Source organism: Rosa rugosa, chromosome 1 (genome assembly GCF_958449725.1).
Source record: "Rosa rugosa chromosome 1, drRosRugo1.1, whole genome shotgun sequence".
In the NCBI taxonomy this organism is placed as follows: Eukaryota; Viridiplantae; Streptophyta; class Magnoliopsida; order Rosales; family Rosaceae; genus Rosa; species Rosa rugosa.
Window position 1 is genome coordinate 67,856,914 of NC_084820.1, and position 110,357 is coordinate 67,967,270.

Sequence of the window (110,357 nt, forward strand, 5' to 3'; positions counted from 1 at the left end):
AAACCCTCCTCCTAATCACCAGGCCCAATTACAGTTGATCCTCTTGTTCCTTTCAGCAAACCGAATCTCCAAGCAGTATAGCTGATCAGACTTCTTTGGAGTCAAACTTGCTATATTTTGTGATTCAGACTGTCACCTTTGTCTCATATATATGCTGTTGGGACCTTTTTGTCCTTCTATTCTATTGTCCTTGTCATTATGTCAAGACCCCAAATGTAGAAGACTCCTTATATTGTATCAAACGGCTCTTTTGAAAGTCATCAATGAATGAAATGCATTTCAATTAATCTGTCTTTTCCTTTGAATTAGTTCAAGTACCTAATATATGGATTTATAACGGTTTGGGTCACTCCATCCATTGCCAATTGGTTTTGGATGTGAACCCCAGATTACTTTATCACATAGTTTGTAGATTAATCTAATAGAACATAAATTTCAAAATTTAAACTGATTTCTTCAATCAGAGATAAATAACAACAAAGTTGGTGTTACTTTGGGAATACTACTTTTTATTTGACTTTTGATTAGGTTTCTTTAGTGCAATCTCATTCATATCTGCTGTCATTATCTAGTGGTAACCAAGACGCAAGTATAAGTTGCAAGGTCTCCTACGCATCTTTAACAATAGGGAAAATGGTCCGTCCAGTACCCGAACTTTTCCTCCTTATAACTTTTGGTACCTAAACTTCAAAAAATATCAATACGGTACCTGAGGTTCTTTGCCCGACCGAGGATTGATACATATGGCTGTTACCTCCGTTACGGAACTTGCCAGCTGGCAATTTTAGAAGGGCATTTTCGTCCTTTCATGTTTTTTTTTTCGGTGCCCTAAGCATCGGCTCTTCTTTGAAATCGAATCTAGTCAAGCAAGAAAGAGAATGTGCAGGCAGGTTCCTCTTTGCTTTCTCTAACAGATTTTCAGCTTCGAATCCTCTCTCTTTCTAGCTACTTCTTCTTCTTCTTCCCCCCTCTCTCTCGCTTTGGTCGCCCATGTCCTCCAAGCCCATGTCCTCTTGGAGGACATGGGTGACAGCGGCGGTGCTGGGCTGGACCGAAAAAGAGAGGAAGAAAGGTCAAGAAATAGGGTTTTCAGCAAAGAAGCATTATAGGGTTTTCAGAAAGAAGGAATGGGTTTGATTTTTCTTTAGTTCCAAGTTAAGTAGGTGGGACGAGATTGGAATCGAATTGGGGAAGAAAACCCAGAAAAGCAAAGGGGGAAAGAAACCCAGAAAGATAAGAAGAGGTTTGGAATTTGATGATTTGGGTTGGCTTCTATAATTCGGATGAAATGGTGTGTATTGCCTTTCAAATGAACTGTTACCACTTTGTTAATGTCTAAGATTTAGCGGTGGCTAAACCTTTGGTTAACGCTGGTCCGATGGGCGGACCGCTACTTATGGTGTGATCGATACTTCCGCTACCTGTCAAGTAAAATACAAAGGGCGTCAAAGGGAGATCGCGTTGGGCGGTCTTCTCTTCTCCGATGCCTAAGCTAGTCAATGTATTTATGTTGACAGAATAACAGTAGGTAAGTAGTAAATGCGTAATTAATGAGGAGAGAGGAGAAAACCTTTTATAGGTGGGGAAGAGTCTGATCTCTTCCATGTTTTTCGATGTGGGACTGATATGCTTCAGTTCCCAGCTTCTGGAGCTTCTGAAGCCATCTTGACGCGGCGCGTGGCAGAGCGTCGGCGGTGACTTGGGGGTGAGCCGGGGCTCAGGCGGTAGCCTGCTTGGCTGTGTTTCCGTAGATCACTCCGCTGGTGGGAGTTGGTACCGCTGGCGGTGGCATGAGCGTGGCTCATTAGAGCTAATTATGCTTTGGCAAATGCTCATGTAAGTACAAGTCCCCCAAGTCCCCAGTCAAGGAAGGCAATCTTGGTTGGGGAGTTGCCAGCGGTTTGAAGCGTTACTTCCGCTAGACTTGCAAAAGCATAATTAGCGTCAACCATGGACTTACTGAGCAAATGCTTTATACCCTTTCGGGTGGGCCCCTACTAGGCCCCCCAGGGAGTCCCCCACTTCCCGGCTAAGATAGACCTCCATTTGGTCGGTGTATTGTTTGTTGAGGGGAGCTGCACTGAGCAGAGGGTGTTGGGTAGCGAGCCCAATCTTTGGTACCCGAGTGGCGGGGGTCAACGTGCCTGATCAGGGCCGTCGTAGACTGTTGACGTATCCCCATGTCCCGGAGGGACGTAGCGTGACTGTAACGCCTCGTGGCGGTCGTCTTTAGAATGAGGCGCTGCCTCGGGAGTCGCTGTTGACGGAAGTCTCTCCGCTGATAGTTAGCGGCAAGCAGTGTCGCGGGGACCTGCCTGGTTGTAGCCCGGTGAGCGGTGTTGCGCTCAGCGGAGACCGTTGCTTTCAAGATAGAAGGGGAGAAGTCCTGCTAGCGGAGTTGCGCTTAGCGGAGACTGCCTCGCTTGCAAGATGAAAAGGGAGAAATTCCGCTAGCGGAGTTTCACTTAGCGGAGACTGCCGCCCTTGCAAGATGAAAAGGGAGAAGTCCCGCTAGCGGAGTTTCGCTTAGCGGAGACTGCCTCACTTGCAAGATGAAAAGGTAGAAGTCTCGCTGGCGGAGTGACGCTTAGCGGAGACTGCCTCACTTGCAAGATGAAAAGGGAGAAGTCCCGCTAGCGGAGTTACGCTTAGCGGAGACTGCCTCACTTGCAAGATGAAAAAGGGAGAAGTCCCGCTAGCGGAGTTGTGCTTAGCGGAGACTGCCTCACTTGCAAGATGAAAAGGGAGAAGTCCCGCTGGCAGAGTTGCGCCTAGCAGAGACTGCCTCACTTGCAAGATGAAAAGGGAGAAGTCCCGCTGGCGGAGTTGCACCTAACGGAAACTGCCTCACTTACAAGATGAAAAGGGAGAAGTTCCGCTAGCGAAGTTGTACTTAGCGGAGACTCTCGATGATTGGTGATCTTCCTCTTCGACGGTTACTTCAGATAGACGCTTCGTCTAACGGTGTCCGACACGTGGCCAACATGTATTGGGTTAGCGTGTGGAATAACGTCCTCGCATCCTCGCCATTAATGCGAGTAATTATTGATTTTGTAACCGAGGCGACGCCTCGATTAATCCGGAGAGTAAGTGCGGTCGTGGGGCACGTGTACGGCTGTCGTGTGATGTCGTTTTTCAGCGGACGGCCTAGATTGGTTTGATGTTGACATAAAAGAGAGGGAAACCACAGTGGTTTTGACATCTTCTTCACTTCCAACTGAACTCGTCGTCTTCACGTCTTGCCTTCTGAGAGCCGAGGATTGTGCCCTGCAAATCGAGTGAGTGTCATTCGGTGACGGAAAAGATCCTTGGAAGTGAAGATATGCATCCCAAGCGCACCGGATTTCTCATATTTACAGGTTGGTGATCCGAGTTTCTCTATTTCGTTGTTTGTCAGTTTCTGGTTTTGTTGCTTCGAAGTGGTTTCTGCCATTCCCCAGTGTATTTGAGGGTCTAGAATTGTGTTTGGGGGTGGGTTTAGGTGTTTGACAGAGGGTTGAGGTTTCTTGCTTTGTTAGATGGTCGAATCTGGGGTTTGAATGTGTATGCGCTTTGTTCTTGTTTTGGTTATTTCTGGGTTTTCTGGGTGACTGTTCTTGGATGAAAACTAACGTAGGGATTTTATAGATTGTTATTGAACTAACTTACCTGGGTTTTAGGGTTTGTGATGCCTAGCGTCGTAGAGATCTCGAGCAGTGAGGATTCCGGGTCTGACGTGTCGCTCAGCGTGGCGGATAGGATATTTATTGACTCGTTGCGTCCGTCTGCCCCTGCAGGAACCTCACTGTCCGATCTGCTAGATATCGAGCCGCTACTGACCATACCTTGGGAGGTAGCAATGGGTCGTGTCGGGCGTCCAGAGAGCTCTAGGGCAAGGGATGATGTTGCTGCTCGTAATAGGCGCGAGGAGAGGCTAGTGAGCAATAGCGCCGCTAGCCGTTCTGCTGGCAGGGGAGAGGCTGGCGGTGAAGAGATAGAGTCCGCCTGGGTTCTACGTGACGGTACCTCAGTTGATGAGGCGGGAGGGCCGATGACTGTGGCCGCCGTCAACCGTCTGAAGCGGGTGTTCCGCCTTACTGGAGTGGTGAAGTTGCGCCCGCCAACCGCTGATGAGAAAGTTTCCGTTCTGCCGGCGGGGTATGCTGCCGTTCATGAGGCCATCTTCCGCCAAGGTGTCACCTTTCCGCTACTCCCCAACCTCCAGATCCTGGTGTGCGAGCTTGACCTCACCTTTGGGAAAATTTGCCCCAACATGTGGCGGTTGTTGGTGGCGCTGAACTCGCTTTGGCGTCTATCTGGGTGCGAAGGGCCAACCGTAGCGGAGGTACTTCACTTCTATGAGTTGGTCTATGTACGGCACCAAGGATGCAGCGGTCAGGTGAACCTCACTCGCCGATAGGGAGCACCCAAGTTGATAGAGAATTTGAAAGATTCGATGTCTCCCTAGCAGACGACTTTCTGCATTGCGACATCGGGGTGGGAGTACGATGCGGGAGAAAATGATGGGGCGCCGACGTTTAGGATTAAGTCGGAGTTCCAACCAGTCCAAGGTTGTTGCTAGCCTCCGCTGACCAAAGTTGGCGGAAAATGTATGTGTGATATGCCTGTATTTTATATCTTTTTTTCTAATAACTGTTTCGGTTTCTGTGCAGCGGGTCTGCGTTTTAACTTGACGAGCAAGGAAGAGTGTCGCGTGGCAAGGATCAAAGGTTGCTGGCGGAATCGTAACCTGCTAGATCTCCGCCTACTTACCGGGTGGGAGTTGCTGGTCGACTTGCGGTTGACGCGCGCCGTTGGTAAATATATCCCGCCGACTTGTGCCTTACCTCAACTTGTCCCCTGCTAACTTTGCATTGTGCTTATAGATACACCGCCAGGTAACAAGGCTAGTCGCGAGCCATTCGACAAAGCAATGGACCGCGCCGAAATTAACAACTTTTTGGAGGGCATGTACGCCGCTGGACTGGCGGCGCAGCAGACTACCGTCGACCCGCAGACCCTAGCGGTTAGCCCTTCAGAGGCTCCTGTGGTGATGCCAATGCCGCACCACTCTCATCTCGCTCCCGCTAGCCAAGCCGCGACGTCGGTCGAGGGTGGCGATGAGCAAAGGGTTGCTGGAGGGAGCAAGGCTCCTTCCGCTCCTGTGCAATCGAAGGAGAAGGTACCTGCCAATCGGCGTGGGCCCCAAAAGGAGAGGGTGGTGTCGCGGAAGGAGTCTGCTACTCTTGCGGGGCTGGAACGGCAGGCAACTTTAAGGCCTGTCGCCGCTGGTGCTACACAGGCGGTTCTTCAAAGGAAGCGGCGGCAGAATGACGCCGATGAAGAAGATGAGGCAGCCACTGCATAGACCATTGGGGCCCGCCAACAGAAGAAGGCCAAGCAAGCCTCACAGCCGGTGAGTGTGGCTGTCGTTGGGGAAGTGCCGCAGGGCGGTCTAGACTCATTCGCTGCCTATGCGGAGTTTCTGACTGACTCTTAGCGGGAATTTATGTTCCACCTCTGCGAAAGGCTCGGGTTCGGCGGGCTGGATGGGACAGTTCGTCTGACGGCCATTCAGCAATCGCCAATCAGCTCGGCTCATCGACTATTCCTGGCGGTGTCGACCCAGCCTCGGGTTGAGCTGCAGCTGAAGGAGGAGATCAAAGGTCTCCAGAGGGAGTTAGTGGAAGCGAAGGACAAGCTGGCTGATGTCGAACAGCGCCTGACCAAGGCAGAATGCGACGCTATGGATGCCCGCGGCAAGTTAACTGTCGCCATTGAGCGGGACCTCGAGCCGAACGACCACGTATCCCAGCTGGAGCAGGATATAGCTCTGCTGAAGGATCAATTGGCGGCAAAGGCTAAGAAAGTTGAGATCCTTCAACGGGATTCTGCAGCTAAATCTGCGGAGGTGAAGAGGCTAGAAGGGGAGGTTGCCCGGCGGGAAGCTGAGAGGAGCCGCACGGGGGCTGCCGCCATGGAGGCGTTCAAGCAGTCTGCGGAGTACAAGCAAGCAATGATGGAGACGGCGAATGCTGGTGCCATCGCTAACCTGGAGTTTTTGAACCAGAGGCGCCATTGACTGGGTCAAAGGGTCCCAGTCTGCCGGGCTATCAGGTCAGCAGGAACCTCCTGCAAGCGATGTGGTCCCCACTCAACCTGAAGGTGTCCGCTCGGGCAGTGGCGAGAGTGGTGACCGTACGGCGGATGACTGTCAGCGGACTTCACCTCCAACTTAATCAGAAGTCTCCCGTGCTGACTTTATGGCGGCTCACACCCGCTCGGATGGCACCATGGTGACGCCGAGTCCTATCGCTCGTGGGTCTGATCAAACGAGCTGCTTGGCCGATCGACAACCGCCGGTGGACGGTGCAGAAGTTACTGCTGAGCCCAACAATCCCTGAAGATTATCCGAGCCGTGGACTTGCACTTGTTTTTTTTTTTTTAGTAGTAGTGCCGCTGAGTTTCGACCCTAAATATATGAAGTATTTGCCATTTGCTTCTGAAATTTTCTCCAAGTTTGGAATTGTGTAATGGTTGCATTGTTTTAATGTTGCTATACTGCCAGATCCTTAGCTTGTAGTCAATGTCGAACTCGCTGAGCTCGATGGCCCACTTGTTGAGGCTCCCAAAGTGCTCAGGATTTTGCATTACCTACTTCAGCGGTTGGTTTGTTAAGACATGAATGGTGTGGGCCTAAAAGTATTGGCGGAGGCGCCTAGCGGAGACAATGAGTGCTAGAGCGAGCTGCCCCAGAGGGGTATATCTTGTCTCTGCCGGCGTAGAAAACTGGGAGCTCCTCCTAGCCCTCTCGTCGTACAATGGCGCAGCTTACCGCTGATGGTGATACCGCCAGGTAGATGTATAATACCTCCCCCGGTACAGGAATGGAAAGAAGTGGGACTGATGCCAAGTATTCCTTCAAGCTTTGGAATGCCGCTTCACATTCTGGTGTCCAGTCAATTACTTTCTTGTGGGTCCTCTTCAGAACATTGAAAAATGGGAGGCACCTGTCAGTGAGTCTGGAGATGAACCGAGATAGGGCGGTTAGTTTGCCTTGGAGGCTCTGAACGTGCGCCTTCCATTCCGGAGCCTTCATGTTGAGGATGGCTTGCACCTTGTCAGGATTGGCCTCTATGCCCCGTTCACTGACGATATAGCCCAGAAATTTGCTAGCGGTGACGCCAAAGAAACATTTTTCCGGGTTGAGGCGCATACCATAAGCCAAGAGGATGGCGAATATGATTCTGAGGTTTCCCAGGTGTCCGCTGGCCTTGATGCTTTTGACTAACATGTAGTCCAAGTATATCTCTATTATCTTGCCGAGGTGCTTAGCGAACATGGCATTCATCAACCGCTGATAAGTTGCACCGGCGTTCTTCAAACCGAAAGGCATGACATTGTAACAGTACAGGCCCTTGTCGGTTGTGAAGGTGGTGCATTCCTGGTCGCCGGGGTGCATCTTGATCTGATTATAGCCGGAGAAGGCGTCCATCATGCTGAGCAGCTCGTGTCTAGCGGTTGCATCGACCAGTTGATCAATGCGGGGTAGCGGGAAGCTATCCTTGGGACATGCCTTGTTAAGACCTTTAAAGTCGACACACATCCGCCACTTTCCGCTAGGCTTCTTGACCATGACCAGGTTGGAAATCCACTGGGGATAATTGACCTGGCGGATGAACCCAATGCCCTGAAGCTTGGCAACTTCTTCCCCTATTGCACGATATCTCTCTTCATCGAAGGCCCTTCACTGCTGCTTGACAAGATAGAAGGATGGTTTGATACTCAACTTGTGTGTGATGATTTCAGGGGAGATGCCTGGCATATCAACATAGGACCATGCAAAGACGGCGGCGTTGTCACGTAGAAACTGAGTGAGCTCTGGGCTATCTCTGGGGCTAGCTGGGCGCCTATGCGGACTGTCCGCTCAGGGTGCTCGTCGGAGATGCTGATAACCCTCAAGGATGTTTCTGGGTTGACATGCTCACATATTTTTCCTCGTCATCCCTAGGGTCTTCAAAAATGTTTGGCGTTGATGCATGGCTTCCCACCGTCAAGATCTCATGGCGGCGCGTTGACCGTGCCACAGTCGTTGAATAACATTCTCGTGCCAACTGTTGACTGCCCTTCACACAACCTGTCCCGTTGGGTGTAGGGAATTTCATGAGAAGCATGTATCCGGCTATGATGCACTTGAGGTTGTTGAGTGTCGGTCGACCAATGATGGCATTATATGAACTGAAGCAATCGACAACGATGAACTCCGTATGTATTCCCGCTATGCATGGACTAGCGTCGATGACTAGACGCATGTAGTTAGAACTGAGTGGTTGCGTGACGTCACCGGAGAAGCTGAGCAATGGCTCATGATCCTGGAGTAATTTTCTATTCCGCTGGAGTTGGTTATAGCAACCATTGAATATAACATTGATAGCGGATCCGCTGTCAACAAGGACCCTTCCCACTAACCATTTATCGAGCATGGCGTCGGTCAAGAATGGATCGTCATGGGGTAGATGCACTCCGCGCTCCTCTTCCTCCGAGAAGGTAATGGGTTCCCAACCAGACTTTGGGAGTTTAGCGGATCTCTCATAGCGGATGTTGCAAACTTCTTTGGGGTGGTTAGCGCGTGTATAGCGCTTTCTTGCTCTATGAGACATGTTGGTGATCGGGGCGTCGCCGTCGATGGTGTTGATGCGGCGCATGGGTTCGATGTTGGAGACCACAGGTGGCGGTTGGCGCACCTTGAATTGTTCCATCTTACCATCACGATACAAAGTCTCAACAGCTGTTTTGAGAGCGTTGCAATTGTTGGTGTTGTGACCGCTGTCCTCGTGGTATTTACACCACTTGCCGGTGTTTCTTGGTTTTCCCACTCTTGGGGGTACTTTCTTGGGGGTGGCGGTGGGATCTGGTCTTTACACTGGTCGTATATCTCTTCATACGAGGCCGTGAGGACTGTAAACACTGCATACCGCTGGGAGGACTCCGTCTGTTTGTTACGGTTATCCCCGTGGGATGAGCGGTTGCCCTTGTGGTAATGCTGGTCTTTTTGCCGCTTGTTTTGGTAGTTGCTCTGTTGCCACTCTCTCTTCTTATCAGTTGGCGGCGTAGCAGAGGTTTTGTTAGCGATCTCCTGATGGCTGGAAGAGGGTTGGGTGGACTTTGCCTGTGTTGGCGGTGATGGTGGGGTTTCTCCATATGTGATGAATTATGCATGTTGCCACACTCTCTTCTTATCAGTTGGCGGCGTAGCAGAGGTTTTGTTAGCGGTCCCCTGATGGCTGGAAGAGGGTTGGGTGGACTTTGCCGGTGTTGGCGGTGATGGTGGGGTTTCTCCATATGTGATGAATTATGCCTGTGCATGGATGACCGCCTCGCCCATGACGTGGTCATATGCGGCATTTGGATTATTGTAATTGAGGTGATAGAGAAATGGTCCCTTGAGGAGTCCCTGCTTGAAGGCTGCTAATGCCATTGTTTTGTCAACATCGCGGCACTGAGATGATGCCGCCCGCCACCTAGTGACAAATGGCTTCAATGTTTCTTCGGCGCCCTGTTTGACGTTGAACAACTGACTTGTGTTGTGGTGCCCGGCGGCTAACAGGATGAACCGAGAGAGGAAAGCGTTTGATAGTGCATGGAATGAGTCGATGGATCCAGGTGGGCATTCAAAGAACCATCTCATTGCCTCACTGTCTAGCGTTTCGCTGAACAAGTGGCAGAGGGTGGCGTCATCAAATCCCTTGTTGTTGGTGACTTTTTTGAAGGTGTCCATGTGGACGAAGGGGTCAGTCATGCCGCTGTAATGTGACATCTTTGGTGTCTTTGCATGTGCTGGTCTGATGGATTGCAAGATCCTGGCGGTGCATGGTCTTGGTCTGGACGCAAAGAGCGGATTTAAAATTGGCGTTGGGGCGCCTGCCTCCTCCCGGATTAGCCTTTATTCTAATTGCTGCATCCTTTCCAGGATTAGGGCGGTTGCATCACCAGCAGGCCCCGCCTGGAGATTCCGCTGGATCAGTTCCCGCCTAGGGACAGGTGGATTACCTTCAGTTCTAGCCTTAGTTGTAGAGCGGTTGGTGTGCGGCTGTGACTCTGCTTCCTGTTCCATCATTAGGCTGGGCAGGGGAGGTGGGCCCATTCCTAATAGTTCTGGTGGGTTCAGCGGTACCTGCATTTGTATGATTTGTACGGGTACCAATCCGCCGGTATTGGGTCGACTACATCTGGTGCTCCGCGATTGCTCGCTCTGCGTTGGGTTAGCGTTTGCCTCCAGCACATTTTTTAGTTCGTCTAATTTTGACATCAGTGTGGCCACCTGCTTTTGGGCCTCGGCCTTCTCTCTGCGCTCTCTGTTTGCCTTGTGGAGGTCCGCCAATGCCAGTTCATACATAGCGGCGAGATCTGGGCCTGGTGGGGCGACTGCTGCCTGGTCGGGTCTCCGCTGCAGTTTGAGTCAGCGAGACCTGGGATGAGCCCTGGGGTTCCGCGCTGCGGTTGACCGGAGTGTTGAATAGTGCTCTGTTAACGTTAACCGCTGGGTTAATGTTAGCCGCGGGGTTGGTGGAGTGGGGGTTGGCAGATTGACCCACTTGCTCCTCAGTATTTCCCCCGCTACCGTTAGTCATGGTGATTGTTGTGGTGGGATGGCCTTTTGTTCAAGGATTCCCACAGACGGCGCCAATGTTAATGTCTAAGATTCAGCGGTGGCTAAACCTTTGGTTAACGCTGGTCCGATGGGCGGACCGCTACTTATGGTGTGATCGATACTTCCGCTACCTGTCAAGTAAAATACAAAAGGCGTGAAAGGCAGACCGCGTTGGGCGGTCTTCTCTTCTCCGATGCCTAAGTTAGTCAACGTATTTATGTTGACAGAATAACAGTAGGTAAGTAGTAAATGCGTAATTAATGAGGAGAGGCTGATCTCTTCCATGTTTTTCGATGTGGGACTGATATGCTTCAGTTCCCAGCTTCTGATGCCATCTTGACGCGGTGCGTGGCAGCGCGTCGGCGGTGACCTAGGGGTGAGTCGGGGCTCAGGCGGTAGCCTACTTGGCTGTGTTTCCGTATATCACTCCGCTGGTGGGAGTTGGTACCGCTGACGGTGGCATGAGTGTGGCTCATTAGAGCTAATTATGCTTTGGCAAATGCTCATGTAAGTACACACTTCATGCTTCAGTTGTTTTCTTGTTTTGCTGAAATCATTGAGGCTATTGTTGCAATTCATATTGATGGTGAGAGATTGGAATTGTCATGAATCAAATTGATAATTGATAGCAAGATTTCTGTTAGGTGAAAAAGGAGAATGGGTTTGACTGTGATGGAAATTGTTCAAGAACAAGGGGTTGATAAAGTTGTTGGGGTGGAAACTGGAATCATGGTGCGGGGAATGATGGTCGAAGATGGGGGTGGCGATGAAGGAGGTGGTGCTGATGAGGATCTGCAGCTCGTGTCCTCTCCCACCCACAACCTGGATCCGATAAGGATTTTGATGTTGTGGCCACTTTCCGGTCCAGCCCAGAACCACCGTCGCCGCCCATGTTCTCCCATGGCCACTTTTCGGTCCAACCCAGCACCGCGGCCGCTGCCCATGTCCTCCCATGGCCACTTTTTGGTCCAGCCTAGTACCGCCGTCACATTCACTGTCAAAAAAAAAATTATAATAACAAAAACAACTAAGAAAAAAGAAAGGGTAAATTGGTCATTTTAAGTTCAAAATTGTCAGCTGGCAAGTTCCGTAACGGAGGTAACGGCCATATGTACCAATCCTCGGTCGGGCAAAGAATCACAGGTACCGTATTGATATTATTTGAAGTTTAGGTACCAAAAGTTATAAGGATGAAAAGTTCGGGTACTGTACGGACCATTTTACCTTAACCATATGAAACCTGTGTACTCAAAATGAGCATTCCAAACGCAAGTACTACTAACCATATCCATGAGCGTGTTGAACTCTAAAACATGTTTCCTTTCCAAAAGCTACTATTTCCTAGCTGAAAGGATGGTGGTGATTGCCGATTGGTAAAGACTGGAACAAAGTCATGTGCCTTTTTTTTTTTTTTGGTTACGTTTACAACGTTCCTGTGACCTAGCCTAAAATTACTTGGTTTCCCACCCTCTCTCACCACTTGGACAGTAGGACCAACTCAAAGGGCTCGAAGTTCCCGTCTTTGTTACTGAACAAAATATGCGCCAAAAATGAATGAAATCTGCATATAATATCTGAATCAATTCGATTGTACCAAGAACTAACTGACTAGCACGAGTTTCATCAGTTGGATTAGTCCATAAGAACAGAAATCACATTGCGGCGGGCCGTTTTCTATACTAACTCATAAAACCGAAAACCAATCTTGCTGCATCATTAATCTGGTTTAGCCAAACCAAAACTGAAATTCTGTAACACACATGCACTTACATCTGCTAGGAAGCTTACATTAAAAGACACCGTGAAATACCTGCCATATCTTCGCAAAGAAAATTTGAAACAGTAATTGTGTGCTCTTTTATTCACTCACCCTAGAATGATATCTAAATATTCCCTATCATTTGTTGGAGGTCTTCCCCATGTAGTCCCGATTTGAACGTCTATGCAGAATATGGTATTCTTAGGGCCATTCTCTGAGCAAGCCAAGGTCTTTGGGGGTCTGGGTCGATGTAACCATGCTTGAGGAACTGGTCTGCTTCCTCATCTACCAGTTCTCTAGCCCATGTCACTCGTTTTGATGGGCAACTACCCGGTCCAAAACACCTGCAATTTTGATTCAATAATGCAAGCTTTATCAAATTCAACTTCTAGTCACTCGCGTAGAAAGAAATGTTTCTACAAAAACAATAAGCGGTGCTTCCAGATGTTTTTCTGCATCCAAGATCAGATAAAGAAAGTACAAACCTGAGGGCATCTTATTATCTTCCACCAAAAAGAAAACAACAAATATTTCATTTAATGTACCGAAAAAGAATGAACTCAAATATTTAGACCAAACATATATATTCTAAGTTTTGTTTTGTGTTATGTATTGCTACTACTCCCAAGTCTACTACGGTGATAATTTATATGGTCTCTCCCGCACTACTCTAGTCCATTACTAAGCAAGCTAGTGTACAAAGTTCTTCAGTTAGATAAATATTTTGACCACATGTTTGATGACGTCACTTCAGAATTTGGCTCAGACCCAGATGGGATGGAGGGAAATAATAAGACATTTACTTAAGGGAAGGCTCTCTGGAGTTGAAGTACTACGCAGATGGAAAAACATGCTATACCTGTATTCGTAAAAGCAAGCGCTTCTTTCATTCTCTGTTTTACCCCAATTATTCCAGCCTACATGTTTGATGCATGCATCCATATATGTAAATGCAAAGACCACTCTTCCAAAAGGTCCCCATGGTCGTCCCAGAAATGCATATGGAGCACCTCCATTTCCAGTTATTATACACCTGCACCAATTCAACAAATAGTTCATCAATAAAGAACAAAAAAATAACTAACGATTTAAAGAAAAATCAAGGATGAAAGAGCAAAGACTAGACAAGCTACCGAGATCTGGAATTTTGCTATTTTTCTTAGTAATTACTATGCATTCGCCTCTCACGTTATAGTACAAGGATTCAATAGAAAAATTGTAAGATGACAACTCCAAATGAAACAGTAGAAAAATCGAAACTAAAAGTGGTCTTTGCATTTACATATATCTTGGGAACAAATGACTAGTGATCATTGTTGCATTTACATATATCTTAGGAACAAATGACTAGGAACATATATCTTAAGATGACAACTCCAAATGACTCTCATTGTTGTATCAAAATAGTCAAGGATTCAATCACTTGGGGAAGGAACAAGAAACTAAAAGACTAGTGATCGCATACCTTAGGAACACATATCCTGTAGTCTCCTGGGATGATTTCCTGCTTTGCGCAGTTATGAAACCTGCTGACTTGCAGTGGATATGACAATGCTCCAAAAGAGCTGTGCTATTACCGAAAATGAAGTCTACACTTCCTTCAATATAACAATCTTTCAAATACTGCTTTCCATAATGCAAGTACAGGGTATCCTGTGTCAAAGTTGAAAAAGGAATCATCAATTAGAGTGATTACTCCTCTCACTCATCATAAAATGAAAGAGACCATTGCAAGCAAGTAGACTAAAGATGCAAACATCTAGGTTGCCATCATAACCAGATATCTCATATGCAAAGATCCAGCAGGCAAATTTCTTATAGAATACCTCTCAAATAATAAATCTCCTCCCACTCCCATAAAGAAACACTCCACTAGCGAAGCAAATAATAAGATAAACCAGCAAATTAAATAAAACAAACTACTCTATCCAAAATAAATAAATAAATAAAACAAACTACCAACGATGAACCACAGGGTCGCCTACAGTTTGTTATAAAGGTGTTCCATGAACTCTATGATCTATAAGTCACTATGAAACAATGAATATACCTGCCATCCAAGGAATCTGCAGTTATAGAAGGCGCACCGATCAGCTGTTACTCTAATTGCCACAGCTTGGCCCGAACCCTACCAAATGGAAACAGAGAAAAAGTCATATGCAATGCAGAAAAAATTAAAAAGTTCAAAGCTTGAATATAAAAGGGGGCAAATGGAATGTTCTAATATTACTCCAGTTTAGGTGGTTAAATATGGACATAACATAAGAGACTTTTACAGCCTCATTTCTCACGCTTCCAACTTCTCTCCATTCAGACAGAAACAATTCGCATGTTGTTAGATTGTGAAGATTTCAAACACGTTATAAAGCCTTTTCTGCCTACACATCCAACCAGTATAAAACAAATGAAAAAGCTATTTTCCTCTCAATCATGTTCATAATTTCATATCATTTCTCTATCTTTCTCTCCTAACTAAAATTCCCAAAACACACTTATACCAAATGAACAACTACCAATAGAATCAAACCCAGAGAATCATAACCATAAACTTACAAAATCCCAAAATGCTGAAACACACCACTAAAATTAACAAAAGCAATCAAAAGATGCATTCTTGAATCAAAATGAAACTAAAAACTGAGCTTTACCTCAGGAGAAGAGTTCTCAAAAGTGATATTCTCAGCAATGAAGTCCTCTCCTTCCACAATTGTACTCCCACATCCAAAAGTCCCAGTCCCAATCACCCTAGAAGCCTGCAACAAAAACCCAAAACCCCTCAGCGCCACACGTGTCACAAACCCAACTGGGGTAGCACCGAAAACTCCCTTCCTCACCTGGTGGTGCTCGATTTTGGTGGCGGTGTTGTTCCACGTCAGCACAGTATCCTCCGGTCGCAGACCCGCGAGTGTGATGAGGTTCTTGGTCTTGGGGACATACACCGGCTGCCGGTAGATGCCCGGAGCTATACGAATCACAGTGCGACACGTGTTGCAGAGAGGCACGGCGTCGATGGCCTCCTGTACGGTGCGGTGGTCACCGGAGCCGTCCTGTGACACGGTTATCAACATTTCGAGGAGGTTAACGTGAATACGATGATGGGTTTGTTGTTTATAAGCTAGCTAGTTTCTAAAAATAGGAGTTGGACTTTAGAGACTGTCTTGACTTGCATGTGGAGTTTGGGGCGATGGGATCGATAGCGGAGATAAAACGCAGAGATAGACCTGACAGAGACACAACACATCCAGATAAATAAATAATGCTTATCATGGTCCTTGGAATCTTATATCACTCCATTTTCACCTAGCATGCCATGTCGGCCATGATATTTATGTTTTTTTTTTTTTTAAATAACCAAAAAGTGCAATTAATATTATCTGTCCGCCTGAAATTTTTTGTAATTTCACCGTATAAATCGGAACCTCTTTTATGCGACGGTAGGATCAAATTTGTCCGGTCATCTAATAGGCAATTACAATATTGGTAAATGCATAGAAAGTATCATTATATTTATGTAACAAAAAAAAAAGTACCATAATATTTACGTGTAAAAGATGAGAATTTAGAGTAATATGTTATGTGGTAACGTAGCTCTATTGAAAGCTTTTTCTATAAATAGTAACGTTTACATACATTACTCCACCTGTGAGTTTCAAAATTGTACAATTTAGGCAAGAAAAGAAACAATGACCGGACGCAATTTCCGCAGGTGTTGTTTTTGTCAACACTACCACCGTCCATGGGAAATTAAGAACTTAAGAACAGATCTCACATTTTATTCTTCTCGTCAAAATCTGTGAATTTTTTTGTATCATCATTATATCTTTGTAACTGTAAATTGATGACACGTTACTACACATACTATACAAACAACCAGAATGGGGCGGACGACTTCAATGAGTGCGATCCAACACCGTATGAAGGTGGATACGACATAGGATTGATTTACGGACGTCCTCTGCCGCCATCGGAGGAGATATGTTATCATCACTCGTCGTCTCCGGCAAAGGATAACAACTACGACTCGCCGGAGTTCAAATCATCTGAGCCAAATGCGTATGACGAGAAGAAGTCGGAATCCGAATACAGCAGTTACATACGACAGTCGTCACATAAGGAAAACAATGAAAATCCAGATTTGAAACAAAATCAACAGCAACCAAAACCACAAGAAGAGCAACGACAGAGGTCTAGTGAATCTTCCAGGGAGGAAGAGCCTACTCTGGCCGGTGAAGGAGGCTATGGTGGTCGCAAGAAAGTAAGAACTGAGAACCAAAACATTACCTTAATTACTTACTTGCAATTAAGAAACATATGTACATGAATTGAATGGATTTAACTGATTAATCTGAAACAATTACTAGACAAACAAAAGATGGTGGCGGTCAGGGTCGTGTTGTAGCAGCAACGGCGCAATTCAATGACGGACGTCTGCCGGAATGTCTTTGCACCGGTCTTCATTGATGACACTTCTTCAATTCGATTTGTTCATTACAAGTTCATATATATTCCATATACACTAGTTATATTTTTTGTTAAACTCATTGTTACAAGGCATCATATCTCTCTTAGTTTAGCTTAGGAATTGTAGCTGGTGAGGTTATTGTCAAGAAAGATTCCGGTGAATTGTTTGCATAGCCCCTCATCCCTTCTTGGTTGTTTAATTAGTTCTTATGTGTTCAAAATCTTGATCGGCTTAATTAAGAATTGACTAATTTGTCTTCTGAATGTATCCAAGCTAGGAAACCAGCTCCTCTAAAATTGTTGAATACTAGCGAGCCTGGCGTTTCTATCCTTTACAACTTTTGTTTTCTATTACCTCCAAGAACTTTAACATGTCACAAACATATAATTAAAGTTACACTATACTGTTATCCTATGTCTTATTATCGATGTTTGATTTACATATTTCTGTACCAGGAATAATAACGACCAAAATTTAATCATTATTATGTAAAAAATCATGACTAAAAATAATGTAATCTATCGCGTTATATAGCGCAAATGCTAATCCAACAGTGTAAGTCAACTTTGGAGGCGAGTGTCAATCCAACGGCATAAGCCAACTCGAGCCGTTTGCTTCCAAAGACGCTTATCGTGGATCTCAACCAGCGGTGCTACGCATCTTTATCAAACGACGTTTTCCTCGATTAGTCGATCTCATGATCAAATGGTGTTCTTTCTATGTCAATCCTTCGCATTATCCCAATAGCTCCGTGTTCCAGTAGTGTTGTGACATCTTTTAGCTAGCTAAGATCTAGTGTTTTGGCGACAAAGCTCAATGAACATTGTTTTGTCAAGATTGGTTGTATGCTTGGCCTCTAGATATTTGGGTTGAGTCTGAAAAGTTGATATATGTGCCGTTCTTGCCTTATAAATTTAATGATAGTTCTGATTCTAAAAATAAAAATGTAATCTATCACGAGAAAGAAGTTCATATTTTTCTAAGTCTCAAAAGTATTTATTATTTTATGTTTGAAAATTGAAGTTCACATCCTATATATGTGCTATAGTCCACGGTTTTAGGTAAGTTTCTGACAAATTATTTTTTATTTTTCTGTGAGAGAACTCATGGGTGACATCTTTAGCTTTTAACTTTACTTCTATCTCAAGATGTGCTTTTAATTCTAAGCCAAAAAACCTCTTACCTATCTCAATTTTTTATCGAAAAAAAAAAAATTCTCTCTGACTTAGCGCTCTGCTAAGGTTTAGGAGCGTCTCTCCTTCGCGGTTTGCCGTATATGATACCTTCTCTGTTGCTTGTCAATGGAGACCATAGCAGGCCTCGATCTGCTCTCTCTCTCTCTCTCTAGTTGTTGTCCTCAGTGATGGTTCTGGGGTGTTTGTTTCGGGTTTGGATCTGCCTAATGGGGATTCTTACCCTCTGGTGATGATGGATGCAGTTGATGGGGGTGGCGGCGGCTGTGTTCTATGGCGGGACTGTGGGTTGTCCTGATCGATCTTTGAAGGGGGTGCTGGTAGATTTGGCATGCTTGGCGCCGACGCTCGTGAAAGCATTGGCAGTCTGGTCGGCGCTGCTTTCGAAGCTGAGGGCTGGGACAAGGACCGGTGGGGTTTGCGAGGGGTTTTGTTGGAGCCGAGTGATGGTGGTGTCGGTGCTGCGGTGGAAGACGACCAATCTCAGGTCGGGTTTTGTAGTGGCGATACTATTGCTGGTTGTTATGCTGGATTTGCGGCTAGAAGGAACGATGGAGGTGAGGTCGGTGGTGGCTACCTTGTAAGGTCTGCAGTCGTCAGGTGTGTCAAGGTTTCCCTAGGTTCTGGTTTTTGGGCCCTTGGTTAGGGCTTGGGCCTTTTTGGGGGCTACAACATCCTCAACTAGCAATTTTTAAATTTCATTTGGGTCGCAAAATCTAGTTTGCTCTGTTGTTACATTTATTTAACTTGTTTATGAGTTTCTAGGTTTTGTTAAAATAAAGGTGTGTAAAATTCCTTAAAAGATGGGTGTACCTGGGAGTGCGATGTTCAATTTTTTTAGAATAGGTCATTTGTATATCCTAAAGGATGACTCTTTCTGTCGGCCCCTCAGGGATGTGTCGTTTGGTACCGCTTGCTGAATTATAAAATTGGCTGACCTCCTTTGATTCAAAAAAAAGAAAAAAAATCTTGAGATGTGCTTTAGCCTAGCATGTATAGAAGTATAGACATAAACATTGACTTGCCACGACATTATTAGCCTCACTTATGATAAACATTGTTAATCTGATTTACTTTAAATATTGTTGACCTTTTTCTTTTTTTTTTTTGATATTTTTGTATTTTAAGAATTACTGCTCATCTGATAAATAAAATAAAATAAAATTATTGCTCCTCTTAGAGCAAGTTCACCCGTTGGGTCACCAGGTCACTAGGTTAGTAAACTGTTCACTGCCACTGGACATATATTTCCACCCGTTGGGTCAGTGTCACCGGTCAGTTACTGTTAATTGAATATTTTATTAATTTTTTTTAGTGTAAATGAGAAATGTATGATGTAAATAAATAGTATTGATGAATATTTTGGAAATGCAACCAAAGATTTTTTTTGGGTAGACAAATTATATGTCAACCAACACTTTTATCACATGTACACCACCGACAATTTTTTTGCAGAGAGAGAAAAACCCACAGACAAGTTTGGACGAACCAGATCACTCGCACACAATTCAATCTAACGGTTCTTGTGAATGTAATCTTATCTAAATTTTTGGATAAGATTACGAAGAAGGAAATGTTAACACGTGTCCTTATCAAGTTATCATAATCTGTATGAAAAATATCAATAAATAGACCTCATCTTTGCACTCCATACACACACCATCGACTGTATGGAATAATTGCCCTTCTGGTTGGGCTGGAGAATATAGTGGTCGAAAACATATCTCCATTATCATCCTAGAAGCAATCGTATTGTACGACACCTGGATTTGGCATGCATTCTTTGGAATGCCCGGGGCATGCAACGACCTTAACATCCTAACAAAGCCCCTGTTGTTTGACAAGCTTACCACCGGTAGAGCACCTCAGATCCAATTCCAAGTGAATAACATAATTCACAATTTAAGCTACTATCTCGCTGACGGTATTTATCCTCGATGGGCAACTTTCTTGAAAACTGTTCGAAGTCCTACACGCCCCAAGGAAATCGAGTCTGCAAAGGCTCAAGAGGCGTATAAGAAGGATGTGGAAAGATGTTTTGGTATGTTACAGTCACGCTTTGGTATTGTTAGAGGAGCTGCTCGTGAGTGGGATAAAGAGGACATTCGATACATCATATTGACTTGTATTATATTACACAACATAATTGTCGAGGATGAACGACCTGAAGACAGCGATGATGAGTTGGAGTCCGATGATGAAGAGGATAACAATGTGAGGCCCAGGATTGCTGAGGTATGGGAATGACCCATTGGTAGAGACTTTGATCCTGTTGGTAGAGATGGTCATAATATGAACGGATTCATGGATCGATACCAACAAATTAGATCTAAGTACACTCACTCGAACTTTTAGGAAGATCTCATTCAGCACTTTTAGGAAGTTAAAGGCAACAGACGTATCTAGATCTGCTATTTGAATAATTGGCTACTGTATGTTTGTGTGTTTTTCATTTAGTTTGTGTGTTTTTAATTATGTTTGTGTGCTTTTCATTTGAAAGTGTATTATTGCTTGAGGACTTCCTTTCAATGTACTCACATATTCAAATAAATTTTCATTTCATGACTTTAATATTACATAAGTGAAAAACCAAGCATTGGAATCATAACAATACAATTATTTAAAATATATAACTCCCTAATTTTCCTCATCCTCATCTTCAATAGGAATCCAATTTGTGTTTGACCCCAGTCATCCATATGGTTGGGGTTGGTGGATTCACCCGAAGAGAAAGGTGGTGAAGGGACTCCACCGGTGAATTGTGGTTGTGAGAAGCCACCGAAAAAAGGAGGTTGCGAATAGTATCCACCGGTGAAAGGAGGTTGTGGAAAGCCACTGGGGAAAAGAGGTTGTGAATAATATCCACCGGCGAATGGTGGTTGTGGGAAGTTTGATCCACCAGTTGCATCTTCATCTTCTTTCTCCGCTATTTATTTTTTTTTATTTTTTTTGCTTTCTTTGCCAATATTTCTTTTTGGTTGGCGTCATCTTACTTGTGTCCATCTCCATAATTCGCTCTTCCCTCTCTTGAATTTTAAATGCTTTGTTTCGCATATCCATTTGCAAGCGTATATAATCTCATTGTTGTTGGTCATGGAGATATCGAGCATATTCCTCATTGCATTTCTCCTTGGCCAACAACATTGATGTTTGGTTAATTGCTATAGTCTTCACAGCAGATGTCAGCGGATTGGAATCATTAGATGCCTTCTTTCCTTTCCGGATAGCTTCTTTGGCAGCCTTCTTTCCTTGAGGCATCACCGAAGGATTGAGAGTTACATCGACATTTACCTCATCTGCATCTACGTCCAAGTTGACATGAGAATCAGGAACAGATTGTTGTGTGTGCATCTGTTCACTTTCTTCCCTTGAGGTTCCTCCAGTCGAAGATGTACGGCTTGAAATGTCACTAAATTGTTGAAAGCCCAACACAATCTCGTAACATTTTAAACTATTGAAATCACCTCTTTTTGGCCTTCCTTTCGTCTTGGTTATTGCAGCTCTCCACAAATCTTGTGTTTGACGTTGCTATGTTAATTTAAATAAATAAATATATGAAAAATGAATTAAATACTGTTTACTCCCTATACTTATAGGGTTTCATCGTTTCAGTCCATGACCTTCGAATTTCACCTAAAAAGTCCCTGAACTCTCAATTTCCTCCCAATTGGTCCCTGCCGTCAAAATTTTCTGTTAAAGTTGCTGAAATGTCTATTATGCCCTCACTTATTTATTTTTTAAAATTTATTTTTTCTCTCTCTTTTATTTCTTTTTTTTATTTCACCTCTTGAAGGTCAGTGGATTGGACCCATCTTGATGAGGAGATGAACAGAAGGAGGCGAGAGAGCCAGAAGAAGAAGAGGTAAAAAATAAAAATAAAAAAAAAGAGGAAGAGATTTTTTGTTTTTGTTTTTTTTTTTTAAGTAATTGAAGGTATAATAAACTTTTTAGGGGACGATAACGAAGTTTTTGACGGATACTTGACGGCAGGGACCAATTGGGAGGAAATTGGGAGTTCATGGACTTTTTAGGTGAAATTCGAAGGTCAGAGACTGAAATGATGAAACCCTATAAGTATAGGGAGTAAGTAGTATTTTACCCATAAAAAATCTATTAGTACAAATATAAACGAGGTACAATGTATCAACTAATCAAATTTTAATACATCACCTAGTAACTTTAAGTATAATGTATCAACTAATAATTTTAAGTATTTTTTGAATATGCCCACGGGGCGGGATAATATATTCATCACAAGCCAGAATAAGCCGTTACATACCCTTCCGCTGCCATAAGTAGACAGTCAAGAAGATAGTGGTAGTACCCACAATGGTACATAGAAAATAGACCTACTCATTATACAATCAAATACGTAGAGGTAGCGGAGATCCTCCTTCGATACTACTCTAGAGGCGCTAGAGGTTCATAGAGTGCACCACGGTGCCTAGCTTCCTAAATACAAGGAATTTATTGTAATTTAGATTTAACTAAAAAACATAGAAAATGGCTTAGGGCTAAAAAAGCCCAGCCTAACGTATAAGGCCCAATAGGCCAGCCCCAAAGAGATGATGTAATAACCACCTTTTTGTTAAAGTGTAACAAAGAGTAGTGGGTTCCGGATTTTGAGCAACAAAGGGAAAAAGCTGGGTGCTGCTATAGTGAGGAGTGTCGGTGGAAGGAACTGCAGTTCTCACACTCTCTCTCTCTCGTCCGAAACCACCCAAAACAGAGCAAAACTTCTCCAAACTCTCTCTCACTCCACCGGCCACCAATCAAGACCAGAACACTTCCTATAGCTTCGCCTCGACCTTGCGCAGCTGCAGGTGGCAGCCTTGAACCTCGACACGGCCACCAGCGGCGGCGGGAAGCTCCGCCCGGTTTGAGCTCGTTTTGGTTCCAAGCTTGATATCTCAAGCTACCGGTCACCAATCCTCACCAAACTTCATCCTCGAGCTCGCCTCAACCTCCTGAAACTCCCAGAAGTGTCCTTGCACGGCGGCGCTGCGCGTGGTGGCAGCTGGAAGCCAGCCCCGATCAAAATCGAAAAAAAACGAGCGAATCGATCCAGATATCTCGAGCTACAGACCATCATTTCTTGTGATTCTTGAGCTGGTGAACTCAGATTGAAGTTCTGAGAAACTTTCATGAAGGGATCGAAGCGAGAAGTTGAAGTTTTTACGTCGGAACTCAAGCTCACCGGATTCTGGAATTTTTCCGGCCACCGAAACTTTCGATCAAGATATCTCGAGCTGTAGAGCTTCGTTTTGAGTGATTCTTGAACCAGTGAGTTCGTCTTTAAGTTCTGAACAAGTCTCCTGAAAGAATCGAAGCGAAAGGAGGACATTTTTACGTTGATCGGAGCTTCGCCGGTTTCTGCAGTTTCTCACCGGTTTCTGGAAAAAAAATCCGGCCACCCTGACTGTGTTAGGTAATTTCGACCACTTCCGGTCATTTTCAGCTTACATGGTAGTTATGAAAGTTGTTAAGCATGATGAGAGGAAGAAGAGCAGCCTGGCCCCGACACCATTGGAGGTGGTCGGCGGCGGCTCTGCCACTAACTCCGGCGGCCCTTTTCCGGCCACCTCCGGGGGTCAAAAATATAGTTTCTATGCATTTTTAGATTCTATATTTCAATACGATCATTTCGATATATTATACGCAATTTTTGGATATCGTATGATTAAGTTATGAATTTTTAAGTTTCGATCGTTAGATTTGTGATCTGTGAAGTTAGGACCGTCAGATGGACTTGTAGTTTTGATATGATGATCTTATGACTGTCCCAGTGGCTTTGTGTAGTCATGGGCGAAGATCCGACCGTTGGATCTTCGTAGAAATGCAAAACAGTGATTAGGGAGGCGATTCGTGAGAATCCGTCCGTCGGATTTTCGTATAAATTTGTGAAGATGTTAGTAAGGACGATTCAGGAAGATCTGACCGTTGGATCTTCGTGATGATTTTTGTAGGGTGATCCTAAAGGCGATCCGTGAGGATCCGACCGTTGGATCATCATTTAATTTTGATCCGACCATTGGATTGTCGTTTGAGTATGTTTTTGAGTTGTTGGCTAAGTTAAGGTCATGTTTGATTAGGTGATTGACGGTCTTCCTTGGGTGAGCGGTTTCGGTGTGTATTGTGTTGAATTGAAGACGCAGCGGGAATATCGAGGTGAGTAAAATCGCACATGGTTCATTTACGAACCGAAATTCAGTGATTCAAATTCTATAGTGATTTTGTGAAAACTGTTTTAAGAGAATCAATATTTGTTTTAAATTATATAGACTTGATCGACTACGGTCCATAGGTAAGTAAAATGTATTTAAAGTATAAAAATGAATTTATCGATTTTTAAATGCATTTGAACTATAGTTGGTATTAGTGGTCATTCTTGTGTGGGTGACTACGTATATATATATTTACGTGGAATATATATTGGATGTGTGGTATTTGGTGAAGTGTGGAATTGATGCGATTGATTTACAATTCGAGCATTACTCTCTAGAAGATATAATTTATCTTATAGGTTGAGTTGAGTGTGATAAAGAGTAATTGAGTAAAGTGCTATAGTTGAGTCGTTGAGATGAGTTAAATGAGGAGTCGAGTGATTTGAGGCAAATATTTTCGTAAGGGTGAACCTTGGCCAAGGTGACACTCTACGATTCAGTTAGAGCTCTAGTCTGTCTGCCTTTGTATTGCTTGGGGGATAACCTTGAGTTATCGTATGCCCTTGAGTACACTATACTGCTAGGGGGATAACCTTGAGTTATCGTATGCCCTTGAGTACACTATACTGCTAGGGGGATAACGTGAGTTATCGTATGCCTTGGAGTATAATATACTGCATGGGGGATTAAAATAAGAATCGTATGCCCATGAGTATACATTGTGTATTAGAGAGAGAAAGTGTAGTTGTGTTGTGGTGGTCATTGTGAGATGTGAGTTGATTGATGCTTGAAGTGACGTTGTACACTTCAATTATTATGCAAAGAAAATACTTGAGTTGAATTTATGCTTGAGTTGATTTGGTTACTTTAAATCGTGCAATCCTTTCATTTACTCATACGAGCTTTGCAAAAAGCTTACCGGGTTTGTATTGTTGCAATCCCGGTACACTATTCAAACGGTGTAGCGGGTAATCCTACAGGTCAGGAAAATCAGGAAGGTGATCGAGCTGCGTAGAGTAGCTGCATTTGTGTGAATCTGACTTTCTTTTGTGAGGTGTGTTATGCTCATTGAGCTACATTTATAATTTGGTGAGAGTGTGCTGTAATAAACAAATTTGAGATTTGGTTTATATAATATCGAGCGATGTGAGGTGTGGTTGTTTTGAGAAAAAAATTCAGGTTGTATTTATGTGAGTTGTATTAATTCATGTTTCGGATTTGAATTTGTTATTCAAAATCCGGGGCGTGACAGATGAGGCCCAACACAAGGCCCAGCAAGCCAGGGTTGACCCAAGCCCATACCCACCACTCCACCACGTCTGCAGCCGTCTGTGCAACGCCGCCAGGGAGTCCTGCCACGAACCCAGCCTCATCACGAGCCGCGCCGCCCACGAATCCCGCCACGAAACCAGCCTCGCCGATCCTCGCCACAAACCAGCACCGCCCCGAACCCCGAGCCCCTGTCGATGCACAAGCCGCACCGCTTCCAGATCCACGCTGCCGCCGGATTGCACCGTCCCTGCACCGTCCCTGCACCGAAAACCCACAGACTCCCAGAACAGTCGCCCAGACCTGCCATCAAAACTAGCCGGCCAAACCCCAAGCCAAACTTCCTCTCTCCCGACCTCAGCCCAGGGTATTGAAGTGCCCGTCCGGCAGCCAGCATAGCGACAACGCGGCAAAGTCGGCGCTATCCATGGCTGCTGCCGGACAGGGAACGGTTTGGCTGTGCTTGTGCTCTCTTACGACTGAGGGAGGCTATTTTCTTTGGGTTGTGTATTTAGTAAAATATTAGCTAATAATTTGAAGTATAAAGTATGATTATCAACTACAAATTTGATGTATAGTTATCAACTAAATTTTAATATATCAACTAATAATTTAAAGTATAATTATCAACAAAATATATCAACTAATAATTTAAAGTAAACTGTATAAAGTAATTAAATTTTAATATAAACTAAAAGAATCATAAAAATTAATATTCGAGTTACACTACAAATTCATACCTCATCAATCATATTTGCACAACTCTTGTACCAATTTTTCGCTTGCCTTAACGAACAATGCCAAGCATAAAGTTTGATTTTCAAATTTTTCCACCTCCCTTGAAAAGCTTGCAATGATCGGATATATCCATTCCAATGTTCAGCATAGTGTTTACGAACGTCTATCCATAGATCATATTTTCTTCACTCAGTACCCTTTGCCGGATTTTGGCTAACATATCTTCAAGACTTGCACAATTGAATGTCTTCCATAGGCTGCCAATGTGTCCCGTCAATACTTGGATCTGCTACGAGTTGTACGCTCGTACGCTCATATTGGAATCAAAAAATTTCGGAAGATGAAAGCTATGAGGAGGAGGAGCAAAAAATTTTAAGTAAGAAAGATAATTTTTTTGGTGTGAGAGGTAAAATAGGAGGTAAGATATTTATAGGAAATTTTGTATATATATTTTTTCTTACCGTTGTAATCTAACCGTTAATAATTTTAATTTTTTTTCACCTTATATAGCTCCTTAATTATTCACCATCAGATCCCTTTCACAATCAAAACCAACGGTCTAGATCTGTGGACAACGCCTTCAAATTTCGAAACAGCCCAACGGCTACTTGCCACGTCAGCAACCCACTTGCCACTGCTGGACAAAATGGAGAAATTCTTCCATCCTACCGTCACACCAGATGGATATGTGACGTTCCAATGAAAAACTTCCATGTGGATTTTGTGGCCAACTCAAATCCACGTTGAACACCAATTTCTCGGAATACCCCTCTCTTTTCCCTACTTCCCTCTTCTTCTCCCTTCCCTTCAATCTTTCTGTAAACACCAGAAATTTTTCTTCCATCCCCGCTGGTACCTCTCTGCGAAACCACCAAACTGAAACTCATGAAGCATTAAATTTAAAAAAGACAAAATCAAGAAGAAACCCAATCGTAAACCCATAAATCAATTAGAAGTGATTATGCTCTGTGAATCAATCCTTCATAAGAAAAATGAACCAGTGAGAAATTTTGATATCCAATTCACGAAAAGAAAAAAAAAAACCCAAACATATTCAAGGAAGTCAAGATTATGCATGGAAGATGACATTAATTAGGTGGGTGGATCAATTGAAATGCAGTTTCTGCAAACTTTTGAAGTTCTGATCGAGCTTTAGTTGGATAAAATACCCAGGTCTACAAACCCATATGAATGCATAATTCCAACAAATCATTGAGTGTTTCTAAATATAATAATTCAATTATTTCTAATTAATCTTCTGGAGCACAGTTTCCCATTTTAATTGAAATGATTTTCTAGAAACAAAAGAATAGTTATCTGAATAAGATTCATGAGGTTTTTGACATAATCTCAAGGATATAGACCAAATCAGGAAGATTAGTTCTTCAAAAAACAAATTTGATGAGGCCTTTTATCCCATAAGACGTTTAAATTCGATCCATGATTATGTTCAAGGTTTTGGTTTCTTCCTAAGGAATTGTAGAGGGGTTGAAGAAGAAAAAGAATGGAAAGAGAACCCTGGGCAGAGAAGAAAAATGGTATTCTAGAGAAATTGGTTTTCAACACCAATCTGAGTTGGCAACAATATCCACATGTAAGAATTTTATTGGCCCGTCACACAATCTATTTGGTGTGACGGTAGAATAGAAAATTTTCTCAACAAGATGCCGCCTCCCACGCACCTGCAGCGTTGTCTCTGCTAAAGGACAAGCGACTGCAGCTCACTCCACCTGTACGGCGCATCTCTCCTCATCTTTTCTTTTTGGGCCACGGTGGAGGCCTGGGTCACCAACTTGACCCAGCAAGAGGCCTGGGTCAATGACTGTTGGCTTCCCCAAGCCCGGTGGAAGGAGCAATAGTGATATTTTGGTGACTTGGGTCACCATCTGACGTGGAGCCCGGACATAATCAAGCCCGGTGGACTTGCTCTTAGATCTGGATCTGCAAATCACAAACCTCCACCTGTCGCCTAACCACAGGTCCAGAGTGGCGCGGCAATCCAAAATCCTCACTATAAATACAGACTCCAAGTCTCAGTCCACACCACACTGATCTCTTTTCATTTCGCCAATCACATTTTCTCCGACCTCCAAAACGATGCCGTACTACTCGCACGACGACGAAGTCCACGACTTCGACGAGTATGATCCGACCCCCTACGGCGGCGGATACGACCTGTTTCTCACCTACGGCCGCCCCCTCGAGCCTTCGGAGGAGACCTGCTACCCCAGCTCCTCCGATCAGGACGACTACGAACGCCCCGATCTCTCCTCCTACAGCGAGCCCTCCGCCTACGCCGACGAGGCCCTCAATAACGAGTACAGCAGCTACCAGCGTAGCAAGCCCCGACCCGGATTTGGTGGACGACCCGATCATGAGGAGGCTGCGGAAGGTGGAGGAGAGTATGGATCCAGGCCCAGTAGGCCTCAGTATGGATCCGAGGAGCCCGGATCGGGGTATGGATCCGGTTACGGGCGGAAACCCGAGTCCGATGAGCCCAGTTCCGAGTACGGGTCGGGTTACGGGCGGAAGCCGGAGTACAAAGCGCCTGAATCGGAGTATGGATCGGGTTACGGACGCAAACCCGAGTACGAGGTGCAGGAATCGGAGTATGGCAGGAAACCCGATTACGAAGCGCCGGTCGGGTCGGGTTATGGCCGGAAGCCAAGTTATGGTGAGGATGAGAGTGGTGGATACGGCGATGAGCCGCCGAGGCGGAAGCCGAGCTATGGAGAGGAGAAACCCGAGTTTGAGGGTTCGGGTTATGGGGATGAACCGCCGAGGAGACCTGGGTTTGGAAGGCCTGGTGGTTATGGTGGGGAGGAGAGTGAAGAGAGGCCCAGTTATGGGAGGACTGAGTTTCAGGAGCCTGGTTATGGTGATGAGCCGCCGAGGAAGCCCAGCTATGGTGGTAGGACTAGTTATGAGACCCCGGAAACTGACGAGTATGGGAAGCCCAGCTATGGCAGGCCAAGCTATGAGACCCCGGAGACTGAGGAGTATGGGAAGCCCAGCTATGGCAGGCCAAGCTATGAGACCCCGGAAACTGAGGAGTATGGGAAGCCCAGCTATGGCAGGCCAAGCTATGAGACCCCGGAGACTGAGGAGTATGGGAAGCCCAGTTATGGGCGGTCTGAGGAGCAGGAGTACCGCAAGCCGAAGCCTAGCTATGGGAGGGGTAGTGATGATGAGGATTCTGAGCGTCGTCAGAGGCGTGGTAGTGATGATGAGGATTCTCAGCCTCGTCGGGGATATGGTGAAGAGGGCTATGGCCGCAAGAAATATGTGAGAGCCTCATACTTGAAATGCCCTTTACAGTTTTTGTGCATTCATAATGGTTGTGTTGTTACTTGTGCATTCATGTCAGCATTTGTTGTTCTTAGTTGTAATGAGTTTCTTTAGCCAATTTCTTCAGTCTAGTTAAGGCATACAAAGTTAGCCAATCAGGGAAATCACTGTTATTGCTCTTGGGAGCATGTAAACAGTGGATTATATACAGTACTCCTGCAACATCACTCATTCAGTTTAGGATAGAGGAATTTATTTGATTAGCTTGTTTGAAGAGTAGACTAATGCACGGTACTATCATTATTCATCAGTCTACATACATAACATGTCAGCTTGTGTGATACAACAGAATATTGTATGCAACTTTGCAAATGAATTATACCTTGGAGAGCTTACACATATTATCAATGCACCTGAAAAAAATTATGAATTACATGGCTTGGTCATCTACTGATGAGAGTTTCTGTCGGATGTATTTTCTTTTGCTTGAGGTTTCTTTTTTATCTGGTTTTTTGACTAGTTGAACTTGATTCTCAATTTTGTCTCAACAAGCTTGAAGCTCTGTAATAACTATTTGGGTAAATTATTCTTGATAACGGTCTATTCTGTTGTAAGTTCTCTTGTTGATGGAATCTAATAGATGTACACAGATACAGGCAGTGTGTTTGGTTGATTTCTGGTAACAAGTAGGAAAATGTCTATTTTTCCCTTCATTATCAGTTTTTCTCTTATTTTGATCTCATATTTGTTTATGGCAGGGAAATGATGACTCAGATGATGATGAGGAGAAAAAGCAGCGTCGCCACCACCACCATCGCAAGAGCTACGATGATGAATGATCAGAATACCAATCAGCTTGTTGATGGGATTCATGCCATATTGAGCTCCTAAATAAAGGGTTGATGCATGTTTGGATTATATTACAAGTTTGCATTCCTTTAGTGGCTTTATATTACATGTTTGGATTCCTTTGAGGCTTTTTGTTACATGTGTGAGTTTCTAAATTCTAAAGGCATTTGCCTGTTAAAACTCTTAAGTATGTGTGTGTTGTTTTGAAATAAAAATCCAGACTTCTGGATTAGAGTGCTTTCTTATATGCATTTATTTTAGATGATGATCAAGAATATCCCTATGGTTCCAATCGTAAGGGTCCCTAGTTTTTCTTTTTTTTTTATATGGACTTTTAAGACATTTCAATTTATGAAGTACACAGAAGGTATAGAAGGGGCTATCCATTCAATTTTCTGCTACGTTGCCCAACTTTTGAGGGTATCTGGAGATTTTGATTCAAAAAATCAAGATTTTGAGGTGCCAATGTGCCGTAATTGAAAATGCATAGACCGTAGTACAAAGTTTGCCCGCTATCCTTATGCCCACTTTATTCCCATTTCCCAAGTATGGTTCAATTGTCATACTTTATTCAGAGAACTAGCTCTTAATCTCCATTTGGAATGGCAGACCTCTGAAGATTAACAAACACCATATGACACTTCAATGTGCTTTTCCATCCTGATGAACGTCTCTACCTGGCAATTGTTCCTTTGGCTAGATTCCGACTCGGCTGCATTTCATCCAGCTCTGCATTGAATCTGAATCTGCTTCTCCTGTTTGATAGTGAAGTCCTGAATCTTGGTTTAATATCGGGATTATCCTTGGTCTTCCGTTTTCCACATATTCTAGCTGCCGAGTACATCCAATTTCCATCTTAGTCTTTAAGCCACATAACCATCAATACAGGAGCAATGTGTATATGGGCAGTTCTGTGGAATCATTGGATGTAAGCCTCATGCTCCAACCCAACTGCGTCCAGGAGTCTTACTAGCACCATTATCCATCATCATTTGCCTCATATCGTTTGCTTCTGCCATCCTTCCTGCTGCAACATAAATATCACGAAGGAGAATATAGTACCCACCTTCATCCGGTTTCAGCTCTATTAGCCGCTTGACAACCCTCTTGCCCATATCAACATCGCCATAAGTTCTGCAAGCTGCAAGCAGTGTTCCCCAAACAACATCATTGCCTGGAATCGGCATACTACTAATTAATCTGTATGCTTCCTCCACTCGCCCTGCCTTGCCTAACATATCTGCCACACACCCATAATGCTCAATGCGAGCCTCGATTCTGTACTCCCTTTGCATTCTCTCAAATAGTCTGAGCCCTTCATCTACCAATCCCTTGTGTGTATAAGCAACTAAAAGGGCCAAGAATGTGACCCCATCAGGTGGAACACCAGCACTAACCATACACTCAAACATCCCAAATGCATCATCAGCATTGCCATGGTTTGCACATGCTGAAATCATAGAATTCCAAGTAATCAAGCTCTTTCGGTCCATGCTATCAAACAGTTGCCATGCTCGGTCCATGCATCCACACTTTGCATACATATCAATCAGCGCATTGCAAAGCGAAACCATCCACGCAAACCCATTCTCCTCAATAAACCGGTGGATGCTTATCCCGGTTTGAACATCTCCTAAATCCGTGCATGCTGAGATTACACTCACCATGGTGACCTCGTCAGGTCTCACTCCCTCACGATTCATCTCCCAAAACAACCCAAGCGCTTCCCTCGAATACTTAGCCTGTGAATACCCAGATATCATAGCGGTCCACGAAACAACATCCCTCCCAGGCATTTCATCAAACACCCGCCGTGCAAAATCCAATTCATTGGCTCTCACGTGAGCAATAACCAAACCCGACCACGACACAACATCAGCAGTCACAGCCTCGTCGAACACTCTCCTAGCCGCACTGGGAATCCCTCTCCCGGCATACAAATGAATCAACGAATTCTGCACAAACAAATGCAAGGAAAACCCAGACTTCAACACAGCCCCATGTATCTCATCATTTTCGATATTCATCTTCATCCTCGAACGAGATTTCAGCAAAAATGTGAAGGTAAACTCATCTGGGTCGATTGAGTTTAGTCTCATCTGGTTGAATAGAAGCACTGAATGCCAAGGCGACGAGCTTTTGGAGTGACCCCGGATGAGGAGGTTGTAGAAGAAAGTAGTTGGTTGGGGCATTTGATCGAACAGTTGGTGGGCATAGTTTAAGTCACCGGAGGGTGAGACCGCGGCGAAGCGGAACATCTTGCCGAGAACGATGGCGTGGTTGTGGAGATTTGAAAGGATTGCGCGGGCGTGGATTTGCTTGAGTTGTTTCATGGAGAGGCAGGTCTGGGCCATGGAAGCGAGCCTGGAGCTCAGGCTTGCTTGCCATTGCTGTTGCATCGGATTTGTGATCACTGGCTCACGCTCTTGTAACGTTACTTAAAATTGTGAACTATATGTAGAGTAGAGAACTAGGGAGTAATGTCTCAATGGTAAAGTATAGACATGGTACTAGTCACCTTTTTTTTCGTGACTAAAATGCGACGTTTACTAATGAAATTTAAATACGATAAAATTACATTCTCAATTGTTGGTTTGAATTTCCTGAATTATAATATTATTTTTGTTACAATATGATTGCTTGGTTTAAAGAGAAAATGAAATCATCCACATTAGGTGTTAACAATATTGAAAGTGCATGGAAATATAGAAAAGTCAGCAGCTTGAATAACAATAAGACACTACAGATTTTCTGATCAAGTTAGTTTCCTTGCTCTGTAACTGTGAGAGTGGAAAAGTACAAAGCTAGTTTCAACAAAACGAAGTACAAGTGTATTACGATCCAAAATACTTTCTAGCAGCTAACCTCTCTCAGTAGAACCAACCACTGCCGAACTTTCAAAGTTTGGCCTCATAATACCAAAAAGAAAAAAAGAAAAAAAAAGGATGTATTTAACTGCAGAACGAAGAGTTAAACAAGTGGCAAAATGGTGGAACTAGAGGAGCTTCTTCCTCTCAAAGAACATCTTGAGATGCCATAATTGCAAACCGGCCACAGACAAGCAAACTACAAGAGAAAGGAAGCTAAACGTCGCCATCTTGGAGTTAGTTGCTCTATTAAGTTGTTGCATTTCTTCCTCCCTGAAACACCAAGACCAAAAGAGGACAGAGAAAAGAAAAAACAGACGGCAATCAGATATAGCAAAGGCATACTGATTCTTCTCAATCCAAAGAATATCAAAAGAAATGGGGACAAATATTTCAACTCAGTCATTTAATAAGCAAAAGCTTCTAAAGTTGTTGGTGCTTTTCTACTATATTACTGACAAACCCCAAAACAGACTACAAGTTCTAATCAATTTTCGCTCCATCTCAAGATAACCCCAAAGGAAAACAACTAAAGTCTTGCCTTTCTCTGAAGTCAAAGGGTACCATTCTGAAAGGAGATGTTTAAATCAAAGAACTAAGATCTTTTACCCAAAACACAACTACAATAGGCATCAAATCTGGTAGTCATAATGAAACCAAACTATAAGCATCAGTCTAATGGCAAAAGCAAAAACAAAAGGGAGAAATATAGAAAGAAAAGTTTAATCTAGTAGGTTTCATTGATTCTATACCTTTCACGAAGATAAAACATCTCATCATGAATGGACGTCACAGTATCAAACAGCTTTTTCAGCTCCAGTTCCATCATCTAGCACAAGGAATGAAAATAATATCAGCTAAACACATAGAACCATGAATTTTCATCACTGAAGTTAGCACATGATTTTGGTACATTGTGGAATTTGTGTGATTCTCATACTTCAATATGGAATCCTAATGCTTAAAAATTCTAACTCTATGAATAAGACTCTATGTTGCGCACTTGCTCACAAAGACAATTACTTGGTATGTTTTGTAAACTTATCAGATTTGGATACATGAAACACTTGTTCTTTGCACTCTCAGTGGATGATCAACAAGTACTAAAGTCGATTGTGTCCTCATATTCCTATTTTATGTGGAAGAACCTAGTTTTCATTCATGTTACAATTCAGAATTAAAGGGAAGAACACTAAGAACAAGAATGCAAGTGCATGCCAAAAATTTCTTACTTCAATCTGCCCTTTCTTGGCAACCTTGGACCAGTCCTTGGCCTCAACTCCAGTTTTCCAGTCAAAATCAATCGTCACCGTGGTCGGAGGCTTATGATCAGTTACCCAAAAGCATACTGAATAATCACCAGTCTCCGCCGCAGTGAAGGCAAAATTACCCGTATCCACAAGATCCCCATGGTGATAACTATTGCCATGAGGTGAGGTCACCTGTAACAAACACCACATCAAATCTCCAAAACAATCCCAAAGAGGCCAACTTTACAAAATCAACAACAAACCCAATTCCACACACATCCACAACGCATAAAACTACTTCCATTTGAATGACTTTTGACATTCATTGCCGGCATTGCCTCAATAAAAATCAAACCTTTATCACAGCAATCTCCCAAAACAAGATTAAAGAGAAAACCCAATAACAAAAATGGTCTAAAAAGACAACCCAACTCACATTCTGATATGAATGCAGGTATGGAAACAGACCCAGAAACGAAAGAGGAGGGTTTACTTACCCTGACAGTGACTTTGTGCGTATCAGGAAGAGGAAAGCCCTCATTGGGATTGACGGTGGAGTACTTGCCCACAGTCATGGAATTGCTCTTTATTTCGTCTGAGATGCATTTAGTGGCGCCAGATTGAAGGTCGAACCGCATCGAAACCGCCATCGTTGACATTAAGCACAATATCAGAAATGTACAGATCAATATTGGCGACATTGTGTCAGAAAGTGATGGTTCCAATGAAAAACAATGAGGGTTTTGAGTTGGTGGGGAGACCAATTTGGAGAACCGAGGCGTTGGGGAGACAGTGTTGATCGGAGTATGAGCTTCTCGGAAGAGAGAGACTCCAAACGGAGGAGATCTGTCTGTGTTTGTTAAACAGACTAGGTTTCCAAGCATAACGACACTTGGTATTAATTTCCGGGAACAAATCATGTTTTGACATGTCAGCTCATGTATTTAGACCCAAAATGAAATTACCATAAGTTAACTTATGCCAGCTCATACTATTAATTTTTTTTGTTCATCAAACAAAGAATTCATATACAAAGTCGTACTCGTATTATTATTCGAGACGTTTTCTACAAGGATATTTGTAATATGTATTATGTGACTCAGAGTTCAAATTTTATATCTCGTCCAAGTCATATTATTACTACAAATCTACAATAAATAATAGAGAGTTTCTATTGGGACCTCCAAATTTGCTCACTTGACCTCAATCTATTATGAATTATTAAATGATATATATAACCTACTATAAAATGACTATTAAGGACAATAATTATACCAAAAAAATATTATATTTATTTTATGTAGACTTTCTAATTCAATAATATTAGATTGTATTCCTTATTATTTTCCTTATCTATTTTCATTTTCCAATTTCACTACATACTCATTAAAGCATTCATATATTCTATAACAAAAACTCTCTGAAGAGCTCCAAGAAACCCGGAGTGCCCTAGTTCCGGGGTTTTGAGAAATTCTGCTTGTTCGGTGGCGCTCGAGGTCGGTGCAGGTTCGCCTCGCCACTATTGGGTCGCTGCCGGACGGGTGTTGAACCCTATTTGCTCGAGAAGTTCAGAAGAGATGAGTTGGGCTCAATGTGTTGGACGGGGAAGGATGGTTTCCAGACGAAGTCTCTCGGGGTGTTCGCTTCTCGTTGTGCAGTGCTGGGATCGACTCCGGCGTGGGCTCTGCAGAATCAGGCGGCGGCACGGTTTCTGATTGGTTTGAGCGGCGGCGTGGTTCTGAGGAACTGGAGGATCCGGGTGGCTTGTGATTATGGTGGAGTGCGCGGTTAGGCCGAGTGGTGGTCGTGGTATGTTGGGTGGGGCCGACGCGGCTTGGTTGACCGTGGTCGGAGCGGCAAGGTATGGCGGACAGGTGGTGGAAGCAGCCGGCGTTGCACGGACACGTGAGAAGGTGAAGTTTGGGTCGGTTTCCAAATCCTGCTGGGCCTTGTGCTGTTGGGCTTCTCCTTTTGGGCTACCCTACTGAGCCTTTAATTGGGTTAGGGCTTTAGCTCTTGGCCCAACTCTATGTTTATGGCTTTTTAGTCTATTTACAATAATTTCCTTATATTAGGAACCTAGATCTCTAACGCCTCCGGCGTAGTACCAAAGGAGGATCTCTGCTATCTCTACGGTCTGAAATGTATAATGAGTGGGTCTATTTTTACGTACCATTGTGGGTACTACCACTACCTCCTTGTCTGTCTATGTCCTTAAATGACAGCGGCAAGGTATGTAATGACTTATTCTGACTTGTGATGAATATACTATTTCGCCCCGTGGGCTTGATTCAAAAAAAATTAAAGCATTCATATATATTTAATAAGAATTAAAAATAAGATTAAGATCATGTGACATGCATAAAAATGTATGATATATATGTTGAACGCATATTGGTGAGGGAAAACAAAATAAATCATCTTATGATTTATGACCTAAATCTAAGTCAATCCATTATATTTGCCAAAAAAAAAACCTGAAAATATTTAAATAATTAATCATGTGGTACAAAAAATACAGAAAAAAAATTAACATTAAAAAGCGAATGTTTTTTTTTTTTTAGAATAAAAACAAATGATTTTTTTTTTGCACAGCTAAAATAGAAAAAAAAAAAAAAAACATAATAGTTCATGGCATTTTCTTATTGATTAGACTTTAATTTTTGAAACTCAAGTTTGATTAAGAAATGTATATTAGTTAAGATTTATAGAGTAATTAAATCATTGAAATGACTACATTTTTTATTTTAAAGATAATAATTTGTTTGCGAATTATATGAGTGAGGTTATTTAAGGAAGTTTAGTGAGTAAATTTAGTATTTGAAAATTTTTTTTTTTTGAGTAAAATGATGTCCAACTTTATTGATAATGAAAGGAATTACAAAACATTACATTCAGCTGCAACTGCAGCCATAAGAAAAGTAGGAGTAGAAAAGAAAAAACTCTCATGCTGTAAGGACTTGGCATGATCAGCGATGATATGAGCCACCAGGTTGGCCTCCCTCCTAGCATGTAATATGCTCACATTTGGGTAGAAACGTAATGCCTCCACAATGTCATCATAAATTCTTCCCAGGAAGGAAGTATTCCTTGTAGCTCGACTTGCAACTTGACGTTGCACCAAGCTAGAATCTGTTTCCAAAATTATAGGCATCATGTTATGACTTCTCACAAATTCCAATGCAGCTTGACAAGCCAACACTTCAGCATGCTCAGCCGAGAGCAGATTATTAAGAGGTCTAGCCCCTCCAGCCATCAATGTTCCAGATGAATCACGGATGACAAAACCCAGGCCGCCCCTTTTTGTTTCAGGATTGAATGAACCATCACAGTTGGCCTTCAAAACCCCAAGAGGAGGATGTTTCCAAGAAGTCACAGTAGTTCGCTGTCCCACACTCGCCACCCTCACATTGTGCACCCTAAACTCAGCAAGCCTAGTACAAGCTCGTAAAGCAACATCAACAGCATGAGATTTCTTCTGTTCCCACACCCTATTGTTTCTTTCTTTCCACACACTCCATAGAAGGTATAGTAGCTCCTCAAAAGCTTGCTTAGGAAGATGCTTAGCACAGAAGCTAAGCCAATCTATTAGCTCAAACCCATCAGTTTGCACATCAAAGCAGACTTGGCTTACCCTTCTATTGGTTTGGAACACTAGCTTCGTATATGAGCAATTCCGACATAAATGGAGTGTACTTTCCTGCTCAGCTTCACACAAAACACATAATTGGGATTCTAGCACTACATGTTTATCAGCTAGTCTTTCCAAAGAGGGAAGAATATTATTACAAACACGCCAAGCATGTACCCTTGCAGAACTTGGAATAGCTCCCCGCCAAATCTTTTTCCAAAATTCACCATTAACAGGAAGAGAATTTGGCCGTCTAGAAGGTGACAGTGAAACAGAATTTCGATAGGCAGTTTTAACAGAAAATACCCCATCTCTTTCCAGTTTCCAAACACACCTATCCTCCACTATTCTAGTGCTCAAAGGAATACTCAAAATTGCTTCTGCATCCTCCACAGAAAAAGTATTTCGAACCAAAACATCATTCCAAGTAAGAGAATCAGTCATAAGATCACTGACCTTAATGGAAGTATTCACAGTTGAAGGCAACACTGCCGGTATATGATTTGGAATGCCAGGGACCCAAGGGTCCACCCAAGCTCTCACATGCTCTCCATCTCCAATCTGCCATAAGGATCCTTGAACAATTAACTCCCTTGTAGAGAAAATGCTTCTCCAAGAATAAGATGGAGATGCATGAGCCTCTGCAGTCCAGAAAGTACCTCCAGGAAAATATTTGGCCTCATAGATCCGAGCAATAAGGGATGAAGGATTGTTAATAATTCTCCAGGCCTGTTTTGCCAACATCGCCGAATTAAACTCTGATAAACTTCGAAATCCAAGTCCTCCTTCTTCCTTAGGGTTGCACAAAGCATCCCAGGATTGCCAATTTTTTTTTAGTATTTGAAAATTTGATAAGAGGTGTAAAAGGCATAGAGGTCAAGTGAATAAATTTAGAGGTTTTAATAACGGATGTGAGATTAGGCCTTCCAGCTAGGTCAATCCCAACTTAAAAAAAAAAAAAAAAAAAAGATTAACGTCAACCTATGCTAACACTCTTTCTTAAGTCCACTTACGTGCACGCTCCATTATAGTTTATAGCCACTGAAAATTACAAATGTCATCAAAGATCTCAGTCAGGGTGACGGGTCAATCAGTACTCCATTAGCCTCTCCCTCAACCCACGGCATCTTCCTCCCTTGTTCCTACCTCAGTGTTTTGTTTCTTTCTCCATTCTCATCTACTGCAACACCATCAAAAAACACAACCCAGAAGGCCAGAAGAGAGTAGCTATAGCTCTAGTATGTCTGCTCAAGCTCCCACCATTCCTCTCCTCACTCCTTACAAAATGGGAAAGTTCAATCTATCTCATCGGTACTTGCCTAATCTTTGCTTCAGTATTATATAATTTCATGATCAAGATGGCTAAAAGCCCAACAATTTTTTTTTTTCTATATAGCAGGGGCCTTATGTTCTGCTTTAAAGTGGTTCTTCTTCACATAGTAATTAATAGGCGTTTGTTATGTCCCAGTTGGCTAACAAGAAAAATGAAGGTGTTTCTGCTTCTGTTTTCTCAAATTAAGTGTGAAGCATAGTCATACAGTTTATATTGCTCTGTATGCATTGCCAGATAATTTGGTATTTGATGCTCTTACTTCTGCATGTTATGTGCTCTGTGTACTTCTCTTGGAAAAAGCCTCTTATGGTATCAAAATGCTGCATTCTTTACAAGTTTAGGTGTACTGAGTCCCTTTAATAGTCGGGTTTCTAGCCTTCTTGCTCATAAGAATTCCTATGTATTTGGGATTTTTCAAAACTGGGGCTGCTGGTGTAACTACATCTTTTAATCTTTATAAATAAGATTTAATACACAAATATTATGAAGGTACGTACCAAATAATATAATTTGGAAGGAACAAACATTAGCATCATCAAGAAGCACCAAAACATGAATGCAAGATCTGCATAATGTTGCCTAGCTAGGACTAATACATGGTTTGATTTTCCCTTGACCTGGATGATACATTCATGGGGTTTGAATCACATGAAGGATTTTTACACCTGAATCAGTACTTCCCTTGTACGAACCTAGCTTGAGTTCATGAAGGTATATGATGCCGGGAAATAGACCAATTTTATATGACCCTTCAATTCGAATTAGCAAAAGCAATGTCTCCTTGCATAATATGGATTCCAAACATTGATGATCTGGATGTGAATGAGTCGATTACTTGTCCCTTGGTTTATTAGTGAATTATCTCTTCAGGGATTGTGAAAGATGTTAAATTTTGATATTAATTGTGATTTATCAACTAGTAAAGGATGTGTCTTTTCAGTCTCGATTGTTTAATATATGACTGTTCAAGGAAAACCTAATTTGTGTTTAGCCCAAACTCTAGGTTACTTGACCTAGTGGTAATAGGATTTAATTAGAAGGATCTAGAATCCTAATCAATGTAGAATTACTTTCCTTGTATGATTGAGATTCTATGCATTGTAATCCTCTATATAAAGAGGCCCCTATTATCAATGAGTATACACAGCGAATTTCTCTCTACCAATTTCAGTTTCTCTACAACACGTTATCAGCACGAAGCCCTAACCCTGAAACCCTAAATTCGTAGCCTTCAAATCCCAGAAACCACCGCCGCCCACCTTGAAGCTCAATTGCCAGCGAAAATAACAGAGGAAGAAGAAAATAAAGAAAAAGAAAGAAGAAGAAGATGGTAGGCGTGGCCCACTGCCACAAGAAGAAGAAAATAAAGTAAAAGAAAGAAGTGGAGGGGGAAGACGCGGCCACAAAGGAAAAGAAAGAAAGAAAAACAAAGGGGCCCGCAGCAAAAGAAAAGAAGATGCGGCCCACTGCAAAAGAAAAGAAAAGGAGGCAGCAGCCCATCTGACCCACTAACCCGACCAAGCCCACTGCTGCACCTGGCCCACTGACGACACCAGGCCCAAGCCTTCGGCCTAGAAGTTCACTGACGTCATCAGCCACGTCAACGCCCAGTCAGCACCAGCTCCCCGGTCAACGACCGGTCAACGCCGGTCAACGACCGGTCAACCCTCCGGTCAACGACCGGTCAACCTATTTCCGGCCGACTTCCGGCGACTATTCCGGCCAACTTTCCGGTGACTTTTCTGGCCAACTTTCCGGCGACTTTTCCGGCCAACTTTCGAGTCAAGATTTCCGGCAATTTTTCAAGGTAAACTTTTCTAAAAGTTCCCGTTTTTGAAGTTTTTATTACTTTTCTCTTCTTTTCTCGGGGACTTCCAACATCCCTTCTTCTACCCCCCTTTCTTTATTATAGGGAAGACCAAATTAAGCCGAACTGTGGGGGTTCGTGCTCACTCCAAGCTTGGAGCTTGTAGAGTCCTCCAAACTTAGAGTTTGTTGAGAAGAAAACGATCGACCACATACATTGTTGTTTCGATCTAATCCAACCCCTCTTGGAATCGAATTTCTTGGAAGCGACTACGCTCGGAAATTCCTAATTTCTTGGAAGCGACTACGCTCAGAAATTTTATATGTTTTCGTGGTAGCCTTTTCACGCTCCGAAACTAACCCTAATTTCTTGTTCTCTTTCAGGATGAGTAACCTGAACAAATTGGACTTTGCTCCATTGGGAACAACTGGCTCTGAATATCACAGGTGGGTTCGTGATATCCGCCAGCATCTCAAGGCCGATGGAATCTTGAATACGATTCTCGAGCCTAGCCAGGACGTGCTAACTGTTGAGCAAGCTCAAGCTTTGGAAGCAAATAGAGCAGCCTTCGAGGCAAATAAGGCGAAAGCCATCATCCTAATGACTCGTCATATGGATGATTCGCTCCAGTACGAGTGTATGAATGAAGAAGACCCCAGAAAGCTGTGGGCCTCACTCGAAGAAAGATTTGGCAACGTCCGTGACTCCCTGCTTCCTGACCTAGAAGTGAGATGGCATAGCCTCCGCTTCTGTGATTTCAAGTCAGTTCTTGACTACAACTCGGAAGTACTTCGCATTAAATCCTTAATGGAATTCTGTGGTAAAGAGATCGCAAATGCGATGTTGATTGAGAAGACTCTCTCTACTTTCCCTGTCTCTGCATTGATGGTTGCTAAGAACTATCGAATCAATGTTAATGCAAGACGAATCACAAGGTTTCATGAGCTCATTGGAGCTATGAATGTCGCTGAAAAGCATGACAACATCCTTGTGAAGAACTGTAATTCGAGATCCGTGGGAACAGAGCATATTCCGGAATCCAATTATAGTCGCGCCCTAAAGAGAGGGCGCCAAGAGCGAAACCCTAATATTAGGGATACTTCTGGACGTTCTGGTCCATGTAATCGCTCTACTTGGGAAGGTAATCGCCAAAATAGGCGAATACGAAACCGAAGAGGTAAACGTGGAAAGAGAGAGGGAGGCAACGCCTCTGGCCATGTTGGTGGCGCCACCAACACTATGAGCCATCTAAATGACGCTTTCAAAGCGCCTCAATCAATAGAGTTTGAGCAAAGAGATGTATGTTCTCGATGTGGAGTGTCTGATCATTGGGCACACATTTGTAGAGCTCGTGAAGAACTTGTCACCGCCTACAAAGCATATTGTGAAGCAAGAGAAGCTCACTATGTGGAACAAGAAGATCAAGAAGATGATCTAGAGTGAAGGGTTAAAGACTACAAATCCGGCTCGGATCAATAGATCGTCAATTCTGTTTAAGTCTTTATTTTCCAAGAGATGTAGGCAATTGCCATATCATTTTTGTAGTAGATGCCAATGCTTTTGTCTCTCTTCAAAGTAGGCGTACTCAACGTAAATGTGATGTCTAGGAAGGTTTTGAGATTAGTGGTACTTAAGCGAGCTTTGCTCCACCGACATCTCTCTACTTACCTGGTCACATTTGCGTTGGAATTACCGAAAGAAGTTAGACGACTACCATTGTTTTGCATTAGCTAGCATTTGGATTAGATTCTCCTAATGGTTAAGAGACAATGATGTACTCCGTTGGCTTATGAATAAAATTTTGAGTTCTTTTCATTATGACTCCATTTTGATTCATGAGCATGTTACTTTGTGACTACGATGGCTGGGCCATCAGTATTAATTCAAGGACATGGAATAGCCCAAGTTCTCTTTGCCAAATGGCACCTTGATTAATGTCACAGAAACTCTCTACGCTCCTAGGGCAACTCGCACCTATGGATAGCCAACGGATTCCATGCGACAACGCATGTAGAGAACAGAAATGAGTTCCTTTGCAATGCCTCTAATGATTGCGAACGATGGCGCATCTTAGAGAAGTTTATGTGTCTCTCTAGTGGACTCTATGTCACTATTCGAGCTATTAAATCCAATAAAGTTATGAGAGAAGATCTCTTGGATTTAGACACATATTGGCTTTGTCACGACAGGATAGATCATCCTAGTCATGACATGATGATCCGTCTACTGAAGACTTCACACAGACATCCATCATTTTGAGCAAAATGAAGCAAGAATCAAAAATTGGTTCCTGGACTTAGCAAGACCGCAACAATTGTAGCATCTGGCGCTGCAGCTGTCTTGGGGCGCCATATGGCCGCCCAAGTCCCTTGTGACAACGCCATATATGGCGCTACCCATGGCCATGACGCCATGGAGGTCAATCCCCATGGTTATAACGCCATGGATGCCACTTCCCATGGTCATGACACCATGATGGGTGATGTAGTCACAAACTTTGCTTCAATATGCGTTTCAAACGCTTAGGCCCAACCAAAACTCTCATTGGTTGCTTCTAAGGCCTCTCGCTCATTTTACTAAGCCATTTCCTTAGGAAAATTAGGACTGAGACCGTCCTATGCAAAGGATATGAACATACTCATTATGTTCTTACATAGAATCCGTAGGGATTTTGTGGACTGATTCCACCAACTTGCGGACATTTAAATATCTCATGATGTTGGTTGATATGCAAACACGCTGGTCACGTGTTGTGCCATTGTCCACTTGTAATGCTGCTTATGAAACACTCCTAGCACACATCATATGACAACGGGCTCACTCCCCGAATCATCCTATTCAGTCAATTGGACTTGACGATGCTAGAGAGTTTACATCGAAGACTTTCGATGGTTATTGCAATGGGACTGATGTTGGACATCATATTCCCATGTACACACCCAAATGGTCTCACGGAAACGACTACGATGGTAGTCAAGACATTGGTAATGCGCACCAATCTCCTTATATCCGCTTGGGGTGATGCAATATCGCATGCAGCTATGCTAATTCGTCTACGACCTACCACCACTCAATCTACCTCGGCGTTACAGCTAGTGACTGGGTACAAGTATCGTACTTACGCATATTTGAGTGTGCCATTTATGTGCCAATTGCGCCGCCACAGCGCTCTATGCTGGGTCCATACAGACGAATGGGCAACTACGTTGGATTTGAGACTCCAACAATCGTCCGCCACTTCATACCCTTGCTAGGCGATCTCCTTACCGCTAGATTTGCGGATGTCACTTTGATGAGACAGTCTTCCCGTCGTTAGGGGGAGATAAGAACACGAATGTTCAACAGGAACGACAGGAATTGTCGTAGTCTGTCTCCACTATGTCTCATCTTGATCCCTGTTAAAGTGACGAGATCACACATCTGCTGCAAATATGCCTGCAAGGAAGTACGTCCCTACCAGAGGACGTAGCGCCACCCTACACGGAGGTAGGCATGGCGCCAACGCCAATGAGAGTGGCACTCTGGCGTTATAGGCCATGGTCCCAGCTAGGATGCGTGGGAGGCCCGTGGGTTCGAAGGATACTTTGGCACATTCCAATCCTTTGATCATCAAGACGTGGGATAGAAACTCCATCATAATGATGATGTAGTTGCGCATGCGCATGAGTTTGTTGAGTCTGATGATATCGAACCACGCTCCGTTGATGAATGAATGCCAACGTAGAGAGATTTGGCCTAAATGGAAAGATGCGATCCAGGTTAAGATGGATTCTCTAACGAAGAGGAAGGTTTTCTGAGCTAGTGATTCCAACACCTCCTGACATAAAACATGTTGACTAATGGGTCTTCGTTAGAAAGCGTGATGAGAAAAAGAGATGACAATCTCGCCTTATGGCGCAAGGCTTCTCACAAAACGCCCTGGAATCGACTACGATGAGACATATTCTCTCGTAATGGATGTCATTGCACTCCACTACCTTGTCAGTTTGGTAGTTTCCAAATAACTGAACATGCAGCTTACAAATGTGGTCACTACGTATCTCTATGGGGATCTAGATACGGAATATACATGAAGGTTCATGGTGAACTTCATTTACCCAAGTCAAGTGGCTCTAGACCACGGAGCGCGTTTACAAAGAGGTTGAAACACTCACTAAAGTGACTACTTGATTGGGAAGGGATATGCCCACGCGTTTCCATAACAAGTTTCGGATTCTATCGCGGTTCATGTTGGACATGATCTTCATTAGAAGCCCTTAAAGAGTTAAGGGAAACCGCTGAACACTAGAAATCCGAGTTTGAGATGAAGGATTCTGGGAGAACACGATTATGTCTCGGTTTGGAACTTGAGCATCGTGTTGATAGATGCTTAGGCATTTTGACAAGGTCAAACCTTCAAGCACCCCCATGATCGTCCGTAGTCTTGATCCTGAAAAGGATCCTCTTCGTTCAAAGGATGATGACGAAGATGCGCTAGGGGCAGAGGGGCAGAAATGCCCTAGTTAAGTACAATATGCGCATTATTGTACTTAGCTCCATGCACAAGACCGAACATCTCATATATTGTGAACTTGTTAGCTAGATATAGCTCTGCGCCAACGCGACGCCATTGGATTGGTGTAAAAGATATCTTTCGATACTTGAGATGTACGATTGATATGGGCTTGTTCTATCCCTACAGAGAGATGATGGATTCGGACCCATCACACACCAGGAACGCCGCCAACACTGGCCTGCGTCCCCTCTCCCCATCCCAAAACGAAGTTAGCGTTTTGGAAGGTTTTGCTGATGCTGGGTATCTCTCTGACCCACACAAAGGTCATTCCCAAACTGGTTAAGTGTTCACCATGGGTAAAGACTGCGATATCTTGGAGGTCTACAGAATAGACCCTAGTCGCTATATCTTCGGACCATGCAGAGACTATTGCTCTTCACGAAGAGATTCGTGAATGTATATGGATTGGATCCATAATTACGCATGTTCGAACAATTGTGGTTTGAAGTCTACCATAGATGAGCCTACGAGCATTTAGGATAATGTAGCTTGTTTTGAACAAATGAAGTAAGGCTACATCAAAGCGACAACACCAAGCTTAATCAGCAACAACAGACTCTCCTCAAGATCAAAGTGAATTAGGTTCGATCTGAGGACAGTGTGGCAGACTTGCTCACTAAGTCATTGCCTAAATTCCACTTTCGAGAAACATATTGGTAACATCGTTTACGGAAGTTATCTTAACTCCCATGACCGTAGTCATCAGGGGGAGATGCAGACATCAGGGGGAGATGTCTACATGTATGGTCTCGAAACGTGAAGGGTGTGTTGTGCTCTTTTTCCCCTTCGACCGAGGTTATTTTTGTCCCACTGGGTTTTTGTTACTCGGCAAGGTTTTTAACGAGGCAACGAGAGAAGCACCGCGTTTGGGCAACACAAGGGGGAGTGTTCAAGGAAAACCTAATTTGTGTTTAGCCCAAACTCTAGGTTACTTGACCTAGTGGTAATAGGATTTAATTAGAAGGATCTAGAATCCTAATCAATGTAGAATTACTTTCCTTGTATGATTGAGATTCTATGCATTGTAATCCTCTATATAAATAGGCCCCTATTATCAATGAGTATACACAGCGAATTTCTCTCTACCAATTTCAGTTTCTCTACAACAATGACTTCTTTATTGGGGAAATTCTAGTGTAGTGGTGGGTATCTCATACCCGCATTTACAAAAGTGAGAACAAATTTTGTTGTCAAAGTTGTAATTTGAGTCCTACTTTGTGTAATTTTAGTTCTAATAATGGTAATTACACCTCTTACGACATTTTACAAGTTTTTGAACAAATTGTTGTCAATGTTGTAATCTTAGTTCTAATAATGGTAATTACACCTCTTACGACATTTTTACAAGCTTTTGAACAAATTCGTTGTCAATGTTGTAATTTTTGTTTAATTATATGTAAATAGTGTAAATGAATATGGTAACTTTTGTTCTCAATGTTGTAATTTTGGTTCAAATACTAGTAAATTTTTGTTCAAATAGTTGTAAATGAGGGTATCTCATACCCACCAGTACACTAGCTTGTCTCTCTTTATTGTGTGGTTACACTTCTTAAAATTTTATTGCTAAGCAAGATTCCATAAGGATTAGGGGCTTGAAGGCTAATAATCCATTTTCCTTTGAAACCTATCATGGGCCACGTAGGTGTATAGTGCTTCAGTACCCTAACTAGAATGTTCATAAGATGCTCGTAGTTATAAATCATAGAGTTGCTTTCTCTTCTCCAGAGTTGTTTTAGCACCCTTGACTAGACAGAGATCATACAACAATCTTCCTCAACCGCATGCCATCTTATATTACTCTCAGCGAACAACCAATGCGGGTCTTTTAATAGCTGAAGCCAGTGGAGTTTCTAATACAGCTCAAGGGTAAATTTAGTTAGAGTGACTTTCTAGTTTCATTGATGATTTCATATCTAATGACAAACATTCCCTTGAGTGTTTAGTGTTTTTCATGTGCGAAGGTACGCGGATATGCCTGGTTTATGGACAAAGGAACAAGTTGAAGCATGGAAACCCATCGTTGATGCAGTTCATGCTAAAGGTGGTGTATTCTTCTGTCAGATCTGGCATGCGGGAAGAGTTTCAAATAGTGGTGCGTTCTTCATATAGACATTTATGACTTCACTTTCATAGTTTCATCATAGAAACAATTTTGAACATAAGTAAAAATTAGGGCATTGACGCATCATGTTCTTTAATTTATCATGAAAAGCATTTTCAGGAAAAACTCAGTTGCAATGAAAGAAGTTTGATATATAAAATAACTCAGAATTCAGCGGAAGTGTAGAAGTAAATGGATTTGACTGTTGATATTGTTGCTCAATCTGTCATACATGCATTTATGACTTGCCAAGATCCCAGGTTGGTGTGATAAACAGAACCATGATATGGTGATTGCTGAACCATGTAGTAAGCTTGATGGCAAGTAATAGTACTTTTTGTCATCAATATTATCAATATTGGTGATGCTTCTGTTGTTGTGGCTGGCTATTAATCACTCATCAGTGGATTTGATAATCCTCAGACAAGGTCTCTTGTGTTCAAATTGTGATTCTTATCTGTTATACTTTCAGCTTTTCAACCAAATGGACAGGCTCCGATCTCTTGTACTGACAAGCCACTAACCGCTCAAGTACTATCTAATGGTGTTGATGTTGCTGAATTCACACCTCCAAGGCAATTAAGGACAGATGAAATCCCACAAATTGTCAATGACTTTAGACTTGCTGCAAGGAATGCAATCGAAGCTGGTAATTTTCCTTCAACTTGATTATGAAATAAAACTTGGAAGACTAATTTTGAGCTCAAGCAAAATATACTGTGATTAACTGATCAAACAGAGTAAAAGGGAATAGACTTACTCAAATAGATACATGCAGATTAGTTCCATACGTATTCTATGAGGTTTAGTTGATATAGGCAGAAACTACATAAACACATAATGGCATGAATTGAGTTCAACTCCCCCTGTTAGGAAAAGGAAAAAAAAAACAGAGTTATTCTTGACCCTGCAGATCAAGAATAATTTTAGTAGTTTTGGCCGCTGAAAATGGAAAAAGGGAGTCTACCTCTTTGCTTGTGTAATAAAAAATGGTTTATATCTTCCAAATTGCAGATTTGCTTTTAGTTATCTAAATCACTCCTTGGTGTCCAAATGTGACCCTCTTAAGAGTAGGGATTTCAGAAAAGAACTCAATGTTAGAGCTATAATAGATTAAGTTTTACTGACAAGTTTTGCCTTTTGCCTATAGAAGGTCTCTGACTTTTGCTAATCATAAAATCTTGAGTAGCTAATATCATTAGTACTTTGTCTGATATAGGCTTTGATGGGGTTGAAATTCATGGAGCTAATGGTTACCTTATTGATCAGTTTATGAAAGACCAAGTGAATGATCGAACAGACCAATATGGTGGATCTCTAGAGAATCGCTGCCGATTTGCTCTGGAAATCATTGAAGCAGTTGTTAATGAAATAGGAGCAGACAAAGTTGGAATTAGATTATCTCCATTTGCCGACTATATGGAATCAGGGGATTCAAACCCTGAAGCATTAGGCCTTTATATGGTTCAATCCTTAAACAAATATGGGATTCTGTACTGCCATGTGATTGAGCCAAGAATGAAGGAAGCTGGAGTAAAGAGTGAAAGTGCTAGCAGTCTTCTACCCATGAGAGAAGCTTTTAGTGGTACCTTCATGGCTAGTGGTGGTTTTGACAGGGAAGATGGGAACAATGCAGTGGCTGAGGGTCGTGTAGATCTTATTGCTTACGGCCGTTGGTTCTTGTCTAATCCAGATTTGCCAAAGAGATTTGAGCTTAATGCTCCTCTAAACAAGTATGACAGAAGTACTTTCTATACTTCTGATCCAGTTGCTGGTTACACTGATTATCCATTTCTTGAAACCACTGCTTAACTTTCCAGCAGCATTTGGAGGCTTCAACAGACTTTATTTTGAAAGTGTGCTGTAAAAAAAAAAAATAAATAAATAAAAAAAAGGATTACCCCTCTGTTTCTTGTTTTCAATATTTTGAAAGTGTGCTAAATTTATTCGGTTAGAGTTGAATAAAAGCCTAGTATGAAGTTCGAAATATAATAGTGAGTCGGGCACAAAATAAGGGTGAGGCTGAGTTGTGCTGAAACCCACCCAAGTTTTTTGAAAAGGGAAAAAAGAAAAATCTAATATAAATTCCTCAGATCAAGCCTATTAGCTCAGCCATTAAGTTCAGCAAAGAGAACCGACAACTAGCAGCAATTAATATCTCCGAATTAAGAACCTGATTAACCATCAAAAAGTTAAAGTAATTGTTGTAGTCTCACTCCTTTTGAAGTTTTGATTAGCCTCCATCATAGTATTAGAACAGCAAAAGAACAAAAAAACAAAAAAGAATTTGAGAGTCCCTTGTCAAAACTTCAAAACGTTTGACCGTTTGACTATAATCCATATGCATAAATATATGCATTAGACAACATAAGGTTAATTTAGGTCTGGTCTCTATTGTGAGTCTTGCTTTAGTAGATCCCTTAAATTTGTTGAGTTCAATGGCTTGCATTTGTTCACATCAAATTTCAGGTTGGTTTGACATCGTTGATCACCTTGTTCACATATTAGGATCCATTCATATTATTAAATATTAATTTCCATATATATTATTTTCTTTATGGAGAAAATTAGCACATTAATTTTGGAAATTTATGACCCCTATTGAAACCGTGTACATTCAATTTTTTTCTTCCAAAAGTACATTCATATTTCAACATCAAGCTAAATACCAGTTGGTTGTCGTCGTGGCCTCAATAAAAAGACAGTTGAACAACCCTAATCATTGGTGTCAAAACTGTCCCATAATGCAGACCTAACCAAATTAATGGAAATGAGCTCCCATCCAGCACAGGGATCAACTCCAGCTAATTAATCTGAAAATAATTCTCTATCACAAAAAGTTAACGCTGTTACCCTTGACCATCTTTTGTCTTATGTAAATCTTTGTATAATATTAATGTGGTATTGACGAACATAAGCCGTGATTTGAGGTACCCAATTCATTGATTTTCTTACCAACCTTACATTGTTTATACAACCTCTAAATACATGAATATAACAGAGAAGAAGGAAACAAATGGTGAGAATCTTTATACAGAAGCTTCCAATAACACAGTAATAGAAAGAGAGAGTACTATACGTGTGTGACCAACATTCCATACTAGCACGTCTTTGCTTTCACCAGATCGTGTTTCTGTCATTGTCATTGTCATTGTGAGCTAGCTTCACTACTGGTGATCGATCTTCAGAGACGTTTTGTTTCTGGGAGATCGAAGAAGATGAAGTTTGGGAAGGAATTTGTGTCCCAAATGGTGCCGGAATGGCAAGAAGCGTACTTGGACTACAACTCACTCAAGGCTCTCTTGAAAGACCTCTTGCGTTTTCAACAGACCAGAACACCAACAGCAATGGCTTCAACTCCAAATGGTTCAGTTTTGAACAGGAGGGCATCCCTCTACAGAGCCTTTAGTGGGCTAACAAGCCGGCACAGGGACTCTCCGAGGGCGAAAGAGGATGAAGAGATTCTTGTCACTGAAGATGGGGAGGATGGGAGGTACCAGACGTTTGTGACGGTCTCGGATGAGGAAAGAGGGTATGAGGTTAAGTTTTTCAATGAGCTTGATCATGAGTTCAACAAAGTGGTTGGGTTCTACAAGAAGAAAGTTAAAGAAGTGGTGGAGGAGGCAGATGAGTTGAGTAGACAGATGGATACTTTGATTGCTCTGAGGCTCAAGGTAGATAATCCTATGGTGGATTTTGGGGATGGTCCAAATTCAGCTGTTCATCCCATAAATGGCAGAAGAGCAGGTAATGATTTGATGATATGATTTTTTGTTTGAATTGGTATGTAACTATGTATAGTGTATTGGATTTTGATTTTTTTGTTTAATTTTTTTTTTCATGGATTCATATGGATTATGATTCTTGAGAGAAATTTCAAATGTGGGTTTGGTTCTGAAGGAGGGCAGCACATGGATGTGATTGAGGAAGTGGAGATGATGGAAGATGAAGACAGAGGAGACAATGAACCAAAAACTAGAACCCAGAAGGCAAATGGAGGTATAGAGGGCTTTAAACCTCCTCAATTAGAGATTTTGGAACATGTAAAGATCAATGTCGCACCAGAAACTCCGGTCTCAACTCTGAAAGGGATCATCCTCAACAGTGAAAATCAAGAGCTGTCATTCAGCAAGAAAGAATTGAGGAAAGCAGAAGAGCAAATGAAACAGGCTTTCAATGAGTTCTACCAAAAGCTTCGGCTTTTGAAAAGTTACTGGTATTGCTAGAACAAAAACTAGATTTCTGTCCTTTTCATTTATGCAGTAGAGTGTACTAACTAACATTTGCCAAATACTGTATGGATGAAACAGTTTCTTGAACCAATTGGCTTTCTCAAAGATCATGAAGAAACATGACAAGGTTGGATCACGTTCTTTCCAATTTCATCAATCTGAACCAGATGCTATTTGTTCCAAGGCCTGTTAATAATGACTTGCAACTGTGTTATTGCAGATCACTTCAAGGAATGCATCAAAGGTTCACTTGAACATGATGGAAACCTCTTATCTCGGGACCTGTGATGATGTTTGTTATTCTTCAACTTTTTGTCTACTATCAATTCAAGGGACATATATATGATCTCCATCTGAAACTTTGCATTGTGAACCATCTGTTTTTGCCTTCGCAGGTTACTAGGCTTATAGAAAGGGTGGAGGCTACCTTCATAAAACACTTTGCAAATGGAAATCACAGAAAAGGAATGAAGACATTAAGACCAACAGCCAGAAGGGAAAAGCATAGAAGTACATTTTTCTTGGGTAAGAACATATTTGTCCTCATAGAATCAAATGTACTTTTTTCCTTTTGGGACTAGTCAGTGTGGAATATTGTACAAATTTTTTGAGGTTTCAATGTTGATCGAGGAGGAACTTAAACTAGATGTTAATGATCACTATACTGTTCTTGGTCTACAGGACTGTTCTCTGGGTGTTCAATTGCACTTGTAGTGGCCATTATAGTGCTTATACATGCAAGAGGTCTCCTTGAAAGTGAGGGGCGTAGCCTGTACATGGAAAACATATTTCCTCTTTACAGGTTAGAGTTTACATGTGTACCTATGAAGAAAGTTGGACCTCAGTAATCAGTAGCATATATAGTTGAGTTTTAAGTTCAAAGTAAAACTTTTCTGTACCTGTTGCAGCTTGTTTGGATTCATAGTCCTTCATATGGTCGTCTTCTCAGCAAATATATATTACTGGAGGCGATACCGAGTAAATTTTTCATTTATCTTTGGCTTTAAGAAAGGCACAGAACTGGGGTACAGACAGTCTTTCCTCATGAGTTCCGGCCTTGCAGTTCTGGCATTGGCTGGTGTCCTCTCAAATTTGGATATGGAGATGGACCCAAGTACACAAAGCTTCAGAGCCTTGACAGAATTAGTCCCTTTGGGTCTAGTCATTGTAAGAATTCAGACAAAAATCATTAACATCTTGATAACTTGCTTTATGATCATTCTTCATTAATATCACTTTTGCAGGTTCTGGTTGGTATAATGTTATGTCCTTTCAACATAGTATATCGTTCCTCCCGATTTTTCCTCATCCAAGCTGTAGTACATTGCGTTTGTGCTCCTCTGTACAAGGTAATTGAAGTTAAATTTCTTCAACTTAGACAGAGTAGCCAAATATACTCAAGTGTAGCTACTGAATTTTTTTGGTGTTCTTCTTGGTAGGTTACCCTCCAGGATTTTTTCTTGGCAGATCAGCTTACTAGCCAGGTAGAGAATATTCGAATTTCCTGATCATATAATATATACTTCTATTGATGAACATGATGTAGTTTGCTCACAACAATCCACTCAATGCCACTTAACAATCAGGTTCAGGCCTTCAGGAGTTTGGAATTCTATATTTGCTATTATGGTTGGGGGGACTTCAAAAAGAGATCACACAACTGCCTAGACAGCCATGTATACAAAACTTTCTACTTCATTGTAGCAATTATCCCATATTGGATTCGTTCCCTTCAGGTATTCACGGGTCAAAACTCATCTCTTATGCAGCAATGACGTGATCACACTATTGTTTAGGCTTCTTTGTCTATTCTATGGTTTTAACTGCGCACATTCTCTTGTTGCAGTGTCTGCGACGCTTGGTGGAGGAGAAAGATGGAATGCAAGGGTTAAATGGTCTGAAATACTTCTCAACAATTGTCGCAGTTGCCATGAGAACAAGTTTTGATATGAAAAAAGGGATGACATGGAAGATCCTAGCTATGACTAGCTCATTTGTTGCAACAGTTGTCAGTACTTACTGGGATATTGTCATAGATTGGGGTCTTTTGAGACGGAATTCTGAAAACCGTTGGCTCAGAGACAAACTCCTTATACCAAACAAAAGTGTTTATTTCGTAGCCATGGTAGGGATTATATGCTCTAAAATTGTTCTAGTGCCGTCATTTCTTTCACTCTTCTCATTTGACACTAATTTTCGTGAACTGCAGGTGTTAAATGTTCTACTGAGACTTGCTTGGATGCAGTCAGTATTAGGATTTCGAGAAGCACCATTCATCCATAGAACAGCCTTAGTTGCAATAGTTGCCTGTTTAGAAATAATTCGCCGTGGCATTTGGAACTTCTTCCGGTATATTTTACTTCCCTTTCAACCTTAAGTCTTCAATTGTCTCACCAGTTTTGGAGGGTGGAAGCTAAAACTAACTTGAACTAATGCAAAGCATTTATGTTGTATTACTAATCAGGTTGGAGAATGAGCACTTGAATAATGTTGGGAAGTATCGAGCATTCAAGTCTGTACCCCTACCTTTCAACTATTACCATGATGAAGGCAAGAGCATATAAACATTCATACCGTAGAACAGAGATGACAGGAGAAAAGTAGCAAAGTAGAGAAAGTTATAACATGTAGTGGAATCAGCGAAATTTTGTTTTCATGCCCCACATTATTTCAACAAACTATGATTTGGCATTTTTTTTCTTTTGGCATGGAGGGTGTACTCTGTAGATCCATTGCTGTTTCTGGCATCTAAGTTCTAACAAGGCTCATTTTGGCACCAGTGCAGCAATATTCGATCTCTGTTTTTTTAGCTTACATGGTTTGAGAAATTAGTCCATCCAAACTCCAATGTGTATAACCAAATTAGTCGTCACGTGATATTCTTTGGTTCATTACCTTAGCCGAAATAACATGATCCTACAATGTCCACTTCATGGATATATAATAACTCATCAAGTAAGGTATTGTTGTTCAACCTTACCTTTTCACATTTGAAAAGCATAACTAGAAGAACCAGTAATCAGCAAGTGTTCAACTATGGTCTTTTGAACTTAGCTAGAACGAGTTGGCTGTTGGCTTTTGTGTATTGTTTTCTAGTAGCAACTCTGAAGTGCTTTGTGTTGGAAAATTTAATATTAAATTATTTATTTTTCATAATTTGTGGATGAATAATATATTGAAAGTGTGTGAAGTTGAATAAATGTAAATGACTATGCAATGAGAAGTCATGGCTGATCACAAAAGATAACTTTTGGTGAAAAGTCATCTCTCCGGCCTCCAAAAGTCACTTTACATCTATAAAACACTTGCTACACCATATTCTAAAAGATAACTTCTTGAATTGTTTTTCCTCCTCTTCTTTTACATATGAGTTTTCCTAGTGTCATGGTATCCGATTGAGTCTTTTTCAAGAGAGAGTTCATACACAATCTAAGTTCGCTGTTCTTGAGGTTTTGAGTGCTACTACTACAAGAAGAAGGTCGTTGTATCCTGGGAGACGTTTGCCATTAAAATCCTTTAAGCACCGATGAGGAGGCAATTTCGTCTTAAGGACATAGAACCAAGTTCTAGACTCGACCATATTACTTAAGGTTTTTCTAACTTTTATCGGTTTTATTTTGGTAAGATTTATCTGCATAAATGTTTCTTGATTTTATTATAAATATAGCAATTAGACCAACATATTTACCAACACTTTGTGCAAGACAATCTTCAAATTATTCAAGAATAATCGTATCTTGTACATTATATCTGTTTCCTTGCGACACTTTGCATGAACCATAGCGGCTGTTGCAATTTCTTAAAGACAAATGCAGCTGCATGAATGCATATCTTCTTGAGTTATGACACGCTTGCTTTTAAGTTATAACCAGGTTTGGGAACTAATTTAAAATTTGCAGTCAGGATTCATCTAAGAGCAACTCCAACAATAGGGTTCAAAATCAGATTTTGTTGAATTATAGGACCTTTCATCTCCAACAATGAATTTTAGGGGGAGTTGGTCTTAAAATTATAGGACTTGGGTTCATCCTAAGTCTCATATTTGAGACTTTTCCAAGACCAATACTCGGATACTGTTCATGGGGCCCAGCAAATGGGTTATTATTTGCTTTTACTCAAATTGGCCCTATTTAATCTAACGGCTCAGATTTGAGGAAAAAAATGTGATCAATGGCTCTTATTAAATCAAGGGTTATTATTTCTATTTTGTTCCAAAAAAATTTAAAAAATTACCAAAAAATTGTGGGAAAAAAAAATAAAGAAAATTACACACAAGTGATCTTTTGAAACTTTAATTAGTGATAAGGCCACTTAATTTTTCTTATACACATAAGGCCACCTGCTTCTACAAATTAATTCATTCCTGACAATTTTACCCTCCTACTTAAGAAACTCAATTAATTCCATCAGCCTTACACAGTTACACCCGTACCTCTCTCTTTCTCTTCTCTCTCTCTCCTTCTCCGATCACAGTCTCTCTCACTCTCCTCGACCACAGGTTTTTCACGTCTTTGGTCTCCGCCTCCGATTCCGGCAACCACCGGCACTACGCTATCTCTTCCCCCATCTGATTCTGGCGACCACCGCCTCCGATCTGGTGAGATTCCAATCTATCCAAGCTTGCAAAACCTCGAAACGGCGCCGCCACGCCTAAAGACGACGAAGCTCCTATCGGAGTTACCTCACTGGAGTCCAACTCAGATCTCTCCGATTCTCTACTCGTCTCAGAAACCGAATGCTCGTAGTGAGGCCTCTGGTTTCTCTGTGAACTCTACCTTGTGCTCATACTTCGGCGGCGAGATTTCGTGCGAGTCAGGCAGATTCTCAGTTGGATCAGAGCTACCTCACTGGAGTCCAACTCAGATCTCTTCGAGAGAGTGGGTTCTTTCACCTCTTGCCCAGAATTGGGTTTATAAAGGCGTCGGCGGAGGAGGCTCTGTTTATGGACGTGGAGGAGGTCAGGAAGGTGTGTTGTGTTGTGGTGATGAATGGGAAGCGTGGGTGTAGTGTGTTGGAGAGATGGGGAAGTAGAAGTTGGGCCGTTTCCGACCAACCAGGTTGATCCAATCGATGCCGGAGATAGTTTTCTCGGTGAGTTTGTAGTTGGGCTTGTAAATGGGTTGGTTGTGCCTGATGCTGCATTGCTTGGGAACTTGTTTGGGTCATTGACTGTGGGGCAAATTGGACTGCCCAACTTGTTTTGTTCCTAATTGTTTTAGTTTTCGTTTGAGCAGAGATGTTGGTATAGCTGTAGCTTTGTTTATTAACAGCACAAAATGAGGGCATGTGAATTAGTACTAATTGCATTTTGACATGTTAGAATTGATTAACCTTTGCACTTAATAGATAGATGTGGTTAATGAAATTGGATCTTAATTTTACTCCTCATTGTGCAATTTTGATGTTATGGTATATATCTATGTTTATGATGGTGTTTTATTCTGGTTTGTGTTTGTTTTTGTGGTTGAATTCTGGCAATATTTGTCCTGCACTTGCATCATTTCAAAAACATAGCAAGTGAAGCGGTTTTCAATGTTGGTGAGAGTAGCTTTCGGAGTTGGTGAGAGTAGCTATCGGTTTTGGTGAAAGTAGCGTTTTGTTGTTGGTGAGAAGAGTTTTTGATGTTGATGAGAGTATCTTTTGTTGTTGGTGATAGTAACTTTTGGTGGTGATGATTGTAGCTTTTTGCGGTGGTGATAGTAGTTTTTGAAGTTAGTGAGAGTAGCTTTTGTTGGTGTTGAAAATAGTTTTTTGCGATGGTGATAGTAGTTTTTTACGTCGGTGAGAGTAACTTTTATTGATGGTGCGAGTAGCTTTTGATACTGGAGTAGCTCTCTAGTGTTAGTGAGAGTAGCTCGCTGGTGTTGGTGAGAGTAACTTTTGTTGTTGGTGAGAACAGCTTTTGCTGTTGGTGAGAGTAATTTTCTATTGCTTGTGAAAGTAGCGTTTGTTGCTTGTGAGAGTAGTTTTTTGTGTTGGTGAGAGTAGCTTTTAGTGTTGGTGACAGTAGCTTTTGTTGATGGGGATAGTAACATTTGGTTTTGGAGATCATAGGTTTTTTTGGTTAGGAGTAACTTTTGTTGCTAGTAATAGTAGCTTTTGTCACCTCGCCGAAGGTTTCCGGAAATCTCACCAGAGTAGCTTTTGTTGCTAGTGACAGTAGTTTTTGTTGCTAGTAATAGTAGCTTTTGTGACCTTGCCGGAGGTTACCGGAAATCTCATCAGAGTAACTTTTGTTGCTTGCGACAGTAGGTTTTAGTGTTAGTATGTGACAGTAGCTTTTGTGGTCACCGGAAATTGGCCGGAAGTCTGCCGAGACCCGCACGAAAGTTGGCTGGAGACCCGCAGGAGTTGGCCGGAGGTCGACCGGAGACCCGCCGGAGTTGGCCGGAGACCTCACCGGAGAGGAGAGAGGATGATTGTTAACTTTTTACTCTAGTGGCATTTATGTAAATATATTAATTTTTATATCCAAAATTTAACACATTTTTTATTCTAGTGGCCTTATGAGGGAAAAAAATAGTTTGTGGCCTTATGGCTAAAAGAATATTCAAATATGCACTTATATGTAATTAACCCAATTTGTAGGAAATTCTATAAATACCAACCCATTCTTTTCTATTTGGGATTTTGTCCATTTACCCCATTTTTAGAGATTTTTTTTCCCACTTACCCCATTAAGTTTTTTTAATTCTCTCTTACCCAAAACACTCTAAAGAGGTCTTCCCTAATACCCCATTAATTAATTTATTTTTTTAATACTATTTTACCCTCACTCCTTTGAAACTTAGAGAGAGAGAGAGAGAGAGAAAATGGAAGAGAGAGAAACCATAGGAGACTTCGCGCGGAACCCGGTCACCGGCGGCCGGAATCCGGTCAACTTTCGTCGGATTCCGGTCACCGGCCGTCTATTGCCCCCAATAGACGTCTATTGCCCCGATAGTCTATTGCCCCCCAATGGTCAATATCCCTTTCTATTTCCTCACACCAAATATCCTCCATCTCCTTCACAATTTTTCATTCATTCACCCATCTCCTTCACACCAAATATCCTCCATTCATTTAATAAAAAATTAATTAAATGAAAAGAATAATTTTTAAATATTATGATAAAATTAAAATTAATTTTTTTTACCATATTTAACTATATTAACATGCTTTTAATATAATATTCATCAACATTATACTCATATTATATTTTAATCAAGAATAGTGAAATAGCACCTCTATATAGCACCTCATTGTTGGAGATGAGAATTAAGTCATATATGAATAGTGCAATAAGGGGGTGCTAAAATAAGAATAGCACCCCCAAATAGAACCTATTGTTGGAGTTGCCCTAAGATCTTCATATGTCAACGAACAACCATGTTATGAGTCTGAGATGTTGATCAGTTACAGGCATTAAGCAAACAGAGTAGGGAATCTTACCGAGTATAATCATGCATTCTTCACCATGTTATCTTCCAAACAAAGAATGTATACTTATGTAACAGATCTTCTGATTGAAGTGATCAAATGTCTGAACGTGCCTAAAATTGAAAAATGGTCGACTGGCTAAAACTCAGCTCCCTCTGCCTAGTGCCTAGACTCTGCCCCAACCCACATTCTCTGTCCCAATGGCTGGCAACTACAATGGGGTACAGTATGCTTTAGCTCAGTCGACAGATAGCAGCAAAGGAAGTAGAGAGCGCGATTAGCATGACTTGCATAATAATTAATGGCAGATCGATACCAAAGTCGATTTGATAGAGCTGATAACAGTTAAAAGGTATAAGAACAACCGAATGAAGATAAATCAAACTTTAATGCTCCTCATGAAAATAGCATAAAGGAAGGAATTGGTTACCAGTTGGAACAGCTTCTAGAAAAAGAGCAATGAACTGTTTTATTCTTACACTGCATGCAGAAAATCCTCAACCATAAGGCTTATGCATGAGCACGCTCAAGCTTCGCCAATTAAAACATGTCAAATCTATATGTAAACCTGGATCTAGTCTTTGACGTCCTAGCTAATATATTAAATTTAATGTACTCCGAAAAGACCGGTACAGTTGGTAAACAATTTTATCTGTGGCAACAAGTTCATAGTCATCTGTAGAATCATCGGGAATTCCTTGAAAGTGTTGATGTCATAATTTGGTTCGACAAATACTTTTGACTTTTCAACTCATTCCACGTGGTACGCGTTGAAATGTCAAAGAGTCAACGTAGGACTCTGACCTTTCAACGCACTTAAACCTTTCATCGAGAAAGAAAAGATAACTCTAAGATGGAAATAATCATGACTAGTGAGATGCCTCACTTTGGTACTCCAAGTCTTCAACCTTGGATCTCCATCTCTTAAGTCTTGGACGGTCACCATGTAATTGACTCACCATCTTGGATGGCAAGGCAAAAACATATCATGACCTCACTACCAGATAGGCATAATCCAAAGGAATCAAGAGCCTCAACCCCCAAGACCAAGAGTTCGACCCCCAAGCTTAGAAGCCACGACCTCCAAGGCTAAGGCCTCGACTACCAGGATCACTCTTAGACAAAGTAGTTGCAAAGGAGACATGGTTAGCGGAAATCAAGGGCCAACTCTTGCCTATTAGGCCAGGTGTCGCGCTCTGATGATAGGTATGGTCGGAGGGCATGGTCCAAAAGTGACGTGAGAGGAAGAGACCACATAGTTGTGACATATGTCACCAACTCTGTCAGATGGAGTGTCAGGAAGCAGAAATCATGGGGCGGACACCCTGATTTTCGGGAAGAACCCATGCCTTCCCTCACCATCTCAGCCATCCCTCTCCTATAAATACTGCTCTTTCACAAGCAGAAGGGACTTCAACTCTCTCTTCTCTCCGAAAGCTATGCCAAAATGCATAGTCCTTTCCATAGAGCTCCGCCAACTCGAGGTGGTGGAAGCCCAACATCAGGTGGAGAAAGCCCGACGTGAGGCCATCAGTTCCACCCAAGAAAGGAGCTTGGAAGCCCAACATCAGGCGGAGGAAGCCCGACGTGAGGCCATCAGTTCCACCCAAGAAAGGAGCTTGGAAGCCCAACATCAGGTGGAGGAAGCCCGACGTGAGGCCATCAGTTCCACCCAAGAAAGGAGCTTGGAAGCCCAACATCAAGCGGAGGAAGCCCGACGTGAGGCCATCAGTTCCACCCAAGAAAAGAGCTTGGAAGCCCAACATCAGGTGAAGGAAGTCCGAGGCGAGACTATCAGTTTCACCCAACAAGGAGCTTGGAGGCCCAACATCAGGTGGAGGAAGTCCGAGACGAGACTACCAGTTCCACCAAACAAGGTAGCTTGGAGACCCAACATCACGTGAAGGAAGCCCGAGGCCATACCTTCAGTCACAAGAGGTGAACGACCAAGGCTAGGCACAAGACCACCAGGGCATACCTTCAGTCACAAGTGGACGACCAGGGCTACTCACGTAGTCAAACTAATCGAAGGGAAAGATAGGCCCACTTGAAGAAAACAACCCCACCACTTTACACTTGGATTTCAACGGAACTTCCGTTGACTCGTTGATGCCGAAATTGGCACCAACAAAGCACCTTCTTTTGAAATCTCCTTCCACCTTAAGATTGAAACAACGACGCAGATCAAGTGACTCAAGAGTTGGACAACCATCAAGAATGGCTTAAGCCCTTGTTAGTCACCCTATTTCCAGATATCTGGAGCTGTTGTAAACCATGCATTGTTCCCGCTATAGCAAGTGCAACGCCATCATCGTGTATTACCCCGCCACTACTCTTACGTCCGAAAACCTGATAATGGTGGTGAAGTCCAGCAAGTAAAAGGCCGTCCCAGTCATATCGGATATCGTGGCGCTTGTTCAGTTTCAGTGACTTCAAAAGAGGGCAGCAACTGCCGATGGCTTCAAGACCTGCAGTTGTGTATGCACTGTAAGAAATTTCAAGGTCCTCCAACAACGGAAGTTTGGAAGCCACTTGTTTGTACCCACATTTGCATGTCCACTCAGACATAGCTAATGTGCATAGTTAGATTGATTTCTAATTACAATGAGCCGCTCAAAAGGTAATTGGGGGCCGATAGATAGAAATATTGGCCAATGAATAATTGGACAATTCATTTTGGTCCAAGACAAGTCACATAAAAACTAAGGCCAATGGGAAGTTTCGAAAGTTAGGCCATTGGTTATCGGCCGGCCCGTAGTCGTCAATTTAAAAAGAGACTTATTGTCTAAAATATCATCGGCCGATTGTTCAAATCCCTCTAGTCAGTTTCCAACTCGAACTCAACTTAGAAAGATAATAGCCGATGTAGTTAGTAGTTCAATCAAATTGAAGTTCGTTAGCCGATGAAGAGAGTTCAATCCAAGGTAGTCTACTTCAAGATTAATTGCAGCCGTTGATGAACACATCAGAGTCGATCCAGATAGAGTCCAGCGTCAAGTCAGCCGACGATAAGTATTGGAGCCAAATCAAGATAGAGACACTGAGCTAAGAGGAAGCCGAATTCCACTCAACTTCAAAGAGCCAAGAGATCAGTTCAAGTCACAAAGCAGCCAATATATAAAGAAGCATCGACAGAAGACAATACACACACAACTCCAGAAACTCAAGCCATCAAGCTTTTCTTATTTTCGTGTTACCTTTTGCTTAGGTAGAAGTTCCGTCTGTTTCCCTAGTTTATTTGCTCTGCTAGTTACAATTTCAATTGCTTTAATTTCCTTGTAGCCTAGTATCGATTTTGAATTGTTCTCTTTGTTTTCTTTCAAACAGTAGTTAATAATTTTCAGCCATTCCATATTTCAGTTTCGTTGTTATTATCTTTTATTTGCTCCTTATTGTCTTTATGCTTTATTTGTTTGACCATGTTATTTACTGTTCGTAGTCGCATAGTAGCTATCAATCTTGAAGATTTCATTCGTTACGAGTTCGCCTTTACAGTTACTTGTTATTATTTGGATCCAATTGATTTAAGCCCTGTGACCAGACAATTCATATTCACTCACACTCTCACAACCACACCCAATTCACCCGACCTTCAGCCATCAAGTCCTTGATCCAAAGGCAGCGAACTATCGGCCGAGAATCAGTTCCTTCCTCGGCCAACAATTGCTTGATAAGTCAGAACTACATCTACTACAACTACAATTGCACACTTGGCCTTCTGGCCGTGTGCTGGCACGCCCCGCAATCTACTCACCAAGAAGGACATTTGTTCCTTGATCTCTCGGCTTTCTAGCCGAGGTGATTTTTAGAGGCAACATCTTTTGGCACGCCCAGTGGGACCCAAGATTACTATTTTCTTAGTAAGGTTGAATGCAAGGGAAGGAGGTTAGTCAACAAAAACAAGACAACCCGTACAGTGTAAACAGGGGAAAGAAGTGTCTTCGGTGTGGAGAGTCTGGACATAATTCAACTTTCTGTCCATCACGGCCGAAGCTCGATCTTACTCCAATCAGAATGTCACTCGAGTCAAGTGGGAATGGGACTTCAGATTCTTCATCGGCAGAGCAATCAGCCGATGAACGTAGAGCTCAAGAAGCAGCAAAGACTGCAGCAGCCGAATTAGCCGCAAGGCAGGATGCTACACAAGCAGCGGCAGCCGACGCCGCTGCAAGGCAAGAAGACATGAGACGAGCGGCCGCTGAAGCAGCTTTGGCCAGACAATCTACTGAAAGTTCATCTAGAGGCTCACCACTAAATGCTTTTCAGGGTGCCTCAAATAGCACGACCACTCCCGGCGCTATCATATATGCAGCTCGAGATGGAAGAGTCAGAGATACTGTGGAAGATGACTATTTAGAACCGGCTGGAGTGTCAGCCGAGTATATGTATAAAGTATTGAATGAAGTTTTTAAATTGCAGACGAATGAACTCGCTGCCCGAGGAGAAATCAACAATAGAACGTTGGTAGATCAGTTAGCCAATGTTTTGGGAGAGAATACTAACCGATCAATTGGAGGATTGCAAACGTCTCTTGAGCAGCTGAACCAAACAATGGCGGCTATGGTGAATGGTCAGAACACTTTGCAAACCTTGTTGATACAAAATCAACAAGGCCAACTTAACCAAGCACTTCAACCTCCATGGCAGCAAGCTCATGCTTATGTTCCACAGCCACAGGCTCAGTTTCCTATTGGTGGACAGCCATTCCAAGCTCAACCCCAATTTGGAATGGCCAATAACTATGTGCAACAGCCGATAAATAACAACAACGGTCTAGGAGGACAAAATCCACCTAGGAATGGGTTGACAGTCGAAGAAATTAGGAGAATCTGTGAAGAAACTGTAGGGCCGGCTCCTAGGAGAACGGCCAGGCCGAGATACACCAAACCATATCCGGAAAGGGTTGAGAACAGAGATTATCCGAGGGGATTCAAATTTCCTGACTTTCCTCTCTTCAGTGGAGATGATTACCAATCAACTATAGCACATATTTCTCGGTTCACAGCACGGTGTGCCGAACACTCTAGAGATGACGACTTGAAGCTAAAGTGGTTTGAAAATTCATTGACCGGCCCTGCACATGCATGGTTCGTTAACTTGGCACCTAATTCTATTCAAAACTGGGCCGACATGGAAAGAGCTTTCCATGAGCAATTCTATCGAGCTGAACCAGAAGTCACAATTGCCGATTTGGCAAAGATGTATCAGGAAGCACATGAATCAGCCCAAGATTTCTTAGACAGATTTAAGGCCGCAAGAAACAAGTGCAGAGTTAATTTGGGAGAGCTAGAGTTTGTCCGGATAGCTCAACAAGGTCTAAATTACGAGTTGCGCAAGAAATATGAAGGAGTTGATATTAGGGACATCTTTGAATTAACCACTAGCGTGGCTAGATACGAGGCAATCATCAGAGAAGAAACTCAAGCTAGATCAGCTTCAAAGGGAACTTATTATAAGAATCCTATTGTTCATGCTATGGAGGCCAATTTCGAAGGTTTGAAGGTCGAGGAAGAAGATTCGGCTGATATCAATGCTGCCGAATTATTTATAAACAAGCCAGTGGTTTGTAAAGCCCTTGCAAAGCCAACAAACCCAATCAAGGATAAACCTCAGCCGATAACCTATCATACCAAAGATGGCACACCTTTAAGATTGACACCTACTCGCACTTACACTTTTGATATCACAAAGGCTGACATAATTTTTGATCAACTTCTTGCTGAGAAAGTAATTAAATTGCCAAAGGGCCATGTTATACCTAAGGCCGATGAAATTAGAAATAAGTCTTATTGTAAATTTCATAATTCATGGAAGCATTCTACTAACAATTGTGTGGTTTACCGTGATGCTTTGCAGGATCTCATCGAGAAAGGAAAGCTGAAATTCCCCGAGACAAGCAAACCGGCTCAGCTTGTTGATACTGACCCATTTCCAGTCAACATGGTGTACGTCAACTTCCCAAGAGGTCACAGGAGGAATTGGCCAAATATGAACTTGTCTGATCCTAGGGCTCGTCGAAGGTATATGTTTCGTGACCAGAGGAGGGAGCCAGTTTATGACAGTCAGGATGAGGATGCATATGATATGACAATGCCACCGGCTTTGAAGGCCTCATCGTCCTCTACTTCAAAAGCACCGCTGGCCAGTGCTGTGATTCTGTGCAGCCGTTGCAACTGTGAGGTAACCCTCAGTAACCTTCTGCAAATCAAGAACCAAGAGTTAGCTACTGATCAACAGGTAAAGCCTGAGTCAAAAGCTCCAACTAATTGTGGAGAAAGTAAGAAGAGAGACACCGGAGCGAAACATGCTGGCAATGAATTGGGGACTCCCACGGCCAATTTGGCCGAGGATGAAGCACTTAAGCTCTTTGGCCCCCACAGTCCCAAGGGATGTTATCAGGGACAGCAAACTTCCCAAAGTATGTTTAAGAGGATAAAGGAATCTGAAAACGCCGAGAGTGGACGACTTTCGGTGAGGAGGAGGTTGACTTTTGAGGATGATGATCTTGAGGGAAATTTCACTGACGGTTTCAATGGCCGACGACGATCAGGTTTCGACCAAGATGATCGATTTTATGACCAAGATTACTTTGCTAGAAATAGAGGCCGTAGACCTTATAGGACATATCGGCCACCAGTTACTCATGACAACAGGTGGTATGGCCGAGCGGCCAGAGATCAACCATTTTCCCCTTTGACAAAAACTCAAAAGAGACGCATGCAAAGGGAAGTGGCGGCCGCAAGGCAGCAAGGGTCTGAAGGGTAGGAAATCAAACGCTCAACTGAAGCAGATAACAGAGAAGCCCCCATAATAAGAGAAAACTTTCATAAGGATTCAGGAGAACCTATGGAACTTGAGACCATCGGTGACCAGTTTGAGAATGTTCTTAGCTTCCCAAAGCTACCTCACCTGCGGTTTACCGAAGGAGGGGTAAAGATCTTCAAACATCTAAACCCTCCATTTAAGTTGGCTGAATTGGAGACAATGAGAAAGTTCCATCAGAAACATTCAGCCCTTGCAGTCTATGGGCTTCCGAGGAGCCAAGATTATATTCTCAATACAATAATAGCAAATTCTGATGCAGATCATGCTCTGATTCGGCAGGGTTTCCATAGCCGATTCATTACTCCTGGTTTGAAAGCCTTGTATCAAGCATATCGCAAAGGAATTCAAAAGAAGGATATAGTCGCTCAAATCCCAGTTTCAGAAGCCGACTTTCATTTCCTTAGATGTTTTCATAGAAGTCACTCGGCTGAGGAAACCTATGGCATAACGCCAGAAGAGGTCCAGCTCGCAAGGGAACTTGATGATTATTTAGAGAAGAAAGACTTTGCAACTGAAGAGCAAGCGAAGGCCGATGCCAGAGCTAAGGATATTGAATAGTAGAAGGAAATTCAGAAGGCGGCTAAGGATAAAACGCCAAATGGGAAAATCCCCACAATAAGAGTACTAAGAGGACAAGATCCGCCATTCTCAAATCAAGATTTGGGAATGATGAAGAAATATCATAGGATCTATTCAGCATTGGCCACTTATGGCCTAACTGAGGAGGAAAATGCGATGATGACAATGTTGGAAAAGGATCTGTCTTCAGAATCATACCTCATCACTGAGGATTCTAGCATCGGCTTAAAGATCAGTTATCAGGCTATGATGGAGAACTGTAAGATGGAAGCCAACACTGATAATTTGCCCATCTCTGATTCTGACCTTGCTTACCTTCGCACTTACCATAAACAACATCCGGCTGCTGAAATATATGGATTCACGTCCGCAGAGAGCAAACTATTGGACAATTTGTCCAAATATCTGCGGGCTCGTGCAATTGAATGGCAAGCTGAGACAGAAAAGGCATCCACCAAGCTGACAACTGGGGCCATTGAAGAATTAAAAAAAGAGCAAGCCAGTCTCAATCAGAAGTTGAAAGATGAGGAAATGGTAGATGGTGCTGCCACGAACAATGGCAAGCAGGATGATTTTGGAGACGAAGGTGATGAGGAAGTCGATTATGGGGAAGAGGAGGAACAAGGTGACTACGAAAATGAAACTGGAATCGACTACGACATAGGAGATGACACAGCTTTTGACATAGAAAACTTATCCCCATTTTACAAGGACGAGGCCTTTGGAAAAGGAGAAGGTAATACAATGGACATCAACATGGTTTATGTCCTACCTTCAGAACTCAAAGCTCAACCAGGTCAGCCAAATGAACTGATCGGCGACTTTGTTGCCGATCAACAACCTCGATTTGAGATTGATGAAGTCGATGCCCAGTTGAAGGATGACGACGGCCGTGTGGTACTCACAAAACCAACGGCCACAATGGCTCAACATTTGAAGCCGTTATACATCACGGCTTACATAGAGGGATATCCAATAACGAAAGTTTTGGTGGACAATGGTGCGGCAGTTAATGTGTTACCTACAGCCGTCATGAAGAAATTACGCCGAACTGAATCTGATTTGCTCCCTTCAGACATTACAGTGAGCAACTTCTCTGGAGGTAAAAGCAGGCCAAGAGGTATTCTCCCACTCGATGTCACTGTGGGGGAAAAGACAAACATGACGGCTTTCTTCGTGGTCGATTCATCTGCTCATTACAATGCATTGCTTGGCCGCGATTGGATTCACCAGAACTTGTGTATACCTTCTTCCCTGCATCAAGTTTTGATCTTCTGGCATGGAGACAAAATTGAGGTCATTCCAGCAGACAATAACCCATTTCAGGCATCCACCAATGTAGTGGAAGCAAGGTTTTACGAGGATGATATTGGTTATTTCACTTTCAGTGGAAGAGATAGAAAGGGCCGACCTACTCAAGTTACGGCCCAGAAAATTGTCAACCTAGGGAGTGAGGATGTTTTGCAAGATGCAGAGTGTCCAACCCTGGTTTACCTCTTCAAGGACAATATCAATGTCTAGAGACCCAAGGTCTCTAGAAAGAAAGGCCGCAGTCCGATCTATTTTAGGACGTTTGCTGGCCTATTGGGCCGACAGGACTACCAGGTCTAACTCGGCCATCAGCTTGATGGAATATATTACAGAACAACAGGAAGAAGAACTGCAGTTGGAAGATATCGGCCCAGCCCCGGCCAAATTAGAAGGTACTGAAGCCGAAACTCAAGATCCCGTAGACCAAAACGGATCAAAGGTATTATCCCATAATGTGGGAAGCTCGAGCTACTGAGTACTGGTGTGACCAAAGGTCGGCCACCAGCTTATAGTGTATATATGTTTTGGCCATCTTGATTTTGGCTGATGCAATTAAGCCAAAAAGAATTTTATTTTTATCAGTTTGTTTGCTTGACCATTATGCTTCATTTGTACTTACTGATACAAGATATTATCTATACATGACACAACAATGTTTATGATACTTTACCGGCAAGCAAATACTTAATTAGTTTTTCATCGGCCCATAAGTTTCAGTTGTTTACAAAAAAATCGGCCAATGGCCGACAAAGAGCCACATACATCAATCATCATTACTCGGCTAATAAAGCTTTCAGAGCTCCCAAGGTTCAACCAGTGTCCTGAGGGTCATTCTCAAGTTGCAAATGCGCGTTTGGTAATACTTTTTTGTTTGCCTTCATAATTGTCTTCTCTAGTCCATTTCGCAGCCATCGCTTGGCCGACCCAATCTTACAAGTTATAGAGCATCATTGGTTAGCACATCATGTTTCTCAGTGTACATCAAGTTTCTCGTTATTCGGCGCTATTCGCCGAAAACCAAGAAACTTGGGGGGGGCAAAGGCATATTACATGCATATGAGCCAAGATATTGTCGTTCAAAAAAAAAAAAAAAAAAAAGGATCAAAGAGGGAAACGGGTTGTTGGCTGCCAACTTTTCATTTTGTGTTGGCTGCCAACTTTCATTTTTGAGTTGGCTGTCACTTTCTTTTTGTGTTGGCTGCCAACTTTTCATTTTGTGTTGGCTGCCAACTTTCATTTTGTGTTGGCTGCCAACTTTCATTTTTGAGTTGGCTGTCACTTTCTTTTTGTGTTGGCTGCCAACTTTCATTTTGTGTTGGCTGCCAACTTTTCATTTTGTGTTGGCTGCCAACTTTCATTTTTGAGTTGGCTGTCACTTTTTTTTTGTGTTGGCTGCCAACTTTCATTTTGTGTTGGCTGCCAACTTTTCATTTTGTGTTGGCTGCCAACTTTTCATTTTGTGTTGGCTGCCAACTTTCTTTTTGTGTTGGCTCCCTTTCTTTTAAGTTGGCTGACTTGAATTTCCTCATGCATGTTGGCCAACTTAAAAATGTGAACTCCCTTGTTGGCTTACTCTTCCTCACTTGGGCTCATTGGCCAACCTAAGGTTTTTCATGTGTTGGCTTACTCCTCCTTACTTTGGCGAACTTGAAAATTATTGGCCAACTTGAACTTTTTCATGTGTTGGCTTACTCAAAATAGATTGCTTGTTGGCTTACACTTCCTCACTTTGGCCAACTTGAAAATTGATTCCCTTGATGGCTTACTCTCTTTTGTTGGCTAACTTGGATTTTCTTACTCATTGGCCAACCTGAGATTTTTCATGTGTTGGCTTACTCCTCCTTACTTTGGCCAACTTGAAAATTGTTGGCCAAGTTGAACTTTTTCATTTGTTGGCTTACCTAAAATAGTTTTGTTGGCTTCCTTGAAATTTTTCATGTGTTGGCTCCCACTAGCCACTCAATTCCTGGCCAACTTAAGGTTTTTCATGTGTTGGCCAACATGAGCTACAAATTGGCTTTCCAGTGATATGTTTTGTTTGTTGGCTGATATTTAGCATTTTTCACTTGTTGGCTTCCATGAGCCACTCTCTCTTGTTGGCCAACTCCAATTCTATCAATCGACTAAACTCGAGTAAGTTATTTGTTGGCCTTCATTAGCCGATTTGCCTCTTCATTCTTCTGTTGGCCGATTTGATTAATGTTTATTGGCTTACATGCATCCATTGAGTTGTTGGCCACCATGAGGCATATTCACTTGTTGTCCTACTCAAACTTGTTTATTGGCTTACTCACAAACCGCTCACTTCGAATATCATTTTGTTCAGTTACTTGCTTAGGCCAATTTAGTCGATTTTCCGAAATATCATTCGACCAAGAAAATACATTCTAGCCATCAGGGAGGTCATGTGGGACATATTTACATGAGTTTTCGGAAGTCGATTAGGGGGCCAAGTTGACTCAAATTTCTCAACCACTCGGCGACATTCACCGATGCTTAAGAAACTTGGGGGGGCAATGTTTGTACCCACATTTGCATGTCCACTCAGACATAGCTAATGTGCATAGTTAGATTGATTTCTAATTACAATGAGCCGCTCAAAAGGTAATTGGGGGCCGATAGATAGAAATATTGGCCAATGAATAATTGGACAATTCATTTTGGTCCAAGACAAGTCACATAAAAACTAAGGCCAATGGGAAGTTTCGAAAGTTAGGCCATTGGTTATCGGCCGGCCCGTAGTCGTCAATTTAAAAAGAGACTTATTGTCTAAAATATCATCGGCCGATTGTTCAAATCCCTCTAGTCAGTTTCCAACTCGAACTCAACTTAGAAAGATAATAGCCGATGTAGTTAGTAGTTCAATCAAATTGAAGTTCGTTAGCCGATGAAGAGAGTTCAATCCAAGGTAGTCTACTTCAAGATTAATTGCAGCCGTTGATGAACACATCAGAGTCGATCCAGATAGAGTCCAGCGTCAAGTCAGCCGACGATAAGTATTGGAGCCAAATCAAGATAGAGACACTGAGCTAAGAGGAAGCCGAATTCCACTCAACTTCAAAGAGCCAAGAGATCAGTTCAAGTCACAAAGCAGCCAATATATAAAGAAGCATCGACAGAAGACAATACACACACAACTCCAGAAACTCAAGCCATCAAGCTTTTCTTATTTTCGTGTTACCTTTTGCTTAGGTAGAAGTTCCGTCTGTTTCCCTAGTTTATTTGCTCTGCTAGTTACAATTTCAATTGCTTTAATTTCCTTGTAGCCTAGTATCGATTTTGAATTGTTCTCTTTGTTTTCTTTCAAACAGTAGTTAATAATTTTCAGCCATTCCATATTTCAGTTTCGTTGTTATTATCTTTTATTTGCTCCTTATTGTCTTTATGCTTTATTTGTTTGACCATGTTATTTACTGTTCGTAGTCGCATAGTAGCTATCAATCTTGAAGATTTCATTCGTTACGAGTTCGCCTTTACAGTTACTTGTTATTATTTGGATCCAATTGATTTAAGCCCTGTGACCAGACAATTCATATTCACTCACACTCTCACAACCACACCCAATTCACCCGACCTTCAGCCATCAAGTCCTTGATCCAAAGGCAGCGAACTATCGGCCGAGAATCAGTTCCTTCCTCGGCCAACAATTGCTTGATAAGTCAGAACTACATCTACTACAACTACAATTGCACACTTGGCCTTCTGGCCGTGTGCTGGCACGCCCCGCAATCTACTCACCAAGAAGGACATTTGTTCCTTGATCTCTCGGCTTTCTAGCCGAGGTGATTTTTAGAGGCAACACCACTCTAATGAGTCCATCATGTGTTATATTAGGTAACACCAGACTGAGGCGTCTGATTCCCTTGCAACTGTTAGTGATATCCACAAGGAGGAGATCGGTGCCGAAGTTTTGGAGACTTATATCGACGACATTGCCACGACCAAGATCAACGGCGTGGCGGCACATCGCTGCCATCTTCCGTGCATTCTTCTTCCATGATTTGGCCGCACATGTCGATGGTGCGCCACATCATCGGGTCCTTGCAGATTCGGCGCCACGTCATGCACACCTTCTGAGCTGTCTCCAGAATCTCGATCACTCCCAGCCGTGATAATATCGAAGCGGTCAGGTCGTGTGGAAGGTCAATCCAGTTCCGGCAGTTTTGTTCTTGGTTTCGGTCCATTGAATTCGACTTTGTGTGGAGTTTCTTAGGCAAATTTTGTAGAAAGTCAAAAGATTATGAAAATATATTTGAGAGAAAGATTTTCTGATATCACAAAGAGGACAATTATATACAGAATTACAGATACAATCTTGTACCCTTAATCTTAATAAAACTCTACTTTAACCTAGATTACAGAATATACAAGAATATTCTAAATATACAAGCAAGGCAAGTAGCATGACTCACGCTAACAAGAAAGAATGGTCCATGGGCCACATCATCGGGTCCTTGCAGATTCAATGCCACATCATGCACACCTTCTGAGCTGTCTCCAGGATGGGAACCGAGATAATATCAAAGCGGTGAGGTCGTCTGGAAGTTCAGTCCAGTTCGGCAGGATTTCTTTTGGTTTCGGTCCATTGAATAATTTGAATTCAACTTTGTGCTGTGTTTTTGGGCTAAGTTTGTAAGGAAGAATGGTGCATGCTGCATGTTTTTGTAGGGAAAAAGGTTTTCGTTAATTGTTTTAGGCCTATTGTGACCACTCTTATCAGCTAGCCGGGATTTCTATTAGAAAATGGTTGGCAATTTTCTGCTGACCGGCGGGGAAAATATGAGGTTTAGACACCTTTGCCGCCAAGTTCGTTTAGACTTAAGCTCAAGTTATAGAAGCTAGTTTCACTGAAGTGCTAAACTACCTCTCTGCATATGCTCTTCTTGAGATCTTTTTTTGTTTTCCAAAGCTTGTTCATCTTTGCAATTAAAGGGAAAGGTGTGAAGGAAATTTTAGAGGGTTTGACAACTATCATTAAAAAGAATAGAGTGACGTTCTTTTCTATAAACTATCAAAAGCAAGATTTAGATTATTACAACATCAAATGCAATAATGAAATCTTCTAACAGGAGACTTTCTAATAAATGCCTATGATAAGTTTCTTCTATGGCTCGCACCTTATTAGATCTGTTGATTATACAATTCAGAGCCCGCCAAAACAATTCCAGTGTGTTAAGACTCGAGAGAAGTGAATAGAATGTACAACATCAACAAATAAGATGAACACTATTACAGAGACTGGTTATCCTCTTGATCATCCTCCTCTTCGCTGTGCAAGGTTGCTGCAGAGTTTGAATCAGAGTTCTCGGCTGTGACAGCACCAGTACTCTCATCATCCTGATTTCTAAAGTGATTTGAAAATGACCACGGATTCCAAGTCGAGCTTGCTTTTTGAAGGCCTTGTATGGCCCTCATTGCAGCAATTGTTCCACGGTATATATCCATATTTGCCTCCTGGTTTGAAGGTGTGTCAGATGCCACATTAGCCGAACTGTTCAATTGGGGGTTGGACTTGTCTTGCATGGTTGGGGTAGATTCAATGACTTCTGCTTCCAATGGGAAGAGAAGCTCAAGATTTGCCTCGCATTCACGGACTAGCATCGTGAGAGGTTGTGTTGTAAAGAAAGGTGCACGAAGGGCAAGTTGTGTGAAAGGTAGACGCAACAATCCTCCAGTTCGTTTATCATACTTCTTTAGAATTTTGACTAGCCCTATTGAAAGAGACAGAACTCATTTTAGCAAATAGCTAACAACTTAAACTTCACCAAATAATATGGAATTAGAATAAAGGTAACACAGTGAAACACCATCTCCCTTATTCAAGTTAAATATAGGAGCACAAAGAAAAATAGTACCTGCAAAGTTTAGCGAGCTGTAATTTTTGAGAAGCACCATCTCCCCATGAATGGTGACAAAGTCCTTACGAATGTCCATCACTTCTTCACTAAACTCACTCTCTGAGGTAAAAACTCCACCTCTGCTGCTCTTTTCTTTAACTACCTCAATTCTTCCTTTTAACTCCTGTCATAATTGCAGTTTGCAGATGAAAAAGAAGTGGAATACGACATTGCCAAATGGCTCCCATGAAGAAAATTTTCCAACCAGAGCCTTAAAAGTGCACCACATTTAATACGTAGGATTCAACCAAACGTACGCAGATAATCCAGAAAAAGGACCACACAACACAATTACAGACCTATTGAACTCGAAACTCTACCCACTAATTCATGAGAAAATGTCTCACTAAATATCCAATCATTTCTAGAACTCTTTTCTGCTTTATTGCCATAACCCACAACAACAATATTCCGGACACAACACTTACCGGGCCATATTGTTTCGGTGAGAGATGGTATTAGTCCCAACTGTAATCTCACTCCTAATAATAATCTTAACAGTAACAAGAACAAGCCAGAACTAACAGTTAAATCAGTACCCTGTAATTTTGCTACAGCCTCAGATATAAAAGATACTCACTTTCAGGTATCTTCCCCCACATGAATATTCTCATTCCTTCATTTTTTGGTAGATTACCTAAATTTGCATATTCACAGAAATCCGATCCGAATCCTAAAACAACATGTTCATCCACTATATACCACTTCAATTCCCTTCAAATTTTAACCAAAAAAAAAAAAAAAGATTGATACTTTCTCAAATTCCTTAACATGCAAAACCAAATCTGTTAACCATTCATTTAAATTCAATCTTATTAGTGTTGGAATCAAACCAAAAAAGTCAAAGTTTCAAAAAACCTGGAAGCGAATAATGAAGTCCTCCTCTTTATCAACGTAGAAATCGTTGAGCTTCTCAAGCTCGTCATTGAGAATCCCGACGAACCAATCCTGGAGGTCCGCCAAGGGCCGGCTGCTGGCACCGCTGTCGGCATCTGAGAGCCGTCGATGAAAATTGAAGGGGTGAGGCAGGGCATCGACGGCTGCGGCGGGCAAGCGCTTGAGGAGCTTCTTGAGAAGCTTGTAGCAGAGGAACTTGTCCCTCCACTCCGGGATCGTCTCCTCCAAGTGGCTCGTGAACTCCTTCCCGAATTTCATTGCCCTTCTCTACAACTTCAAACCAAAGTGCTTTTTGTCTTGTGCTTATAAGGAAAGCACTCAGAGCAGGGCCTTGTGTTTATGTGCGGTAATCGGTGGTGGTAATCATGGGGATAATGATAGAGAGAGAATCCAATATAGGGTGAATGAGTGGAATTTGGAATTTTTCAATGAGGCAATTTGTCTCCGACTGTATTTCCGGGGTACTTATATGATCGGAGTAACAAAGTATGCTGTAATTTCCAAAGATGACGCTCTTTATTACTTAAAAATGCAGGTGTAATTTCGGAAGTCTCCAGAGGACTAACCGCGCAGTAGTAATACTATTCGATTAAACTCTTTAGAATGGAAACACCAAAAATTACAAGGCGTAATAATACAGGTACCATTTAAAAAATAACAAATTACATATAAGTTATTGACAAAAGATGACTTAACAAATACATCATTTAAAGATGAAATTAAACATATAAGGACTAAATCTTACAAATAAGGACAATGTGCTCTCCACTTGCCACATGTCATGAGTTAATTTACATTTTTACCCTTAACTACTTCTTTTGACTTCTAATCCCTTTATAAATATTAAATCTTACAAATAAGGACAATCTGCTCTCTACTTGCCACATGTCATGAGTTAATTTACTTTTTTACTTTTAACTACTTCTTTTGACTTCTAATCCCTTTATGTCATTTTTTTTTTCTGAGAATAATCTATTTCATGTTACTTTTTTTTTTTCCGAGAATAATCCGTTTATGTTAATTTTTTTCCCTGAGAATAATCCATTTAATATAGTTTTTTTTTTTTAAGAATAATTTGTTTATGTTACCTTTTTTTTTTTTTTTGAGAATAACCCCTTTATGACACTTCACAAAACCTCACTCTCCTACTACTCTCATCTCATCGCCTAATCTTACTACTGCACTTGTCCAATCCTGCTACTGCCCACGCTGCACTCATACTCGTCCAGTTCTGCTACTGCACTCTTACTCGTGTTATATGCTACTGCACTCGTCATCGCTAATCCTGCATTCCTACTACTGCATTCTTATAATCCTGCTACTGCACTCATACTCGTCCAGTTCTGCTACTGCACTCGTCATCGCCTAATCCTGCTACTGCACTCGCTGCACTCATATTCGTCCATTTCTGCTACTGCACTCGTCATCGCCTATTCTTGCTACTGTACTCGTCATCCCCTAATCCTGCTACTGCACTCTCTGCAGTCATGCTCGTCCAGTTCTGCTACTGCCCCCGTACTCGTGTTCTGCTACTGCACTCGTCATCGCCTAATCCTGCTACTGCACTCGTCATCGCCTAATCCTGCTACTGCACTCGCTGCACTCATATTCGTCCAGTTCTATTCGTCCAGTTCTGCTACTGCACTCGTCATCGCCTATTCCTGCTACTGTACTCGTCATCCCATAATCCTGCTACTGCACTCGTCATCGCCTAATCCTGCTACTGCACTCGCTGCACTCATATTCGTCCATTTCTGCTACTGCACTCGTCATCGCCTAATCCTGCTACTGCACTCGCTGCACTCATATTCGTCCAATACTGCTACTGCACTCGTCATCGCCTATTCCTACTACTGTACTCGTCACCCCCTAATCCTGCTACTGCACTCTCTGCAGTCGTGCTCGTCCAGTTCTGCTACTGCACTCGTCATCGCCTATTCCTGCTACTGTACTCGTCCAATCCTGCTACTGCACTCATCCTCGTCAAGTAATCCTTTTATGTTACTTCACAAAACCTCACTCTCCCACTACTCTCATCTCATCATCTAATCCTGCTACTGCACTCGTCCAATCCTGCTACTGTACTCATACTCGTCCAGCTTTGCTACTCGTTTTCTGCTACTACACTCGTCATCACCTAATCCTACTACTGCACTCATACTCGTCCAGTTCTGCTACTGCACTCGTCATCGTCTAATCCTGCTACTGCACTCGTCCAATAGTTATTTGCAGGAGCAGTAGCAGGATTTTTTCTTCTTCTTTATTGCTAAAAGTGTCCATGGTTCAGTAGCAGCTTCATTTTAAATAGCAGGAGCAGTAGCAGAAGCAGGACAGTAGCAGGATTTTTTTTCTTCTTTATTGCTGAACGTGTCCTTGATTTAATAGCAGCTTCAGGAGCAGTAGCAGGATTTGTTTTCTTCTTTATTGCTGAACGTGTCCTTGGTTCAGTAGCAGCTTCATTTGCAATAGCAGGAGTAGTAGCAGGATTTTTTTCCTTCTTCTTTATTGTTGAATGTGTCCTTGGTTCAGTAGCAGCTTCATTTACAATAGCAGTAGCAGTAGTAGGATTTTTTTTCTTCTTTATTGCTGAACGTGTCCTTGGTTCAGTAGCAGTAGCAATTAGATTTGTCAATCTATGAATGAAATTAAAAACATAGAAAATCGCATTATTCCCACAGCAAAATTACCAAACCAGTAGCAAGATCACCCTTTTGCACCTAGACAAGTTGCCAAATTGTACACAGATAAAACAAAAACTATCTTCAATTATTGGTTTTCAAGCAAACATTTACATGAGACTGGATCTACAATCAAAACAGAGAACCTCCTAACAATAGTTATCAAACAGTTAAGCGTGAACAAGTATAAAACAATTGAAATTGAAATTGAATTAAACATTAGCATATCATATCATTGATATGATAGTAGCAGATCTGTTCTTATAGCAGCATAGGATGTGAAGCTAGAATACTTGAATTGTAACGGGAAGAAGCAATCACCATGTACGCAGCAGATAAAGAAAAAATATAGCAGTAGCAACAGTAAGGAATAATTTAACAGAGCCAACAACAAGAACTTGATAAAAACAAAGCTTTACATGCACAATCAACCCCACTTCCCTCCAAAATTCACAAACCGTAACTGAAGAAGCGTAAATGTCATGTAATTTATGAGCCAGGATTTTAGATCTGCATTTTAAGTAAAATGCAGTGCATTATGCATGAGCATGAATGTTTCTTACGATTTCCCTGAGGTCTAGTAAATGCACAAATGCATTGCGATACAAAATTGATGCATATAGTAAAGGAATGAAACGAATTGTATAAATTATCAACACATATGTAGTAGTAATCATTACAAGAGAGCTAGTGCTGCCATCTATAAGAGAACTATTATCAGTCCTATTAGTGTCCCACCCACTAAACATATAGGTAGATGGCCTTTCCCATGGAACAATCCCAAATTCATCATTATACTTGTCCATTCCTGCTACCAAAAACTGCCACGCTAAAGCACCTGCCCCAGCCTGGTGTTTCTTTGCAGGTTTGTAAATGACATCAAAAATAGTTTTGTAAAATCTATCAAGCTGGTCTGCCAAGCCAAATTCGGCGAACATGACTGATTTATTAAGTTCTTTCTCAACATCTTCAATGTGAGAAAGCATCCACTTGGTGACAAACTTCAGGTGGTCCTCCACTTCTAGATCATGAAACCTACCCAAAAGTGAAAACTGGTTAGATATATAGGAAATCCTAAAAGGTGTTTTGGGTCTGTTTGAGACACAGTAGCAGTATATAACATTAATAATAGTATATTTTGTTGAGTTCAAAAAATTTCGTTAAGTTTCTAGCTGAACTACTTGATGCATTAGCTCATTCATTTATAACTGGTCGATGTGAGGTGTTATGTGATTTGCCTTTTGCTCGAGCATAGTAGCACTATGTTAACCATGTAGGTTTTTCTAGTACTTACTCATACTGCTTCATTTCTGCAGGCTATCACTTGTTCAGGAACAAAAGGTGAACTATTACTAGCTGATGTTACTACTCAGTTGAAGAACAAAAATATCACTACCGATGTCAAAGTTGACACTGACTCCAGTGTAAGAATCACATTGTTTATTCTTATTGCTACTGAATTCACATTGTTTATACTCAATCAAACAAAACAGAGACACAGTAGCAAGCAAACAAGAAGCTCAATCCTCAATAAAAAAAAACCTAGAAAAGCCATCCAATTGAAACTGTAAGATTCAAGTCCATCTACATATCATCACCCTTGACTGCAATTAAGCTCTCTCTCACTGGTTCTAATAAACCCAGTGAAAGAGAGAAAGAGAGCAAATAACACTGTTCGCACTCTCTCTCTCTTGATCAGTTGTACCAAAGCAGCCTCAAAAATCAAAAACAACAAAAGGGTTAGAATTTCAGTTTCTAGCACCACCCAGTGACCAGATTAAACCTTCACCCATTTACGGATCGACGGATAGATCCAAGATTGTAATCAGAGCTCTACTGCTACTCCTACCTCATCTTTTCATATCCTTATTCGAAGAAACATAAACGAAGGCAGCAAAATTGGAGTAAGGGCTTACCTTGCCGACCTCCATTGGAGCCAGATTCAAGCTGAGTGCTACTGCTTCAAAGATTTTGCAGTGCGTTTTGGATCTGTCGCTAGAGGTTTTAGGGTTTCTGATTTGGGTTTGCGTTTTGCGTTTTGGGATTTCAGGTTTTGGTCGTTGTGGATTATGTCAGTGGCATGAATGTAAATTGTAATAAAAATTGAGCATTTTAGTCATTTTGTATCAAAATTCGAAGCCAGGCCTGCTTCATTTGGTTTTGGGCCTGAGCTTGTGTCCTTATTTGTATAAAACTATTTGAAGGTGGGTTTTCTGTGTTTATATCTTTGGTCTGGTGCTACTATGTAATTTTCTATTTAAAAAATTGGGGCTGTGACCACTTACCCAATTTTAGACAGAAAATTGCCCACTTACTCCACCAAGAGTTATTTAACCCCATTTACCCAAACTAACAGTGTTTGACAGTATTACCCTCATTTTAATTAATAAATTACATTAATCTCTCTATCTCTCGCTCGCTCCCTCCCTCCCTCACGCTCACGGCCCAGAACCTCGATGCCTGGTGATGATCCTCGTCGCCTCGATGCCCGGTGATGATCCGCGTTGCCGTAGTCTCCGGTCACGAAAACCAAACCTCCTTCACTTCTCTGATGGTGGCGATGTCGAGGCCTTCGGAATCCGACTGAAACTCTGTCTCTGTCAGATCCGATTGGCGGAGCAGTACAGCCTGGTGATGATCCTCGTCGCCTCAATGCCCGGTGATGATCCTCGTCGCCGTCGTCTCCGGTCACGAAAACCAAACCTCCTTCACTTCTCTAATGGTGGTGATGTCGAGGCCTTCGGAATCCGACTGAAACTCTGTCTCTGTCAGATCCGATTGGCGGAGCAGTACAGCAATCGGAGCAACCATCTCGGTGCCGCGACGTTGTCGGAGCCAGCCGGTCATTCGGACCGCTACCTCCTTTGGCGCGGTCAAGTATGGAGGTCGCGCATTCTGCTTCTCTCAGATTGGTGAATGGCTGCGTGGCACTACTGTTATGGTTTCTTCTCTAGCGGCTGGCGTTCGAGGTGGTCATGCCTTCTGGTGTTGCGCGTCTCAAGGTGATGGCATGGATTGTTTTGACTGGCTACTCTGGGATTGGTGTTGATGTGTTGGTGGCTCCGAGCCCCGTGGGTAGGCCACCAGACGGAGGTTTCTCTTAACATAAGAGATTTATCTACTTGATCAGGCACTTGGAAATGGTTATTTGGAAGATAATAATAACCCATTATTGGCCCCCAGTAGACACATTATTGGCCCCCAGTAGACTTTGAAATGATCACTATAGTGTGGTGTATTGATAAGTTACCTGTTGTTTTCTGTGTATTAAAGACAAATTATCTGTGAATCATACAAAATGGTGCATTTTTGGTGGTCTATTGGGAGGCAGTAGAGACATTGGACTTTGTATTGGGGGGCAATAATATGATTATTGGGAGCCAATAATATGATTATAAATTGATCAATTGTTCCTGTAGTGTATTCATTTTGGTTTTGGGAGTTCATACAATTCACTGGACGGCAATAATATGATTTTTGGGAGGCAATAATATGATTACTGGGGGGCAGTAATATGATTACTGGGGGGCAATAATAGCCGGATTCCGGATTCCAGTCATCAGTCGCCGGATTCCGGTTACCGGTTCCCGGAATCCGGTCATTGGTCGCCGGAATCTGGGCACCGTTCGCCGGAGTCCGGTCACCGGTCGCCGGAGACCGCGCCGGCCACTGGTCACCGGAGCACAGCAAGGTGGAAGGTGACTTCTCTCTCTAAGTGAGAAAGAAGGAGAGGGCAAAAAAGTCTCAAAATAAAAGAAAAAAGAAATAATTGGGTAAAGGGGAAATAATCCCTTAGAGTGTTTTGGGTAAATGGGGTTAAAAAACAGTTGGTGGAGCAAGTGGGCAATTTTTAGCCTAAAATCGGGTAAATGATCATTTTCCCTAAAAAATTCTACTCTTTTTAGGAAATTTCTAGGGTGTAATAATGTGTCTCCAAGTGCATTTCTCATCAATTTGGCTCTTTCCTCTTTTGTTTGATAAGTACTGGTTTGGCGCATATCTTGATTTTTATGTTGTTTGTGTGGGTGTAGATATTTTATGGACACTAGTAATCCACCATCTGATTAATCTTGTTTATTGGTGCAACCCAATCAACACTAGGTTTCCAATGACATACGCATATTCCCACTACCCAGAATATGCAATGAGAATGTGCAATGGCAGACATACTCACTTGATACATCCGTCACCATGAAAACTTGAAATGGAAGAAATGGAATGTCCACATCAGCCACCTAAATTTGGGGCCTCCGGACAAAAAGCAAAGCTTTTTATTTGATGTCTTTTTGTCCTAAATTCTCATTCAGCTCGAATCATATTTAGACTAATCAAAAAGCAGCATAGTAATGATAAGGAATTGGAAAGAGCAGATTACAAAGAAAATTAGACAGGTTTTGGGCCCTAAGGGAATCATAACGACCGCCTTTGGTGATCAAACATCAATTGAAGCACCAAAAGAACCGATGGAATAAATTAAACAGAATAAACCGCATATTAGGTGGCCGGCTTTGCTCTATATTTTCTCCAGGGCCTGCAGAATATCATCCTTAAGATCTTTGAAGTCTTCGAGACCGAAGCTGAAACGGACCAGGTTATCCTTGATTCCGTACTTGAGCCTATCTGACTGACTGAGATCCCTGTTTCAAAAGCGTGATAACAAAAAGCAGTCAGGAAACGAAGACATTCTTTTGCTCACTGTTGCAAATACCACATGCACAAAAAATATTTCTCAACAATATCAGTGTATAAGATGATGCCTAGGCAATTGAATCAATAAAATTATCATTTTATTGTAAGCAGTAACTTTAGTAACTTAAGGCAGCATTAATTGGTTATGCACTGCCAAAGCACCTCCAGCCTCCAGGCACCACTAATACATGGTTCAGAAATGAATTTTCAGTAAAACCCTGATCATAGTCAAATAGCTCACAATCTACCTAACTTATCAGACTCGGATGGAGAGATTTTAACATTGTAACGTTGACAGCTCAACCACTATAGAATTTAGCACATAAGAAATTTGGATCTCTCTTTCAATAAGACAGTAAAAAACTTAATTCATTAGCCACCATAAGATTTGAAAAAAGGGAATACCAATAAGACATTATGGCTGGCTGATCCACAATGCTCTCACAACCACCAAAGGAGGGGGCAATATATGGGATTTTCAGGGCATCAATGAACTTAATCGTTCTCTTTAAGTCTCCATCAATCTGCAAAGTTAAGTAAGACACTATGTTAACCCAATGACAATAATATGAGCACACAGAAGATGATGATTCTGCAAATTATAATCACCTCAAAACTGACAACACCACCGAAACCAGTCATCTGCCTCTTGGCAAGCTCATGTTCAGGATGATTTGGCAGGCCAGGGTAATAGACATGCGCCACCTGCACAGCATTTTACATTATATCAGTTTGTAAATACAAGGTTATTTAACCCAAACAGATCATTATACAGTTTGTAAATACAAGGTTATCTATCCCAAACAAATACCAGTAACCAATATTGGAAAAGGTCAAGGTTATCTATCCCAAACAAATACCAGTAACCAATATTGGAAAAGGTGGGCCTATTTGAACTTTTTATTCTCAGTTAGGCCCCTATTTGATGACATTTTAATGCCTACACTACCCAAATGAGAAAAAAAATACCTTAGGATGTGCCTCTAAAATTTTGGCCATCCCCAATGCTGTAGAATTCTGTTGCTGTACACGAATATGCAGAGTCTTCATGCCTCGAATGATCAGGTATGCAGCATTCTGTTGACAGGACAAACATATATCAGTTATTATTATGCAATCTAAAGTTTCATGGGGGCATTCCATAACAAATAGAGCTGAAATTCATTACGCAAAAGTGGAAAATCTACAATAATCTATACTTGAAAGGCCCAGCATTTTTGTGGGGATGGAAGTTAAGATCATTATCTCCTCATAATGATGTTTGAGAATAATTAGTGTAGAAAAAAATGTAACCCACAATACTTCTTGCTGAACATAACTCACCGGGTTAAGAGCACCACCCAAAATATGATGCAATATACGAATTTCAGAAACCAATTTCATTGAACCGCTAATACAACCAGCGAGGACCTGAAATAGGATACATGTACTTGCTTAATGCCTCATTCAACAATAACTGACCAAGTATATTTTGCACTCTTTCAAATAACTTGCATTGATATCAACTGACTTACATCATTGTGACCAGCAAGATATTTCGTTGCAGAGTGCACAACAAGATCAGCCCCAAGGGCAAGGGCCTTCTGATTGATAGGTGTGGCAAAAGTGCCATCAATACAGACTAATGCCCCTTTTCTATGGCAAAGATCTGAAACCAACTGAATGTCCACACACCTGAGGAAAGGGTTTGTAGGAGACTCTGTGAAGAAAAGAGAAACCTGCAGAGGTACAATATAATGAAAAGATCCCCATGATCTTCTAAGACATACAGAAATTTAGAAACCAATCTAAAAACTTTCTGTTACTAACTTTATTCTCATCCAATGCAGTTTCCAGTGCTCCCACATCAGCAGGGTCGATAATTGTGGCCTGCATAGAGGGTAACAAGTATAATCACTAACATAGTATTACCATTAATTTGACAAGTAGCAGCAACTATCCTATTACTAATCAGGATGACTCATCATTCCAAAAGTAATAACAGCAAACCATACCGTGATCCCCATTTTGGGAAGGATGGTCTCAATGAATATCCGAGTCTTCCTGTAGCAATCTGTTGTTGTCACAATATGCCCACCAGCTGGAACCAATGCCATCAACAAGACTGTGCTAGCACACATTCCAGATGCCAGCATCAGTGTTGATTCCGCTCCTTCAAGAGCACTGTATCATACAAAAACACAGCTCCCCCTCAATAAACATTCACCATACTAAATGACCAAGATACCACAACCACAAGCAGGCTTTGGAATACTAAATGACCAAAATACCAACCTGATCTTCTCCTCAAGAACCACTGTTGTTGGGTTTCCATAGCGCCCGTATTCAAAACTTGTCGCGCGTTTCTCCTGCAACAAGGTAAGGATAATGAGCCAAATGATCACTGACCATGAACCATCAATCAAACAATATATACAATGTATTGCTCACTCCAAGCACAGGAGCTAAATAATGATGCAGAAAATAGTATTACTAATATGTCGCAATCGCAATGATTATCATCACATACCTTGAAATCAAGGAGGTCAGCAGTTTTCTTAAAGAAGTAAGCAGAAGTATTAACCACAGGGGTTGTAATTGCATCAGTTACTATACCACGACCCAATCTTTCACCTACACACAGAAATCCAGTTGTTGACACGCTAATCATAGCATAATCATTCAGAAATGAATTAAGCCAAGCAAAAAAACCAATTGAATTGAAAATAATCGAGAAAAAAACAAAACGATTAAAAGATGAATACAAATTAATTACCAGCATGAATTGCGATGCTCCCATCGGAGCTCAAAAACGAGGCGTCCTTCAAATCGGGCAAGCCTCCAAACTGTACACCATTTCCAAACACCGCCGCGTCATCCACGGCGGCGGAGGAAGCGGCAATGGCGGCAGTAGCCGCCAGGTCGTCCTCGGCCCCGATCTGGGGCGGGACGACCAGATCGGCGGCAGTGGCGGCGGCATCGACGGCACTAGCCGCCGGCACCGCCGAAAGGTCGGAGTCTTTGTTCGACCACGAAGCCGCGACGATCTGCGCGACGCCGATGTTGCTGCAGTTGCGGCGGGCCTTGGTGCTGAGCTGGCGGACGAAGTTGGGCGGGAATCGGAGAATGAGAGACGACAGGCCGTGAAACGGCGCCGTAGCGTCGACCCTTCCGGCGGCGAAGCGGGGGCGGGGGCCGGGCTTGTCAGCAGCGGCGCGGCGGGTGGCGAGGTCGGGATGGTGGCGGCAGCAGTAGGAGGAGGAAGAGGAGGTGAAAACCCTAGGACACGTGTACACGGCCATGGATGGCGATGCGTGATAGTGATGGAAAAACGATGATGGAGATCCCGTAGCGGTTTTGGTGGTGTTTTGAGTTTCTAATTTTTCGCGAAAGAGGTTAGGGGGGTTCGGGTGGTTTTAATACCCGCCCTTTTTTTTTTTTTTTCTTTTTTTTTGAGGGGTGGCTTTACTATTTCTCTACTATAAAAAAAAAAACAGAGAAAGACAAGTGGATTAGTGCCGACGTGGATCCACAGTGGCAACATAAAGAGAATAAAGTTATGTAAATTTACCGATTTATTAGGAATTTACTATTTTTGGGAGAATATTTCTCCAAAAAGTTGAGCGATCACAAAAGGTTTTCGTTGAATGATGATTTGTGTTTGACTCAACGAAGATATGTGTTGTTCGATTGTAAGTTTGTGATTGTAGTCATTTGAACATCCAATTGGGTCTTAGTGATTCTGATATTTTTTATACAAAATGTATGGTTACATATGAAAGTCTTGTTACGATCTTGAAAGAATGATAAAACCTTATATACAAAAGTCTGATCTATGTGTTAAAAGGTAGATGTTGTATCCTATGGATGATCAAGAGTTCAAGGCAATAATCAGTGTGCCTCCATCTTCTTGTTGTAATTGGGAGGACAATTATTATTTCTAATGCTCTCACAAATATGTGACATTTCTTTAACTTTATATAAGTGAATCATGATTTCTCTTATATGCGTTTAATTTGATTTTAAGCAAAATCCCAATTCCCAAACAACCCAAGTAAGAACTAAAGTTGTCATAAAATAAAAATAAAATAAAAACTAACTCGAAAAGAAAACAGGCTCCACTTTCCAACAACTAAGAACTATGTTCTTTGAATCAGTACTCCTTGCCGCAGCATTTGACAAATTATCCTCACATTAAAATTCACTTTCTTCTTTCTTTGACTTTTGTCTTATATGTAGTGTCTCTAATGCTAGCAATATTCCTCATCCACCTTCCCTTTCTACATTTCCCACTTATTGACTGACATATGTCATCTTATTTCACTCAAAACTATAATATTTAATATTTTACAAACTGAGTATTATATTTTCCAGATATACCCCTAATTATTGCATCAATCAACTCTTTCTTATTTTCTTATATTTCCATTTAAATAATTCTTCTTCTTCCTAATAAAAAATATAAAAAAAGTCTTTTTAAATGTACCCAGCAAATATCTAAATACACCCAGCAAACTTTTTACACCCGACAACTTTATAAAATCTCTAACTACACCCGGCAATTTTTCCTATAATACCATTTTCTTTAATTATACCCAGCAAAGCACATATACCCAGCAAAAAACTCATACACCCAGCAAAACTCATTCACATTGACGAAGAATACCAAACACCCAAAGACTCCCTGGTTCTGAGAAGAAGAATACCAAACTTTGTAAATTTCCTAGATGATCAGACAGCGAGGTCCTGCAATGCATAATGGTCTTCTAAAATTTTTTGCTCATCATGTTCATATAGAAGAGGAAGCCCACACTTGAGCACCCAGCCTGGGCGGTCACTTCCATTAATCAAAGCCTGTAGGTCGATGCACTCATTCGATGATCCAAAATTAACGACTTTCGTGGTATGTAGGAAACCCATATGAATCCTTCTAGATTCATCCATTTGAATTCTTCGTTGGTGGTCATATAGGCTTGGAAAGAAAATATTTCTGGTTACTTTTGGTACCTTTATGAATTATGAATGCAAATTATCATAGATAGGACTAAAAGAGTCCAAATCATTCATGTGTTCCCCAACAAATAACTAAATAGTTTATAATTAGTTGGAAATCATGGGTGTAGGAATGGAAAAGGTCCGGACTGCCTGTATCAGTTTCCAAATAACATGTAAGGTCACTACACCAATTTTGTTATCAGACAACGGCAGAAAACCGTTGTGTGATTTGAAGACCCACCGTTGTAGAGTGAGCCGTTGTCTGATGAAAAATCAGACAACGGTGGAACACAGTTGTGTGATAAACACACAGACAACAGGTATGTGTTATAACTGTTGTGTGATAGCTCGGCAGATGGCTCGACAGATGCCAAGCGCGCAGCTGCGCAGCAGTTGAGGGGCGTCTTCAGACAACAGTGCCAGTTTGCAACCGTTGTATGTTAATCATGTCAGACAACATTTTTTTATTTTGTCTATTGTCTGATTGCTCTTCAAACTTCAGTTCTTAGACTATATCTGTTGTGTGATTAACTTTAGGACAACAGAGTTCAATTGCTTCTGTTGTGTGATTAACTTATAGGACAACAGAGTTCAATTAATTCTGTTGTGTGATTAGCTTTTAAGACAACAGAGTTCAATTAATTCTGTTGTCTGAGTATTAATCAGAAGACACTGATTCGTTAAAAACCGATGTGTGATATATTGATTACAATGTGTTTTTCTCCCATTTTTGGTCATTCAGACAACAGGCAGTGATCATTAGCTTTGGTCTGTTGTGTGATCATTTGAATATTCCATTCCTGAATTAGATTGTGCATTCATTTGGTCTATTTACGAAATGAACAGTACTCTATCAAATACAAACATTGCAAACCATCAAATGATTCATATAACCATTACTTTAAACTTCAAAAGCAAAAGGGATGCATTTCCCAATCATTGAAACCAACATTTTACACAAGAAAAGCATTCTAGTGCATGCCCATCTACTTGGGACATCAAAAAGCTGATACACATATATTGTTCCAAAATATGCCACACATGGTGCATGACAATGTACCAACAGAGAAGCACAAAAAAGATGTTGGTGCTTATCTAAAATGTACCAACAAGTGCGCTACTTCATGACTCGTGCACATATGTGTTGACATTGGACTATTTATGATTGCTTGCCCACTTCGGCCATGACTAATGCTTGCTCCTGCTGCTCCTTTTTTTTTCTTCTGCTTCTGCCACCACATCAACTTGTTTGAAGACGCTGCATGCAATACTCCCACATCAAAAGCCACACTATCCATGAGCAACATGACAAAATGACACAAGCAAGCAGCTGCAGAGAAAGACCAAATAAAAGACTTACATTTACATCTGGTAATGCAAACCCAAGTTTGGAAGATAGGTGATCTTTCGAAACATAATAATATAGTCACACCTTCACAGCATACCTTAATTAATAAGTCATAGTACCCCAGGAGATGTGAAACAGGATTCTGCTTTTCTTTTATACACAAATATATACTAGAAAAATGTTGCTCTTATGAAAGTTTTTGAAAATGCAGTTAGTAGTTGCACTGCAACTACTTAGGCATTGCAATTTAGATTTGGCTTGGAATGTAATCTAGTCTATTGAATAATAGAAACCTTCCAATCTCATACAAAAAAAAAAAAAAAAAAAAAAAACCTTTAACAACCATACCATTTTTGTAGCATCAGGCATCCTAAACTCATGTGTAGCAACAAAACTTGAGGTTGTAACATGGAAAAAGAAACAATAGAAGTATAGCACAATACAACAAGTGATAACGACAACATCAATGTATCATTTTAATAATGACTTAGTTCTTGCAAGTTCACTAAGTCAAAACCATAAGTCATAACAGCAAATTGAGACCTAAAAAGTAATGATTGAATTAGATCGAGGAACCTCATATAATGGTCTATATATCAGCACATGCATTCCCAAATCTGTCAGCCAGTGTGTGTTCAGCTGGTTGCTCCATACATTGGAGGCATGTCCCTGTAAATCCAGTGCTCCACTGCCAATAAGCTTTTGCTCTTCCACTTCTCTAGCCCATCTCTGTGAAAAATAAAATACAAGTGGCCACTGAGTAATCAGTAGACATCCAACAGAACCTATTCAAGCAAAGTTACGAAACACTGCACTTAGTATCTAAGTGAAATGAGAATGAAACTCTGGGAGGAGAAAAATAAAAGATAGAAAGATAAAATTATAGTAAGAATTGCAGAAATGGGTTCTGAAATTAGGCCCACATCATTATCAAAAATACCTTTCAGATGACTATTGACCACAAACTTCTTGCTGATTCATCAACGAAGTGCACAAATAGCATGATTTGTGCCAATAATGGAATTAAAAGTAAAAGCTGTAAAGTGGAAAGAGCAAAAAAACAGCTGAGATTAACCAACTGTAAACGGTAAAACAGAGGTTGAACTTCTTGACAAAAGTTAGCATAGTGTAGAGGAATTTTACCTGACTTGTATCAGGACAAACACTCCCTGGATCAAAGTTAAAAGAAAAAGAACAAAAAAAATCAGTTTTCCCTCGTCCATTAAGTAACCCCAAGCTAAATAAAGAAAATTTCCAAAACTAACCAGATGGTTAACCTCCAGTATATTTTCTAATCAAACCAACAATTCAGATATCAGAACCACCTCTTATTCATTCAATTCTTTTGAAACCCAACAAAACACACTTGAAGTTCAACAAAACAGTAACGATATCCTATAGCATTGACATTCGATTTTCTTCAACACCCACTTTTAGAACCCCTTGTAGATTTCGACCAAGATTGGTTGTTATTAGAACTTGGATTCCTCCCTACAACTCAAAAACCAAAATCAGCTTCAGAACAACAACAAAAAATCAAAACTTTATCTCAATCTAAAACCTCAAAATGAAATCAATGTTTACCCAATTCTATAAACATTCTTCAAGTTGTTTATTTATCCTGGGAAACCAAATAGAGATGTAGCAGAAATTAATGATGAATTATAGGAATAAGGAAGAGACCTTGACAAACAGACCAACTCGAGCAGAGGAGCATAGGATTTGGACGATGATCTTCTTTTGCTGCTGTTCCTAGTAACCTCGTTGTTGTTGTGGTTATTGTTGCTGCTGGGTCTTCTTCTCCACCTCTTCTTCTTCCAGATTTATAGATCAATGTACCCGAGAAACCCCCTCCCTTTTTCCTCCTCATTCAATGTATCCTTCTGGAAATCCCTCTACGAAAACTATCTTCATCATCTCGATGGTTTCTCTTCCTAGAACGAGCTCCCCCCATGGTGAAAATTTGGTAAACAATGACTCTATATATACCTAGAAACTGCAGCAGAACAATACTCTATCCATTCAATTACCAAACTTGAAAATACACAAGTAGAGAGTACAGAAAATAAGTAAGTATCCAGTACAATCAATTCACCCAAAACTCTATTATAATCATATTCATTATGATCAGCACTACATATTGAAAATATGAATTGGTATTGAAAGCCAGTGTCAATCCTTCATAATCCCAATTTCCTTTAAGCAACGTCATATATTCCTACCATTTATAAAATCAACCAAGAATAATGAAAATAAGAACCGCAAGCAAACATTAATTCTATAAATCAGTCGAGCATAAAAATCATTAAGCACCTATTTACTGAGTTACTAACTTGCTATTTTTTTTTTAATCGATACTCGTTTGCTAGCTTGGTAACACACATTTTACAAACACTAACAAATCAAAGAATTGAAGCAGATCAATACCAAATATGCACGACAAAATTGAAAATGAAAAGTAAAAGAAAGGTCAGAGAGCGAGTTATACCAGATCCTGATAGAGGTCAAAACCCAAAAAGAGAATTAGAATGCCAAAGCAGTGATGTTCATCTCCAGATCTAAAAGAAACCCAAAAAGTGAAACCCAAATTGAAGGCAACAATTTGAAACAAGCCAAATTGAAAATTCGAAACCCTAACCCCAAATTCTTAAAAGAAATTACTTACTGTCCCTCAGAGAATAGAGTAGGGCGATGTACTTCTTTCCGGAGAAGCATGAAGAAATACCATCATAAGCGTCGACGGTGGTGGCGATTCGGTCCTCTAAGAGGCGGAGGTTGAGGCGGAACACGCAGTCTTTGTGGGAGCAAAGGTCACTCGCTGCAGTTCGAGATAGCCGGCCTTCCATTGATATGCAGAAGTGGCCGGCCTTGTGGATCTTTCCGGAGAGGAACATATTGTCCGATATATCTCGTTGGAGTAGACAAGGATAAGATGAGAGAGAGTCTTTGAGATGAAAGGATAGGAACACTTCCCTTACAATAAGAAAAAAGAAAGGGGGGAAGTTCAATTGTAGGCTGAAAATATTAGCGGGCTGTCAAAACCCGACATTTGTTTTTTTTCAATTTTGTATTCACAAATCACACAACGAATAAGTTGCGGTTGTCTGATAATGTACATATTAAATTTGAGTTAAGGGAGCAAGGAGGGAAAATTCCCACCTATGTGCAATCAAAGTATCAGTTTTAGCGCTAGGGACAAACATTTCTCATTCAGACAACACAAATTACGTATTTGTGTTGTATGAGCTTACAGTCATCACACATATGTCGATCAAAATTTGTAGGCTTTGGGGGAATAAGTGATATTTGGGGACAAATCCAAACTTTCTCAAATTATCTTCCTTGATCGCACAACACAAAAGTAAAAAACTGTTGTATGACATTTTATAAGCTACACTCAAACAACAGATATAACTATTCTGTTGTACAATGTAGTATAAATTTGAAGCCAAATTTGAGCAAGCTAGGAGGGAAATCTGCCGCACTTTTTTTTTTCATTCACACAACAGACCATTCTTGTAAGTGTTGTGCAATGACCTTCTAGCTAAAAACTTCTGAATTTCAACAGCCTTATACAACGTAAGTTCTTTAAACGTGTTGTCTGAAGCCATTTTCTTCATCACACAACACTTTTTTTTTTTTCGTTGTGCAAAAAGTGTTGTGTGTTAACGTTTTTGGTGTAGTGGGTGCGGAAGAATGTCAAGATCAAAATTATCAAGGTTGGCAGTTGAATTAATGGTTGAAGACTGAATAGTATATGCACATCTAGCCAATCCTATCCAATTAGTACTCTCCCTATACAGATGTGGTGGTAACGAGAGTTTTACCGAGGGACCATTGTTGTGATGCCCGAAACACTCTACAATATCATCTGCAGGCGAAGCGGGAATTACATGTCAAGGGACAACTTTGTCAATATCATGTGTATTAAACCTAAGATGAAGCAACTATAATGAAAAGTGAAATTTGGGTTCAAGCTTTTGCTAGGAAAAAACAACGTAACAAGGCGAAAATAATGAACTGCTGGGTACAAATAGGAAAAAGAGTTTCAAACTTTATGGTTTCTTTTGTTATTATCTTAATTTACCATGACTTTTAATGTAATTTCTTATGAGAATATAATTGTCTTTTCATGCAAAATTGATTTGCTGGGTTTACATAGATATTTGCTGGGTACATTTAGAAAGACCCAAAAAAAAATTCTTCTGCTTCTTTTCTCTTCCTCTCTCTCTCTCTCTCCGAACAATTCTTCTTCCCGTCATTGTCTTCTTCATCTTCGTCTTCCTCCTTTTCCTTTTTGTTTGTATGAATCTTCTTTGGTTCAATACAAACCTTCTAGGAACAATTGCATAGCTCAGAGAAGAAAAAAGAATTTCAAGAATTTCATACCAAGACAAAAACAAGTTTCCAACGCCAGATCAAACAAAACTTATACCCACAACATAATGAAATACCAAAACAAAATACCAATTATAAACCTTCTGGGTTCAATTATATAGCCCAGATCAAAGAAATTTTCCACTCTCTCAACATAGAAATAATGAAAAAGCCTAAGAAGCCTTTGGGTTCCCCTTGACAAAGTCAAAAAAAAAAAAAGATTGTGCAAGAGGGGAAGGCCTTGACGTGCAAGCTACAATTACTGGAAGTAATTGGTCTACATTGAAGAGATAAGGACGTGGGTTGCATATATGCAAGCAAGGGCGTAGCCACTCACAGGGCTACTTGGGCTATAGCCCAAGGGAGAATTTTGATTCGCCCAAAATGCGTCAAGTATGGGTATAGCCTAAATAAAAAAATAAAAAAACTACTAATGCTTCGAAGAGTTGTTGGGTTGCTGCTGTCTCAAACACCAACCCGTCTCCTCGTTCAGAACTTCAGATCAGTTCCGCCTTCCACTCTTCTAGAGTTCCAGCTTCTAGGCTCCAGCCACGGAGCCACCTCCAATTGCTGCGAGCCACGGAGCCGGGAGCCACCTCCAATCTCAGAGTTTCAGTCCACTGAGCCACCTCCTACTCTCACTCTCCTCATCTCCTCGTTCAGAACTTCAGATCAATTTTGATTCCACCTTCCAGAGTTCCAGGCTCCAGCCACCGAGCCACCCCCCCTTTTCAGAGTTTCAGTCCGCCTGAGATTCATTGATAATTGGGAATGGGTTGAATCGATTGATGAGATTCATTGATATTATGCAGGTAAAAAAAAAAAAAAAATTTGGGCTTCGCCCAAAAAATTTAGCCCACCCCATTGTCGAATCCTAGCTACGCCCCTGTATGCAAGGTAATTATCAAGGCTGCATTGGCAATTAAAGTTGATGGACGTGGAACAGTTTGAGAAGGATGCAATCATCCTTAATTGCTTGCGATCATCAAGGGATATATACGATATCTTGTCATATATAATTGCTCATGCACAATGGATTAATTAAGGAAAGCTACATGAAGATATATATGCAATACGTGCATATCCAGAAGTTGTTTCCCAAGAGGCAATTAACGTTGCCTAGCTAGAATATTGCTACATCACATAGGCAATTTTATTGCCTACGATAGTTATCAAAACTAATAAGCGTTTTGATCGCATGTATTCAAGGCCAATAACTATGGCCTAAAATATAGTATATCCTTGAAGATATTTCACTCCTATTAGGAAGGTGAATCTGCAGTGAGTAACCTATGCATATAAAGCCTAAAGCGAAATACAAAGACACAACCTCTCAATCAACTAAACTCTCAGATTATCCAAAGTCTCTCCGGAGCAACCTACCTTCAACCTAATTGAAACCAGCGAAGCTAGGGTAACGCCCCAGCAAACCAGCGAAGCTAAAGTCACACTTTAGCAAAACCTGTGCTTTCTCCTACTTCCCGGTGATTGCTCTGCTCAACCTACAATGTTGAGTATCAATTCGGTGATGCAAGAGATCACAACAAAAGTCTTTATCTGTAAGGCAGAAAAAAGAACCTTGTGACGAGGTTGGTGCTCTCCTCGTCCACAGCGTTTGAAAAGAAGTCAAGTCAAGAGACTCCCCAACGACTACACCCCGCGATGTTAGCACGCTCGCACAATCACAATAGCAAAAGAGATTGTTTACTAGCCCAAACTAGGCCGAAGCCAAACATTTGGCATGCCCGATGGGATCAAAGCTCTAGAGTCTTTTTGTGTTCGGCATCATTGGGAAGCCAGGGGAAAATCTTTAGCAAAAGAAATTCCTAAATTTCCCAAAACACAAGACCTCCAGTTACAAGCAGCATAAAAGTGTTGCTTGTCGTGGTCTTTCTGAGGAAGAAGTGTCTGCGAAATTTGCTCTACATTCGCAGATGGACAATATGGCCAATTCTGACCAAGGAATTGAGGCTGATGGCTCTCAACTTGATCTTCAACAGCAGCTCGATATCACCGGCGATGCCAACTTCCCTGGTAGGTTTGTCCCCATTCCCGTGCCAGAGGGTGCTACGCTGGAAGAGACATTCGCTATCACGAAGACCAACATGGAAAAGCATATGGTGATCCTCGACAAGATGCCAAAGCTCACTAACCAGGGACTGGAACAGAACTACTAGTAGTTGACTGCATCGTTGACTGCTAGCTCCCATCAGATGAACGCTCACTTCCAGCAAATGCAGAAGTTCTTCTCAAGAAGGAAACAGGCTGCTTAGCATGCCGCAAGCGTGGTAGCAAAGTTCACGACCTTGCGCAAGAAGGGCGCCAGTCTGGTCGCAACAATAGAAAGCGTAGCTACTCAGGTAGCTTTCTCTCTCTCTAATGCCCGATCCAAATCCTAAATTCTCCCTCACTCTTCTCTCTCTCTCTCTCTCCTCCCTTCTCCGATCTCTCCTCCCAGCTGAGTTATACGGTCCGACCCGAATTCCTAACTGCTTCCACTCTGACGATGTTGGCGATGAGATAGACTTCTCCTTGCCGCACCGTCGCCCTCCATCTCTGAGTGGTGGCGCACTATTTCGCTCTAGACTGACCAGACCAGTGCCGATTCATTTCCCCCTCTCATTCTCCCTCTCATCTCTAAATCGCTTCGATTCTCATCTCTTCAATAGCCACCAAGCGTAAGTTGAAGTGATCTCCGGCTTCTCCGGCTTCTTCTTCAGCCACGAAGAAGCTGAAGCAGGTGGAGAAAGATGCATGTCTTATTGCCGGAGAGTAGTGAAATCAAAACCGCAATGACGACGAAGGCGAAGTCGAAGCGATCTAAGGCTGGATCTTCATCCTCATTTGCGAAGTTGAAGTAGCCGACGGTGGTGCTCCTCTCCGTCAGATCTGCTCTGTTCCGAGTTGAACACAAGCATGGGATCTACCTCATCCTGACCTGAGAGGACAGGAGCTCTGTCGCCACCGAACAAGCGTGGATGGCATGATTAGCGTGATCGGGCATGAAATGCGTGCTCGCGGCCTCCATGGAAAACCAGAAGTTCAACCCAGTACGTGTCTGATTTCTGTGTGATTAGATTTTCAAAAGGGTATTACTAGTTGTGTTTTTACTCGAATTCTAGATTTTAAAAACTGTGTGACACTTTTCTTTATCAATTTGCATTGTTGCAGTTACTAGGTGTTGCGAGAAAGAATGGCATTGTGAGTAGTTCTTTTGGATTATGAAGAAGCAAGTTGTGGTGTTTGGTACATGTTTGTTAGTTGCGGACTGAATGTTGGCTGATTATTTTTTTGTGTATTGTCATTGTCTTACAGATTGAGGTTCTTAATCCTCTCAAAGGTGATCTCCATTATTCGGTTTCCAATGTCAGTGAAAGTGGTGTTTGGAGAGGATGTTGTTTATGTACAAAAATGTCATCAAGTTGAAGGAGATTATGACATCTCCAGTGCGAATTCTGAGAAATTAATAATTGATTCTTCAAAGATTATAAACGTATGGGCAAATTTGCTATATTTAAGCAGAAGAGTTGGGCATTATTGTAACATTTTCAATCTTATAATGAGTGCTCCATTATCTTTCCCTATTTTCATTGATTATTAACCCTCAATAAAAAATTTATTGGAGCAATAAAGAGTTGATTGGGTATTATTAGGGGGCAATAAAACCGGACACCGGATTCCGGTCATGGGACTCCGATCATAGGAGTCAGGTGACCGGTGACCGGAATCCGGCTACTGTTGACCGAAATCCGGTAAAGTCTCCAATGACTTCTCTCTAAGTGACAAAGAGGGAGAGGGCAAAATTGTCCTAAAAATAAATAAAAAATAATTAAAAATACTTAATTGGGTATTAGGGCAAAAAATATGTAATTTATTGGGTAAGTGGGTAAATCTCATAAGATGTTTGAGTAAGTGAGGTTAATATAGTTTAAATTTGGATAAATGAACATTTTCCCTAGACTTTATTTTCTAAATCGTTGCAATCGAATACGATTTTATTGATATATATATACTATATCATGTAAAATATATTTATTGGACCGCCTTGACCTACATTGTATTGTTGAAATAGGGTTTAAAATTTAAAATACTATACATTATACACACAAATGAACCAAAAGAGGTGTATTTTTTCTTTTTGTCTAAGAATTAAACAACAAGTTTACGTGACAACTCGAGAAGGCACATGTGTTTGTTACTTTTGTATACAAAGTGCAATAAAATTTGCCACTTGAGAGAGTCCGCCATTTATAAGAGCAAATGCACCCCATACATCTTGGACGTCCAAGACCAGCCAAAATGGCAAAAAACCAAAAAAGATGCATGCATGCCAAACTTGTTGGATGACCAGAGGCCTTCCCGACCAAGCTCAATGGCAAGTCTTGGACTTTGTCTTGGTCGACCAATATGGCACATGGCTTCACATGGAAGCTGATGTAAGTTAATTGCTTTTGATAGTTTTTGTCTTGTAGTTAAACATGGTGGAATGCTAGTGAATGATTGGATCACATGGAACCAATGGATTACATCTAAAAGAATAAGAACCATTGGATTAAATAGTGAATAATTGAGAGGCATTGACTTTGCCTATTTGGGGTGCATGAAAAAATTAGGAGGCAAAGGCAATATTAGTGAATAGTGCATAAATGAGAGGCAAAACTTTGCCTTTTGCCCTTGCCTATAGACTCTTGGGGTGCATTTTCTCTAAGGGGACAGTGGAATCTTATCTCGTCGTGACCAACACAGTCGGTTTGTCTCTTTTAGCCTATAGATGGTTTATTTATCAAAACTTTGATTTGGTTGGTAGTACGCCTTGGAAATATAATCATATTGGTGCACTATGAAATTGAATAATGATCATGATGGTTAATTATGAGATGTTTTTCCTTTTGATTTGGTGTATGATGAATAAGGCCATTAGAAAATGTCCACTGCCTGTTGATGTTGGCCATAATCACCTCAATGGGATTGTGTTAAACTTTTATCTGTCTCCAAATCGATCAAAGTACAAGTGAATCCTCAGAGGCACAAACGACCTTCTTTCTAGTTGGGCCATGGCGTTTTGTTTAAATTGTGAACTTCTAGGAGATGAGGGGAATTCCGAAAACAGTTTAGGTAAAAGAAATATGTTTGAATTGTCGTTAAGAGAAATATGTCTGAACTTGTGAATTAGGTTAAAAATAAAAGTTGAACGCGAATTTGGCTCGGAACTATTTGAAGATTAAAACCCAACACCCCCCCCCCCCCCCAAAATCACTGTTTAGAATATGTCTGAACTTGTGAATTAGGTTAAAAATAAAAGTTGAACGCGAATTTGGCTCGGAACTATTTGAAGACTAAAACCCAACACCCCCCCCCCCCCCAAAAAAATCACTGTTTAGTACTATTCAATGTATAGTGATTGGACGATTTTGCCCCTGTATGTTGCAAGATTTACTCTCTCTCTCTCTCTCATTGCTGCGAGGGCTTAACAACTAGTATTTACTACACATCACAATGTAGCAAATAAAGTACAAATCTTCCTAAAAGTCTACCGCCTTTGGTTTCACAAACTAAATCAAAGATTTTCTCTCTTTTGAGAGTCGGTGGTGTTCTAATCATTTGCTTTGCGCGAGCGCTTTTGCCCGAATTCTGACCCCAATCTAAGGTTTTAAGCCTCATTTCCCTTGCTTTGTTTTCATTTCACTTATGTTTGCTTTCATTTCCTCTGTTTTTTTTTTTTTTTTCCCGATCCACTTGAATGGCCAAATCTCTCATTCCACCCAATTTAATTCTCTCCATATTTCAAATATGATCCTGAGCACCCCCCGCATTTTACATCTTATATTGCTAGTATGACGTTAACAATGCTTGCGCCACCATCGATATCGCTCCTTGAAGAGTTGCTTTAAGAGACTACCCACTAGTGCACACGAAGTTTTACCCAATCGTGCAACACAAGATTGATAACTTTTTGGTTGCTGTCTTTGTGATCCCATTGTGGATTTGCTTTTTTTTTCATATTTTCTCAGTTCTTGCGGTGACTCTTCGGTGCGGCTGTGATTTTGGAGTTAGAGAATCATGCTTTTGAAATAATAAAAAAAGAAAAAGAGTAAATTGGGCCCATAGTTCTCAGTCCACCCAACTTTTAATCAGACCGGAAGAACCAAGAGCCCATCTCTTTATGAAATGCCCTAATTTAGAAACCTCTATATATACACAACTCCAGGGTCTAGAAGAGCAGCCGAAACCTCCAGGCTTGTGAAAATTCAAAACTTCCTTGTCAAATGAATCTGGCACATGGAGGTTTCAAGGTATACAAATGGGTACTCGTTTCTAGCTCATTCGAATTGTTTTGCTCTGAATGCCGCATTGATTTTGTTTGATGTAATTGTAACCCCTGTGATTAGGTTAAGCATGGAGAATTTGCAAATGTGCAAATAGGATGTCTGCAAGGCAATCAGAATACTTTAACATACCCTGTTCAGTCTCTCCCTGGGCAACAACAGGAAGGAACCCTCCTCCTGCTCCAAGCACTCTTCCAATATGTGAGCTGATGTGATTTATTTTTTAATCACAACTTTCTTTCTGTTTCATAGATGGTATTTTCTGATGATTTTTCTTTGAGTTTTAATATTTATGTATGGTTTTCGCTGCAATTTTAAGGGTGTATGTGGTTAAATTTGTTTACCGTAATCTAGTGGCCATTTCCAATCTTACTGAGTAGTATGTGGGAGTTGATCTATGAACCGGTATTAGGTTTGATTGTTGCACTATTACCAAGGCTCCATGACTCGGGGAATTATTGGTTGCCTTTTATTAATGTGCAAAAATAGATGTTGGGAGCCGCTTTGCAGCTTAAATTTCTAGTGTTCTGCTGCCAGTAAGACCCTTACATTGTAATTCCAGCGAATAAAAGACCGTATAAAATATCGTACTTGAACAGAAATAGGGTCTAGTTGGGTTTATTTTTATCATAAAGAGGCCTAGTTTTGGAGCAATGGGTTAGATGTGAAGTAGTTCTCAGATTTTGTGAAGTGGTATTACGTTTGATATTGTTTTGCATTAGACCAAAGGCTCCATGAGCATCGAGCTATTGGTTGCCTGGTCTGAATTGCAGAAATTGATGTTGGGATTCACTTTGCAGCTTAAACTTCTAATGTTTCTGCTGCCATAAATCCCCACACATGTTTCAGTAATTCTAAACTTGTGAAGTCACATTAACTTCAGTAGAACAAGATACTGACTTGCTTGAGTTTTTCAACTTAGAGAGGCCTGGGAATGTACCAAATCGTAGATGTAGCTGTCATTTGCAATCTAACTCAGTAGTTAGTGAAAGTTCTTCACTGCTGCCGCTAGAATTAGGTCATATTATTGCTCTTTTACCTAGGCTCTATGACAAAAAAATGATTGGTTGCCTAATTTCAATGAGCAGAAATAAATGTTGGGATCCGCTTTGCAGCTTAAACTTCTAATGATATTGCTGCCAGTAATGCCCTTACATGGTCCAATAATCCTTGTTGTTTAGCGATTTTGAGTTGAAACTTCATTTTGCTATTGAGACCTTAAATATTGGATAGATACTCAAAGACCTGGTTGGATGCTGGGCAAATGTTTGTGTTATTGAAGAGAGAAAAAACTGCATTTGATTGTTTGCATATTCCATATTATGGTTGGGGTTCAGGTTGAGGGTGAGTCTAAGGATTGCCCAAGTGAATTGGCAAATTGCATAGTCAATAAGTCTTTATCATGGTGGCAATGGCTATGCTGACTTTGTTAATTATAGATATAAAAGCCGGTTGCATAGTCTCTATTAAATGTTTTTCTTATCGAATCACAGGAATGCAAGGAATCTCAATGAATTGCTACATCTGAGTGACTTGGGCTTTGACATTGAGCAAAAGCAGTGGAGGAGCAGTTGAAGGCCCAAAATGAGGAGGCCGTTGTTTATAAGTTTGCAGTTAAGGAAAGCTCATCAATATTGATTTGGCTGTGCACGTTTCTTATAGAAAGACTTTAGGCCGCTATTGCATTCAAGAAGCTAAGGACCACTTCTCACAATGAAGAAATCATATCAATCAACAAAGACTGTAAGGAGCTATTGCATTTGGAAGCTCAATCAAGGCACTACTTTTATGGTCAAGAGAGTGGATGATTTCACTGGTCACTCCCATCATCCCATGTATCTAGAGTTCTTATGTATTTCGAATTAAACTGTTTCTCATTAAAAAAAAAAGTATTCATATTGTCTAGAGTCCTGTTTATTGTAAGTTGTTACCATTCGACTGCGTATTTTTTTGAAGTGATGGATGAGAAATAGAAGGGGCTGTATTTGCTACTTGAAATCTGTTGTGTAGTAAAGTTCAAATATGCAACATGTTGGGCTCTTGGGTATATTTTCAACATCCCCTTGGATTTGCATTATTAGCAATTCAGCATTGTGCATCCAACTTTCAACTTGAGGATGTGTTGCTTTCCCCTCCTCCAATCTTACATTCACAAAAGAACAGTATCTTAACAAAATGATACTAGTTAGTTATGATTTATTGCCAGGTCAATGCTGGACCCTTCTCACTTATCTCACTTCAGACCGAAAATTCGATACCCTGTATCGTTCTACCATGAGCTAGGATGCATGAGCTCAGCTCTATGCCTTAATGAGTAGTATTATTAATTATTGGTTTCACTCTATTCTTGTACCATTTATTTCGTCCCCAAATCAGTTATTCAAGTACTGCAGTGAGGCTTCTGTGGCACCATCATCATTTATCAAGTCCAGTCGTCCAGACTGAAATTTCATGGCCGTGGAAAACCGTATTTACTATGTCGAACTTGAAGGCAGAGAATAGGGTAGTAGTACACGAAGTGATAGCTGCAGCGAACTATTTCATCAGTTTATACAGTTGATGCTAAACCACGCATCGATCCCACATGGACAAAAATGGCGACAGGGGCTCTTCGTTAATATTTATTATGCTCTGGTGTGTGGTTGCAGTCGAGGCGATTAAAGACCCATGTGAAGGTGAAGTGCCATTATACCACTGAAATAAATGAGTTCATGTGCAATTTTTATTTGCACCAAGCATGAAGAAAAAGAGAGAAACAGAAAAAGAAAGACTAGCTGCAATAGGATGTAGAAGAAGATTTGACCAAAAAAGGATGTAGAAGAAGATCTGTCTCTGACATCCAAGTTGTGGAGGATATTAGATCGCCATTGCTTCATCCACAACTCCCACAGCTAGCCTTCAAGTTTCGAACACCAGCCTGGCTTCTCCACCATCCTCCTCTCAATCAATGAGAGACTAACTCTTAGTTTCTTGCTTTCTTCATGTACGTACACCATCTTTGAAATGGCATGAAATGACATGACGGTGTGCTACATATGCCAACCTATCAAATCACGTACATCGCTGATAAATGTGATACATGTTGTGATCGATGAGAACTTTTAAACGTTGTTGAATATATCTATTAGCCTAAACTAGACAATGTGATCGATAAGTGTAATAGCTAGTGTTGATTACATTGCTTAAATTACGAACAACGGGATTGAGCTAACCTATGCTTTTTTATATAACCTATATGTGATAGACACTTTTTCTTTTTAACATACATGATGATCTATATATATGTATTGAATGAACAAGAACAAAACTTTAGCTCCACAATCTTTGTGAGGTCGTTGACATATGTGGTGGCAGTACGTAGGTGCATTTACAAATGTAAGATCCACCGACAAAAGAGCAAGAGAAAGGTCTTCTGGGGAGAGTTTGTAAATGAGCTTTGAAAAATAAAGTGCATGCCATGGCATTTAAAATTTGCCACCTCTTCTCCATATTCTTTGTACTGCTTACTCTTTTTTTTTTTTTTTTTAATCGAGATCACACGGTTCCTCAAAAATTTCCTAGGCTCAGAGACTAATTCATGTCAGAACGCTTCCTCCCCCTGGCCACCAAGAATAGATTGAGATTTAACTCCAATCAGCGTCGGCGGGATTCGAACCCGAGTGTGGGGGTTCCACACCTGGAGGCTCTTACCAACTCAACCACCTGTGGTGGTTTGTACTGCTTACTCTTGACTCAACCTCACAGGTTCCTTTGAACAAATTGTAATTTACTGGTGAGAGTGCTTTCTAACTTGTTGATGAGGTTTGAATTTTAGTATAATTGTTCAACCGAGTAAATTGAAAAGTTGAATATGTGAAACTAGCTATTTTCTCTCGTCCTGAATTTTCTTTTTCTCGGCATGATTTTCAATTGATCCGGTTTTAATGAAATTGGAAGTCCTATATCCCCTCTTCCTAATAAGTTTTCTCAAAATTAGGAATGGAGTATTCTTCAGAACATGCTCAAATCTTCTTTCAAAACCCTAAAACCATACATGTATGTGCACTAGTACTTTATTTAGTGAAGCACTCAAGCTTAAGAAATATGACACAATTATCTTGTTGTCACATTCATATGATCATGAAGCTTTATTTTCTTTAGTTCACAGCAAAAGCAGATGTTGAAATAGATCGAGCAATACAGAGCGACTTTGAGAGTGCGAAACCTAGGGTTTCGTTGGCGGCGGCGACCGTGCGGTATCCAAACCAGGGCGACGACGAGAAGACGGAGGCATCCTTGGTCGGCATCGTCGGGTGCTCTGGGATTTTGTTCGACGACCCAATTTGAGGCGGTACGGCTCCGAGTTGAGGCGGCGGTGAGGGTGTGGTGTTTTCGTTCCTAGGGGTGACAGGCTCCTGTCGCGGCGGCTAAAGACTATGGTGGTGAAAGTGTTGGATTAAGACTTCGGGTTCGACAGGCGGTGTGTTCCGTGGTGGTGCAGCGCTTGCATTCTCGGAGGAGTTCAACAGAGGATCTAAGGAGACGCCTCTAAGCGTCACTTGTTGATTCCAGGTCGAAGATAAGGAGGTCCTCTCTTATCTTTAATGATGGTGGAGGCCAGAGGGAGGCCGCCGGAGCGATGAGGTTGGGCTGCTCTCCGGTTGGTCCTTCCAGCTGAATCTTTAGGGCAGAATGGTGGGGTGCAGGATTGACCTTGGGCCTCAACTTCCCTGGGCTTCGGTCTGGTGGGCTGGGCCTTGGGTTGGTCCTTGCCCCATTTTCTACCCTTTGGGTTTGGCTCGGTTTGGGCCTTTTAGGGGTGAGCCTAATTTGTTTTTTGCTTTCGTTTTGAACAAGTGCTCTTATCCTATTCTGCCCTTGGTCGTAGCTGTAAGCTGGCTGATGAGTGACGATGTACACCAGGAGGGTCTTAGGCGTCAACGCTTGTCATGTCGGTTGCTCTGATTTTGGGTTGGATAGGTGTAGGCTATTTACTTTATGCATTTTTCAGTTTTTGGTTAGTTTTTCTATGGCTCTGCTTTATGCAGACTGAATTGTACTTTGAGATGTATTATGAAGGATCCTCGAATCCTTCTAGCTTGACGGAGAGATGTCGTTAATATAATGGAACCTAATTCGCTTCCCTAAAAAAAAAAAGATGTTGAAATAGATCTCTGATCTAATTAAATAGAGAGGGGCATCCATTCAATCAAAGCCTCGCCTCGCTCGTGATTGTCCCCCATCCCCCCAAAATAGAACCATACAGGTTGAAGACGTATCAATCATGTACCGTTTAGTTTGATTAGCCGATTTCCATTTTCTTTTCTCATCAGATTACTGATATAAGCAGACCAAAGATCAGTACCAAAATGGGGGTCCATATATGAATTTGCGATTTATTTCTCACACACACTAAGTGGCTATGATTAAATGGACCAGATTTTTTTGGACCATTGTTGATATATGCGTGCCATTATTTTCAAGGACAAAGCTAGGATCATCGCTCCAGTGCAATGTTGGGCAATAGAAGCCAAATTTGTGCATGAGGTAACCATGGCTCCTCCAAATCTTCATGAGAATAAACCGTAATATATCCAAATTGTAATTGATCGGGTCTTTTTTTTTTTAAATAGAAATTGATATTATTAGATATTAAAGTCATAAAGGGACTAGAGTCTAACATACACTTACACATTAATTGAAAAAAAAAATGCACTTATATAAGTAATCTAGTAAAACCAGATAACCTATCTAAGCTAATACTAAACTCATTAAAGTCTAATGGGATGCTCGCATGAAGCAAGCCTAACTAAGCAAGAACAACCTTGCTCCTTAAGGAAAAATCATTCATCTAGTCTAATTTGCAGGCACGTAATTGTGGTACAAATAACAACTAGAAACATCTTACAAGAGCTTATAGAGATTACCCCTACCTAAAAAAGACTTGCATCCAAATGTCTAATAGCAAAAAACTAAAACCTCAACAACAGGTAGGTCTTCTTACACTTCTTTGAAATCAACTTACTTGAATTGAGCCCAGGCCCAATTGCCCAAACCCAAACCCGAGTTAAGGAAACACAAGCCCAATCATACTGCCAGGCCATTGTCGCTACCGCCAGTATCAGGTCTTCCGGCGGCCGACATTTCCACCACACCATCTCTCTTCAATCAGTGAAGCACCAGAACCAGACGAATCTGGTTGGGAATCCTGCCTATTTTCGTTCTTCGACCACGATGCCTCCTCGACGCCACGCAAGTCCAGTGTCTAACCAGGCAACACTGTCTAGTCGAATTAGGTCTCCGACCTGCCTCGCGACCCCGTCACAACCGTAGTCCTCCATATCCCGCGACCACTAATATTTTGCAGTGGCGCACATCTTTCTTCAACACAACATCCTCACGTTGACGCCTCCTCTACGACCCAATCGATGGCCCCAACAAGCACTACTCCAAGCCGCTCAGCCTTGCACCACCTTTACCACTCCCGAAGATCTCATCGCTGCTAGATCCGATGAAAAAGACTAGTCCACCATCGCCGCTCTCTCTGCTAAAAAACCCTAGAGTTTTTTTCTTTTTGTAATTGATCGAGTTTGTTTAATCTAAATTTTACACCTTCATGATGATTAATTTTGTTTATCACATTTTTTTTATATTTTTTGTGAAAATTATTCTTAAGTTTGCTTATTGGATCAATGAATATGCTTGTTCGTTCCGTCAATGTATTTTTTCACTTTACTTAAGAATTGTCTGATTAACTATTCAGTATTGGATTTGCAATAGAAGGATTAAATATACTACAAGAGATACCATATAACTGTATATAGCATGAAATATATATATATATATATATATATATATATATATATATATATATATATATATATATACATATTATATCCAGAGCGAGGCATATTCATATAAATATATATATACATATATATATATATATACATATTATATGCCTCGCTCTGAAGTTTAGGATCACTTTTCGGTCTCATATCCACATCTCGACCGTTCAGTTTTTAGGTACTAATGTATAGATCATCTCTGTAAAATTTCAGCCAAATTGATTATCTATAAGGTATCTAACTCCTTCAAACCAATGGACGAACTAAATCTGTCCAACCTGAACCGTACTAGCTTTAAGGCAGTTATCAATGCCTTAACAACCATCAATTTGACTAAAATTTTGCAGAGATGATCTATGCATTAGTACCTAAAAACTGAACTGTCGAGATGTGGATATGCGACCGAAAAGTGACCCTAAACCCTAACCTCGCTCTGAAATTTCAGAGCGAGGCATCGCTCTGGATAGGATATATATATATATATATATAAACACACACATATAGTACTCTGTTCAAGTAAATCCAGAATATGTGTCTGGCCCAAACTCTAGGTTATTTGTGCAAGTTGTAATATGGTTTATGTTAGAGATATTCTCGGAGGTATTCGTAGATTCCATATACAACTTTGATTCTATGCTTGTAATCCTCTATATAAAGAGGCCCCTATTATCAATGAAAGCACGACTCAATTATCTCCCTGTTTCAGTTTCCCTAAAACACGTTATCAGCACGAAGTCATAACCCTGAAACCCTAATTTTGTAGCCTTCAAACCCTAGCAACCACCGCCGCACACATTGAATCCCTCAATCTCAAGATCCCAGTTTCGGTGGCGAAATCACCAGAACCGGCTGGAAAACCCTTGAACCAGCCATCAGAAGCTCCCAGACCGGCCCCATTAGCCTCGCTAGCCCTCGGCAGCACCAGTGCAGGCCCTCGGTAGCTTCTCGGCAGCACCTGCGCGCATCCCTCAGCAACACCAGCACAAGCCCTCGGCAGCAAAAACGTAGGCCCCGCGCACATCCGCAATGCAAGTTAGCCTCGCCGTGCACCCCTGTTTACGCGGTTAGCCTCGCTCCGGCCACTAGTGACTTTTCCAGCAATTTTTCGACGATTTTTCCTACAACTTTTCCAGCAATTTTACGACCACTATTTCAAGGATGAGTAACCTGAACAAACTAGACTTTGCTCCATTGGGAACAACTGGCTCTAGATATCACAAGTGGGTCCATGATGTCCGCCAGCATCTCAAGGCCGAAGGAATCCTGGATACAATTCTTGAGCTTAACCAGGACGTGCTAACTATTAAGCAAGCTCAAGCTTTGGAAGTAAATAGAGTAGCCTTGGAGGCAAATAAGGCGAAAGCCATCATACTAATGACTCGTCATATGGATGATTCGCTCTAGTACGAGTATATGAATAAAGAAGACCCCAGAAGGCTGTGGGTCTCACTCGAAGAAAGATTTGGCAATGTCCGTGACTCCTTGCTTCCTGACCTAGAAGTGAGATGTTATAGCCTCCGCTTCTATGATTTCAAGACTGTTCTTGACTATAACTCGGAAGCACTTCGCATTAAATCCTTGATGGAATTTTGTGGAAAAGATATCACAGATGCGATGTTGATTGAGAAGACTTTCTCTACCTTCCCCATCTCTGCTTTGATGGTTGCTATGAACTATCGAATTGATGTTACTGCAGGATGGATCACAAGGTTTCATGAGATCATTGGAGCTATAATTCAAGGCCAGTGGGAACAGAATATATTCCGGAGTCCAATTATAGTCGCGCCCCTAAGGGAGGGAGCCAAGAGTGAAACTCTAAATCTAGGGATATTTCTGGACGTTTTAGTCCATATTCTCGCTCTAATGAGGAAGGTAACAGCCAAAATAGGCGAACACGAAACTAAAGAGGTCAACGTGGAAAGAGAGAGGGAGGCAACACGTTTGGCCATGTTGGTGGCACCACCAACACTAAGAGTCATCCAAATGACGCTTTCAAAGCACCTCAATCAATGGTGTCTGAGCACAGAGATGTATGTTCCCGATGTGGATTATCCGGTCATTAGGCACACATTTGTAGAGCTCGTGAATATATATTGTCACTGCCTACAAAGCATATTGTGAAGCAAGAGAAGTTCACTATGTGGAACAAGAAAATCAAGAAGGTGATTTAGAGTAAAGGGTTGAAGACTTCAAATCTGGTTGGGATCAATAGATTGTCAATTCTGTTTAAGTCTTTATTTTTTCAAGATGTGTAATAAGCAATTGCCATATATTTTTGTACTAAATGTCATTGGTTTAGTTTCTCTTCAAACTAGGATCATCAAAAGTGAGTATGATGTCTAGGAAGGTTTTGAGATAAGTGGTACTTGAGCTAGCTTTGCTCCACCGACATCTCTCTACTCAACTGGTCATATTTATTTTGAAGTTACCGAAAGAAGTTAAACGACTACCATTGTTTTGCATTAGCTAGTACTTGGATTAGATTCTCTTAATGGTTAAGAAACAATGATGTACTCCGTTGGCTTAGGAATAAAATTTCGAATTCTTTTTATTATGACTCTATTTTGATTCTGAGCATATTACTTTGTGACTACGATGGCTGGGCCATCAAGATTATTTCAAGGACATGGAATAGCCTAAATTCCACTTGCCAAATGGCACCTTGATTACTGTCACAAAAACTCTCTACGCTCCTAGGGCAAATCGAACCTTATTGAGCTATTCGAGTCAACGGATTCCATGCAAAACGCATGTAGAGAACGAAAAAGAGTTTCTTTGCACTACCTCTAATCATTGCAAATAAAGACACAACTTAGAGAAACGTATGTGTCTCTCTAGTGGATTTTATGTCACCACTATTCGAGCTACCAAATCCAATAAAGTTATGAGAGAAGATCTCTTGGATTTAGACACATATTGGCTTTGTCACGACATGATATGTCATCCTAGTCATGATATGATGATCCGTCTACTAAAGAATTTACACGGACATCCATTCTTTCGAGCGAAACAAAGCAAGAATCAAATATTCCCGGACTAAGTATGACTGTCGCCGCCACTGCAGGCCTAGGGCTGCCACCGTCCCCCTTGATGACGCCATAGTAGGCACCACCCATGGCCATGATGTCATGGATGCCACTTCCCATGGTTATGACGCTGTGATGGGTGATGTAGTCACAAATTTTGCTTCGAATAGCACTTCAGACGCTCAGACCCAACCAAAATCCTCATTGGTTGCTTCTAAGGCCCTTCACTCATTTTGCAAAGCCTGTTCCTTATGGAAATTAGGACCGAGACCGTCCTATGCAAATGATACGAAAATACTCATTATGTTCTTACATAGAATCCAAGGGGATTCTATGGACCGATTCAACTAACTTGAGAACGTTTAAATATTTCATGATGTTGGTTGACACGCAAACACACTGGTCACGTGTTGTGCCATTGTCCACTTGTTATGCTGCTTATACTACACTCCTAGCACATATCATATGACAATGAGCTCACTCCCTTGATAAACCCATTCAGTCAATTGGACTTACCAATGCTAGAAAGTTTACATCCAAGACTTTCGATGATTATTGCATATTACTGGGACTGATGTTGGACATCATATTCCTATGTACACACCCAAATAGTCTCGCAAAAACAACTACGATGGTAGCCCGAACATTGGTAATGCTCACCAATCTCCCTATATCCGCCTGGGGTTATGCAATATCACATGCAGCTATGCTAATTTGTCTACGAACCACCGCCACTCAAACAATCTATGCGTTACAGTTAGTGACTGGGTACAAGTATCTCGTACTTACGCATATTTGAGTGTGCCATTTATGTGCCAATTGCGCCGCCACAACGCACTATGATGGGTCCTTACATAAAAATGGGCCACTAAGTTGGATTTGAGACTCCTACAAATCGTCCGCCACTTAATGCCCTTGCAAGGCGATCTCTTTACCGCTAGATTTGCGGATTGTCACTTTGATGAGACAGTCTTCCCGTCGTTATGGGAGATAAGAACACGGATGTTCAGTAGGAACAATAGAAATTGTCGTGGTCTGTCCCCACTATGTCTCATC

The 110,357-nt window shown here is 41.6% G+C and overlaps 9 protein-coding genes and 4 long non-coding RNA genes across 14 annotated transcripts; 6 read left to right on the top strand and 7 right to left on the bottom strand.

The window, feature by feature from the left end:
- Positions 1-12,317: 12,317 nt before the first annotated feature.
- Positions 12,318-15,619, bottom strand: LOC133726359 (pectinesterase 31). The gene is made up of 6 exons (XM_062153891.1): positions 15,224-15,619; positions 15,038-15,142; positions 14,440-14,517; positions 13,855-14,042; positions 13,249-13,422; positions 12,318-12,733 (listed from the first exon to the last, which is right to left on the bottom strand). Exons 1-6 carry the CDS (start codon positions 15,455-15,457, stop codon positions 12,571-12,573), a joined length of 942 nt encoding a protein of 313 aa, XP_062009875.1. The 5' UTR covers positions 15,458-15,619; the 3' UTR covers positions 12,318-12,570.
- A 536-nt stretch (positions 15,620-16,155) lies between these two features.
- On the top strand, positions 16,156-17,204 carry LOC133745985 (uncharacterized protein At5g39570-like). The gene is made up of 2 exons (XM_062174145.1): positions 16,156-16,644; positions 16,751-17,204. Exons 1-2 carry the CDS (start codon positions 16,228-16,230, stop codon positions 16,808-16,810), a joined length of 477 nt encoding a protein of 158 aa, XP_062030129.1. The 5' UTR covers positions 16,156-16,227; the 3' UTR covers positions 16,811-17,204.
- An 11,048-nt stretch (positions 17,205-28,252) lies between these two features.
- On the top strand, positions 28,253-30,597 carry LOC133726361 (uncharacterized protein At5g39570-like). Its single transcript, XM_062153894.1, has 2 exons — positions 28,253-29,500; positions 30,262-30,597. Exons 1-2 carry the CDS (start codon positions 28,313-28,315, stop codon positions 30,340-30,342), a joined length of 1,269 nt encoding a protein of 422 aa, XP_062009878.1. The 5' UTR covers positions 28,253-28,312; the 3' UTR covers positions 30,343-30,597.
- Positions 30,360-32,909, bottom strand: LOC133726360 (pentatricopeptide repeat-containing protein At5g15300-like). The gene has a single exon (XM_062153893.1). The coding sequence runs from the start codon at positions 32,749-32,751 to the stop codon at positions 31,288-31,290; it is 1,464 nt and encodes a 487-aa protein (XP_062009877.1). The 5' UTR covers positions 32,752-32,909; the 3' UTR covers positions 30,360-31,287.
- A 22-nt stretch (positions 32,910-32,931) lies between these two features.
- On the bottom strand, positions 32,932-35,367 carry LOC133726362 (transmembrane emp24 domain-containing protein p24delta9-like). Its single transcript, XM_062153895.1, has 4 exons — positions 34,967-35,367; positions 34,452-34,661; positions 33,972-34,048; positions 32,932-33,492 (listed from the first exon to the last, which is right to left on the bottom strand). The coding sequence occupies exons 1-4, from the start codon at positions 35,351-35,353 to the stop codon at positions 33,348-33,350; spliced, it is 819 nt and encodes a 272-aa protein (XP_062009879.1). The 5' UTR covers positions 35,354-35,367; the 3' UTR covers positions 32,932-33,347.
- Positions 35,368-39,204: 3,837 nt separating this feature from the next.
- On the top strand, positions 39,205-49,806 carry LOC133745997 (12-oxophytodienoate reductase 2-like). Its single transcript, XM_062174155.1, has 5 exons — positions 39,205-39,411; positions 47,521-47,661; positions 47,757-47,887; positions 48,369-48,545; positions 49,116-49,806. The coding sequence occupies exons 1-5, from the start codon at positions 39,341-39,343 to the stop codon at positions 49,706-49,708; spliced, it is 1,113 nt and encodes a 370-aa protein (XP_062030139.1). The 5' UTR covers positions 39,205-39,340; the 3' UTR covers positions 49,709-49,806.
- Positions 49,807-50,884: 1,078 nt separating this feature from the next.
- Positions 50,885-54,942, top strand: LOC133726363 (phosphate transporter PHO1 homolog 9-like). Its single transcript, XM_062153896.1, has 13 exons — positions 50,885-51,643; positions 51,797-52,112; positions 52,207-52,255; positions 52,349-52,420; positions 52,524-52,653; positions 52,810-52,930; positions 53,037-53,295; positions 53,373-53,477; positions 53,568-53,612; positions 53,715-53,864; positions 53,975-54,253; positions 54,338-54,477; positions 54,593-54,942. The coding sequence occupies exons 1-13, from the start codon at positions 51,115-51,117 to the stop codon at positions 54,690-54,692; spliced, it is 2,295 nt and encodes a 764-aa protein (XP_062009880.1). The 5' UTR covers positions 50,885-51,114; the 3' UTR covers positions 54,693-54,942.
- A 13,911-nt stretch (positions 54,943-68,853) lies between these two features.
- LOC133726365 (uncharacterized) lies at positions 68,854-72,615 on the top strand. Of its 2 annotated transcripts, none has more exons than XR_009854769.1 (2): positions 68,854-71,454; positions 71,788-72,615. It is a non-coding gene; the product is annotated as an uncharacterized LOC133726365 (long non-coding RNA). The 2 variants fall into 2 exon arrangements; XR_009854770.1 differs by having other exon boundaries at positions 72,097-72,615.
- Positions 72,616-73,236: 621 nt separating this feature from the next.
- On the bottom strand, positions 73,237-75,516 carry LOC133726364 (SPX domain-containing protein 4). Its single transcript, XM_062153897.1, has 3 exons — positions 75,018-75,516; positions 74,118-74,283; positions 73,237-73,973 (listed from the first exon to the last, which is right to left on the bottom strand). The coding sequence occupies exons 1-3, from the start codon at positions 75,312-75,314 to the stop codon at positions 73,492-73,494; spliced, it is 945 nt and encodes a 314-aa protein (XP_062009881.1). The 5' UTR covers positions 75,315-75,516; the 3' UTR covers positions 73,237-73,491.
- A 2,836-nt stretch (positions 75,517-78,352) lies between these two features.
- On the bottom strand, positions 78,353-79,800 carry LOC133746004 (uncharacterized). The gene is made up of 2 exons (XR_009863895.1): positions 79,651-79,800; positions 78,353-78,769 (listed from the first exon to the last, which is right to left on the bottom strand). It is a non-coding gene; the product is annotated as an uncharacterized LOC133746004 (long non-coding RNA).
- A 2,139-nt stretch (positions 79,801-81,939) lies between these two features.
- Positions 81,940-85,807, bottom strand: LOC133726366 (cystathionine gamma-synthase 1, chloroplastic). Its single transcript, XM_062153898.1, has 11 exons — positions 85,179-85,807; positions 84,933-85,036; positions 84,698-84,771; positions 84,418-84,586; positions 84,233-84,292; positions 83,938-84,141; positions 83,747-83,833; positions 83,393-83,500; positions 83,033-83,128; positions 82,829-82,947; positions 81,940-82,371 (listed from the first exon to the last, which is right to left on the bottom strand). Exons 1-11 carry the CDS (start codon positions 85,702-85,704, stop codon positions 82,248-82,250), a joined length of 1,671 nt encoding a protein of 556 aa, XP_062009882.1. The 5' UTR covers positions 85,705-85,807; the 3' UTR covers positions 81,940-82,247.
- A 4,293-nt stretch (positions 85,808-90,100) lies between these two features.
- Positions 90,101-91,431, bottom strand: LOC133746011 (uncharacterized). Its single transcript, XR_009863904.1, has 3 exons — positions 91,234-91,431; positions 90,429-90,741; positions 90,101-90,236 (listed from the first exon to the last, which is right to left on the bottom strand). It is a non-coding gene; the product is annotated as an uncharacterized LOC133746011 (long non-coding RNA).
- A 7,829-nt stretch (positions 91,432-99,260) lies between these two features.
- Positions 99,261-101,506, top strand: LOC133746016 (uncharacterized). Its single transcript, XR_009863908.1, has 3 exons — positions 99,261-99,415; positions 99,512-99,649; positions 100,942-101,506. It is a non-coding gene; the product is annotated as an uncharacterized LOC133746016 (long non-coding RNA).
- The last annotated feature ends 8,851 nt before the right edge of the window (positions 101,507-110,357 follow it).

What these genes read in the sequence shown, in the direction of transcription:
- LOC133726361 (XM_062153894.1), top strand. Translation starts at nt 28,313, where the DNA reads ATGCCGTACTACTCGCACGACGACGAAGTCCACGACTTCGACGAGTAT. An exon ending in GCTATGGCCGCAAGAAATAT is followed by an intron (nt 29,501 to 30,261) that starts GTGAGAGCCTCA and finishes TGTTTATGGCAG; the next exon opens with GGAAATGATGACTCAGATGA.
- LOC133726360 (XM_062153893.1), bottom strand. Translation starts at nt 32,751, where the DNA reads ATGCAACAGCAATGGCAAGCAAGCCTGAGCTCCAGGCTCGCTTCCATG.
- LOC133726366 (XM_062153898.1), bottom strand. Translation starts at nt 85,704, where the DNA reads ATGGCCGTGTACACGTGTCCTAGGGTTTTCACCTCCTCTTCCTCCTCC. An exon ending in TTCCCAAAATGGGGATCACG is followed by an intron (nt 84,293 to 84,417) that starts GTATGGTTTGCT and finishes CCCTCTATGCAG; the next exon opens with GCCACAATTATCGACCCTGC. An exon ending in GTGGTGTTGTCAGTTTTGAG is followed by an intron (nt 82,948 to 83,032) that starts GTGATTATAATT and finishes TTAACTTTGCAG; the next exon opens with ATTGATGGAGACTTAAAGAG.
- LOC133726364 (XM_062153897.1), bottom strand. Translation starts at nt 75,314, where the DNA reads ATGAAATTCGGGAAGGAGTTCACGAGCCACTTGGAGGAGACGATCCCG. An exon ending in ACTTCATTATTCGCTTCCAG is followed by an intron (nt 74,284 to 75,017) that starts GTTTTTTGAAAC and finishes CAATTATGACAG; the next exon opens with GAGTTAAAAGGAAGAATTGA. An exon ending in CAGCTCGCTAAACTTTGCAG is followed by an intron (nt 73,974 to 74,117) that starts GTACTATTTTTC and finishes CTCTTTCAATAG; the next exon opens with GGCTAGTCAAAATTCTAAAG.
- LOC133726359 (XM_062153891.1), bottom strand. Translation starts at nt 15,457, where the DNA reads ATGTTGATAACCGTGTCACAGGACGGCTCCGGTGACCACCGCACCGTA. An exon ending in TTGAGAACTCTTCTCCTGAG is followed by an intron (nt 14,518 to 15,037) that starts GTAAAGCTCAGT and finishes TCCATTTGGTAG; the next exon opens with GGTTCGGGCCAAGCTGTGGC. An exon ending in ACAGGATATGTGTTCCTAAG is followed by an intron (nt 13,423 to 13,854) that starts GTATGCGATCAC and finishes GAATTGGTGCAG; the next exon opens with GTGTATAATAACTGGAAATG.
- LOC133726362 (XM_062153895.1), bottom strand. Translation starts at nt 35,353, where the DNA reads ATGCTTGGAAACCTAGTCTGTTTAACAAACACAGACAGATCTCCTCCG. An exon ending in CCAAGAAAGGGCAGATTGAA is followed by an intron (nt 34,049 to 34,451) that starts GTAAGAAATTTT and finishes TCCTTGTGCTAG; the next exon opens with ATGATGGAACTGGAGCTGAA. An exon ending in ATGTTTTATCTTCGTGAAAG is followed by an intron (nt 33,493 to 33,971) that starts GTATAGAATCAA and finishes TTGGTGTTTCAG; the next exon opens with GGAGGAAGAAATGCAACAAC.
- LOC133726363 (XM_062153896.1), top strand. Translation starts at nt 51,115, where the DNA reads ATGAAGTTTGGGAAGGAATTTGTGTCCCAAATGGTGCCGGAATGGCAA. An exon ending in ATCTCGGGACCTGTGATGAT is followed by an intron (nt 52,421 to 52,523) that starts GTTTGTTATTCT and finishes TTGCCTTCGCAG; the next exon opens with GTTACTAGGCTTATAGAAAG. An exon ending in GTGTTTATTTCGTAGCCATG is followed by an intron (nt 54,254 to 54,337) that starts GTAGGGATTATA and finishes CGTGAACTGCAG; the next exon opens with GTGTTAAATGTTCTACTGAG.
- LOC133745985 (XM_062174145.1), top strand. Translation starts at nt 16,228, where the DNA reads ATGACACGTTACTACACATACTATACAAACAACCAGAATGGGGCGGAC. An exon ending in GCTATGGTGGTCGCAAGAAA is followed by an intron (nt 16,645 to 16,750) that starts GTAAGAACTGAG and finishes AACAATTACTAG; the next exon opens with ACAAACAAAAGATGGTGGCG.
- LOC133745997 (XM_062174155.1), top strand. Translation starts at nt 39,341, where the DNA reads ATGTCTGCTCAAGCTCCCACCATTCCTCTCCTCACTCCTTACAAAATG. An exon ending in AAGTTCAATCTATCTCATCG is followed by an intron (nt 39,412 to 47,520) that starts GTACTTGCCTAA and finishes TCTCTTCTCCAG; the next exon opens with AGTTGTTTTAGCACCCTTGA. An exon ending in GTTTCTAATACAGCTCAAGG is followed by an intron (nt 47,662 to 47,756) that starts GTAAATTTAGTT and finishes TCATGTGCGAAG; the next exon opens with GTACGCGGATATGCCTGGTT.